The sequence below is a fragment of the Anolis sagrei genome, chromosome 6 (assembly GCF_037176765.1).
Source record: "Anolis sagrei isolate rAnoSag1 chromosome 6, rAnoSag1.mat, whole genome shotgun sequence".
Classification (NCBI taxonomy): Eukaryota; Metazoa; Chordata; class Lepidosauria; order Squamata; family Dactyloidae; genus Anolis; species Anolis sagrei.
Genome location: NC_090026.1, coordinates 106,185,847 through 106,330,025, shown reverse-complemented (window position 1 = coordinate 106,330,025; position 144,179 = coordinate 106,185,847). Strand labels below are relative to the sequence as shown.

The following is a 144,179-nucleotide window of genomic DNA, read 5'->3' as shown; positions in this document are numbered from 1 at the left end:
TAACAGGTTTCCTATGAGGTGGGTGAGGTGATAGTCCTTTGTGATATTATACATTTTTCTCAGGAGGAGGCGGTGGTTCACAGTATCATAGGCTGCTGACAGGTCTATGAAGACAGCTCCTGTGATCTGCTGCCTTTCAAAACCATCTTCTATGTGCTGAGTAAGGTTCAACACTTGCGATGTGCAGCTTTTGCCTTTTCTGAAGCCAGCTTGCTGTGGGATCAGACATGGGTCTAGTTTTTCCATAATTCTATGCAGAATAAGTCTCTCCAGGACTTTGTAGAGGTGGCACAACAGGGAGATTGGTCTGTAGCTTTTTGGGTCATTGGAGGGCCGATCCCAGATGGTGAAGCTGGGAGATGCCTGCTCGGACCCCTGGCCTTTGACCTGTGGGGTCCCGCAAGGCTCTATTCTGTCTCCTATGCTCTTTAACATCTACATGAAACCGCTGGGAGAGGTCATCCGGGGTTTTGGAGTTAGGTGCCATCTCTATGCAGATGACACACAACTCTACTACTCCTTTCCACCTAATTCCAAGGAGGCCCCTCGAGTGCTGAACGAGTGCCTGGCCGCTGTGGCTATCTGGATGAGGAAGAACAAGCTGAAGATCAATCCCGACAAGACAGAGGTTCTCCTGGTCAATCGTAAACCGGATCGGGGTATAGGGTGGCAACCTGTGCTGGATGGGGTTACACTCCCCTTGAAAGCACAGGTCCGCAGCTTGGGAGTTCTCCTGGATTCATCACTTATGCTTGAGGCTCAGGCGTCGGCAGTGTCCGGGAGGGCTTTTGCACAACTAAGACTTATGCGCCAGCTGCGACCGTACCTTGCAAAGGCTGATTTGGCCGGGGTGGTCCATGCCTTAGTCACCTCCAGATTGGATTACTGTAATGCGCTCTACGTGGGGCTGCCCTTGAAAACGGCTCCGAAATTCCAACTGGTACAACGGGCGGCGGCCAGGATGTTAACTGGTGCTCCTTACAGAGAGAGGTCAACCCTCCTGTTCAAGGAGCTCCATTGGCTGCCATTTACCTACCGAACCCAATTCAAGGTGCAGGTATTAACCTACAAAGCCCTAAACGGTTTGGGACCTGCCTACCTTCGTGACCGCATCTCCGTTTATGAACCCACACGCTCCCTTCGGTCATCTGGAGAGGCCCTGCTTGCGATCCCACCTGCGTTGCAGGCGCGTTTGGTGGGGATGAGGGATAGGGCCTTTTCTGTGGTTGCCCCCCGACTTTGGAACGACCTCCCCAAAGACATTAGACTTGCACCCACGTTGGCAGTCTTTAGGAAGAATTTGAAGACCTGGCTATTCCGACGTGCCTTTCCAGAATAGGATAACCCAGCACTTCGTCCCAGTAGCACTTTATTAGAGTTTAAGACTCTCTGCACATGGCACTTGCCCAGAATCCCAATATACCTCCTGTCACACCCAGCACTTTTTTAACCTGTACCCATCATCGGCCCGGCCACGGTTTTTATTATGTAATAGTGTAATGTCTTGCTATTGCCTTTTTTTTTAATTTGCTTGTTGTGTATTGTTTGTGTTTTACTGCTGTTGTGTTGAGGCCTTGGCCTTTGTAAGCCGCATCGAGTCCCTCGGGAGATGCTAGCGGGGTACAAATAAAGTTTAATAATAATAATAATAATAAAATACACATATGGGATTGACAAAGCTAAAGACTTATCTTTAAAATAAAAAATACCTAAAAATCCTTCTAAGGGCAGATTCCTCTTGGATCTTTTGCCTGTCTGGAACCACCCTTAGAGGAACTGGGATTTTAAATTCCAGTTTCTCTGGGGATAGAGGCCACACAGCTGACCTAAACCCCAGGGTTTTGCAGGGGGGTGTCCAGATACTCAGCCCTGCTGATACGAGATAAGCAGGGGTGAGCATCATGGGCACTGCCAGCCTCCCCCTCCCCCATTTCTCCCTGCTCTTAGTGGGAGAAGACTCCACTCCAACAAGACCTGAAGCCTTTCTCCCTCGCTCCCTCTTCCCTTGGAAGAGCAGAAAGAGGGCTTTGGGTAGGGGAGGGGGATTTCTGCTCCAAGGCCTCTGTTTGATCTTCCAGGGAGGAGGAAGAAAGCCAAAGGCTTCAGGCTTAGTTCCAATCAAGGCTCCAGTAAGTTTGGGGGGTGGGGGAGGGAAGGCGCCAGGGAGGGAATCGAGATGGGGGGAGGGAAGGAAAAAGCATGTTTTTGGGAACGCAGGGTCACGCACACACAGGAAGATGCAGTTCTTTAGGCCACAAATGGGATAAAAGGGGAACTTTTTATTCTGAGGTTTCCCTCCTTTGTGGCGGTTCCTCCCATGTTTTCAGAGAACGTCATTTGGCCACCTTCTAGTTTGAACTGGTAGCTTCTGGAATAAAGCTACTGGATGGGCCCTAAGATGATCTCAAAATTATATAGAGTTTGAAGAGACATCAAGCACCATCTGTTTCACTCATTTGCTGCTCAGGAATACACAATGAAATCCCTCCTGATAGATGGATGTCCAGACATATTATCCTGCAATATTTTAAACTTAATAATACTAGTAGTACTAATTTATTACTAACAAAATATAACACATTATCCTTGTTCTTTGGTGTCTTAAAGGGTTCTTCTGCCTTCATCATCTCCTCTCCCCACCAAAAATATCCTTACGTAATGTTCCACTCACATGGTGCTTGGAAACACATGAAGCAGCAATAACCAATTATTTCCTAATATGGGGAGAGCGATAGCTTTAACCATTACTCTTTCATTTAAACTAGTGGTTCCCAACCTTTTTTTAAGCCAAGGCCCACTTGTACCAGGGCCCAATTTGAGCAGGGACAACTTGACCAGAGACCACTTTGGTCAGGGAACATTTTGATCAGGGACCAGACTCCAACATTAATACCCAAAGGGCAGGGCTCTGCAGAAAGGAGCAGAAATAAAATAAATAAAGAGGAAGGAGGTTTGCGGACCAGATTTTCATTCTCGTGGCCCACTGCTGGGCCGTGGCCCACAGGTTGAGAACTACTGATTTAAACTGAAGGATTTTGGCTTCCTAGTTGAGGAATTTGTTGGGTTTTTTTGAACTGTTGGAAAACATATGCCAAAAAGCATAGCTGTAAACGATCTGGAACAATAAAGCTAACAGGCAACAGTCTTAGATCAGTTTTAAAGGAGAACTATTGTTCAGAGGAGAACAGGGGCAATTCTAGTGTGAACTCTAAGGAGACCACGCCATTTGAAAAAGGAGAAATTGCCATTTCAGTTTGTCATTTCAAGAGACAGGACATGCATATTACAAAGTATGATTCAGTAATTAACCTCACAAGTGTTTTGGTGCACTGCTCTAAGTTTTCCAACAGTAGATATATGCCATGATTCCACCAAAACAGAGGCTGAATCTACACTGACCAATAATGCAGTTTGACCCATATAATAACGCAATTCAGTGCCGTTCAAACTGCATTATATGGCAATGTAGATCCAGCCATAAAAGAACAGTAAGAGTGAAAAAAAACACATTTTTGATTTCGTATTGGCTACTTTATGCTGTTCTCTGAGGTAAAAGGCAGAAGTAAAATCTCAAATATTTAGAATGTGGTAGGAATGCAACTCAGCAAAAAACAAAAGAAAATAAAAGGGTAGTTCGAGAGAAAAAAATTAATTCCTTTAGGGGAAATAACACAAAATATCATTGTCTATTGTAATTGTTGCTGGAGTCCCTGTATGAATTATTATATAAATGCAACTAAGATTTCCCTAAGTAGTCCACTGTTAAATGGGACACACCTTTCCCTTGTGTCCTCAGTCATCATGCTCATGTTGCTGTCATCACAATTCCCAGTCAATACTACAGGACCTAATTGATGATATTCTGAATGATTGAACCTCCCTTATTTTTCAACTGTTACTTCCATTGCTTTTTTCCTCTGCCACAGAAAATCAATAGAGGACAAGAATGTAAAACAGTCACACCATAATTTCTATCTACTAGTTTAAAGTGCCTTCATCTGGCTATGCCCTACTTTCATATGCCAGTTCAAGTCTAATCTCCAACAGGTTACTGCTTTGTGTCAGTTATTACTAAGTTCAGTATATAAAAATGTAAGACTTACTCTTTGGTGTTTTACAGATAAATCCCTTCTTTTCATACTTGCAGCCTTCACCATCCCATTCCCCATTGTAGCCACTCATAAAAATGCATTGACTAGAGAAGTGTGACATTTCCGGCCTAGGTGTTCCATTTTTCCAGTTTACAAAATCCAACTCGGTGTTGTCTAGCCAAATCCATTCTCCTAATTATAAAAAGAATGACCAAAAAGGAAAATGAAATCACATTAGATGTAAATGGATATTGACCATTATTTTTAAATGATACATCAACTTATTTCTTCTCATTTTTTTTTATTGTGGGCAATGTGTGTTGTGTTTGTGTATGTGTGCGTTTGTAAGGAAGACAGGGAGATCATTCACACTGCAGAATTATAGCTGTTTGACACCACTTTAACTGCCGAGACTCCATTTTCTAGAAGTCTAGGATGTGTAGTTTGTTGTGGCACCAGAGTTGTTTGACAGAAAAGAGTTCTCACAAAAGTGAGGATTCCTCAGCAGACATGCACCTAATGCAATTTTAATTTAAATGTTTATTTTAATTGTATATTGTTTTTAAGGCACTGAACTATTGCCAGTATTTCAGGGTTGAAAAAGGTGGGATATAAATATAGTAAATAAATGAATGGTGTACATATTGTGCAATGAAACTTATGTTGGCTGCTATGGAGAATGTGCTCATGTGAACTGACCAGATTTATTTTGAGCATCCTTTTGTATAAGTCAACTAAATATGTTAGTAGTTTTTTTGCAAACATTTTTAATGGTAGTTTTCTCCCATTAGATCTAAAACTGCCCTGATGCCTGTGGATAGATTTAGGAGGCAGAATAATCACTGAAATGGCTTGTGCTAGAAAATAGAGAAACCTTTACAGTGACCCAAACTGCAAGTGGCAGTATGGTAAAATTGGTTTATGTATCATCAACACCACTACTACTGTGGCAATATTAAGAGGCAAGATAGAACTTTTAAAAATAAATGAGGTTTCCTTTGAATATTTGGTGAGAAACCAAGACTAAACTGGAGTAAAATTCCTAGCACAATTCTATCAACAAAATGTGCATCACATTTTAACATTTGTTGGCACAGATAAATATTGAAATGTGAAATTTTAATTTTTAATTACCATCCACATTTTTAAATAACCCTATCCAAAAGCTCGTAGTAGAGAGATGTGCGGTGTGTTCCAGCAAAAAATTCATTTCAGCTGCATTTTCTATGGAAGCCAAAGTGCCACCTGAGAAAGAACAGAAAGAAGTTATTTATTCATATTTTTAAATTAAAAGACTTTTTAAAATAAAAATCTCCAAAAGTCCTTTTAAGATGATCCTAAAATTATATAGAGTTTGAAGATCATTTGGTTCAATCACTTGCTGCTCAGGAATACATGATGAAAGCCCTCCTGACAGATGGATGTCCAGCCATATAATCCTGTAAAATTTTAAACTTAAATAAATAATAAAATAATTTATTTTATTACTCACAAAATATAACACATTATCCTTGTTAATGTCTAAAAGGGCTCTTATGCCCTCATCTCACCCCACCAAAGAAAATCCTTATGTCATCTGCTCAGGTGATGTTTGGAAAGAAATGGAGCAGCAATAACCAATTATACAGGGCAAATATACAGAAAGCACTCCAAGCATATCTACATTCCAGAGAACCTGATGAAACTGATGAAAAAAACAGAACAAATATTTATCCTGCCTATCTTCGTGACTGCATCCCCCCTATGAACTGGCGTGGGCTTTAAGATCTGCTGGGAAGGCCCTTCTCTCGGTCCCGCCACCATCTCAAGTCATTGGTTGATGAACGCAATTTTACTGAGTCTTAGTTGTTGTTTTTTATGCCTATATGTTTTACTTTATTGTATTTTATATTGCATTTTTAATGTTCTGTTTTTAGACACTTTGTGCTGTGTATAAGCCACACCAACTCCCTTTGTGCTGTGTAAAAGCCGAACCACCAACAACAACAAAGTTGTTGCTGTTGCTACTGCTGCTGTTGTTGTTGTTGTTATCATCATCATCATTATTATCATTATTGTTATATCATCTATCATGAATAATTTAGATTCAATAGAACTTGGAGATTTTTTTTTGTTATGATTCAGGTCCATTCTGGTTGAACCAGTAAGCAGTGCTAGGAGCTGTCATTCATTGTTATGGCCATCAGACTATGAAATTCCTTGCTATTGTCCACTAAGTTTTCGATATTTACATGAAACCAGTGGAATGATTTGTCCAGAATTGTGGTGCTAGATTTCTTCAAGATGATGACAAATACCCATCTATATTACTCCAGTTATTGAATCACTGTCCAGATAAAAATGAATGAGGGATTAAGTGTGGATGAACAAGTTGAAGCACCGTCTAGACAAGACAGAATTTTTTATTATTATTAAAAAACACAAGATGGAATTGGGACTGCAGCCTGTTCTGGAGGTTTGTTGTATGGGGTTGCTCTCTGTTTGGAAGATCTTGGTGTTTTTTGTTTTGTTTTGTTTAAATCACATTTATTGGAGTCCTTGTTGTGTGCCTTCCAGTCATTTCTTTAAGGTGATCCTATTATGGGCTTTTCTTGGCAAGAGTTATTCCTCTGAGGCTGAGAGAGTTAACTCAAGATAACGCAACAAATTTCCATGGCTGACCAGGGATTCAAAGCATGTCTCTCAGGCCCTTTCTTATTTATTTAAAGCATTTATATTCCACTCTTCTCACCTGGAAGGGGACTCAGAGCAGAGCACAACATAAATATGGCAACATTCAATGCCAGAATAAAATCAAACTATAAATATACATAAACATTAAAAGCAATTGTATACACTTTAAAATCAAGTTGTTAAAAAAACCCTCAAATCACCCATACTGGATTATTACCTTATAGCACTGTCCCAAAGGCTTGGTCTCACAGCCAAGTTTTTACCATTTTTCTGAAGGCCAGGAGGGAGGGGGCTGATCCAATCTCGCCAGGGAGTAAGTTCCATAGCTGAGGGGCAATCACTGAGAAGGCCCTCTCTCTTATCCCTGCCAATCACACCTGTGATGGTGGCAGAACCAAGAGCAGGGCCTCCCCGGAGGATCTTAGTCTCTGCGGAAATTTGTAAAGGGAACCACCATATAAACCACTTCCATATAAAATCCAGATTATCAGCTTTGATAACATGAATTATATGGCAGTGTAGAAAGACCTTCAGAGCTCTAGTCCAATGCTCAAACCAGCTCTCATCCTTGCTAAGTAGAAAAATAATAAATACACGTAGTGGATAAATAATAATATGAAGAATGCTTGCTATTTCTAAAGTAGAAGGAATAAAAATTAAATCATTCATATATCAGATAAGTGATGACATTGCTCAATTTGAAATAGGGGCTTCAAATTTCTTTTTTAAAAATAATCTTTATTGAGAGTTTTAAAAAATATATAGTTAAAAGAAAGAATAGTATTGTTAGGGTAAAACGGGGTAGGGGTGTGTAGGGATGGTTTTCTAGTTTAGAAGGGGGAAGGGGAAAATGGAAGAGAATGTTGTCTTCCAATCTTCTTAGCGTTGATTTCCTATCTTAAGTGTCTTTTGGTTTCTATGCTACATTTCCCCTCTTCCCTGCTCCAGTTTGAGTGTCAAATTCATTCTACCGCTTCATGATTGTCTTATGTTGGTTCTCTTCTTTGAAAGCCTTCGACAATACAGGTCTAACTTTATTTGCAGGTCCACCACATGATAAAAGGTTCATTCTTGGGCTCCACATTTCCAACATTTGTTCTGTGTGTTCTTATACATGGTTCCTAGTTTTTGTGGAGTCATGTACCAATGGTACATCATTTTATATCAGTTTGCATTGCATATGTATACTTCAATCTTTTGTTCCACATTTGCTCCCATTCATCTAAACTTATGGACCAGCCAATATTAGTGGCCCATTTTATCATACAGGTTTTTTTTTTACTAATTCTATTTCAGTGGACCATTCTAATAATTAGTTGTAAATTTATGTTATTTTTTTCTGCTTGAATCACTCTGTCCAAGAAGGTATCTTTGTTATTAAATCCTAACTTCTTGTCTTTATTATAATATTCTCTTAATTATATAAGTTGAAACTAGGAAATGTTTGGGTTTTTTTGGTTTAGCTCTTGTGATTTCATCTGGAAAGATCTATTTTGTTTTTCTCAAAATTTCCTTGTAAGTAGGCCACTTTGCCCAACCTAGTAATATTCTTTGTCTTGCTTCCAACGGAATTACCCATAGTGAAGTTTGTTGGTAAATATTTCCTTTATAACTTTCCCATATTCTGATTAGCGCAGATCTTACAAAGCGATTGCCAAAGTTTTTCTCAATTTTCATTTTATCGTACCATAGAGATGAATGCCACCCTGCCCTTAAGTCAAATCCTTCCAAGTGTTAACAGTTTCTCTCTTTTCAACGTAATACAATCTTTAATTCATGTTAATCTACAGGCCTCATAATATAGTGTTAGGGGATTCAAATTTCATTGGGGAACAGTAAAAGTAGAAGAAGACAATGCAGGATGAGAATGGAGGAGATGCAGAATGAGAGGCATATCTTTAAAATATTTTTTATAATAAATTGTAAAAAGTACAAATCATTTATCAGTTCCCTAGCATAAAACACTATTGTTCATATGATCGAATTTAAATAATGACTCACCTAAATAAGTACATCCCATGGCTGCCTCAGCCCAAGTTGTACGGCTTGGATTTATGTAATAGCAATGAGCCTGAAAAGGAATCCAATAAAGGCGGGATTCTTTTGAACATCTTCCTGGGGTTTCAGGAGCCTCTGTTGGAAGTATACCTATAACAAAACATATTTTAAAAGAATCATTTTATAGACCGTTATAGAAACATTTTACTAACATAGTTCTTTCTCCCTTCTTGTGTTTCTTTTTTTCTTTGTCATACTGAGACCCTTCTTTGTCTATTTCTTTATGCATTTAAAGGGAGCCCCTGGTGGTGCAATGGGTTAAAACCTTGAGACAGCAGGACTGCTGACCGACAGCTCAGCAGTTCGAATCCAGGGAGAGTGGTCTGAGCTCCCTCTATCAAATGCAGCTCTCCATGTGGGGACATGAGACAAGCCTCCCTTACTTACTTACTTACTTTACTTACTTACAAGCCTCCCACAAGGATGGTAAATCATCAAAACATCTGGCTGTCCCCTGGGCAACGTCCTTGCAGACGGCCAATTCTCTCACAAGTTTCTCAAGTTGCTCCTGACATGAAAACAAATGCATTTAAAGATCTAACAATCTTACCATGATACTTCTCACAGACAGAAAAATACATTTCATTGCAAGTGCCTGTTTTCCAGTGACCATCGAGGTCCAAGTAGACACAGGCAATTTTCTCTTTCGGCTCTTCGGCAGCCCAGGTGGTATATTTCAGTCTCCAACCGTTTATCCATTTGTATTGATCATTGGTCTACAAGTATAATACATATAGAAGTTCACTTTGCCTTAGAGAAAGGACTTTTGGTTGATTTAAAAAAAATGGGGACACTAAATATCAATAGGATTAATTCTTCTGCCTCCTTGTTTAATGTCTTAAAGATTTAAGGTAGGTTAGACAGAGGAAGAGGTACATATGCCTGTTCTACATATGTGTAGATTTCCCAGGCTCAGCCAAGCCTTCAAATGCAAATGAAGGTGGTCAGTTGAAACATTCACACCTAGCTCAAGCAGAGCTAGCTCTTGGCCCCACCCCAGTCATTCCACAGATACATAAACCCTTTGTCCTAGTTCCAACAGACCTCACTACCTCTGAGGATGCTTGCCATAGATGCAGGCGAAACGTCAGGAGAAATGCCTCTAGAACATGGCCATAAAGCCCGAAAAATCTCAGAAGAACCGATCTGAGGTAAGTTAGACAAAGGAAGAGGTACATATGCCTGTTCTACATATGTGTTAACAAAACTATCAAAATCCATAATTTTGCCCCCTAAACCTGTCCCCAACTTATATATGAGGCCTTAACATATATGGTATGTTATAAATACCTTGTAAATTTCTGAAATTGAATTGTCTCAACTCAACCAATTGGATCAGCTGCTAGTACTATATCCTCAGCATACAGAAGTGTGTGTTGTACTTCCTTGTTATGAGAGGGTACTGGGGAATAATAAGAAATGACCGACCATATATGGGAATGGGTATGTGACTGAGCAGAGAACAACTGCTGGGCAGTTGTGGTTGGCAATGGAGAAGCTGTGGTTAGAAAGTTGGGTAAAAGAGGCCAACAGCCAGCTAGCACTTGGTAAACAAGTGATTGCTGCAAGTTTCCAGGACATGTACTCAATAGAGTAAATCCTGCTTAAGCTTCTACAGCCAATAATAAGACAATGCTTGATAACAGACCAATGAATAGATAAAACAGACGTGTTAAGGGACCAATAGAGAAAAGCTTGTTTGAGCCACCTGAAACCTATAAAAGGGTATGACACTGCTGCGTCGGTGTGACAGTTGTTTTACTGCATGAGCAGGCTGTTCACCTTTGCTAGCAAATAAACTTGGTTGCTTTCACCTGGTCCAGCTCATCTTGTCTTCTCTCTCCTGCACCCCTCAATCCTGGTGACAGACAGCGGGAAAGGACCCTTGCTGTCTCCCTTCAGTTATATAGGTTGTTAATACAGTACATTAAATAAACGGTATATAATAATGTAATTTACTCTAAATAAAGTCTCTAGCATTATCTTCTCAGATTTTCTAACCAACTGTTCTGAATACAACCCCTTGATGTGGGTGAAGAACATTTTGTTCTTACCAGCTTGCTGTTTAGACCAATCCACACAGGCTCCTTATATTTTAACACTTGTAGCCATAAAAATGACTGGATATAAGGATTTAATATGCTGGCAAGTTCTGATTTTTCAGATTGACATTTTTTTCTTGCTTCTTCCCATGTCATTTTGGGACTAACAACAGAATAGCTGCTATTGTCATAAACTGTATATCCAGAGGGCGGAAGTGTTGTTTCGGGGAGAGGTAACATAGTATCTATAGCAAATGAATAAAAGGAAAAGGGAAAAAAATAATTCAAATTGCTTACAGTCTTTAAAAATATGAATGGATATAATTTCACACTGAAATTATGACTCTACTGTCTCCTAAGATCCAGCAGCTCAAAGTCCTAAAGTCTGAAAAAAAGGGTAAAATCCTTTAACTTGAGAGAACATATAAGCTTCACCAAAGGATAAACATTCAATCCAAGTAAAAAATAGGTCCTGGGCCAAATTACAATATTGATTTTATGAACAGTCCTCAAAAAAGGCCAGTTAAATGCCTAACATGAAGTCTACAGGTCTATTTAAAATCCCTGTAACTTTTTAAAAGAGAAGTTAGATTGTTAATCAATTGGGTTCTTCATCACTACACTTCTAAGAAAAGCCCTGTTTCTCATAAATAACGGTGGTGCCAGCAAATGGGATATCTGAAACAACATAGGTAAGGGGGAAACCTATCACAAATAGATCTCTTTTAAAACTTACCAGTTTTCCTTTGACAGACATAGCCTTTCTTATTATAACATTTTCCATTTCTCCAATGTCCTACCATTTTTTCAGGCATTTTCATCATAAAAACACAATCACCCTAGGGAATGAACAAGAGTTACTTTGGTTATTGGGTTTACTATCTAATTAGGTTAATTGCCCTGCTTCAGTTTTGATGCTGTAAATATCAGATGAGTTGTAAGTCACATCTCGTTATTGACCGTATGGACTACTATAATTCACTATGAGTCTCCATCATTTAAGTAAGTAAGTAAACTTTATTACAGTCAATGACCAGATCATAACAGGGGGACCCAGTCCCGCACATCCACATCAAACCCAAGAGGTTATATACTTTAGACTTCAACAAATTTTAAAATCTAAGCTAAAAATCACATACAAGTAATTAAAACCCAACTCAACCCATGAGATCATCCAAAGGTAGTCTAAAGAGAGGTAGTCTAAATCATTTGTTGAACTCTTTCTAGGATGGGATTGGGAATACTGACACTGCCTAAAAATAACATAGTGAGAATATAGTGGGAACAAGGGAAAGCAGCTGGTTTTGACCAATACCCTAGAACAGTGGTGGTGAACCTATGGCACACGTGCCAGAAGGGGTACACAATACCCTCTCTCCTGGCATGTGCTCATCGCCCAACCTCACTCACTATCCCACCCCACTTGCCCCTTGCTTGCCTGCACCCTGCTCGCTTGCCCATTTGCCCGCCCTCCCTTGCTCACTCACCCGCTTGCTTGCCCACCTGCCCCCTGCTCACTTGCTCACTCATTTGCCCACCCCCTTGTTCACTTGCCCACCCCCTGCTTGCCCACTTGCTCACCCCTGCCACTCACTAGCTTGATTGCACCCTGGCTGCTCATCCCCATGGGATCATCCCCCTCCCCCACTCACAACCTCCCTGAATGCCCCAGTTTTGGGCACTCCGTCTCTAAAAGGTCCACCATCACTGCCCTAGAAATACCGTCATTCAGAGACCTTTTAGAGTCATTTAACTTGATAAATGCTGACAGTTGACTTATGAATCAGATGTGATATGAAGTTCATACCAAAATCGAGATTACTGACACAAAACAGGTCCAGCGGATCGAGATACAAACATTTGCCTATTTCAATAAAACATTTCAGATGTTTTCTTCTCACTTTGTGAGACTTTGAACAATGTTTATTATATTTTGCATTTTGGAATTCTACACCCGTAAACAACCCCCCCCCCCCAACACTATTGTTTGAAGACCTTTGTGTAAAATCCAGTCATTTCTGGGTTTTGTTTTATCTTTAAAAATAGAGGGTCAGGGCATATCTGGTTTTTCTAAAGAAGGGGTTTGTCCCCAAAAGAAAAAAAAGTGACATGCTTTGGGAAGAGAGGGAAGATGATCTCTCTCTCTTTTTCCCTGGGAACAGCTGGAAAAGCATAAACAAGATTTTGACCCAGGAACACAAGATCAAGAAGATATGCTGCATCCAGCAAAGGATGGGAGGATGTTTTAGGTACAACTCACATCAGACCTTGGGAAATATTTGTTCCAGTTTGTATAGTAGACACCACTTCCATCTGTCCATAGGAAACTACGCTCTGTATTAATATCATTCAGTCCAATCCAGAGTTCAGTTGAAATACTTTTCAAAAGCAATATAAGGAAAGCTGAGTAACAACAGAGAAATAGTTTATCATAAAGCATTTGGCAACTATGTGTCTTCCATCTGCAAGTGAACAATATATGATATAATTAATTCAACTGGATATATTTTATCCATTTTTAAAGAAAAAAATGTTTCATGTGGGGATGGAAAGTTGCAACCTTCCGCATCGAGGGACTCCAGCCTCAATCAATCATGGCCAGGTTTGCAAATGGTGGCTGATTATATTGACTGTGGTTCAAGAATATCTAGAAGGCCACGGGTTCCTCATCTTTACTAGAATGTAACAGAAGCAAATGAAAAGTTTACTTGAACAATCTGGCAAAAGGGCCACTAAGGCCAGCAGACTTTTTTCCGTTCCTGGGAAGATCACAAAGATCTTTAAAATCGTTAAGCCTATGTGAATCTGTTTTAATGAATCAAACACACCTTGAACAGCTTTGTTTGGTATAGAGGCTAGGTTTCCTCCTTGGGATTTGCAATGGGTGCGCGCAGCAGACCAGTTTTTCCTTTCTTCTTCATGAAAGCCAAATATTCGGAAGCACTGCAGACAAAAGACAAATACTCTCTGTTAATCGTGTCAAAAATCAAAATCAATATTGATATCATCCATCATGAAATGATATTAGTATAGCAGAGGCAGATAATTAACAGTTTATCAATTCATATTTTTTAAAATATCATACATATTGCAGTATTTTTTTAAAAAATTGGTTCATTAGGCTAGTTCTTATGACTGTATTACCTTGTTATCAAACAAATGCCAGCCTTGTGCACACCCTCCAAGAGGCTCAGGTGATGTTGGAAGAACAGTTGAAGCAACAGAACGATTGTGCCTCTCACAGATGAAGCCATTCTCTGCACCACAGTTTATATCGTTCCATAAGCCTGCGCAGAGACAGATTTTATCCAGTGATAAGTTCCTTCTTACAAACAATGGTGTTTCAAGTATATGTTACAGATAAAATTATAACAACACTAACGGTAGCAACAAAACCTATATGGGAATCATATCTTGTGTAGAAACATACTTGCTCTGTATAATATACACACCAATACATGTATTATTTTAATGCTTTTGATCCCATGTAAGGTGAAAATGGGATCTTATTTATTCATATATATTTATACGTATGGGTGAAATAATGATTTTGTTTTTGAATCCAGTACACTCCAGATGTCATTATATATGGAACAAAACTATTAAAATAAGTTTAAATTAAGGCCAACTCATTTTAATGGATCTAATAGTTATGCCTAACCAAAATTTCAGGGATTTCAGCAGATTTCCTCTAAGTATGACTAAATAGGAAACCACACTAGTGTGTGATAAATTTTCTATGTATTTATTATTATTTTGCCCCACTCCCGCACATACTCATACTCAAATTGTCCATAGTTATGCTACTTGCCTGTACTACTGTACATAACCACACAATGTTCATCTTCATTTGCAAAGTTGGGTTCATTGGGGCTCCAGGCTGCATACGTCACCGGAGATCCATCTATCCAACTAAAGAAAATTACAAAACAATATTAGACAGAACCATGTTGCTAGTAGTTTACAGTACTATTCTATTATCAGGGCGGAGGGCAAAAGGGGGCCTTTTTTGGGGAGGTGTGTGTGAATGAGTTAAACTATTTTCCCTGTTATTCCACCCACCCTTGTCACTGTGAGAAGTGTTTTTTAAATTATTTATTCCCAATGTATACAATAGCATAGTAAAATGGTGTCCTTTATATATACCGTATATACTCGAGTATAATCCGACCCGAATATAAGCCGAGGCATCCCATTTTCCCACTAAAAACTAGTAAAACATATTGACTCAAGTATAAGCTGAGGGTGGGAAATGCAGCAGCTATTGGTAAATTTCAAAATAAAAATATATACCAGCAAAATTACATTAACTGAGGCATCAGTAGGTTCAATGTTTTTGAATATTTAAGTCTGATCTTAAACTGTAATTTAAGATAAGACTGTCCAGTTCTGATTAAACCATTTTTCTAACATTCTTCAGTGTAAATGTGCTTCTGACTTCCTTCTTACACATGCTAGCTATTAGTTTGAATTCCTCTTTGGTGATCCCAAAAAGGATCTCACATTTTTCTTTCTCAGTGGAACTATTTGAAATCGTACCTTTAGTACCTCACATTTAAAAATCTTGCATCCTTCATGAATTCCCTTTATGTGAAGATCTTTTGATTTGTTGTCAAAGACGTTTGATTTTTTAAAAAACTTTGATAACTATGATGAGATACAGATATATACATTAAGATATTGGTTACTTACCCAAACTTTCCATCCAAGCCCATATTTAAGCCAATGTAAGAGGTATGTCGATCTGCGTATAGTCTCAGAGGTGTTGATAGTTGGTAGTGGTAGGCCTAGCAGTTGATGATGGAAGGGTTAATGTAAGTATTAGTTCTAAAGGGTTGAGTAATCTATTTATGTCCTATTAATTCTTCCATTTCCTTCTTTATAAAAGTATAAAATTCTTGTACTCTGTCGCATATGTATATAGGAGCCAATTTTTCCACATCTGTGACAACACAATTTTGTGGTTGAATTTGTTATGTGCGCTAGTTTAATTCGGGTTCTGTACCTTTAGTCAGTATTTTCCTTTGTGTTTCTATAATCCTTACAGATTTGATATTTTTGATTGAATGGATCCAGTGTTCAATGTCTGAATCATTGTTATTCAGATGTTCTTTCCATATCTCTACCAATGTTTGTTTCAAATTATACTGATTTCCGACTAATTTCTTGTATATGAACCCCATCAGGCCTTTCTCCTTTTCTAATTTCCACTTTAAAATTTGATCAAAATCTGTTTTAGGCCTTCCTTTTTCCTTTCTGTCTACTCTGTCACATAATCCAGTTCAAAGCAGATAATCTGGATTTTATATGACAATGTAGAAGGGGTCAAAGTAGACAAAAGCAAAGTGTATAGCAATCTCCCAAAGCAGAAGCAGACAAGAGTACAAGGCACAGAAGTTGCTCCCTCAAAGCCCTAAATCCTCTACTCTCGCGTTAGCACTCCCTCTGGCTCTAACTCTTAACTCAAAATGCTGCTCTTATGTGAATGTGAAACCAGGGCTTAGTGGAAGCTCTTAACTCAAAATGTTCTTAAGTTGGGATGCTCTTAAGTAGAGGTTCCACTGTATCACAAAATGACTAGTAGCCCCTACAGAACATGTGCCATTCTTATGTCGGATTGGTAGATACTACACAAACTTCTAGATTTTGAAAATTAAAATATGGCAACTTGTATTCATGTGTTTGAATATGTTACATGCATTTTCAGTTCTAGTGTTGCCTCGATAGATAATGTACAATTGGGTGAATTTTGAGAACTAAATTGTAGTAACTCTATTAATGTGTTTGCATACATTACATACTGAGTACTAGCACCAGCAAAACATCTACAGTTGTAACATACATTTGGTGGAAACCACACAATTGAGTGGAGATAATTTTTTAAAATTACCACCACTGTGTACTGGATGACTAGATGATATAACAATAATAACAATAACAACAATAACAACAACAAGAACAATAACAACAACAACGTTGTATATTCCACCCTATTTTTCCAGAGGGACATAGGACAGATTCCAAACATAAAAGGCAAACATTCAATGCCCAAACATAACAATAGATGTTAATTTATTTGTTACCTGCCTCTCCTCATGGCTCAAGGCAGGGCACAACACTGGATGACACAAAACTGTTTGATCAGGTTATAGTATATATGTTCCTATTTTTGCATCCCACTCTTTATTACAAGATTTGGCACTTGAATAGTTGAGCATGAAGGTGCACATCTGCAGGGTTAAGCTCCACATATTTTTGATTGTATTATATCTATTGTTTCCATCTAGAACTGAAAGTCGAACAGATACAGAAATGGCTATTCCTAAACAATTTCTCATTGGCTTTTGAACAACATTATTTTTATTTCAGAAACATATTTCTTACATATTTCCACAAAAACGTTCTTTCATTTTCATTCCCAATTATTGTGAGTTGACCACCATGTGTCTTGCAGAATGCTTGAGCCTTTTCTGCAGGCATGGGATATTTACTGAAATAATACTCATTGCTTTCATATGCAACCCAGCCCTCTTCAACAATTTTGAAAGAATATTCTGCAAAATAAAGAAAAAGAAATAACATGTATACAGTGCCATTAGAAGTGTTAATAGAAATGACATACAGTCTGGTTTTTGATGTGAAATTACCCAACATACCAAAAGTATTCTTTGGTTCCGGTTTTAAGGATATACCTGAAAAATCAAATATGTATTAATTCTAAAATAATCAAGTGCAATCTCAATTTAGTATCAGTAGTTAATAAAAGCAACAAAAATTAAACTTATTACATTATATATTTACAGCTTACCACACATTAACATATTGTACATGTTGTATGTCTGTGCAATTCTAGGAGCTAGCTGTTTCCGAGGTTTCCAAGTTGAGTGGCAAAGGGGATTGTTGCTACCTGCTTTCCATTCCTGCCAGTTTGGGTGAGGTGGAGGAACAGCATTTCCACCTACCCAGAAATATTCCTTTTTCCCAATTTCACAGGACTCTTGTCTTCCTATCCCTATGAATGTGGAGGGCTAATTACACATTATATTTGAGTATATAACATATGTATCAGGCCCAAGAATTTGGACTCTGCAATGTTTATAATGGAAATAATTAGCACAACACTTTTTTCAATCACTTGACTGAAAATGCTGCCCGTATCAGAATCATAAACACTTAACAAACAAAACCCTTAATAAAAATTTATTTTACCTCTTTTTATTTGGCAAATCCACGCATTCAAATGATAACATAAGATAGTACGCCATCCTCCATAATCCGTTATAAATAGTTTGCATTCGCTTTCAGTGCTTTTATCAGGGAATAACCCAAAAATACCATTAATATAGTCTACCTGTTAATAAAGAAATGAAATTCTGTAGTACATTGTCTTACTAAAATCACCAGTTGCAATGTGAGGAAAGAGAGTAGTAGTGATCCCCGGTGGCGCAGTGGGTTAAAGCACTGAGCTGCTGAGCTTGTTGATCGAAAGGTCGCAGGTTCGATTCCGGGGAGCGGCGTGAGCTTCCGCTGTCAGCCCTAGCTTCTGCCAACCTAGCAGTTCGAAAACATGCAAATGTGAGTAGATCAATAGGTACCGCTCCGGCGGGAAGGTAATGGCGCTCCATGCAGTCATGCTGGCCACATGAGCTTGGAGGTATCTACGGACAACACCGGCTCTTCGGCTTAGAAATGGAGATGAGCACCACACCCCAGAGTCAGACATGACTGGACTTAATGTCAGGGGACTACCTTTACCTTTTAGTGATCTTCAGAATATTTATACGTGTTTTTTATGTGGGTCTATTTATAGATACAGGAGAAAGGCTGTCATTTCCTTTTTTTAAGGTAATGCAAGTTATAGGCTGAATTTGGAGAAGTTACTTTCCAAACTAGAGCTTCTAAAATAACTCAGTCAACATAACTGAACAGTTATTTTTGAACATCCGGATTCCACAACCAACATCATTGTTCTATTTTACTAGCCCTCCACAGACAATAAGTACAATATATATAAACAATAAAATTTAGTTCTATATAATTAAAATTAACAAAACTGTCATTGTCTAATGAGGAACTACACAATATCAAAGTTTTTTTCCGTATCAGAGGGATTGCATAAACTAGCATAAAACTGACAAAAATAGAAGGTGTGCAGGAGGCTGAATAACTTTTGACCAAAACCAGGCAACAGCAATGGGATTGTCTGCAGCATCCAACAATTCCTCCTCTGTACATGAGGCAGGGCACAATGGACAAGCATACAGATGCAGAGTCGTCTGTTCTGCTCCACAGTCATACAAAGTATGGGATTCTTTTAGGTGGTGCCATTTTGCAAGGTTGTCTTTTGATCTGCCCATTCCGCTTCTGAATCTATTCAGGGACTTCAGGTTGCCCATTCTTGGTTTGCCCCGGAGGAAGACCCTCGCGGGGGCCATCCAGTTGGAATTTCTTGATTTAGCTGCCCAGAGGGATACCCTTGCTGTTGCTGGAGCAACGTCACGAGGAGTGGTAGTTCTCATAAAGCTTTTCCTTGATTTGAGTCTACTGGGAGGAGGCTGGTAACCATGTAGTGGATGGCTTTCACAGTTTTCAACCTTATTTCTCTCACATTTAGCAGCAACTTCCCATCGCACATGGGGGGGGGGGGGGGCAATGCCAGCTAGCTTGTGGAGTTTATCAACAGGTGTAGGTTTAAAACACCCTGTGATTATTCTGCATGTTTCATTCAATGATATGTTCACCTGCTTCACGTGGGCAGACTTGTGCCAAACAGGACAGGCATATTCGGCAGTTGAGTAAGACAAGGCTAAGGCTGATGTTCTTATTAATTTTGGGTCTGCACCCCATGTGCTGCCAGTAAGTTTTCGCAGGATGTTATTGCGTGCAGCTACTTTGTGCTTGGTGTTCAAGCAGTGTTTCCTATATGCTAGTGTTCGACCTAAGGTGACACCGAGATATTTAGGATGGAAACAATGTTCAAGTTCTTGACCTTTCTAGGTGACTTCCAATTTCTTGTTGGCTTCACGGTTGCATAGGTGGAAAACACATACTTGTGTTTTGGCAAGGTTAGACTTCAGTGGTTATCTTTTCAGTAGCTGGAGAGATCTTTCAAGGCATTAGTAAGTTGGATTCAACTGTTTCAAGGTCTTTTGCTTGTGTTGTTAGGCCAAGGTCATCAGCATAAAGCTCTTTGTGAGTGGTGGTTGTGGCTGATCGTTAGTAAAGATATTAAACAAGGTCGGTGCAAGAACGCTGCCTTGGGGTAAGCCATTCTTTTGCCTCCTCCATATACTTTTCCTACCCTGAAACTCCACATAGAAGCTATGGTTTTCTACGAGAGTCTGGATAACATTGCTTTTAAACAATATCAAAGTTAATATTGCTGTTTCTTTCGACCTAACAGCTTTTAATCAGGGACCAAGGGAGTGAAGTATGGAAAGTCAGTAGAGAGATGCCCAGTAATTGAATGTTAACTTCTTTCCCATAAGCATCCTTTTAATGTGCTCCCTTATAATTTAATAGATAAGGGAAATTTAAACCTGACTACTTTTTCAGTTCACATGCTTAGCCATTAGGCTACATCTCATCTCATCATCTTAAACCATAGAATTCCCCTGTTTTCACTAGTTCACTATGGCAAAAGCATTTGGGGTGCCACTATGAGATTATGAATGATGTTTGATAATTTTTTGGATAACCATTTTATTCTATGTTTTGCAGTAATTTGGCAATCTAGGAAAGAAACATCGATAAGCCAACAGGGTAAAGTTGGTAGGCAACAGCCTCAGAAGCACAGAGTTTCCTCAGTCTTTATGTCTAGGACTTTCTGGGGGGCTGGATATAGGAAACAGGCTAGTTCAACAGCACCAGTTGCCACTCAGAATCTCAATCCAACTATTAAAAGTACCGAGAACCTGCCCAAGATGAGGGAGAACACATTCCCTCTACCTCTCAGGGATATAAGTTCCCCTGATCCCCCCTCTAGAATCCTGGCTTCTGCCGCTATTAGATCTCCATTAGACTCTAATCGATAACCGGGAGACCTAGTCTTTACGCCTGCCCCAGCCTGTTCAGGAAATCCCACTCAAGAACTTCCTTTGTTCGACCATGTTCCGTCCCTTTTTCAGTTAGCGGGACGAACACTGGACACTTAGCAGGATGTAATATGGAATGTAAATCTCGGTGGGGGATTCCGGTCATCATTAGTAAAGGGTCAAATGGCCGTGGTCCTAGGTCAAGCATCATAGCGAGGTTGAGTCATTTGGAAACTCGCTCCCCTGCCAACCTGCGTTCCATCCCCAGGCATACGGCCGAGAAGGTGCTATCTTTGTCCTCCCCCCTGTCCCTGCTACTAATCAATGCTAGGTCTGTTGTTAACAAAACTGCTACCCTCTACGACTTCATTCTCGATCAAGCAGTGGACCTGGTTTGCATTACAGAGACCTGGATCTGTGAAACCTCCAGGTTTCCAGATATTTCAACAGCCTCGGAGTGCGGAACGGGGTGGAGGGGTTGCATTACTCCTCCGTGATTATTTTACCATCAAAACGGTTCCAACTCCGAAGATAGCTGGCATCAAATGTCTCGGTGCAGTCTTGGCCAGTAGGGAATCCTTAGCCATTCTTGTAGTTTACCGTGCACCGGGGTCGTCGGGAGAGAGTCTGCTTAAGCTATTAGATCTTGTTGCGGACTGGGTCCTGAGGTTCCCCAGATTTATTGTCCTGGGTGACTTCAATGTACATGCCGAGGCACCGTCATCCTCATCAGTAACTAAGGACCTAGTACTAACCTTGGAAACTTTGGGGCTCTCATTAATCAAAACTCACCCCACTCATCAGGCCGGTCATACTTTAGACCTGATTTTCTATATTGGAGTACGGACATCTTTATCGGCAGTAATTGATGTCCCCTGGTCTGACCATGCTGCCCTGAAGGCCCAGATTGAGACTCCATCCCCTCCTTCCCAAGCTGTCAAGCCAATCCTTCCCGCTCTAGAAGACTCATTGAACCTGCCAGGTTCTTGAATGCCCTTAAGGGCCTTGGAACCATGTGCGTCACTCTCAATGAGCAAGTCAACAACTGGAACACCAGTCTGTTGGCTGCCTTGGCTGCCTTGGATGAGATTGCTCCCAGACGCCACTTCCATCCTCGCCGGAATCGCTCCCCTTGGTACACTAACGAGCTATGAATGATGAAGCAAGCACGAAAGCGACTGGAACATCGGTGGCGACGGAAACCTGACGAAGTGTCAATGTCTACTCTTAAGGCTTTTCCCAAGTCCTATGAGTCAGCCATCAAGGACGTTAAAAAATCGTATAATTCTTCCTTAAAAGCCTCTGCTAGATCGCTCCCAGCACAGTTATTCAAAATCGTTCTTGCCTTGACTAGTCCAGCTCCTTTAGTCCAGAACCCAACAATTATGCCTATTTACAACCTATTTACAGCTTTGGCATTCCAGAAATTTTTCACTAACAAAATTACCATGCTTCGGCAGGAACTCCCCCCCACAGTCAACACTTTGAGTGAGCTGGAAAGCTTGTGGCCGCTTAGCGGGCCTATCTTCGATCAATTTACACCGCTTGACATGGAGGATGTCACCAGAATTCTGGCTACTGCAAAACCAACCACTTGTTCTCTTGATCCATGCCCCTCTTGGCTGATCAAGAGCTGCTTGGAAGGTCTACTCAATCTGTTGTGCAGTATAATCAATGCCTCTCTTGAACAGGGTGTTTTTCCGGACAACCTAAAAGAGGCAAGGATTCATCCCTTGTTAAAGAAACCTAGCTTGGATCCTATGACCCTTGCCAATTACTGTCCTGTTTCTAATCTGCCATTCTTAGGTAAGGTGATAAAGCGGGCTGTACTGGGACAATTGCAACAATTCCTGGATGACACAGCTGGCCTGGACCCTTTCTAGTCAGGTTTTTGCCGGGGCCATGGGACGGAGACAGTCCTGGTTGCCATTATGGATGAACTCTGTCGCCAGTCTGACAATGGTGGATCCGCGCTATTGGTACTTCTCGACCTTACTGCAGTGTTTGACACCATCGACTACGATCTAATGATTCACCATCTTGCCATGTCCAGAGTTCGCGGTCAGGCCCTTAATTGGTTCAACTCATTTCTCCGGAACCGGAGTCAACGCGTGGAGTACATGGATCAAGTCTCCGATAGATCCCCCCTCCTATGTGGGGTCCCCCAAGGTGCAATTCTCTCTCCTCTTCTCTTCAACATCTACATTAGACTCCTTGCTAGTTTGGCTCGGAGTTTAGGCCTGGACTGCTACCAATATGCAGACGATACCCATTTCCTTCTACGCCTGGAGCCTGGAGCAACATCAATTCCAGACAATTTCACCTGATGTCTGGAGGCTCTGTCGAACTGGCTAAGTGCTAACAGACTGAAGGTGAACCTGGCGAAGACTGAGATTCTCTGGCATGGCAGCCCGGCAGGTCTGACTCATCAGTTACCCACCTTCGATGGTGCCACCCTATCTCCATCGACCACTGTTAAGAGCTTAGGTGTTGTCCTGGATTCGTAGCTGACAATGGAAGCTCGGGTCGCTGCTGCCAGCAAACAGGCCTTTTTCCATCTACAACAAGCGAGGCAACTGGCACCCTATCTATCTGATGAGGCTCTGGCAACTGTCATCCATGCCATGGTCACGTCTTGGCTGGACTATTGCAACACCCTGTATGTTGGCCTTCCGATGTCTATGACTCGAAAGCTCCGTATAGTTCAGAATGCGGCAGCCAGGTTACTCACAAGAACGCCCATGAAATGCCATATAACACCAGTGCTGCAACATTTACATTGGCTTCCAATTGAGTACCGTGGCCTGTATAAGATGTTAGTTCTGACCTTTAAAATTCTTTACGACCAGGGTGCATCGTACCTTAGGGACCGCCTCTCCTTCTCCCATCATCGGAGGTTGCAACTTGGAAAGTACCAGATGCAGGGCTTTTTCTATTTCTGCCCCTGCCTTATGGAATTCCTTGCCACCCTATATGAGAGCCATGCGTGACTTAGGGCCTTTTACTCTAGCACTTAAGACCTGGCTTTTTACTAGAGCATTCAATTTCTGTTAATTTTTAATTTTTGTATTTATGTATTTTATCTTTTACAATTTAGCTGTAAATCGCCTAGAGCAGTCTCGGATGGAGGGTGATTAATAAGTAATTAAATATGATGATGATGTTGATGATGATGACGATGATGATGATAGCGCAATCTGGCAGCAGGCTACCACTGAACTCATAACACAACACAGCAGCAGGATACTGCTGAACACAGTTAACACAGGCAGAACACAGATAACAAAGTAATCCTTCCCTGTTTATTGTTCCCCCCTTTCTGTCCCCCCCCCCTTCTGACCCCTGTTCGGCTCATCTTCCGTTCCTATGTACTATCTTGCCAACTGTGTCCCGCCTGCGTCTCTCAGTCCACCCACTCTCACTCCGCCCGTTCTCATGACCACATGGTTACACACCTGTTTCTCATTCACAACCACAGTTGTGGAATTAGCATAGTACTACCAGCACTCGGTACCAGCTATCATACTTTTACCCTATCATTTAATAAAGATAAAAACTCTTTAAGTAATGTACAGTCTGAAGTTTCATAAAAGTTACGGATCAATTGTGTGCCTCCACACCCCCCCCCCCCCCGAGGCACACTTTTCAGCCCAATATTTACATTGTTGAGTTGATCAGAACTATGCTACCAATACATCCGTTTTAATTAGTTTACTTACAGGGGATTTATCACTCCAAACCCATCCATTCTCAGGGTCTAACTTATTTAAACCAATCCAGAAATCAGTAGTCCAGGGATCTCTTAAAATATCTCTGAAATAAAAAAAAGGCAGTCCCCAAGTTACAAACATCCAATTTACAAACAACTCACAGTTAAGAACAGGGGTGAGACAACAGGAAGTGAGAATAATAATAATAATAATAATAATAATAATAACAACAACAACACTTTATTTGTACCCCGTTATCATCTCCCCAAGGGACTTGGTGCGGCTTACATGAGGCCAAGCCCAAATACAACAATACAAGCAATAAACAACAATACAAGCAATTAAAAATAAAAACATAGACAATAAAAATATACAACATTATCAATAAGACAACACACAATTAAAAACAGTGGGAAGGCGAAATGTACAATTAAAATTGGAAATAATGTTGGGACATAGACGAAAAGGAGATAGTGGTATTTGCGGAAGGGCATACGAGCAGACCTAAAGAAATGTAAAGTGCTTTGGAGGACAAAGTGCTATGGGATCATTATTCCGGGAAGGCACACTGGAACAGCCACGTCTTGAAGCTCCTTCTGAAGATTGCCAAAGTTGGGGCCTGTCTGATGTCTTTAGGGAGTGCGTTCCAGAGTCGAGGGGCCACCACCGACTGCTGATTGTGTTTTTTTTTAAATTCACTGCTCTGAATACTTAAAAGTAATTTTTTTGGTTTTTTGCATTCTTCACATTTGTGTTGCATATTTCTTTTGAACTGGCTAAACTGTGTGTTGTATTATAGATAACTGGGTTACATACACTGAACAATCTGCAACACCCTCCCTCCCGACCCATTATTAGAACCTTCAGTAGCTCACTATAATATTTTTGACAACCATGTTGCCGATAAAATCTCTTGCATAAGAGATTACTTAGATGCAGTAATTGGAGCAAAGCCCAACAATGAGGTGTCCAGCAACTCTGTGATTGGGATTACACTGGATCAGTTTCAATTGATTATGCGAATATTGATTATGTGGACAACCTATTGAGACAGTTAAGGAGGACAACCTGCTTTCTTCATTCCTGTGCCTCTTGGGTGGGGATCCAGAGAGGAGATGCAATTAAATCTCAAATACAACAAATTAGTAATGCATCTCTCAGACAGGATATCTTTCATCCTGTTTAAAAGAAGCAGCAGTTAGATCACTACTGAAGAAGCCTTCCCTGGATCCCCTGGACCTTAATAATAACACACCAGTGTCTAACCTGCCTGTTTTGGGCAAGGTATTTGTCCTCCAACTCCAGACAGTCTTGCATGACACACACTTTTGCCCTCCAACTCCAGACAGTCTTGCATGGCACACACTTTCTTGACCCATTTCAGACTGGCTTCAGTTGAGACTGCTATGGTCACCTTAGTGAATGATCTCCATCTCAACACTGACAGGGGGAGTGTGTCCCTTTTGGTGCTTCTAGACCCCTTACAGCTTTTGATACAATTGGCCATGGTATTTTTAAGGAACACATAGAGGGACTGGAAATCGGAGGCACTATGTTGGAGTGGTTCTGGTCATACCTCTTAGGTAGGTTTCAGGTGGTGGATAACTGCTCCTCAAAAAAGGAGATGTTATGTGGTGTTCCATAAAGTACCATTCTATCCCTGATGCTTTTTAAAAATATTTACATGAAACCACTGGGAGATATTGTCTGTAGGCATGGTGGGCTGTTATCAGTATGCTGATAACACCAAATATATACTCCATGCCTTCAAAAACAGCTTCAGCCAAGGATAGCATGTCTCCACTGAATGAATACCTGGAGGAGGTAATGGCCTGGATGAGGAAAACATATTGAAACTGAATGCACACAAAACAGAGGTATCCTAATCTGGGTTGAAGGTGTGTCAGCTAGTTCTGGAAGAGGTTACACTCCCCTGAAAGACTGTGTTTGCAGCTTGGGAGTGCTCCTGGAGCCATCTCTCCAAAAGTTAGCTCAGGTAGATGCAATGGTCAGGAGTGCTTACTATCAGCTTTGGCTGATATGAACACATACCTCCATACCATGTCTATCCCATTATATACCTGTCCTCTTGATGCACTTTCTCTCGTCCTTAGTAAAGCTCAACCCCATTGTTCACCCCTTCTGAATTCTCCCCTCAGACACACACTACTCCACTTACTTATCTCACCCAGCTTTTTATCAATTTTATCCTGTGCATTTGGCCCACACACTGTAGTTTTATTTCCCCACCATTTTACTCTGTGTTTGTTTATTGTATAGTTGTCATTGTTTGCATTTTACTTCTATGTTTATCATTTGTTTGCTGTATTTTACTTTGTTGTGTTGTAATTCTTGGGCTTGGCCTCATGTTAGCCGCTCCGAGTCCCATTTGAGGAGATGGTGGTGGGGTATAAATAAAAATTGTTGTTATTGTTGTTGTTGTTGTTGTTATTATTATTATTATTATTATTATTATTATTATTATTATTATATGCCAACTATGCTCCTTCCTAGATTTGGAGGACCTAAAGATTATTGAAATTGCTTATATGTAGCAGCATTGAATAGTTGACAAATGTAAGCCGTCCTGAGTTCCCCTTCTTGGGTAAAGAAGAGCCGGGGTAGAAATACTGGAAAAAGAAAGATGTTAGCGCATGCACTGTAAGCCGAATGTTGGGTTTAAGAAGGGGGGGGGGGGATGGATTCAAGTATCCTAAAACACTGCTTGTCCAGACTTAAACTTATTTACATGGTGCTTTCTGGTAAAACATTCTCTTTCCATTGACTCCTTCTAACCTGCTGCCTGATGACAAAACCTAAATGTTTTTGACCTGTTCTCGTAGATCTAATTCAGGTATGGGTAAACTAAGGCCCAGGGGCCAGATGCGGCCCCCTGGGCGCTTACCTCAGACCCTCCTCATTTTCCCTGTTCTCTCAGTATAAGGGCACGGTAGGCTGCCACATCCTTATACAGAGAGGACAGGGAAGGGAGGCATTCAGCAGCTGAAACCCCTCTGGAGTGCTCCCAGCCACAGCATGTCATGCCCTTCTCCCAGCATAAGGAAAGGGCAAGCAGCCCCATCCTTATGCCGAGAGGATGGCCCAAGGAAGGCATGCAGTGGCTAAGAGCCCTCTGGTGTGCTCTTGGCTATCACCTGTCTCGCCCTCCTCCTGGAATAATGCTAAGAGGACAGCCTGAAGATCAGGGGAGAAAGATCAAAGAGGAGGATCAGGACAGTTGCGCATGCTTCATTTTCCTCTCAGTATAAGGATGGAGTGAGCAGCCCCATCCTTATTCCAGGAGGACAACCTGAGAATGACCCGGACCCTACCCCACCACCTCCTCGCCTCACCTTCTCACAGGCCCTCTCCCTCCCAGCTCGGCCATCTCGCTCGGGCCCACAATGGAGCCCCAAGGCAAAAAAGCTGAATGAGCCCACACTTGTGGCAATTTAGTGGGGTAGGAATGATCATAATATAAGTGAGTACAACTCTTCAACCATCTTGAAATCATCACTTTGGTTGATTCAACCCCAAAATTCCTGGATGGAAAATGACAAACAATGTCCCTGTACAACCCTAACAATTACTTCCTGGGAATACATATCATTGGATACAATGGGGCATATTACTGAATCAACACACACACTGTTGTGCTTCTCATGTATCAGGCATATATGTGAATTCTTAGAAGATAAATCTTGGTACAGAATTTTGTACTGTTCCATTAGGAGTAAAACAATTTCCCCCTGTTTTCCTGTTATTCCCCCCATCATGTTGCTCTCATGGAAACAACCCTTATTTATGAAATGGAAAGTTGGGAGGACGAAATCACCAGCAAAAACAAGGAAATATTTTTTCCTCCTTCAACTCCCCCCCCCCCCCCCATAAAATGGACTATCCTTCTCTGTTTAGCACCCGCTTTCGGCCTCTGCCTGGATAATAAAACAGTACCCAGAACTTATTTTAATCCTGAGATAATTTAAAGGAATAAGGATATTGTGAAACTCACATATTCTCCATCACGTTTTGCTCTTCCTGATTGTGGATAGAAGGCAGGTCTCCTCCAATTTCTTTACAAAAATCTTGAGCTTCAAACCATGTCTTCTTTTGATATTTTTCACCAATAAATGCCTAAGGTCATAAAACACATTTTTAATCAAATCATCTCTAAATTACCACCCTCTGAATTTTACTACCGCTCTTTTTTATTTCCTTAACATACTGCAAAACTACCTATACTTGTCATCAAAGCTTCTCAATTAATCTGAAGCAATACATGAATATAATGTTGTTACTGAATAAACGATAATCCTATTTTTAGAGTGAAATCAGCTTTGAAAAAGATCTGTTAAACCCTCATAAATAATAGTTCAATTTTTGATTGAAAAGCTGTATTTTAATAATAATGATAACATTTTTAAGAAGATAGCCTAGTTTTGACTGAAATCGTGAAAGTGGTACACACTTCTAACTTCCAGGTTTCCATGTATGAAGGAGGAACTACTTTGCACCAGAAAATCTGTATACCTACTTTGAAGCACACACTCCTAGTTGGGCTTGGGGTCCATCCATCTGGACACGGGGGTGGGACAGTTACTGGTGGGACAGGAGGAGGTGTCACACCTTCTGCCCATTGTTTGCAGAGGAAAGCTGCCTTCTCCTTGCAGTCCACAACATCCCATAATCCAGCTGCCGTTCCTGTTCTCAAGGCCACGCAGCCAGGATGTTGCCCTTTTTGGAATGCAAGACACGAACCAGTTACATTGAAGTTGTCTTTGTATAAATTCCACTTGCCTCTACACCAAAATTAATAGAAAGTCTTTCCACATATTTCATCTTTGTAGCCCTTTGGAATACATACCAGGCATTTCTGAATTCCAGTGGGTGAATGACATGTTATCTCCATTGGGCCAGTTGAATATCCCTGGTTGCTCTACATCCGAGAGACCTATCCAGAAATATCTTTCAGAACACAGGCCAACTAGACTAGTCAAATAGGCCTGTTCATATCTGGAGAGAGGAACAGGTGAAAAGTGTATTAAAATCACACATGTTTGATCAATGTATTTGAGCTTTGGCCAGAAGATTCAGCATGTTCGAGTTCTTATACATTCAGTATGCATAGCCTTAGAAAGAGGGTGCCTGTGCTTCCAGGTCAGAAAGAATTATACCTTCGTATTGAATTAATCAATAGAGAATAACTGGACTTGCTTGACATAGAGTTGTACACGACACTACACACATTATAAATACAAAAAAAGAGAGAGAGATGCAGATAGATTTTTTAAAACTTGAATGATAAGCCTTAGAACAGACTACACATCAAATCACTTTTGATTTCAGTTCTTAAAATGGCATTTGGGGGCTACTTTAGGCTATAGGATGCCCAAACCTCAAAATTGGTCTCCAGGGAGGAATAGATAATTCCTCCCTTACCCAGACAGCTTTCTAGATATAGCTATATTTTGATCAATATCAAACAGGAATATGTATATTCCAATATCTCTTAAATAATACTAAATCATAGAGTTGGAAGAGACCACAAAATCATTTGTATACCTGTCCAGCACAGAAGTCAGAAATCCCTTGGCTGCTTCACAGAACGTCTTTGCTTCTGAAAAGGTTTTAGTGGTCTGTCCAATGAAGTAACAATATAAACCATGCCTTTTCCAGCCCTACCCATGGAAAACAACCATCAGTCACAGGTTACTACAATATCAGTATAGCATTTGTTACATTTTCTTTCTAGCATAGTCTCATCCATTAATGCAGACCTACAATGAACTTTAAGATGAACCATAAGGATTCCTTGATGGCTATGCTAGAGTCTTCTTTCTCCAAAGCATATTTTTGACACACAAACCATGGGGTAGAATCTTCTATAACTTTTACTGATGTAATTCCTATTTATATATATGTATAAAAACATTTTGGAATGGTGTAAAGTAGCAGCTGGCAGACCGAACAGATTGCACCAGCTTGGAAATCAGCAACAGTTATGATTGCCAACAGATTGGACATACAGATATTAGAAATGGAAGATAAATTAGTATTAAATATGTTGAGTATAGCTAGAATTTGCTGCATGATTTGGCATTGTTTTAACACTGTGGATGTTCGTATGTTTCATTGAGCTGTTATGTTCTTGGACTAGAAGAGAAAACAAAAAGTGATGGGCTTATATTGATTTATAACTCTAAACAATTGCCCTTGCTTAAAGATGGCTTATTCTAACCGAATATAGAATTCTAAGAATAGAATAATCTGTTAAAGATTCACCTTTTCTAGGTTGGGTGATGTAGACATAAACCCCTGCAAATTATTTATTGGAGTTCATTGTATTCTTTTTTTTATTAAGTAAGGCTTATTTGAATTTCAGTTTATAAAGCCTGACTGATTCAAACTCAGTCTTGTGAATTCTGGCTTATCAGGAACAGCATGCACAGCTTAGTTTCTTCTTCTGTAAACAGGAGCATCTAAACACAAATCATAGAGTCTCCAGTGATGGTTATTTTTTCTTATCTGAACCAGGAATGAAAAGCAGGTGTGTGTGAAGTGATGTCATGGGAGAGATTGAGGTCTTTTAAGTGGTTTCTTATGATACAATCCTTTGTGAGAGTAACACTGAATTCAAGAGGAAAACAGCTCTCTTAGGTTTTGTTTTATGTATCCAAGTTTTCAAGCTTGTTCCTGTTTCTAGTTCCTGTGTGGATTGGGCTGCCTGCATTGGATTCCTGCCATGATGTTTATGGATTAATTATGAAGATTGTGTTTTACATGGATTATCGACTTCTAAGATTCTTTTGGAATGGATTTTTGACGTTTGATACTCATCTTTTAAAAAACTTTATCTTACTGGACTACAGTATTTGGTGTATGGAGGGAAAGGTAGTGTGGTGTGTGGTGGAAAAGGTAGTTCAGGGCTCAAGTGCAGAAAATATAATTTTACTTAAAAAGCACAAAATCTTTTCAGACTTCCTCAAAATTAAAGCTTTCTCTCAGATTCATTATATGAGCTCTGTAATCATACCTTCCAACTCAATGATGATTAGGACAATAGTACTATTATAAATTCCTCTGATCAGCATTGAAAATACCAAAGAAGTGAAGAAACAATGAAAGATGCTGAATGGGATGGAAGTAGAACAGGAAAGTCACTAAGGGAAAGAAAAGTTTGAGTTCACCCAGGAAAAGAAGTGTGGTCTAGAAGGATTTTTGCTGTTAAGAATACTATAGAACTTATGAAATAATGGGCAGATGGGCCAATTGATGGTCAGTATCTTTCATAAACTCTTCAGTATGTCAACAGTTTTTTAGACATTTCGACAATTTGCTGTAGACTTACTTTCTGACATTTTGGATCAACTGTTTCAACTTCTTCAGAAACCTCTGATGCCAAAGGTTTTCTTTTACAGATAAAACCCAGTTGTTCTTCGCAGAAATAATCTTGCCAGTATCCATTCTGGACACAGAAAAGTAAAGACATACAAAATATAGTGAGATAGGAACCCTTTTCTTGATACTTTTTTGGACAATTTTTGACGACCTTTATGTCAGTGAAAAGTAAAGTGCTCAAAGCATTTATGAGCAAGTTAGACAACAGCACAAAATGTTATAACTGTTATGTGTGCACCTCTCTGAAATCTACAGTACAAACCAAATTCTACTGTTCTGAGAAAACAGCATTCTGAGAATTAAATTATCCAAAATGTTTTGAGAAAAATATATGGCAGAGGTATTTTGTGAAGCTTGTGAAGTATAAGCAAATGGCTGCAGTCTGCAGGAAACAGTAAGTGAAAATACATTTCTATCCTGATTGAGAACTTAAAAGTGGCACGGGGTCATTCAGATTCCTGTAAAATTTTAAAATTTTTGGTATTGTAACACATTTTTAAGAAACCCAGCAAAGTCGATTCCTCACCAAGAAATGCCAAATTCTTCAGTCTTTATCAGTCAAGCTGTTGTTTTACAGTACAGGCTGGGTATCCCTTATCCGAGATGGTGTAACCACCCGTGATTTCACAGATCACTGGGTTTTTGCCATCTTAAATAAGGGATGAAGTTTTACTACACCACTTTACTATGGTTGCTCAAATTCCATTTCAGTATCCATGGGGTAACCAAATCCCAGAAATACTGAGGCCCAACAGTATACATTTTTTCTATGGGAGAGTTACCAACTTTCAGTGGGTTCTCAAAGGAAACCATGACCAAAAAGATTAAGAAATTGAACCTGAGGCATGGGAAATATATTTCAGCCCAATAAATAGGGATGCCTTTTGTTTACCTCTCCATTCATAATAACACAGTCCTCTTGCACATTATTCTCGTGTGTGGGTTCTCCCCGCTGCCACTTCGTAAATCTTACTGGAGTACCATCACTCCATTCAAAATACATTGCAATCCTCTGGTCATTCAGTCCAATCCACAGAAGGTCTGTTGGTTCTAAGAACATACATACATGTTTTTTACTTGCTTCCATGCTCAGTCTGAAAAAGCCTGCCTTTTGGACAGGATTGTCTGGTACATAACTCCATGGGTTTATAGTTGCATGATTCAATTAGGTAGTTCATGCAGCTGGATACCTGTATAATTGCTACAAATGAGCAGCACCTAATATTATCTAATAGCCATGTTTTGCTGACCATTAGGAATAAATGGGCCACTCTATTTAATTCTGTCCTATTTTGGATCCTTCGTAAGAATTGCAATAGAGGAATTAACCTAGTATGGGAGCATTTGAGGAAGGCAACTTTCCACTAAACGTCCTCCTCATCTTCCCTTGGGTGAAACGCGTGAGCTCCAAGGATTATCCAGATTGTGGGTTGCTCTTTGGCTGGTTCACATTAGGAAAGTCACCTAGTCTCCCTTCCAGAGGTCACAGGGCTTAATATAAGGGTGTAATCCCCAGGTCAGCCCCAAGGAAAGTTTATTTCCTCACTCCTCAATCACAGAGCCTAAAGAGACAGTTCCAGAAAATCTTCTTCACCAAAGGGTGCCATACATGCCCATCAATCTTCAACAACTCCACACATATTCCCTCACACATATACAATATCTGACAAGTGATCAGCTATTAAGACACCACACTTATCCAATTGTCAGTCTCCAAATCATGGTGTTGGGTAGGCTCAAAAACAATGGAAATGGAATAAAAAATTCTAATCCGCCCTTAAGATATCATAAAGGTTGTAATTCTGCAAACGTCCTAACTACAAATGTGAAGGAACAACTATAATATTTTCATTTTCTCAGGTCAAGAGGGAACACCAAATATTCCAGAGCCTCAGTAAATTATGCTTATTTGCAATTGAAAAGGGGTCTTTTAAAACTAGTCTACATGTACACACACACACACACACACACACACTCAATCACATATGAATGAGGACAGAACATTCTGGAAATACATACTGTAACCAAGCTGAGAAATCACAAAGCTGTATTCTTCAGAGTTGTGTATACTAATTAAATCTCCATCTGCCTTTCGACAAGAGGATAATGCATCCCCCCAGGACTTAAGTGCTCTGTTAAGATAGTAACAGTAGCCTGCATAGGCAGTCCAGTCACCTTGACATTGAATTGTCTTAAAACCATCTAAAAAGAGAATAATGGAGTTAGGATTAAGACATTACTGACAATACAGGTGTCAACATTACATTGTTCTCAAACCTATTCATTTATAGATCATGTTTGTTTGTAATAATTCACTCACTTTGTATCCTATACAAAGTTCTCAAATTAGCAATTTTTCCATGGAGCTCCTGGCAGGTGGAATGATAATTCTTTATTATCAGACTGATTCTTCCTTTCTAACCTCCTCGCTTATTTTTTTTACAAATTTCACAGGACATTATGATTAGAAATAGGAACCTTCCAAACCTCCACTAATTGTTTGTAAATGTGTATAATTGTTAACCTATATTGTATGTACATCTTGGTTAGTCTGTTTGACTGTACAGTGTTCCCTCACTTATTATGGGTATTACGTTCCAGGACCATCCGTGATAAGTGAAAATCCGTGAAGTAGGGACGTTCCTCTTTCCCCCTCCCCTCCTCCTTTCCCGCTCATGTGGGGAAGGAAGGAAAAGAAGCAAGCCCTCCTCCTCTTTTTTCTCCCCTCTCTTTCCCTGCATGATCTTCTGATGCCTTCAGCTTGCACAACCTCGAACCTATGGAAGGGAAGCAAGCCCTCCTCCTCCTCCTCCTCCTCCTCCTCCTCCTCCTCCTCCTCCTCCTCCTCCTCCTTTTCCCCTTCCTCCTTCCCTGCACGACCTTCTGATACCTTCAGCTTGCACAACTCTGAGCCTTTGGAAAGGAAGCAAACCCTCCTCCTCCTCCTTTCCACCCTCCTCCTCCCCTGCTCGCGCAGTGAAGGAAGGAAAAGAAGCAAGCCCTCCTTCTTCTTCTCCTCCTCCTTTCCCATGTGTGATCTTCTGATGCCTTCAGCTTGCACAACTCCGAACCTTTGGAAAGGAAGCTTGTCCCCCTCCTCCTCCTTTCCCCCTCCTCCTTCCCTGCGAAACAGCAAGTCTGCAGAAAGTGAACTGCAAAGTACTGAGAGAACACTGTACCTCTTTGGTGTGGGAAGGACTTCAAGCACAGGATTCCATTTTTGTTATGCAGTATGCTTTTAGAACTTAATGGAGGTGGATGTAGTTTGTCTCTTTTCTGACCTCAGTGACTACAGTTATACAGTTTGGCCTATATCTATTGGCTTAAAGACATTGGACTATGGATTAATATGTTGAGTATATACAAGAAGTTTGTTAATAAACCTGAGATGTTACTTTTTTTAAAAAAAAAAGATTACATTGTTTTTGTCTCTTGAGTGCATATTTTAAACAAGAGGTTTTTAAGGGAGAGTTCTTGAGCAATGTCAACTTCAAAGAAACAACCATCTTCTGCTAACCAAATATATTTTTGTAGTGGCATGTCTTTGTCCTTGGCAGTTTAAAGACATGGTTCTTCAGTTGAACAGCTGAATTACCTGTGTGCCATTATAGGAATGCTTATGAATATCACTTGTTCAAAGGGCTGACTTCTAACAAGGTCATGTTTTTCTTGACAAGTGGTTTCCAAAAGGTGGTCTCCACATGTTCATGGAGATTAATATTTGCCAAACGGACGTGACATCATTTTTACCTTTTCAATAAGTTATGGTGCACTTATTTTCAATAGATTATGGATTTTCCAATAATTGTATCTTGAAAAATAAATTTGGCAGCAAACGTACAATCTCTAAAGTAAAAATAGGAGTAACTAGAGTTGAAAATATAGAGCCTGTGTATATGCAATGCATGCTCCCCATTTATATAGACTGTTTCATAGAACTGAAGTCTCAGGAATGGATCCTATGATGACATCTTTCTTATCGAAAAGCTATTGTGCACGTATTGCTAGAACAATGTGAGACAAGAGTCAAACTAAATATTAAAATAAGATATAAACAAAGGTGTGAAGTAATATATAATAACACAACATGATCTTGTCTATATACATTTGCATAACAAAGTGAGCATCGATTTTGCTTCTGCTCTTGATTTTTATTATCTAAACCAGGCATCCTCAAACTGTGGCCCTCCAGGTGTTTGGGCCTCCAACTCCCAGAAGGTCTAATGAGCTTGTTCAATTATCAGGCATTCTGGGAGTTGAAGGCCCAAACAGCTGGAGGGCTGCAGTTTGAGGATGCCTGATCAAAGCTATGGCAACAGATTGGAAACAGTCACAAGTTCACAACAACTGCCACTAAAATATAGTAAATCACTACTGCAAAGTTCCTTGTGGAAATCTATTTCAAATTTAAACCTGTGTCTTATGATTCTTATGTTTATAATGTTTGAACATTGAATTATGACTCTGAATACAGGGTTCAAATCCCTGCTCAGCTATGGAAGTCCACTGGGATGACCTTGGGCAAGTCATGCTCCCTTAGCCATGGGAAAAAAAAACAAAGGCCACACTGAACACATCTTGCCAAGAAAATCCTGTGATAGGTTTGTCTTTGGATCACCATAAGCCAGAATTAACTGAAGGAACACAACAACAACAACAACAACAACAACAACAACAACATACTGAATACATAATGAGACATTCCCTCATTCTCAAAATCCACAACATCACATAAACATCATTTCCTGCTTTTCCTCCTACCTGAAGGAATAGCTGAAGAATCAGATGAAGTGTTTTCTTTTTTGCAAATGTATCCAAGTTTCTGATCACATTTGTAGTTTGCCCAGTTCCCATTCTTAGACTGCATTGATCCACATAGTTTTTCTGATTCTGGAGATGGACTACCTTTTTAAAAAAAATAATAAAGAGGAAGAGGAACCAGATCAACCCGTGTTAACATACCTATACCTGAAACATGCAAATATTCTCCAATTAGTTCTCATTTATTATTGCTCAGTGGCATTTCAAGATCACAGTCTATCAATCACACTTTGGAAAAAAACACGTTAAATTCAATATATTGGTTCTAAGTAATTCATTTACGATCCCCACCCCCATGATTCAAAGACATTATCCTACCTAGTAATAGTTCATAATTTTTGTACGAATTGAATACAGAGGTTTCATTATATTCATAGGAAGACTTTGAGGGCACAAACGGCTTTGAGGATGAGTTTCTTCTGTCTTCATCATCAACCATTGATTGGAAAGTAGAGGTAGGAGCTATTTAATGCCTGGTGTTACATAAAATAAACTCAAATTTGGACAATTTTTGTATGGTACAGCAGCTCATGTTTTGCAGACTGACAAGCTGGTGAGGTTTTTTTTTTTTAAATAATTTTTATTAAAGTATTTATCTAATACAACGAAAGAGTGAGAACATTTAAAGAGGATAGAACAGTAGGAAAGAAAGGGAAAGAAAAAAACATAAGAAAAAAATTAGAAAAAAAAGATAAAAAATACTACAAAAATATAAAAAAAGAACAAATATAAAAAGATAAAAAGGTTTGACTTCCATCTCTTCATCAGGTGTTGTATATCCAATATTGTTTCTGTTGCTTTTCTAAACTTTGTCTCTTACTTTTACTTTTTCTCTTCTTCCTCGTACTTATCAAAAAGTGTCCAGTCAGTCCTCTTTATCGGGTTTCCGGTATTTTTTTTCAAATAAAAAGTCAACTCGTCCATCTCCCTTATTTCTCTAACTTTTCCCAACCAGTCATCCTTAATAGGGATACTGTCCTGTTTCCATACTTTTGCTAATTCAATTCTCGCTGCCGTCGTCATATAAGTAAAAAGTTTATCCTCATTCTCTTGTAATTGTATTTCAGAGTCAGTAAAGCCCAATAAGTAATACTCAGGTTTCTTCTTGAATGTTCTCTTCAAATTTTTTTGTAACTCTTCATGGATCATAGACCAATATTTCACTACTTCTTTACATGTCCACCACATATGGTAAAAGGTACCTATCTGTTGACAACCTTTCCAACATTTATCCGAAGAGTTTTTATTTATCAAAGATAATTTCTTAGGAGTGGTATACCATCTGTGGAACATTTTTATCCAATTTTCCTTTAAGTCAGTTGCATAGACATATTTTAATTTCTTGTTCCACATCTGTTCCCATTCCTTAAATTGAATAGATCTTCTTATATTTTGTGCCCACTTTATCATACATGGTTTAACTTGTTCAGTTTCCGTTGACCACGTCAGAAGCGTATTATAAATAACCGAGATAACTTTTTTTCTTGCCTTTAAAATTTTATCCCAGGTCGAACCTTCCCAGGCAAAGCCTATTTTATTATCTTGTTTAATATAATCTTTCATTTGTAAGTAATGTAACCATGTCATATTTTTATTATTCTCCTTTAAGCACTCATAAGACTTAATCTCCCCTGTATTCTCTTTTAAAATATCCTTATATGTTGGCCACGCTCTCCAGCCTAGTAATCTTCTTTGGTGTGCCTCCATTGGAGAAACCCAAAGGGGCGTTTTATTGTAAAAGAAGTTTTTATATTTTATCCACACTCTCAACAAGGATGCTCTATTAAAGTGATTTCCAAAATTCTTTTCCTTTTTCTCTCTTTCGTACCACGTGTAGGCATGCCAGCCTACATGTAAATCATGCCCTTCTAAATTCAAACATTTTTCATTTTCTAATAACATCCAATCTCTTATCCATAAGAGAGCGCTTGCTTCATGATAAGTTTTTAGGTCTGGGAAACCTAATCCTCCTCTTGTCTTTTTATCAATTAAATTCACATATTTAATTCTGGGTCTTTTCCCATCCCATACAAATTTCAGAAGTTCTTTATTCCAGTTTTTAAAGATTATTTGACTTCTAATTACGGGAATATTTTGAAATAAAAATAGTAACTTCGGTAGTACCGTCATTTTGATTAATGCAATTCTTCCTAATAAAGATAATTTCAATATTTTCCAGTTCTTGAGGTCTTTGAAATAAAAATAGTAACTTCGGTAGTACCGTCATTTTGATTAATGCAATTCTTCCTAATAAAGATAATTTCAATATTTTCCAGTTCTTTTTGGTGATTCACCTCGAAATATTCTATCAAATCTAATACAGTTCGGATATTATCCTTCATGTATCTTCCCGGGAGGAATCCTGCTTGGTCCTCCCCTATCCAATCTACCAAAAATTCTTTTAACCTTGTTGCCAATATATTCGCAAATATTTTGTAATCCACATTCAGCAAGGAAATAGGTCTGTAATTTTTAATGTCTTCAGATGATAAACCTTCTTTATGTATCATCACTATTTCAGCCTGGTTCCAGGATTCCGGAATTATTTGATTTAATATGGCCTCATTTAGAACTTTTTTCAACACTGGAAGAACCATACTCTTCATTGATTTGTAAAAGCTCGCAGTGAATCCATCAGGGCCTGGGGCCTTATCTGCATCCATTTTACTCAGAGCTTTATCAATTTCTTCTTCCGTAATCTCTTTGTTCAACTTTTTCCGTACCTCTTCTGAAACTTTTTATAATTTGAGTTGACTTATATACACCGCAATCTCCTCCTTCTTTATTTCATCTTTAGTATATAGTTTACTATAATATCTTCTAAATTCTTCCATAATCTCCTTGTCCGTCGTATATACTTTGTCTCCCTCCTTTATTTTCGTTATTTGTGTATTTTGCTTCTTTTTACGTACCTGTCTTGCTAGCCATTTCCCAGATCTATTCGCATTCTCAAACGTTTGCTGTTTTAAAAATTTTAGCTCTCTTGCTTGTTTTTCTGTCTCCAAGCGGGACTTCTCCTGCTTGAGTCTCGCTAATTCCTTATTTAACTTTTTACTATCATCTCTTTTTTAATTCCATCTCTTTATCACCAATCTTTTCCATCACTTGTCTATTTCCATCATTTGTCTATTTCTTTCTTTGTTTTTCCTAGCTCCATGTTGAATAAAGTGTCCTCTCAAAACGGCTTTCATCGCGTCCCACGTTACTTGAACTTTTGTCTCCTCGATGTCATTAATTTCTAGATAGTCTTTGATGATTGAATTATAATGTTTTTTATCTTCCTCTGTCTTAATCAGATTTTCATTCAATCTCCATTTTCTTTGGTAGTTTTTCTGGTTTATTTCTATTTCCAAAGGACAATGGTCTGAGATATCCCTGGGTAATATTTCCATTTGTACTACCTTGGTCGCCAATTTTTTTGATATCCATGCCAGGTCTATCCTTGACCATGTTTGATGACGATGGGAATAGAAGGTATAGTCCTGCCTCTTTTCATTTCTGACTCTCCAGGTGTCTTCCAGATCAAATTCCTTTTGAAGATCAAAGAATTTTTGTGGCAATAAGCCTCCTCCATCTCCATTCCTCTTTGTCTTGCTTTTATCTTTTTGCTTATCCATCACTCCATTAAAGTCACCAATTAATAAGAGCTCATCAAATTCCATTTCTCTTAATTTTGTTAACAAAAATTGAATGAATTTAGTCTTTGGGCCATTTGGTGCGTATATATTACATATAAGAATTTTTAAAGATCCCAACATAATTTTAACCGCAACACATCTTCCTTCCACATCCTTAAACGCCAATTCAGGAGAAAGGTTTTCTTTTATATATGTTACTACTCCTCTTTTCTTCTTTTCATATGATGAATGAAATGTCTTACCTAATCTTTTATTTTCCAAATGCGCCACATGTTTGTGGCATATATGTGTTTCTTGTAATAGAATGATATCCAAATCTGCCTTTTGTAATTTTCCAAATAACTTTTTGCGTTTCTGGGGCGAATTCATACCATTGATGTTGTTTGAGAAGCATTTAACTTGTCTGTCTGCCATCTTATCCCAATAAATCTGTGTCCCGTCCAATGTCGCCTAAATTCAGTTCCGAAATCCCTTGCGCCGTTGTATCCAAACCATATGCTCCTTCTCCTAAATCTTCCGAAATTGGTACATTACTCCCCTGTGATTTGCTAAATCTTCTGTATTCCTCTGGGGTTTCAATTCTTGTTTTTTTCTTTTCTTTACCGTTTCCATTTCCATTTCCAGGTGTTAGTGCTTTTTTATCCCCTTTTCTTCCTTCTGGTTTGTCCTCTTCTGATTCCTTCATTAAATTCTCGTAGAAAGACTTAGCTTTCTGTTCCGATGTCAACCAGTATCTCTCTTCTTTATATGTTACCATAATTCCTTCAATTCTCTCCCATCGGAATCTAATTGATCTTTTCTTAAGTTCATCTGTAAGGAAGTAATATTTTCTTCTTCTACTTAAGGTCGCTTGTGGGAACTCTTTCAGGACTGCAATCTTGATTTCTTTATAATAGATTGGATTCTTATTGCTTCTATACAGCACTTCATCTCTAGTTTTCTTTCGTGTAAATTGTACTATCACATCCCGTGGTGTCTTGTTTTTCCTAGAGTAGAATGAAGATACTCGATATGTTTGATCTAACTCCATCTCCAATTCATCTTCTTCACATTCCAGGCACTTTGCTATCAAAGTAGTTATCAACTGACCAATATCTTCTTCTTTATCTTCTTGGATATTTCTGAACCTTAGGTAATAATCCATTTGTTTTTGTAGCAACTTTTCTTGTTCTATTTCCATCTTTTCCTTTTGTCTATCTATTCCTTTAATTCTCTTCAGCATATGAGATTGTGTTTCCTCTATCTTCTCCTTACCAACTTTCAATTCCTTCACTTCGCTATATAAATGAGATATATCTTTTTTTATTAGACCAAATTCCTCTTCCATCTTCTTTTTCATTCCTTGAAACTCTACCGTCATTTCTTTGTAATTCTTTTCTTGCTGAGAGGGAGCTCCGGCGAGAGACCGGCGTAGTGGCGGTTTAGGGTGAGCATATTGCTCCCCCACCTTTGCCGGATCGAAGGCGAAGGTGCAGCGAACCCGCGGAGACCCGTAGAGCCCCCAAGAACCCCTTTCCCTCAAGGAGGGGGTCGAGGGGGATCCGGGCGAGCGGGAAGCAACCGCCCCGCTGGGATCGGGCGGAAGCCTGTTCCAACTGTAGCCAGCCCATACAAAAAGAAGAAGAGAGAAATAAGAAACTCTGAAGAGAAATCCGAGAAGATCTCATTGTCAGGTATGAGAATTATTACAAATATACAGAGCAAGAGTGAATTGAAGTAAAGATCTGGAGATATTAGAAGACTAGAGAAGCGCAAAGAGGAACCAAGAAGAATTAGCGAAAACTTATAAGAGAAAGAAGATTAAATAAAACCGGGTCCGGAAAGGAAATTAAGAGACAATTTGAATAAATGGGAACAAATATATAAACTGCCGCGCGGAAGGATAGAGGGAGGAAAGGAAGCAAAGCCTGGTGATTAATTTGGAAAGCTTAAGTAGCCGCTTATCTGCTGTGCCCTTGACTGTTCTTTCCCTGCCTCCCCACCTCCCAACTTGGCAAAGAAGAAAGAAGAAAAATAGAATCCTGACCTTGGGCGCCATATTGTTGTGGCTAGCGAGCCCCTTCTTTATAAACAAACTTCCAAAGAGAGCACGGGAAGTGACGAAGGAGGAGAGAAGAAGGAGGGGGAAGTGACGCTAAGGGAAGAGGTGGGCTAATCAAGAAGAAAGGCGGAAGTATACAGGGGAAAAGGCGGAACCATAGAGAGGCAGGAGGAACCATAGAGAAAAAACGTTACGGAGAGGCAAGAAACAACGGAAAGCGGCAGGGCAGAAATAAGGAAATACAAATAAATTCAGCGAGGACGAGAAGCAGACGGGGGAGGATAAACGAGGACGAGAAGAAGACGGGCCACGAGGAAGAGAAGCAGACGAGAGTTGCAGGAACTACAGGAACCAGGACGAGAAGCAGACGAGAACCAGGAAGAGAAGTAGACGAAAGGGGGAAATTGAGGCAGGATCCCAGAAGAGGCCAGGAAAAGATAAAGAAGATTGAAGAAGACTGACTCAAGTGGATAAGATAAGACAAAACAAATTGATTAATTGAATAATTGATTAATTAAATCAATAATAATTGATTAAGTAAATAAATAAATAGATATAAATTAATTTTAAATTAAATTAAATACATAGTATACAGTAAAGTCTATCTCAAGGAAACAAATTTTAATTGAAGAAGTTAAATTGGCATTTTCTCTTTTTAGATAAGTCTATTTAATATATTGAGATATATAATTAATTAAAAGTAAATGATTGGAGATAATTTTAGAAATTTTTAATGAATTGGAGTATGTAAATAGAAATTGGTGGTGTAATTGCTGGTGTAATTTACAAATAATAGATGTCATCAAAAGGGAAGCAAGAGAAGGAGAAAGTCCAGATAAGAAGAGGGTCCTTAGATACTAGTCTCAACATGGAGAATATTTTGAAAGAAATAAAAAAACTGTCGGAAAAACAAGATGCATTAAAAAAGGATATGGCGGATAAACAACAAGAGTTCTTTAAGCTGGTGAGGTTTTGAAGAACACAGAAGCACTGGTGGACAAAGTTTTCAAAGGCACATGAGATCCAATTGGCAGGCTGACAATGTTCTGCATTCCTGGAAATATTTGCACTGATGTAAATTGCTATGATTTACAACCTGGATTTTGGAGGGGCCCAAAACAAAATGTGGCAGCATGCCATGTCTGTAAATCTCAGTGTTTCTTCAAAATTTAATACAACAAATGAACTTTGCTGGAGTTTGACTGCTAAATCATGCTAGAGGACCTACAAATGCCAAGGAAAGCCCTCTCTCTATGAATCTCTAAGTCAGTGGTTCTCAACCTGTGGTTCCCCAGATGTTTTGGCCTTCAACTCCCAGAAATCCTAACAGCTGGTAAACTGGCTGGGATTTCTGGGAGTTGAAGGCCAAAACACCTGTGGACCCACAGGTTGAGAACCACTGCTCTACGTTATAGTGGGTGACTTTATTACAGATGTTAGCCATAGAGTCACAAAGAGGACCTAGAGATTCCTATAGAGAACACTCATGAACTGTCAAATCTAGAAAAGTGAAGCCTGCTAATGTGTAGAGCTGATTATATACAGCTGTTATATTCTATCTGGACAGCACTTGCATTATTTCAAAAATCGTGGCACAGTCCACAAATCCTCTTTATTTGCAATAAACCCCACTCTTGTGGTTGGGGTTTCTAGCTGAATCTTTACAAAATTCTCATATTTTTCAGTGTTTAATTGCCACAGTCACTTACCTGAAGCCCAGTTTAAATATCGGAAAGGATGGTTACCAGCCCATTCCCATCCACTGTCAAGATCCAAACTGTTCAGCCCTATCCAGTAATCAGTGTTGATTTTACGTGTTAATCCTGTCAACAGAGAAGAAAATTACTTGTATTTTACACCACCAGGGTCCTTGCACTTGTGGGGCTTAATAATGTTATACCTGTCAGGTATGTTTGTTCATGTAGCTCATTGATGCTCAGTAATTCTGCATTCTGTTGCTGACAACTTTTTCTGGCTTGGAACCATGTCAGAGCTGAATGGGAGTTGATCTGGTAGAAGTCTCCTGTCCAATGGTTTTTAGTCCAGAGGAATTCATCATGGTCACCTGTAAGTATTGTAGACACAAGGGTAAAATGATGAAATCATCAGTTAGGAAGCTAAATCTAAAAGTGACCCTTTAAAAAACCCATTATTAGATCTTTTAAAAATCACTATACACAGAGACAGAAGTCTGAGCCTTATTTTCATGAATGGTCTCTGTAACATAGAAGTAATTCAGAATTTCTCTTTAGTATTAATTTTCATATAAATTTAATTAGTGACACCTCTAATTTTTGGATACTTACAAATTCTTGTCGATCTACTGCTTTAATAAAATCCTACAAACTTCACCCTGCAACTCCACAAAACCTACAGGATGTAAAAACCCACTAGATCTTTTGCTTCCAGAATGATAGACATTTGCTGCAAAGTTTGCTTTTAGAGGCATGTGGTCAATTCTCACAAAGAGGAAGTCCTGTGTACTAGGAACATCCTGAACACTGTCATAGTACAAATCTTAATGTACAGAAAAATATTCTTGTCCAAACATTCAGCTTCAAATTTGCATTACTTGCAAGTGAGAACTTTAAAGTGGGTGTCTACAGAGAGATTCAGTGGTGGACAAGAATTGAAAACTTGAAATACTACCCAACACTTTTGTTTTGACAGGGACATCTCTTTAAAAGCACCTTCCTTTCTTAGCTGCTTTTACAGTGCCTTGGTTTTTCTTCCACCTCCCCCTCTAATTTCCCAGCTTCAAATTGTAGTTTTGAGTATTCTTTACTTTAGTTCCTAGAATATGAGTTCAAAGTGCAAAAGTAGTTTACACTAACTCAGCAGAGGGAAGGTAGAGTTTTGCTTTTTGTGAACATAGGGTATCAAGGCTTTCCCAGCTTCAAATGGTAGTTTGGGTATTCTTCCACCTTAATAACATTTCCCTGCAAGCATGTAGAGACCTTCTTTTTCTGCTGAAACAAACGTGCTTTTTAGTACCTATTTCGACTCCTGTTGTTACTTAGCCAAAACGTTTGATCACATTCTGATCTGACTTGTCCCAGTTTTCATCTGTGAAATGTCATATTCTAGAAAATATTGGTGGTTTTCAATGAAGCGATTTACACCGATTAAACATCAAAATTGTGAGAAGTCATGCTTGTAATATTGTATAGTAAACTACAGTAGATTTTGACTACCCAATTACTGTAATGCAGATGACCTAGGACTGCTTTGGAAACAGTTAAGTATAGATGGTGCAGAAGTCAGCTCACATGATGCAGGAGGGACAGAATTTCAGATAGTCCTTCATACTGCTCTTTTATGTTTTGTGGATTGTCTTCCATGTGTGTTGACTGGATTACCTTAGGCTGGACTGGACTATTGGTGTAAGAAATTATACCTTTATAAATTGGTTGGTATTGGTACGTGCAATATAATTCAGATTCCATACATAGTCACCTCAATTCAATTTGATAATTGTGTCTTAAGGACTGGCCTCCACACATTTTAAAGATTATATGATCTGTTGGTACTGTAGTACAGTGTGCTGATCAAGCTACTACTAGGTGTAGAAGGGGAAAGAGAGCTGCTCAGGTGTTGGAACAAGAGCAGCAAAGGAAGCGAATTAGGGAGATATTCATGACACCTACAGATACTGAATCATTCGAAGGTTTCACAGACTCTGAGAAGGAGGAAGAGGGACATGCAAATAGAGGCTTGAAATGGGTTACTTGGGAGCAAGAGTCAGATGAAGAATGGGAAAGGAAGTGGATCCGTGAAATACTTAATGCTCCAACTGAGGAGGAAGACTTCATGGGGTTCACAGGGAGTGATGGGACTGAGAGTGATAATGGAGAGGAGGATGGGCAAGACTGGACCGGTGTGCAGGAAATCGGGGACATATGTAAACAACCCACATCAAGTGATGAGTTTTCGGGTGACTGGCAACCTGGTAATACATGGGGTGATCTAAGTCTTGATAGGCACTGGAAAAGTTGGAGGGACAGGCGGTGGTGAGCAGCTGAGGAAGCTAAAGCACCTGAGACTGATGAAGAGAGGGTGGAGACCAGTTCATCATTGGATGATGAATTATAGGATAAAAGAAGGTATCAAACTTTGGGGACTTTGCAGTAGGCAAAGTGTTGTATTTGGGCTTGGGACTTTGTTGCTGCCATTACTTTCGCCTTGGGTCCTGGGACTGCAGATCACTGTGTTTCCATGCTTCTACTGACTGGAATCCTGTAAGTGCTGACTTCAACTTCCTTGCTGACGACGACATCGTGTTTTGGACCTAAACTTCTGCTTTTGGACGTGCCTCGACTTTGGACTGATTCCTGACTATGTTTTTGCTTGCTCCCACCTTGCTACCTTGTGTTTTGTGAACTCTGTGATTTGGAAACAGTTTGCTTGAACTTTTTGTTATACCGGATTATACTCCATATAATCCGGATTATTCTCCAAGTTGCGTTTCTTGCATAGCAATTTGCTGCAGACTTTGTTTTCTTGCTAGATACACTGAGTTAAGTGTTTCTAAGCTGTTTTTGTTACTTTAATAAACCTTGTTTGGACCTTTTACTTGTGTTTGGCTCCTTTAAGGCTTCTGGTTCACGACAGTTGGTTATATATACATTCTATAATAATGCAGAATTAACCTTGTATTATGTGTGTGTGTTTCTTTCATACATACATATGTATGAACAACACCTTATAGTAGAAAACACATGCCTAAACATCACTTTCCAAAGGGTTTACCTTTCACCGGACAATATCCAGTTAGAGAGTCTTTATCTACATCTGCAGTTGTTCCACACCAGAGTCGTGAATTGTCTTCATCGTCTTTTATGCACTTTGCATACCACTTATTCAGATACTTGAATGGGAATACACAGGGGGCTCCAAAGGCATTGCCTTCTAAGGTAAACAAAGCTAAAAGGAACATAAAATAAGCAGCACATATGAGTCTGGAAAACATCTAGAGAGGGTTAAGGTAAAAACAAGGTTCAGTAAGTATGGTTTAAACTCTGTTTATTAAATCCTGTTAATTTAACCAAATTTATAACAGTTAGATGTACATACAAAGTGTGTATGTTTGTGCATATGTGCTTTGGTATAAACACACATCTGCAGTAGCATGTGACATGCATTTTCTCCCAGTCTTTGCTTACTGACCCTACAAGACCACACCACTAATGATCCACTAAGCTGCTAGCATTTGGGACATCTATATCATAAAATAGAAATACTTAAGTCCATGCAATTACATATATAGAAGTCAATTTTTCCCCATCAAACTACTTAAGTTAGACTGGATTTATTCTTAGTTCAGTGGAGTATCTCTTGTTTTCCAGAAGCTGATGGTCTATCACTTCACAGTCAGCATTGCTTATTTATTTATTTATGGTATTTCTGTCCTGCCTTTCTCAAGCCCTAAGGTAACTCAAGACAGCTTACAAATTGGCAGTAATTTGATGCCATAATGGTCCACAATATTCAATTAAACATTATAAAATCCATACAAAAACCATTAAAAACATATAATAACCAATGTATTTGTGTTAATCTCATTTTGAGTAGCCTTTCCATGTTTCAACCTTACAAAGAGTCAGGTCTTTACTTTTTTTTGGAATGTCAGTAGGGAAGAGGTCGATCTAATATCCCTAGGGAGGGAGTCCCACAGCCAAGGGACCACCATTAAGAAGGCCCCATCTCTCGTCCCCGCCAGATGCACCTGGGAAGAAGGAGGGGGCTGAGAGCAGGGCCTCCCAAGACTATCTTAGATTCCTAGATGGTTGATAGGGAGAGATACGTTTGGACAGGTAAGCTGGGCCGGAACTGTTTAGGGCGTTATAGACTAAAGCCAGCACTTTGAATTGTGCCGGGTAGAAAATTGCTGAAGTGCAAACTGTAAATCATCAGCATATCATTGCAATGTGTAGATTTTGAGCAACATACACAGAACTTTGCTAAGTAAACTTGCCTTATACTGGAAGCATTGTGGTTTGTTGAGTTCTTAAATACAGGTGACTGAACATATCTAAAAACAATGTAATCTAGAGAGAGAGAATTCCTTTTCTGACACTTACCTTCATAGCCCATGGTACACAAACTATCTTTTGTTCCATAGATCTTCCAGGTGCTCATCATGGTGATTGTTTCATATAATACCACATTGTCATTCTGTCCACCAGCAGGTTGTAAAAATAAATTTTCCTCCCCAAGTGCCAGAAAGCTCTCATTCCTGCAGGTCCATCTCTGAAGTTCATTTGTTGTGTTACACAGAGAGAATGTGATTGGAACCCGGTTGGTTTTTGAAGGCACTGCCAGGCACAACTTTGTTGCCATGTTCACTATCTGGTGTTCAGAAACCCATTTAAAATTTTGCCACTCATTATCTTTATTGCAGGTCTTCAGGATGATAGATAGAGGTTGTTGATCAATAGATAGAGGTTGTATACAAAGATTGAGGTGTTCATTATGTATCAGAAAAGTGTCAGGCTCTGTAAAATTGAGAGAAGTAAATGACACCAATATGTTTCCAGATAACATCTAGTGGTTTATAATGGTTCAAGTTGTGTCTATGACTTCAAGGGACTAGGACTGAAATTCTCCCTTGGCCAACCACTGATTGATCTTCAGCAATTAACATGCTCTCATCCCCAGAAGAAAGCAGTAGCAAACCACATTGGAACAAATGTTGTCAAGAAAACTTCATGACAGATTTGCTTTAGAGTCACCATAAGTCAGAAGTAACTTGACTGCACATGGTAACAATAATATTCCAGGATAACTTTTCAAGGCTATCTTCTTGTGGTCACTCACAAGAAGATAGCCTTGACACTGAGAATAAGTGGCAACAAGACTGAGGCTCCTTCTACACTGCCAATAAAATCAACATTATCTGCTTTGAACTGGATTATATGGCAGTGTAGACTAAGATAATCCAGTTCAAAGCAGATAATGTGGACTTTCTGCTTTGATAATTTTGATTATCTGGCAGGGGCCTGAGAGAGATAGTAGAGAAATACTTGTCAGATCATTCTGTACGTAGTTGATTTTCACGGACCCAAATTCTTACTCTGGTATGCCTTAGTTATCATTTGTTTATGCTCCAGTCACAACCAAGACACCTTATGTAATGTCCTAGTCATGGTTTAGATTCCAGTTTATTTTATCAATAGAATACTATTTTTGTAATAGTCAACCGTAGGTTATTAAAACTGATGAATCAAGTTAAGAGAATGTAAAAGATTAAAAATATTAAGGCTAACAAGAAGATGATTTTTATATATTCTCCTGTAATTGAACCTAGAGTAGCAGACATGGGTGAGATCTGAGATAGATCTTTCTGCTTTATTTTAATATAAAGTATCATGGAGAAGCCGATTTGGATAGGAAGTATAAAAGGAGGTGGAAAGCACTTTCTGTTCATGCCAATTCTCCAGAGCCTACAAACTGCAGTTTGCTCCCACCCAGGCTAGAGTTACACTGCCACATAAAATCAGATTATCTACTTTGAAATGTATTATATGGCAGTGTAGACTCATAGAATTCAGTTCAAAGCACATGATGTGGATTATTTACTCTGATAATATGTATGATATGTAGGCAGTGTAGATCCAGCCACAACTGCTTTTAGTTTGTCTAAGCACCACTATGCACTTTAACTAAAAAGCTTGGGTCTATTCACTATTATACTCTAAGTATTTCAATAAATAATTTAAAAAAGGTTATCTTTGTTCAAATTTATCTAAAGAGAAAAGTCTGAGTTCTGCAAAAGAATTAATCCATTCATTTTTGCAACAACGACACAAAAAGTTTTTTGTATTAACCCCCCCCCCCCCATCAAATTATAGACAATATAGTAACAACGATGAAAGCAGTAACAAAACCTTACCTGATACTTGAAAAGTTGGTTGTATGAGGAACAACACATTTAGGAGCAACACAGCAGACATTGGAAACAATTAAACATTCCTTTAAACTAAGAAGTCTGAGAGTTAGTGGCTTTTCAGGAACTGTTTCGCAAATCTGTCAATCAGGAGAATATTTTCACTTCTCTCTTCAACATCAGGCAATATATAGCTCTGTGTGTGTGTGTGCATTTCCTTAAACTTAGGCCCCTTCTACACTGCCCTACACTATCCCAGGATCTGATTCCCAAACCCAGGAAAGCCCAGGTTTTTTGGGATGGGGGATGGGAATCCATACCAAAGCAGGTTTCTTGATATTGATTAATTGTACTAGGTTAAGTCAATCAAACCAAGTTATTCATCAATCAAACCAAGGCATTATATCATTAGCAGTTCTTATTCTGGCACTTCAGGTTGTTTTGAAGCAGATGCCACTTCTTCAGGCATGTTAGAAACTATGGGTGTATCTGTACTGGATAATTAATGCAGCTTCATATCTGCTATGGCTCAATGCTATGAAATCATGGGAGTCATAGTTTGGTGGGACACCAGCACTCTTTGGCAGAGAAGATTAAAGATCTTTAAAAACTACATCTCCCATGATTCCATAGCATTCAGCAGTTAGTAGATTACTGAAACATGCTCTATGTGGAGTTGCCTTTGAAGACTGTAATGGATTCTAACCTTTGCCAGCTAGGCCAAAGCCTGGGAGTCAGTGGGCTGGGTCTCCATCTTGGTAGAGCAGCTTGGGATGGCTAACATTTTGGTATAGGCAAGGAGGCAAGGGGAGGAGTCAGCCAACTCCTGATTGGTTTAAGCACCAAGGGGAGGAGTTGGGTGGGAGTGTAAAAGGCTGTCACTTCTGACAGGAGGGAGAGAAGGTTTCTAACACAGAAAGAGAAAGATTCCAACAGAGCAGGGAGAAGGATTTTAACAGAGAAGAAGTATTTTAGACAGGGAGAAGGAAGTTTTCGAGTGAGTTAATCTGTTAGGGAGTAAGAAAAAGGCAAGGGATTCAGTAAGATTTGACTGGGATAGTCAGTAAGAAGACTTATCAGCTTGTATTAAGAGAGAATACAAGTGGGTTTATTTCCCTATAGGTTAGAGTAGACTAGAGGAAGTCTGTTTACTCTGTAAGACAGTCAGGGTTGCTGATCTTAGAAACACACTGTTTCAGATGGTTGAATAGTGTGAAGAAAGTAGCTCATTTCAAAGAAAAGATAGTCCTTCTGTAGAAACCTTTTATCTAATAAGCCTTTGCCTCAAAAACAAACTACGCATGTGTACCTCTCATTTATGAGTTGTCAGCTTCTTAAAGTTCAATAAACCTGTTATTAGTTCATCGTTAACTTGTCTCTCCCTCGATCTGCAATACTTAGTAAAACCAACTCAGCCTAAACATCTTTATAGTCCAGTCAGTAAGAAAAGGAGCCCAAAAAGAAGAACCAGAAGCCTAAGAAGAACCAGAATCCAGAAGTCTTGGAACGTGTGGTGGCAACACAACTCCAGGGATTTCTGGTAGACACTGATTATCTGGATCCGGCACAGTCTGGCTTCAGACCGGGACATGGAACAGAAACAGCCTTGGTCTCCTTGGTAGATGATCTTCGCCAGAAGCTGGACAGGGGGAGTGTGTCCCTGTTAGTTCTGCTGGACCTCTCAGCGGCCTTCTATACCATCGATCACGGTATCCTTTTAGGACGCCTCGTAGACATGGGTCTTGGGGGTACTGCTCTGCAGTGGCTCCAGTCCTTTCTTGAGGGACGGTCCCAGAAGGTGTTACTGGGTGACACCTGTTTGGCCCCACAGCCGTTGTCGTGTGGAGTCCCACAAGGTTCGATTCTGTCCCCAATGTTGTTCAACATCTACATGAAGCCGCTGGGGGCGATCATTCGGAGTTTCGGATTGAGATGTTATCTCTACGCAGATGATGTCCAGATCTGTCACTCCTTCTCACCTGTCACCAAGGAGGCTGTCCAGACTTTGAATCGGTGTTAAGCTGCTGTGTCGGACTGGATGAGAGCTAACAAATTGAAATTGAATCCAGACAAGACAGAGGTCCTACTTGTCAGTTGTAAGGCTGAACAGGGTATAGGGTTACAGCCTGTGCTGGATGGGGTTACACTCCCCCTGAAGACACAGGTTTGCAGCTTGGGAGTGATCCTGGACTCATCGCTGAGCCTGGAACCCCAGGTCTTGGCGGTGGCCGGGAGAGCTTTTGCACAATTAAAACTTGTGCACCAGTCGCGCCCATACCTTGGGAAGTCTGATCTGGCCACAGTGGTCCACGCTCTGGTTACATCCCGAATAGACTACTGCAATGCACTCTACGTGGGGTTGCCCTTGAAAACTGTTCGGAAACTTCAACTGGTCCAGCGAGCGGCAGCCAGATTGATCACCGGATTGACATACAGGGAGCACACCACCCCCCTGTTGTGCCAGTTCCACTGGCTGCCGGTTCAGTTCCGAGCACTATTCAAGGTGCTGGTTTTGACCTAAAAAACCCTGTACGGTTCCAGTCCAGTGAATCTGTCCGAACGTATCTCCCTCTACGTCCCACCCCAGAGTTTGAGATCATCTGGGGAGGCCCTGCTCTCGACCCCACTGCTGTCACAAGTGAGACTGGTGGGGATGAGGAGCAGGGCTTTCTCAGTGGTGGCCCCTCCCCTGTGGAACTCGCTCCCGGGGGAAATTAGGGCATCATCATCCATCCTCTCCTTCAGGAGAAAGGTAAAGACGTGGTTGTGGGACTAGGCCTTTGGGCAATCTGACAACTAGATAAGACAACCAGACGAGTAAGACTGACAGGACTGACAATGTGGAAATGAAAATTGGAACTATGAGATAGCGAACGCTGGCCGTTTATGAGGAGGAATTGGGTTTGTATTGGTTTTTATTGATTTTATATGGTTTTATGGTTGTAATGTGGGAACTGTTGTTTAATTGTGAATTGATGCTATTTTTGTTTTTGATTGTTATGTGATGCGGGCACCGAAGTGTGCCTTGCTTTTGTAAGCCGCCCTGAGTCCCCTTCGGGGTGAGAAGGGCGTGGTAGAAGAAACCAAAATAAATAAATAAATAAATAAATAAATAAGGGCATTTTACCTCAAATACAATCACACATTGTTTCCTCAAACAATAAAATTGAGGTGGTGGCAGCAAAAATCTACCATTAGCGGCCCCCCATCTGTGAAACACACTCCCTAATGAAATCAGGACAGTTCCTTTTCTTCTATACTTCAGAAAGAAATTGAAATCATGGCTGTGGGACTTTCAAGCAGTAGTCAGCAATAACAAATATGAAGGAACCATGTGATTGACAATAATGTGATTGACAATTTTTAATTATGAGTCTGGACTTGAACTTGTCTCTTTTAAATTGTTTTTTTTAACTTAGGATGATATTTTAATTAATGTTTAACTGTGTTTTTATTATTGTTGTTGGCATCTAGTGGTTGCCGGTTGTAAGACACCCTGAGTCCCGCTCTGGGGATGAGAAGGACAGGATATAAATGTCTGAAATAAATAAATTAGTAGTGTGAAATTGCATTAGTTCTGCAGTGTAGAAGCACTGTGTTTGTTCAAGGCTAGAAAATAGTGAGATATTAACCTAATCTTATTTTTGCTGTTTATGGTCACTAGTGAAGTAACAGTATCACTACTGAACATCGTGATTAAAATAAAATGAATGTGTGATGAAATGACATAGGCAGAGGCCAAAGGACAACAAAAATTGGACTAAAGTGAGAATCCAGAACTGTAAGATAAAGGCAAGTGTCAAAATGAAAGACCAACTTAACATATGGCAAAGTGATACAATCTTATTAATAACCTAAACGCAATTCTTTCTGCTGTTTCATCATGAAGACCTGCAGTTATAATCTTGTACTCAATCAGTACATCTGAAGAAATAAAATGGGGAAAAAGCTTATTCTAAAGTGAATCAGTGACTCCTAACCATGCAGTTAGATTACTTCCAGCAGGCCCTTTCAATTTTGTGTTGAAACAGATGCCAGGGATTTTCAGGGATCCTGTGCTTCTGGGGGGGGGGGGGGGTGGGGGGTGGGGGTGAGAGATAGGGCCCAATAGAGCAGATAATCAAAAAGCAACCAATTGGTTAGGAATTGTAAGGAACCAAGCAAATTCCTTATAGCTTGAAGTGGGCTCTAAGGTCTTTTCAGAAACATCGGCTTCTTCCCCCTTGGGGAGATAGGGCAGAATATAAATAAAGGTTTATTATTATTTATTACTAGTCGTCCCCTGCCACGCATTACTGTGGCCCACTCTGGTGGTCGTGGGGGTTCTGTATGGGAGGTTTGGCACAATTCTATCGTTGGTGGGATTCAGAATGGTCTGTGATTGTAGGTGAACTACAAATCCCAGCAACTACAACTCCCAAATGTCAAGATTCTATTTTGCCCAAACTCCAGCAGTGTTCACATTTGGGCATATTGAGTATTCGTGTAGAGTTTGGTCCAGATCCATCATTGTTTGAGTCCACAGTGCTCTCTGGATGTAGGTGAACTACAACTCCAAAACCAAAGGACACTGCCTACCAAACTCTTCCAGTATTTACTGTTGGTCATGGGAGAACTGTGTGCCAAGTTTGGTTCAATTCCATCGTAGGTTGTGTTCAGACTGCTCTTTGATTGTAAGTGAACTATAAATCCCAGCAACTACAACTCCCAAATGACAAAATCAGTTTTTTTGAGTGAAGGGCATACATTGGGTTGTTAGGTGTCTTGTGTCCAAATTTGGTGTCAATTCGTCCAGTGGTTTTTGAGTTCTGTTAATCCCACAGATGAACATTACATTTTGATTTATATAGATTATTCCTTCTTTCTGTCCCAAGGTGGACTGGCTTCTGTATGCTTCAAGTCAGGAGGAATTTGTTGGGTTACTTTTCAACAACCCACTTCCTCAACACTCCCAGGAACCCATTTTGTTGGATACTGGGGTCGAGGGAGTGGATCATCAAAAACAACCCATCAAACTCTGACTGGTTTGAGCCATGCAGAAGACAACCCATACAGCTCAAGGCAGAAGAATAAACTCCCTTGACTCCATGCTTAGTGGCAGTAACAATGTTTAAGATAGATAGTTATAACTACCAGAATTTTGTAAGTTCTTTGGCATCATTGCCCTTCACTTTATCCTTTACATACTTTGTTACATGCTCCTAGATTTTACCATTGACTTCTCCATGAGTCACAGCAAATTCTGTAATTTTGGATCCCAAACTTCTCAATTTATTCATGAGATTAATTTATAGTTGAGTATATATATAAGACAAGCAAAAAGAAGGGGGAAAGAGAGGAAGAGAACAAATTAAGGCAAACCAAGGCAAACCAAGGGATAGCCCAAAGGGTTAACCATAAAAAGATAAGGGAACTGAACTGACCTTGGAGAGGATTTATTGTTGAACCTTTGGCGTGGAGGAGAGGGAGAGTGGGAGGAGAGAGAGGCGAGGAGGAGGAGGAGGAGAGAGCAGTGAAAAGAGAGGCGGGGTCCGGAGTGGAAAATACCCAAGTGGGGTGCCAGGAAGCCTAAAGAAAGACTGAAACATCACGGGAAGACCAAGGTAATGCGAGAAGACGCGAGAAGACGCAAATCCCGTGAGAAGACGCAAATCACATAATAGAACGCCAGAGATCGCGAGAAGAAGAACAGGAGAGGAAACAGGAAGTAAACAGGAAGTAAACAAAAAGAAAACAGGGAGAAACAGGGAGAAATAGGGCAAAGACAACAGTGGGCAAGAGAGAGAGAATCTGGTGGCGGGAGAAGTGAGAAGTAAAAGAAACATCAGAGGAAAAGGAGAAGAAGAAAGCGAAAAGGAAAGCAGGTAGTAGAATATAAGGGGAAACAAATCGGGAAAAGAAATAAGCGGAAAAAAAATCAAATAAACCAAGTAAATAAATGAATTAAATAAGAGCATAACTTGGAAAAACAACATAACAATAACAATAATAACAATAACAATTATAATAATAAAATTAAATTAAATTAAATTAAAAAATTAACTACAAATAAAGAAATAAACAAATTAATAAGGAAGGAGAGGAAAAGAAAGCTGCGACCACATATAGAGAATTGCACAGACGCCCCAAAGTAACCCTAATACTCAGAAGCAGGAACTATCACATAGAAAATATCAAAATAAAGCAAAATATTAACCATTCACAGATCTCCCAAGGAAGATAGAAGAAGACTTCCACAGACTACCCAGAAGAACATAAAAGAAAGAGATGACTACCCCAAAGATGAAAGACATAAAAGAGGGGAAGGAGAACAAAGTGACAGTAAGAAACGGCTCAGTCTCAGAAGAACCAAATGTGAAAGAAATGTTAAAAGAGATTATTAAAGAAATACAGTGAAAGAAAATCAAGAAGAACATCAGAAAACAACCCAGGATCAAGCACAAAGTTTGAAAGAGATAAAAGAAGAAATGAAAGGAATGAAGACAGAAATAGTGTTGCTACAAAGTGAAATCAAAGGCCTGAAAATTGAAAAGAAAGAAATGCAAAAAACACAATAAAGCCTAGAAAGAAAGATAAAGATACTGCATCTAGAAAAAGAAAGACTAGAAGAAAAACAATTACACACAGAAATAAAAGAGATGGAATTTCAACTAAGACTAAGGAATATCCAGGAAGGACAAGGAGAGAATATAAGGGGAAAGATAAAAGAGATATTGGGAGAATTGATGGAAAAAACAGAACAAGAAGTTGATGAACAGACAGACAGAATACACAGAATTAACACCAACTTTGCGAGAAGAAACAGAACAGCGAGGGACGTGCTAGTCCACTTTGTTAAAAAGATCCAAAGAGATGAGGTACTAAGGATAAACAGTAAAAGAACAGTCTTCTACAAAGGCAAGAAGGTCATAATACTGAAAGAAATACTAGGAGCTGTATTAAGCAGAAGGAAGAAATATACACCACTCGTGGAAGAACTAAAGAGGCAGAAACTAAAGAGGCCGGTCCGGGGGAGGGAGAGAAGGAAGCAAGACCACGCGGCTCCCCACCGGGCCTGCTAGGCCCCAGCGCCCAGCTCCCCTCCCTCCCGCCGGTCCGGGGGAGAGAGAGAAGGAAGCAAGGCCACGCGGCTCCCCATCAGGCCTGCTAGGCCCCAGCGCCCAGCGCCCCTCCCTCCCGCCGGTCTGGGGGAGGGAAAGAAGGAACAATCTTCCTGTGCGGACCGACCCGTGTGCAGACCAACTGTGTGACCAGGCTGTGTGTGGACCAAAGGTATTGACCAGCACTGCTGGCCGACCACCTGTGTTGACCATCTCTGGAAGAACTAAGATCCATTCATCGATTATACCAACTGTCTATCGTTTATATTTTGACCCACAATAATCTCACATGATTCCTGGTCATTAATATCCTTGTAGAATTACTTCATTGCCTCCTAGTCCTATTGCTGTTACTTCCAACTCTGCACTTTAATTATTGTTCCCTCCATGCTGCACTTTAGGTAGCGCTAGCGCAAGACCTTGGTTTCTTGCATTTTAAGAACTGCACCTTAAGATCGCACTTTAGGTAACGCTTAGGGCTAGATTGACCTCCTTGCATTTAAGTACTTGCACTTTAAGATCGGCTCCAGCTGTTCGTAGTCTACCATCACCACTCATGTGGTCCCTATTCTTACTAGCCTTGGTGCTAATTAATTGTGGAAGGAACACGGGACGTAACGGGCTGGAGATTGGGGGAAATGACAAGACGGGGGGGGGGGATAGAGGAGGTGGAAGGACATGGCAAAGTAAGAACTTAACAAATCAGACAGCCAATAATGGTTTAGAAGTAAAGATCGTGGAAATAGACTTCGGCATGGAGGAGGGGAGGTGTTCCACTAGCCGAGGGGCCCCCATAGAAGTCGTGGTGGGGAGGGGGAGAGGCGGGAAAAGGAGACCATTAATTCGGCCTAGGAATCATACAACCACATTAGTAATTCCTAACAGGTCTCCTAATACGGTAAATTGGTGTAACCGGGGTGGCGGTCCCTCTGGATTGAAGGTGATGCTGTTGAACGCCAGATCTGTCAACGGAAAACCCACCACCATCCAGGATCTTATCCTGGATGAGCGGGCAGACCTGGCATGCATCACGGAGACCTGGCTGGACGAAGCTGGAGGCGTGAATTTGACCCAGCTTTGCCCACCAGGTTTTTCTGTGCAGCATCAGCCGAGATCCGGAGGGCGGGGAGGCGGGGTCGCAGTAGTCTATAGAGTAGTCTCTGACCAGGAGCCGCATCCCGCAGTCAACAAATTTTGAATGCGTTCACCTGAGGGTGGGTGACCGGGACAGAATAGTAGGGCTGGGCGGTTTCGTTCGTTAATTTCGTAATTCGTTATTAATTCGTTATTTTTTTTGATAGCGAAACGATAACGAACCATTCAGGAGCACCCAAATAACAAAACGAATGTTTTGATCAATTTCGTAATTGATTCGTTATTGATTCGTTATTGATTCGTTATTGATTCGTTATCGATTCGTTATCGATTCGTTATTATTTCCATATGTCTGGTGCAAGTTTTATAGTTTTAGTTTGTTTTATCAGTGATAAAAAAATAAATTATCACACCAACAGCCAACAACAGAGGGAGAGGGAAGCTTCAGAAGTTCCCCCTGTCCCATTTGGAGGTTTTTTTGCGTATTGCACAATCGCGTCCGCCATTAACGAATCAATTACGAAATTTACGAAATTTCGTAAATAACGAAATTTTTTAAAAGAAAATTTCGGAATTCTTTTAAAAAACGAAACACAATGGACCCCTAAAAACGAAACGAGTTTAGAAACAAATTTTTCCGTTGTTACCCAGGCCTACAGAATAGGGAATCTGTTAGTGTACCGTCCACCTCGCTGCACTACAGTCTCCCTACCTGAGCTAGCGGGGGTGGTCTCGGGCCTGGCGTTGGAGTCTCAATGGCTCCTTGTGCTGGGAGATTTCAATGTCCATGCAGAGGCGACCCTCTCAGGAGCGGCTCAGGACTTCATGTCTGCCATGGCAACCATGGGGCTGTCCCAACAAGTATCTGGCCCCACCCACTGTGAACAGGGTATAGGGTTACAGCCTGTGCTGGATGGGGTCGCACTCCCCTTGAAGGTGCAGGTTCGCAGCTTGGGTGTGATCCTGGATTCATTGCTGAGCCTGGAGCCCCAGGTCTCGGCGGTAACCAGGGGAGCATTTGCACAGCTTAGGCTCATGTGCCAGCTGCGCCCGTACCGTGGGAAGTCGGATTTGGCCACGGTAGTCCACGCTCTAGTCACATCCAGCCTAGACTACTGCAACGCTCTCTACGTGGGGTTGCCTTTGAAGACGGCCCGGAAGCTCCAATTGGTCCAACGTGCGGCAGCCATGATATTAACAGGGGCGGGACGCAGGGAGCATACAACTCCCTGCTGTACCAGCTCCACTGGCTGCCGATCTGCTACCAGGCCCAATTCAAGGTGCTGGCATTGGCCTATAAAGCCCTAAACGGTTCCGGCCCAAGATACCTAACTGACCGCCTCTTGACCTATGAGCCCACGAGGACTTTGAGATCTTCCGGGGAGGCCCTACTTGCGATCCCACCTGCGTCACAGGCACGGCTGGTGGGGACGAGAGATAGGGCCTTCTCGGTGGTGGCTCCTCGGCTGTGGAACACCCTTCCCGTGGACATCAGGCTAGCCCCCGCCCTGTTGGTATTCTGCAGAAAGCTAAAGACCTGGCTATTTAAGAAGGCTTTTGACCATGAAGTGCAATGACTGGTAAACCGACCATAGGAATGGAACAACGGAAATGAGTTCGGATTGTGGGCTAACGATGAGACGACTCGGAATGTAGTAGGAATTTGTAGTAATGTTGTAGTGTTGTTGTTGTTGATAGGATGTTTTGATAATTGATGAATTTGTAGATTGTTGTTTCATGATGTAACTTGCACTTTTTATCATGTTGTACACTGCAATGAGTCACCCGTAATAGGGCTGAGAATTGCGGTATATAAGCGCAGTAATAAATAAATAAATAAATAAATAAAATACGCTTTCGATGGGAAAGGGGAGAAGGTCTAATGACAACTTATCAGGAACAGAAACACTGGATCACAAACGAAGAAACAGCAAAAGACTTCCTAAAAAGGATATTGTTCACATTTTCATGTTACTTTAGGTACAAGGGGATCACCACAATTTGTATTTTGTGTTTCCTTTTGTAATCAACACAATTTTCTGCATTTTAAAAAGTTTACTGTTGTGAAAGTTTCACTAGCTCTGTCTAACTCTATAGGTCGAGTTGTTTTCCCTACCTTTTAGACTGCAGGGCAGTGCTTCTCAAAATGCAGGTCCACGAACTAGGGTTGCAGATTCTCCAAAATTTCACAGGTTACAGGTACAGGTATGAATGGGCAGTATCAGAGTGATGTATTCCAAAAAGTAAACCAAGTATGAAGCGGGAAATTGAGGAGAGAGAACCTATGACATTTAAAAGCTATTCTCTTGCTTTTAATGAAGTATTTATAAAATACCTTCCAACATAGCAACTGATGTTCTGTTACAGAAGCAGGAGGAACTGTGGGGGTTTACCCTGCCAGATCTTTCTGAGAAGGGTGATACATCTTCCCCTCGTCTTATCTTCCCCCTCTAAAGTGGAGTGCAAGTTATTTTCTTGCACTTTGAACTCACTGTATTCCAAAAAGTAAACCAAGCATGAAGCGGGAAATTGAGGAGAGAGAACCTATGACATTTAAAAGCTACTGAGATAGAAGACTGTTCCTGTCATACTGAGACGGTTGGAGAACATGGTGCTGATGTGTACTTCTGGATCTTTTCATGAACTTCAAATACCAATAGACATGGGGGGGGGGGGGCATGCATTGCTTGAAAAAAGAGAGAAGAGAGAAGACTGTTAAAAAGTCATTAATAGGAAGGGAACAAAGACCAACATTCTGCATTGGGATTGTGTAGCATAAACATCTGCATAAAGTTACTGTATATGTTGATTGTACTACACGACTACTATCTTGAGTAGCATAACTGATTGTGTAACATAATAGATAAGAGTATTGCTGTCTGTTATAAAAGGGGCAAGAATGCACATCTGTGTATAGCAGTGTTTCTCAATCTTCCTTATGGCGTAACCCCTTAATACAGTTCCTCATATTGTCGTTAACCCAACCATAAAATTTTCATTGCCACTTCATAACTGTAATTTTGCTACTTTAATGAATCATAACGTAAATATCTGATATGCAGAATATATTGTCATTCACTGTACCAAATTTGACAGAAACACCGGATACATCCAAATTTGAATACTGATGGGGTTGGAGGGATTTATTTTGTCATTTGGGAGTTGTAGTTGCTGGGATTGATAGTTAACCAACCATCAAAGAGCATTCTGAACTCCACAAATGATGGAATCGAACCAAACTTGGCACACAGAACTCCCACGACCAACAGAAAATACTGGAAGTATTTGGTGGGCATTGAACTTGATTTTTTTAGTTGTAGTTCGTCTACAATCAAAGAGCATTCTGAGCCCCATCCACAATAGAATTGGGTCAAACTTCCCACATAGAATCCCCATGACTTGAAGGGACTCTCTCCAACTTTGCGTGCTCTCGCTTACCCCGCACATGCACCTAGTATGCCTGCTCTCCCTTCCCTGCTTGGAGTCTCAGAAACAGCCCACCTCTTGGCTGAGAGGCCAGCTGAGAGGCTGGCCAATCACAGTGGAGGAGGGCTTTTGGTGGGAGGATTCTCTGTCTGTTTCCAAAAAGGAAGAGAAGGACAGGAGGAGAGGAGGAGAGATCTTCAGCCTTCTCTGCCAAAGGGGTTCCTAAGACCATCGGAAATATATGTTTTCTGATGGTCTTTGGCAACCTCTCTGAAACCCCCTCAGGGGTCCCGACCCCCAGGGTGAGAAACACTGGTGTATAGTGTGACACCATGTATCCAACTCCACTTTTACAATCTTGTATTAAATGCAGACATTACCCATTAAACAAAAAAAGTTTGTTTGATTTCTTAGAAGGGAATATACACTTACGTATAACACTGACAAAATTCCAATTCACAGCAGCTGAATAAAAGCTCTGAGAAAGAAAGGTACAGAGAACCAATGGTTTCTGAGAAATTTATTTTATTTATTTATTTATTTAGTACACTTGTATACCGCTAATATCTCAGCCTAAAACGGCGACTCATTGCGGTTTACAACATTTAAAAACAACAATATTCCAATTAAAAATATAAAACACATACATATACAATACACAGTATTGGGCCACCAATACAGACCAATGCATCTCTTAAATTAAAATCATAATCCAATTTCGTTGTCTGTGATTGCCAGTCCTTGATCAGAGATTTCATTGCATCGGATTAGCCGAATGCTTGCTCAAACATCCATGTCTTGAGTTTTTTCCGAAATACTATCAGCGAGGAGGCTGATCTTATCTCTATAGGGAGGGCATTCCAAAGCCGCGGGGCCACCACAGAAAAGGCCCTGTCTCTCGTTCCCGCCAGCCGCACCTGTGAAGCAGGCGGGATGGAGAGAAGGGCCTCTCCCGAAGATCTTAGGGTCCTGGTGGGCCCTAAGAAAACAAAGAGCTAGAGAGACCATTAAGACCATAAAGAAGAATTTCAAACATGGGGGGGGGGGGGGGGAGAGAAAAGCTGAAGTAGCAAAACAATGTTCAAGGGCTGCAAGTTAGTCATTTACACATATGTACAGAAGGCTTATTCATTTCAAGTTTCATTTCCCTCTTTTTGGACTGTGTGGGCGAGTTGTTCCTACTTGCTGAAGAGTAGGAAGTTGAAATATTTTAATAGTCATTTTAACAAAAGGTACAATTTGCTACTGGAGCCTATTGTAGGGCTGCCAGAGAGAAAGGGTTCTTTTCCCTTTAATGCTTTTGTGTTGTTTTTTTTTTTTTTACTGCTATAGTAATCCCAATGACAACTAATTTGAATGGCCCATTTATTTTATCATGGGAACTTGTACTTCAGATTTTGAAATGTGGCCATCATTTTTAAGTCATCAATTTCTTGAATCTATTAAACTGTAGTAATATGTTGTGCATATTTATTTGGGGTTTTTTTTTTTGGTACAAACTGTTATTCGCAATATGCCTTTGAATGAATTAATAATACAAAATAATACAAAACAATCAATAGTGGACAAATGAACTATTGCAGCTCAGAAAGAGAGTGTAAGTCTGTGGTGCATCCTGGAAGAAGAGTAGCGCCATCTGGTGGAGAATTGGATTATTGGGTCCACATCTTCCAAACAAATTCCCAAAAGCAAACTTTGATTTTGTCTCTTTATGTAAGCAGAGCCACTTTTATACCTGTTTATATATAGCAAGACTTCAGAATCCATGGTTCTGTTATCCACAGAGTACTCCTGACACTAAACAGAAATGAGCACACAAATATAAATAGCACTGCATCAAAGACATCCTCAAGTGATATCTAGTATTTACCAACAGTTTAAAGGCATCTTTGATCACCTTCAAGAAATATTGGAACTTATTTATCTCTTTTTCAGAACAACTATAGGGACAAAAGTTAATTGTAGGATTTCTGAACTAGAGGAGTGTTACCAAAAGCAGAAGTGTGAGTATATAATGTATTATCTAAAGCAGTGGTTCTCAAGCTGTGGGTCACCAGGTGCTTTGGCCTACAACTTCCAGAAATCCCAGCCAGTTTACCAGCTGTTAGGATTTCTGGGTGTTGAAGGCCAAAACATCTTGGGATCCATAGGTTGAGAACCACTAATCTAAAGGAAATAAACCTAGGCATGTGTGTGTGTTTGTACCACAAAAGACTCCTAAATGGCTTGATGGATCTGCACCAAACTTAGTACACTTACTTTTCATTGTCCATCTTAAAATGCTGTTGGGATTTCAAATAATTTTCAACTAATTTTTTTTGGTAGAATCCCCCCACCCCAAAAAACCAAACAAATATATATGTATATATGCAATGCTCAGTGCAACCACAAGAGAGTAGTATACAGCTAGAAAGGGTACCTCAGAGGCAGAGATGGCAAATGGAAGAGGGCTAGTTTTTCAGCAGGGAGACACTCTAAGGATACTGTCACATGGGCAATTTTGCTCTGTTTTGCTGCTTTGTTTCATGGCAAGGACTAGGCCTGCCATGCGCCATCACACGACGCATGGCAGGCCCCACCCACATTCCTCCCAAAGTGTGTGTGTGTGTAGGAGGGGAAGCACAAAAAAGAAGGAAGGGTGCGTGGGGTGCCAACAGTACGTTTCAAAAGGGCCAACTGAAGAGCTTATAAGAGCCCTTCTTAGATGGCCCAGAGCATTGCCAGTGAGACTTTCTAAGGAAGGTCTTCTCAGAGGGTCAGGCAAAGGTGGAAGCAAACTGGAGAAGGGAGTACCAAAGTACTGAAACTTTTATAAAACATTAGTTTATGTGCCTAAAATTGCCCTGCTTTCTTAGCATTCTGGGAAATGTGGTTTGGGAAGGGTGAGGACCTCTCTAGCTGAGAATGGCAAAGGCCCCACCCTAAACTACATTTCCCAGAATTCTGCAGGAGGCACAAGACGCCAAGCAAGCAAGGGTTCCCAGTTTAAAACTCTAGTCTGATGAAACCCTAAATTGCCTTCTCCTGTGTTATGGTGAATGGTCATATTGGGAGCAGATGTGTGGCACCAGAACTCTGGCAGGGAAAATTAAAGATCTTGGAAATCTACAACTCCCATGATTCCACAGCATTGTGCCGTGGCAGATAAACTCTTGTCAATCTGCTTTAATACTACAGTGTATATGCACCCTAAAAGAAAATCCAATAAATTTAATGAATGTGTGTGTGTTTCATAAATCAACAGACAACTTGAAAGTACACAAAGAAAGTTGTAGGCCACTAACCCGTCTTTTCAAAATCCAGATTACATAGCAGCTGATAGTTCTGAGTTAACTGTGGTGTAAATGGTTCAGGGAGCGGGTAGGAGGAAATAGCAAAGTTGTGTGCCATACTTGTACAACTAACTAGATATTAACAGAAAATAGCATATAGGTAATAAATATTAAATGGACAATATTGCAGTTGTTTTTGAGGCAGATAGTAAATATCTTGTAAAAATGAAGTACTAGAAACGCTTTATATTCTGTATTTTCTTAGGACCTGAAATAACCCCTAGTGTGGAGAAAAACATGCAGAAATTTGAAGAATCCTCAGAAGGAAACAAGAGACCAACCTATTGTCGAAGGTTTTCATGGCCGGAATCACTGGGTTGGTGTAGGTTTCTCCGGGCTATATGGCCATGTTCTAGAGGCATTTTCTCCTGACATTTCGCCTGCATCTATGGCAAGCATCCTCAGAGGTAGTGAGGTCTGTTGGAAGTAGGAAAATGGGTTTATATATCTGTGGAATGACCAGGGTGGGACAAAGGACTTTTGTCTACTGGAGCTAGGTGTGAATATTTCAGCTGACCACCTTGATTAGCATTTAATGGCTTGGAAGTGCCTGGGGGAATCTTTTTTTTTTTTTGAGAGGTGATTTGATGTGCCTGATGGTTTACTCTCTGTTGTTTTGCTGTTGTAATTTTTGAGTTTTTTAATACTGGTAGCCAGAAAATGAACAAAATCTCCTCATTGTTATCCACAAGCGATTATGGGTCTTTCTGGTTGATGACCCCATTGTCCTTATTATACAAGGAGTTGTCAAACCCATTCAGGGTTTGTGGTTGCCTCCTTCTTCTCCTGTAGAACACATAAGCTGTGACTCCTGCAGCAGCAAGAGTAAGAAGAACCAGGATGATGACCACTGTGTTTGTGGTATGCTTTGGCATGTGCTCTGTGGGTGAAAAAAAATATCCAAAGGTTTAAATATCTTGTACTATAGGAAATGTTGAATTCCCTTTATATTACACAACCCTTTCCAACCCAAAGGCCAAATACAACACTGGCAAGGAAAGCCCCATCTTCACTTCCATAAAAAATCCAGATCATCTGTTTTGAACTGGATTATATGGCAGTGTAAACTCAGGCCTCTTCCACACAGTTGCATAAAATCCACATTGAACTGGATTATATGGAAAGTGTGGATTTAGGCCACTTCCACACAGCTGTATAAAATCCCACATTATTTGCTTTGAACAGGGTTATATGGCACTGTGGACTCAGATAACCCAGTTCAGATATTGTGGATTTCCTCCCAGAAATGAACTATATAACAGCTCCTGCATGCCAAACATTATAAACCTCTCCCAGGGGTGCTTTGAATGCAATTTCCTGCTTCTTGGCAGGGGATTGGACTGGATGGCCCACAAGGTCTCTTCCAACTCAACAATTCAGATCTGCTCCCTCTCTCTTGACATTTCGGAGGCAAGTTAAAAAGTGGCTATTCGAGCAAGCGTTTATAAATACAGAGTAGCTAATATAGGAAATCGAATGACCTGACAATGGAATGGGACAATGCTTGAGAATAATGAGACGCTGATGATGTTGCTTTTATTGCTTTTATGGTGTCTTATACTGTTTAATGTTTTTTATCTATTATGTTTTATGTATACTGATTTGTTGGAAACCGCCTTGAGTAGCCAATTGGCTGAGAAAGGCGGTATATAAATACAGTAAACAAATAAGTAATAAATAAATTCTATGATTCTATGACCCTGGATGGTTCCAGACAGACAGTTGTCCCAGGAACATTCGAGTTTTAAAAACGCGGATGCTCCTGGGGGGTTGTCCACATCCACCCCAGAAAGCGTGCACTTTCTGTGGTGGGTGTCCAGATGCTCTCACAGGACTAGCCCATGAGAACATCTGGAAGCCCTAACCCTCTCCCCCAAAGCACCCAAAATACCCTTTGAAAAGTAAACTTATCCGGCCTCCAGTACACTCCTTCTGCAGCTCCCCTGGCATGTAGAAATGACGTACCAGGAGGGGTGGGAGGGAGGAAAATCACTCCCCCCCCCCCACTCTCATGGCATGTCATTTCTATGTGCTGGGAGAGCTGCTGCAAGAGTGTACTGGAGGCCGGATAAGTATTCTTTACTTTTCGAAGGGGTTTGGGTGCTCTGGTTTATTCCACAGTTTTCTGGACTAATTTAGTCCGGAAAACTGTGGAAATAGAATCTGGATGCGGAATAAACCCACTATGCGGAAAAGATGCGGAATAAACCCACTATCTAATTAATTTGCTGCAAACCAGGGTTGGTTTGATAAGGGAGTGGGAGTAGACCTTTAAGTCTGCTGTGATTGGTGCTAAGAAGTGGATAGGTGGAAAGTGAAACCAAAACTACAACAGACTGCACAATGAGATTGCTTTATATACTATCATCAGCAGTACCTATGTGGCAATACTCAGGTTCTCATCACATGGGGTCCAGAAGCCAGGGGACAGTGGGGGAAACTGTGGGGTAGCATAGGTCCTTCTGTGTTGTCCCTGGGTCCATCTCTGCATGCTGCCAGCAAGTTGCTGGCACAGAGCCCTGCAAGAAGTAGCCCTGCATCATTTGATGAGCTCTGGTGGACTCCATCCTGGCAGCATGTCGGCAGTGCGCAGAGACAGGGAAACCACCCATCTGATGAGGTTGTAAGAGGCAAGACAGAAATTCTGGAAAATTGATGAGTATTCTTCTGCACACTTGGTGAGAAGGCTTATAAGACCAAACTGAAGCAAATTGCCTACAAGTTCAATTTCCACTTCCTGTATTACTCTCTAAGGTCTTTCACAATAACGTCATTATTTTGACATAATGCAGTACAGATAAATATTGAAGGTGAAATTACCATCCACATTTCTGAACAAGCCTATCCAAAGGTTTGCTTGACTGAGATGCTTGGTATGGTCCAGCAAAAAATCCAGTTCAGCTGAATCTTCTATTGAAGTCAAAGTGCCACCTGAGAAATATTAGAAAGGCATTATTTATTAATCTTTATAAAATACAAAAGTTCTAATCTACCACCCAAACCACTGGAACATGCTGACTCCCATCTTCTAAAACAATCCTAGTGATATTTTATGACGTTCTTCAGCATTTTCCACTATGATTTACAACATTTACATGAAAACCCTGGGAAAGATTATCAAAAATATTGGTGGTAGATTTTATCAATATGGTGGATCAGTCCCAGTTATATTACTCTATTTTTTTCTCAAGTTAAGAAGATGATGGAAACATCAACACAAAGATACTGAGACATTAGATGTGGTTGAACAAGTTGAAAGCCAATTCAGACAATCCAGAAATCTCACTGACTATGAGGAAAGCCAGGATGGGACTGGGATCACTAATTATTCAGCGGATTTGCAGCATGGGGATGCTGTCCTGATGAAGAATCACAGTTTTTTGCTCTCTACATTGCTCTTCAAATGGCTGCAACTACCTTGGTCCAATTTCAGTTGGCTTATTGGCCACGCCCCTTCCCTGGAAAGGTGAATTTGGTCACAGAGATCCACAGGGATCTAAAATATGTCAATAAACTGCCCTTCAACATTGATTGGAAGCTAGTACAAAGCTGGTGGCCATACTGTTCTCATGTAATTTAGAGGCTGTAAGACACTAGGCTTGGTTGATCATGTTCATTAGTTTCTAATATCGTTAAGAATTCATTAAAAAAAATTACCTTTAGAAGCGATATTGAGCCATGCAGGAATAGTGGGAGGAGCAATTCCGAACTGAAACAACTTCCCCATTGTTCAGAATTATTTTCGGATGTCTGGTGCAAGTTTTAAAATCTCGCAGTTTTCCTTCCCTCTCCCTAGTTGCAAGCGGTGCAATAAGCGAGTCAGCATTTACCCCACTTCCGGTCCCTGGCCTCAGCTTAAGCGGATTAATTTCCTCTCTCCTCCTGCCGGTCACCTCACCTCGTTCCTCACTCTGGCCTGCATTGGGCAAGGAGGACACAGCAGTGCAGCACTCACAGAGACCTGCCTGGTTCCTGCTTAACCTCCTGCATTCCTGGGCAGGGGTTAAAACTATTATTATTATTATTATTATTATTATTATTATTATTAAGAATGGATGGCCATCTGTCAGGGGTGCTTTAATTTGATATTCCCAGCATGAAGGCAGAAGGGGGTTTGTTGTTGTTGTTATTATTAATAATAATAATAATAATATTATAATATTATTATTATTATTATTGTATATTATATTATTGTATTATAGTATATATTATTATATTATTATTATAACAACAAATATAGCCAGAAGCACTTAATTCAGTGTATCTATCAAGAACTTAAAGTCTGTAGCAAATTGCTGTGCAAAAAAAGGAATTTAGCAAATAATCTGGATTATCCTGGAATATAATCTGGGATAACAGAAAGTACACGCAAACTGCTTCAAAATAACAGGGTTAGAAAACACAAAGAAAACAAGGTGGAAGCAAGGAAAAGCGTTCTCAAAAAAACTGTCCCAAGCCCATAGCACGTCCAAAAGCAGAAGATTAAGTCAGAATGAGATGTCCATCCAAAAACAATCCGAAGTCAGAACAGAGTCAGCACTTACAGGAATTCAGTCTTTAAAATGCTTTAAAACGGCTTGTCTTAACCCAGCTAAATGTCTTCCTGGGTCAGCAGCTTAAAACTATTATTATTATTATATATATATATATGTCAGGAGTGCTTTAATATACAATTATATTAATATAATATAATAATATACAATTATAATAATATAATATAATAATATTATAATAATATTATAATAATATATAATATTGGAAGCTAGTACAAAGTTCCTGTTTTCCAGTGACCATCAAGGTCTAAATAGACACAGGCAATGTTTTCTTTTGGCTCTTCAGCAGCCCAGTTGGTATACGCCAGTCTTCGGTTACTGACCCACTTGTATTTCTCATTGGTCTACAAGTAAAATGCACACAGAAGAAGTTGACCTTTGCTTAGATTGGTTTAGCAAATGGAGAAACAAAGCATCAGTACTAGTTTTCATCAAGAGTATCTACCAATATTTCCTTTTCCTTTAATTCTTTCTCCCCACATTTCTTTTATCTCTTTCAACTGTTAAGATCCAAGGTAGATTAGACAAGAGGGGAAGTATACATGGTACTCACCATGTATGCCAGGAAAGTGTGAGGTGATTGTGAAGGCTAGAACTGTGAATTATGAAAGTGACTGAGGGATGAGAGGAAGGGGGAATGAGAAAATATATTGCACTGTCCTTTCTACGTTTTATTTAATCTATAGGTGTCATGTTACAAGTAATTTTCATATGTGGGAATATTTTGGGTTATTATGTTTGTATTTGTTGTTGTACTGAGGCATTGAATCTTTGCTTTTTTGTTTGTTTGTTGGAATCTGCCCTGAGTCCCCTTGGGGAGATAGGGCAAAATATAAATAAAGTTATTATTATTATATTCTAAAGCACTGGTGTATTTTTTGATAAGTTCAGAAGTGGGTGTGTCTCCGCATATATTTTGTCTATGTTGATAATTTCTGAAAATAATTACGAACTCTTAAGTATGTACCATCTTTAAATCATGGTTTAGCAACCTTTGGCATGTGGATCATATTTAGAAGAGGTCATATGTGAGGCTCCCTATTTGTATCCAGTCTCCCTCCTCAATATCCCCTCCCTATAACTCATCGTGGATGGGGAAACTCATCCCTGTATCCTTGTTTATAAGCAAAACTGGACTGTCCCTAATGCAAAACGAGTTCCTCTTATAACTACTTTACCGGCTAGCAGGAGACCAGTTTTACTGGAAATGGATTACACGGATGGGTTATTCACTTGCTTTATTTTAATGTAATTGCATTGCTTTCCCAAAGACTCTGATACCAATGTACCATGTTAAAACCCTCCCCAATCAAACAATTAAAAAAAATTAAATAATGAAGGATTTATTGGAACTATACCTACCAAATTGGGATAGCTAGAAAGAATGTATTCTCTTAGTGATATATGTAGCCATATGTCTAATTTATGCAAATTTATGTTTTTTTGGGGTGTGACAGAGAGCAGAATTTTCTACTGTCCTTAAGCAAAATTCCTATAACCATGAAAACTCATATTCTCCATGCTTCCTCCCACTTGGCCTGCTGATGTAGTGCTCAGTGGACATGGTGGATGGCTGAACGGTTTCCGTCTATGTCACTTTAGCTGGAAGCCCAGTGATGAAGGCAATCTCAGGGATTTGCTGGAGATCCACTAGACACTGTCATTTTTCATCTAGCTATAGTCACATAGCCAGATGCTTCTCATCCATTCTCGGGCTTTATATAGGTGACAGCAATGTGTACAGGAGAACACAAGTGCTTCCGAAGTGGAGAGGTCATATGAACATCATGCTTCAACTTTACACTGTCTCCTAATCTTAGCCAATGTAATAAACAAACGTTAACTCTGTGAGTTTCCCAGCTAACTTTCTATGATGGCCAGCAGTCACATAAGCAACAAAGCAAGTAAGTAGGTCATCATTTGATGTTGTGCTCATCAACACATGATGTATGTGTTTATGCAAATCAGCCCCTTTAATGCTGATTTACATAATCTCCAAGATGTGTACTTTATCTTTGCCTTGAAACCCATAAAAGGAGAGCACCATGTACCTTGGTGTCTGAAAGGTGACTGCTAGCAGTAATTAATAGCTGTGATTCTTTTATAGTATACCATGCTCCCATTTAGATTTTATATTTCTGAACATAGGAATGAAAATTAATTATGTTTGTCCATGTCATATGACTGCCCTCTGCTGGGCAGCATCTGTCTCTTTTATGATGTCTTCAATCATAAAAAACAAGCTTTTGGAAATGTAATGAATAATAATAAGAGATAAAGGGGGTGGAATTGAAAGGGGGTTGATTTTAATCTATATTAATATCCATAAATCCTTTTCCCTGTGCAAAGCTTTGAACAGTTGCTTGGGGGGGGGGGGGTGGGTTGTGGGAGCAGTGTTCTTAGAAACTAGAATCGTACTGGTGACATATGCAGGCATATCCCGCCTCCATTAAACTTCTGTATATTTTAGGGACACTGAAGGAGTAATGCAACACCCCTTTCACTAAGTGTGCAGTAGCACTTGGGAGTTCATGGTTGCATCTTTGTCCTCTCAACCTCCAGTCAATTCCAGAGATGTAAAGTAACTGTTACAAATTCCTCACTTATTCAGGCACACTCTTTGATCTCAATATTCATCTTTCTAATGCTGATTGATTTTGAGCTTGACAAATTTGTGTTACATAAGTAGATACAAAACAGTTTTTTAGTAGGCCAGAAAATATAAATAGTTTTCTGCAGGGTGTCACTACTGAATTTGCAAAATATAGTTTCTTTCAGAAAAGTAAAGTACTGGAGGTTGCGTTTTGAGGAACTTAATTTGTAATTACAAGTCGTGTTTCATGTTCTTGCTCCCAGCTAGGAAACACATGAAAAGGAGATAAACTCGGGATTATTAGAAGAGGATCTTTGTTTTTGTTTTTGTTTTTTTACTATCAGATTACTAATTTTTAACCTTCACCACCTCCCAAGATATTCATATAACCCTCATTGTGGTGTATTTTGTAATTTAATTTTTAATATTGTAATAAAATAAAAATAGAAATTAATATTCTGCTTTTTCATCTGCATTCCCACAGAAAGTCAAAACAGCTTATGAAATTCAACAGCAGCAGGAATGTGATGCCATTTTTGCTTATACAGTATTCCCTCACTTATTGCTGGGATACTCTATTTATTTTAACATTTATACATTATTTTAGTAGTTATACACTACTACTAACAGCTGATACACGATGTCACATGGACAAGAAAACAATGTCATGACAAGATACATCGTCACTTTATTACTTTGAGGCTAGGAGCCCCTAGTGATACAATGGGTTAAACCCTTTTGCTGGCAGGATTGCTGACTGAAGGGCCGACAGTTTGAATCCAAGAAGCGGGGTGAGCTCCCTCTGTCAGCTCCAGCTTCTCATGCGGGGACATGAGAGAAGCCTCCCAAAGGATGGTAAAACACCTGGGCATTTCCTGGGCAATGTCCTTGCAGACGGCCAATTCTCTCACACCAGAAGCAACTTACAGTTTCTCAAGTCATTCCTGACACAAATACACACACACACACACACACACACACACATATATATACACGCAAAACTGTGAAGTTGCTCAGATTTTGAGGTATATTTTGAGGTTGAAGTTGTAAAGTATAGACATTTATTTTGATATTTTTGTACCATCTTTTAAAAGCATCTCCCGCACAAATGAGGAAACAATACAAAACAAAACAGTTAACAGCACAGCGTAAGAATAAACTAGACAAATTATGGGCACAATAATAATAATAAAAAACCCTTATGGAACTTTAATATTTTAGAAATATGTTAAAAAATGGAGAGAAAGCAGGTTCATACTTGATTTATATTAAGCCTTTCCTCCATAAGTTATCATTTGTTCTTTCCCATGTAAAAACTGTAGTTTGTACAACACAGGTATCGATTTATTCCTGTATTTTTATTCCTTTTAAGCTGCATGGCATGGACATAAGCAACATTGTTCCAAGTAAGAAAAAGAACCCTAAAATACGTCCCTAAGGTTTATCTCTTATGCTCCAAAGTGCATTTCTGTTACAAAAGTAGGACAGTAGAGCAGTTAATGCATGCCATTTTTTATTTTTGATGTCAAGGCAAGTTGCAATATTGGTCCCATCCAATAAACATGTGTGCTGAGTGGGATTTTAATTCTCCCAATTTCCTTTGGGCTTTTCTTCTTACTGATTCATAATCTCATTTCCCATGATTCATTAGCTCACTTCCCATGATTCATTAATGCATCTTCCCTGGGGAAAGGAACAGTCTACAAGCAATGTAAGAAGACTGGGGAACCAATACTAATGTGCTTTCTATTTCACCCTTGACAGCGTAGTTCCCTTTGAAAATCTTCAGGGTGAAATATGCCCATGTGAAATAGATGAAGGGATATATTGTCGACAAAACTGAAAAACTCCGGAGACTAAATATTCCACTGTAATATGTCAGGAAACACAGAAAAACATTTAGCTGTAAACTTTGCACAGCAGTACCCAAAAGTACTTCGCTTGTATACCGCTCTTCTCTGCCCTTAGGCGACTCAGTAGCACCTCTATGCTGGCAGAAACAGACTTCTGTATACATCACATGAAGAACTCTTATGAAATTAGCCATTGTGACTTCTTCCCATTGAGTTCTTTTCCAAGAAAAGAAAAAGAAAAATGGGCCTTAATTTTATAAATCTAATTATTTTTAGTTTGAAAATATGTTTTATAACTTAAGTTTTCATTGAACAGCCGTACTGCAACCAGAACATTCTTCATTGTGAGCTTTGTTGCAGACTGAATGTGGTGCATACTACATACAACCTAAGGCTGATTTTCAGCAATCCTAGGGACTTCATGACCTTCAACACTGGGGGCAAAAAACCTCACCCAAATCCAGGTTCTTCCCATTTTGACAGAGGTCCCATACATATGTAACAGGTCATGGGGTGCAAAAGGGAAACCCAAGGCAGAGAAATCATCAATAGTGTGGTCCCAGAGACTTTGAAGAGCTATGATGAGTTTTAGATGTTTTTACATATATACACACATACCCCTTGCCCCATGAGATGATAATATGGTTCTTCAGCACCTTGCGTAGGTACCGAAATTGTTGTAATTCCCAGCAATTCCCCATCCTGTTGAAGAGAGTTACTGCTTAAATTGAGTATTTTCCAAATGGTTACTTATATGAATTCATAAACAACACATTTTTTTTATTTCGATATCAATCGAAATGTGTTCAATGGGATTGCAGCAAAGACTTGCTAATCTCATGCTTTGTGTTCACAAATCATTCTTTGTCATTCTGGAGGATAATCACATTGTCCTCATCCAAGGCGTTTTCAAACCCAGCAGCATTTTGTTGTTGTTTTCTTTGTCTTTTGTAGAAAATATAGGCTGCAACGCCTGCACCGGTGAGGATCAGAATAACTAGGAAAACAACTATCACAGTTGTGCCATGTGGTTGTGCAGGAACCTCTGATTGTTCTATGGATGAAAAAAATACATTCAAACCATTACATATCTAATATAATTGTAAAATGCTGACCTCTTTATATCACATGTGAAAAACCTTTTCCCAGACGGATTAGCTATGATGCAGTATTTGGTATACTTCAATGTGTGCACCAAAAGCTTAAACCCATACACGTCATCATAATTGGTGAAGGCAAAGAGATCACAACCTGCACATATAAAGGGGAAGATCTGGTACTGCTTGAAATATACACAGATTGCCCTTGGGGTTTCGTAGGTTTAGGTTGTGAAAGAATCTAGTACCAAAAATGTTGACTGATGCAGTGCAGCTGAACAACAACAACAACAACGATAACGGTAATAATAATAATAATAATAACACTCTCTCACTATTAAAAGTGAACAATACAATATACCAGGGCTTTTTCTACTTATGACCGCTTTCCTCCCATGAAATTTTCATGCAAACCCAGATGTCTAGGTATATCAAATAGATATAATTTTTTTTTACAAAATCTGATAATAAATCAGCATTTGCAAGTCTTGCTAATCAGGCCATTTTTTGTTTTTTGTGGAATACAGCTTAAGCATTTTCTGCAGAGTTCACTGTAAACACTGCATCTTGTTGCTAACAGATTTGTGTAAATGGGTGGCAATCAGAAACCTGTTACTGTTGCCAAACTTTTCATGACCCCAACACTGAGCTTAGGAGCAGTGCAATATACAACTTAAAACTTAAAACATATAAACATCAAAACAGAATTAAACCAGAGACTACAACAAATAGTCCAATCCATTAAAAAACAACGAAATCCATAAAAAAAATCACACAAACCACAAATGTCCTCAAATCAAAAGCGTTTCTGTCTCATTCTCCTAATTACCACTTCTTTATTTATTAGAACACGGTATGTCAGTTTTGAGCATAACAATTAAGATGGATATCTTCTCTTTTTACTTCCTTTTCAGCTTTTCGCATAAACCATAGACTTTTTTTTCATGCAACAAAACCTCCTTTCTATTGTGAGTGGCATGAATCTTACAAATGTTGATCATTTGAACTGGACTGTTTTTAATAAATGGTCTTACCTTGATTTTCTATAGGCTGGTTAGTTGGTTCAATAGGAACTGTAAAATAATAAGAAAAGGAATCATGTTGCACTTTAGCTATCTTGCAGCAAAGTACACAGTTGTGAGACATTTCTAAAACAAATATTCCCAGCATAATAAAGGGAGAATAAAAGCACGAGGCCACTGTTTTCTTTAAATTCAAAATTCTGATCACTAGTTTCCACTAAGAACCATCTTTTAAATTTAGCGCACATCAAAGGTTAATAAATGAGCCTATGCTTTGAATACACATATGGGATTGACAAAGCTAAAGACTTATCTTTAAAATAGAAAATATCTAAAAATCCTTCTAAGGGCGGATTCCTCTTGGATCTTTTGCCTGTCTGGAACCACCCTTAGAGGAACTGGGATTTTAAATTCCAGTTTCTCTGGGGATAGAGGCCACACAGCTGACCTAAACCCCAGGGTTTTGCAGGGGGGTGTCCAGATACTCAGCCCTGCTGATAAGAGATAAGAAGGGGTGAGCATCATGGGCACTGCCAGCCTCCCCATCCCCCATTTCTCCCTGCTCTTAGTGGGAGAAGACTCCACTCCAACAAGACCTGAAGCCTTTCTCCCTCGCTCCCTCTTCCCTTGGAAGAGCTGAAAGAGGGCTTTGGGTAGGGGAGGGGGATTTCTGCTCCAAGGCCTCTGTTTGATCTTCCAGGGAGGAGTGAGAGAGACAAAGGCTTCAGGCTGAGTTCTGATCAGTAAGTTAGAGGGGGGAGGAGCCAGGGAGGGAGTCTAGATGGGGGGGGGAGGGAAGAAAAACACATGTTTGTGGGAACGCAGGGTCACACACACACAGGAAGATGCAGTTCTTTAGGCCACAAATGGGATAAAAGGGGAACTTTTTATTCTGAGGTTTCCCTCCGTTGTAGCGATTCCTCCCATGTTTTCAGAGAACGTCATTTGGCCATCTTCTAGTTTGAACTGGTAGCTTCTGGAATAAAGCTACTGGATGGGCCCTAAGATGATCCCAAAATCATATAGAGTTTGAAGAGACATCAAGCACCATCTGTTTCACTCATTTGCTGCTCAAGAATACACAATGAAATCCCTCCTGACTGATGGATGTCCAGACATATTATCCTACAATATTTTAAACTTAATAGTAGTAGTAGTAGTAGTAATTTATTACTCTCAAAATATAACACATTATCCTTGTTCTTAGGTGTCATTATCCTTGTTCTTTGGTGTCTAAAAAGGTTCTTATGCCTTCATCATTACCTCTCCCCACCAAAAATATGCTTACATAATGTTCCACTCACATGGTGCTTGGAAACACATGAAGCAGCAATAACCAATTATTTCCTAATATGGGGCGAGCGATAGCTTTAACCATTACTCTTTCATTTAAACTTGTGGTTCCCAGCCTTTTTTAAAGCCAAGGCCCACTTGTACCAGGGCCCAATTTGACCAGGGACCACTTGACCAGAGACTACTTTGATCAGGGAACATTTTGATCAGGGACCAGACTCCAACATTAATACCCAAAGGGCAGGGCTCTGCAGAAAGGAGCAGCATATTACAAAGTATGATTCAGTAATTAACCTCACAAGTGTTTTGGTGCACTGCTCTAAGTTTTCCAACAGTAGATATATGCCATGATTCCACCAAAACAGAGGCTGAATCTACACTGACCAATAATGCAGTTTGACCCATATAATAACGCAATTCAGTGCCGTTCAAACTGCATTATATGGCAATGTAGATCCAGCCATAAAAGAACAGTAAGAGTGAAAAAACCACATTTTTGATTTCGTATTGGCTACTTTATGCTGTTCTCTGAGGTAAAAGGCAGAAGTAAAATCTCAAATATTTAGAATGTGGTAGGAATGCAACTCAGCAAAAAACAAAAGAAAATAAAAGGGTAGTTCGAGAGAAAAAAATTAATTCCTTTAGGGGAAATAACACAAAATATCATTGTCTATTGTAATTGTTGCTGGAGTCCCTGTATGAATTATTATATAAATGAAACTAAGATTTCCCTAAGTAGTCCACTGTTAAATGGGACACACCTTTCCCTTGTGTCCTCAGTCATCATGCTCATGTTGCTGTCATCACAATTCCCAGTCAATACTACAGGACCTAATTGATGATATTCTGAATGATTGAACCTCCCTTATTTTTCAACAGTTACTTCCATTGCTTTTTTCCTCTGCCACAGAAAATCAATAGAGGACAAGAATGTAAAACAGTCACACCATAATTTCTATCTACTAGTTTAAAGTGCCTTCATCTGGCTATGCCCTACTTTCATATACCAGTTCAAGTCTAATCTCCAACAGGTTACTGCTTTGTGTCAGTTATTACTAAGTTCAGTATATAAAAATGTAAGACTTACTCTTTGGTGTTTTACAGATAAATCCCTTCTCTTCATACTTGGAGCCTTCACCATCCCATTCCCCATTGTAGCCACTCATAAAAATGCGTTGACTAGAGAAGTGTGACATTTCCGGCCTAGGTGTTCCATTTTTCCAGTTTACAAAATCCAACTCGGTGTTGTCTAGCCAAATCCATTCTCCTAATTATAAAAAGAATGACCAAAAAGGAAAATGAAATCACATTAGATGTAAATGGATATTGACCATTATTTTTAAATGATACATCAACTTATTTCTTCTCATGTTTTTTTATTGTGGGCAATGTGTGTTGTGTTTGTGTATGTGTGTGTTTGTAAGGAAGACAGGGAGATCATCCACACTGCAGAATTATAGCTGTTTGACACCACTTTAACTGCCGAGACTCCATTTTCTAGAAGTCTAGGATGTGTAGTTTGTTGTGGCACCAGAGTTGTTTGACAGAAAAGAGTTCTCACAAAAGTGAGGATTCCTCAGCAGACATGCACCTAATGCAATTTTAATTTAAATGTTTATTTTAATTGTATATTGTTTTTAAGGCACTGAACTATTGCCAGTATTGTAAGCTATCCCCCTCGACGGACTGTCACCTTGCCGTGGTGAGGGGGCTTGTGTGTTCCGATGAACCTGTAGGCACAGCAACTGAAGTCGTGCACTCCCAGGAGTGGCTGCGGGGGAGGTCCCAGACCAAGAACAGTCCGAAGACCCAAAGACCTCAACGGCGGAGCAGGCGGAGGATAACATGGTCCATGTTACAACGGCTGCGAAGGCGGAGGAAGGCTGCAACAGACTGAGAAGCCATGGTCATTGTGTTAAACTACATCACCAGTGGAACCTCACTCTGTGAAGACTGTGTGTTGATCAGTTGTGCACTGACCTCCACACATTAAAAAAACCCACGCACAGGCGTCTTCCAAAGAAAATAAAAACCAACCAACCAAAGTCCCATGGCGATCAGTGAGTGGCGACGGGGGCAGGACTGTGAAATCTGGAAGCCCCTAGTCACAGACTGGCACATGGGCGGTGGGTACGGACTCAGTCGTTCTACCTCAAGGACCGAGGCAGTTGAGTAGTTCGGCAGCTGTATCCGCGACTGAGCAGCCCTTTTGAGGACCCACTCTGCTCACCCCACACGGGGAGGGGGCTAGAAAAGGTGCCCTAAACATAGTCTGCCTCTCTCATCCCTGACTGGACTTTGGTACGTGGAACGTACGGACTCTGATGGACAACAGTGGCAGTGAATGCCCCGAAAGCAGAACTGCCATCATTGCAAGGGAGCTGGGATGCTTCAACATCGACATAGCAGCCCTTCAGGAGACCCGGAGAGCAGGAGAGGGACAGCTGAAGGAAGAAAAAGGAGACTACACCTTCTTCTGGAAGGGACTGCCTGAAGAAGACCAAAGAATGCACGGAGTTGGCTTTGCTATCAGAAATGATCTGGTGAAACATCTGTCTGAAGCACCCACTGGCATCAACGAACGACTCTCAACCCTCCGAATCGATCTTGCCAAAAACCAACGGGCAACCATCATAAGTGCCTATGCACCAACACTAGATGCTGATGAAGACATCAAGGAGAAATTCTACTGTCAGCTGGACACCGTCCTATCGGGGATACCTAAGGAGGACAAAATCATCCTCCTGGGGGACTTTAATGCAAGAGTCGGGCGAGACTTCGACCTGTGGCCAGGGACCATAGGAAAAGACGGGGTTGGAAACAGCAACCCGAATGGCATCCTGCTTCTCACCAAATGTGCGGAACACAACCTTGTCATCACCAACACGCTCTTCCGCCAGAAAAACAAGTTCAAGACATCATGGAAGCACCCCCGGTCAAAGCGTTGGCACCTCTTAGACTATGTAATCACACGCGCCAGAGACCGCCGTGACGTGCTCCTCACAAGAGCCATGACAGGTGCTGACGACTGCTGGACCGACCACAGGCTAATCCGATCCTCAATGGCTATCAAGATCGCTCCCAAGCGCAGACTCCAAGGAAGAAAGGCAAGGCGCAAAATGAACACCCAAGCCCTTCAGGAGCCCTCCAGACGAGCCCATCTCCAAACAGCACTCAAGAACCATCTACCCACAGAACACCCCAAAAATGTTGAGGAACATTGGAACAAACTGAAGACCTCCATCATCCAAGCCTGTGAAGAAACTATTGGATACCAAGCCAAGAAACATCAAGACTGGTTTGATGAAAATGACATCGAGATCCAACAGCTAATTGACAAGAAAAGGAAAGCCTTCCAAACATGGCAGAGAAACATCAACTGTGCTGCTAAGAAAAAGATCTACGCTAGTGCAAAAGCCGAGGTCCAAAGAAGGACAAGAGAACTCAAGAACATCTGGTGGACAAAGAAGGCTGAAGAAATCCAACACCTGGCAGATACCCATAATGCTCAGGGATTTTTCAAAGCCACAAAGGTCATCTACGGACCAAGAAACCATGGCATACAGCCTCTACGCTCATCAGATGGAACCAAACTCCTGAAGGACCAAAACTCAATTGCACTACGTTGGAAAGAACACTACCAAAGCCTCCTGAACCGCAGCTCCAATGTGGCCGAAGAGGTCTTCTCACAAATCCCGCAACAACAAACCAGGGATGAGCTTGCAGCACTGCCTAGTTTGGAAGAAGTCAGCAATGCCATCAGCCAACAGAAGAACAACAAAGCCAGCGGACCTGATGGGATCCCTGTTGAAATCTTTAAAGAGGGAGGACCTGAGCTGACACAACAACTCAACCGGTTCATAGAAAAAGTGTGAGTGACCGAGAAAATCCCAGCAGATTTCAAGGATGCCACCATCATCACCCTCTTCAAAAAAGGGGAAAGAACAGACTGCGGAAACTATCGAGGTATCTCCCTTCTAACCTCCGCTGGGAAAATCCTCGCAAGAATCCTTGCAAACCGCCTTCTACCCCTCTCAGAAGACACCCTCCCAGAATCCCAGAACGGCTTCCGCCCCTCCAGAGGAACCGTGGACATGATCTTCACTGCACGACAGCTCCAAGAAAAATGCAGGGAACAAAACCAACCTCTGTACATGGCATTCATCGACCTTGCCAAGGCATTTGACACAGTGAATCGCAGCGCTCTCTGGACCATCCTCCACAAAATTGGATGCCCTAACAAATTTGTGAACATCCTGCGGCTCCTCCATGATGACATGATGGCAACAGTCTTGGACAGCAATGGCTCCCAAAGTGACCCATTTAAGGTGGAATCAGGTGTCAAACAGGGATGTGTTATTGCCCCAACTCTATTCTCCATCTTCATTGCTATGATACTTCACCTTGTTGATGGGAAGCTTCCCACCGGAGTGGAAATCATCTATCGGACAGATGGCAAGCTGTTTAACCTCAGCAGACTGAAAGCCAAAACCAAAGTTACAACAACATCTGTTATAGAACTCCAGTATGCTGATGACAATGTCGTTTGTGCACATACAGAAGAAGATCTACAAGCCACTCTAAACACCTTCGCAGAAGCATACACGAAGCTTGGCCTGTCACTGAACATCGAGAAAACCAAAGTGCTCTTCCAGCAGTCACCAGCCAACTCCTCCCCAATGCCAGAGATACAGCTTAATGGTGTAACATTAGAAAATGTTGACCATTTCCGCTACCTTGGCAGCCACCTCTCCACCAAAGTCAACATCGACGCTGAAATACAACACCGCCTGAGCTCTGCAAGTGCAGCATTTTCCCGAATGAAGCAGAGAGTGTTTGAGGACCGGGACATCCGTAGGGAGACCAAGGTGCTTGTCTATAAAGCTATTGTCCTCCCAACCCTGCTATATGCCTGTGAGACGTGGACTGTCTACAGACGTCACATGCAACTCCTGGAACGATTCCATCAGCGCTGCCTCCGGAAAATCCTGCAAATCTCCTGGGAAGACAAGCGCACAAACGTCAGTGTGCTGGAAGAAGCAAAGACCACCAGCATTGAAGCGATGGTCCTCCAACATCAACTCCGCTGGGCTGGCCACGTTGTCCGGATGCCTCACCACCGTCTCCCAAAGCAGTTGCTCTACTCCGAACTTAAGAACGGAAAACGGAATGTTGGCGGACAGGAAAAGAGATTTAAAGATGGGCTCAAAGCCAACCTTAAAATCTCTGGCATAGACACTGAGAACTGGGAAGCCCTGGCCCTTGAGCGCTCCAGTTGGAGGTCAGCTGTGACCAGCAGTGCTGCAGAATTCGAGGAGGCGCGAGTGGAGGGTGAAAGAGAGAAACATGCTAGGAGGAAGGCACGTCAAGCCAACCCCGACCGGGACTGCCTTCCATCTGGAAACCAATGCCCTCACTGTGGAAGAAGATGCAGAGCAAGAATAGGGCTCCACAGCCCTATGAACCCACAGGGAAATCCATAATGGAAGACCATCTTACTCGTCAAACGAGGGATCGCCTAATGTAAAAAAAAAATGTGTAAGCTATCTTGAGTCCCCTTCAGGGTTGAAAAAGGTGGGATATAAATATAGTAAATAAATGAATGGTGTACATATTGTGCAATGAAACTTATGTTGGCTGCTATGGAGAATGTGCTCATGTGAACTGACCAGATCCTTTTGTATAAGTCAACTAAATATGTTAGTTAAAATGTGAAATTTTAATTTTTAATTACCATCCACATTTTTAAATAACCCTATCCAAAAGCTCGTACTATCGAGTTGTGCGGTGTGTTCCAGCAAAAAATTCATTTCAGCTGCATTTTCTATGGAAGCCAAAGTGCCACCTGAGAAAGAACAGAAAGAAGTTATTTATTCATATTTTTAAATTAAAAGACTTTTTAAAATAAAAATCTCCAAAAGTCCTTTTAAGATGATCCTAAAATTATATAGAGTTTGAAGAGACAACAAAGATCATCTGGTTCAATCACTTGCTGCTCAGGAATACATGATGAAAGCCCTCCTGACAGATGGATGTCCAGCCATATAATCCTGTAAAATTTTAAACTTAAATAAATAATAAAATAATTTATTTTATTACTCACAAAATATAACACATTATCCTTGTTAATGTCTAAAAGGGCTCTTATGCCCTCATCTCACCCCACCAAAGAAAATCCTTATGTCATCTGCTCAGGTGATGTTTGGAAAGAAATGGAGCAGCAATAACCAATTATACAGGGCAAATATACAGAAAGCACTCCAAGCATATCTACATTCCAGAGAACCTGATGAAACTGATGAAAAAAACAGAACAAATATTTATCCTGCCTATCTTCGTGACTGCATCCCCCCTATGAACTGGCGTGGGCTTTAAGATCTGCTGGGAAGGCCCTTCTCTCGGTCCCGCCACCATCTCAAGTCATTGGTTGATGAACGCAATTTTACTGAGTCTTAGTTGTTGTTTTTTATGCCTATATGTTTTACTTTATTGTATTTTATATTGCATTTTTAATGTTCTGTTTTTAGACACTTTGTGCTGTGTATAAGCCACACCAACTCCCTTTGTGCTGTGTAAAAGCCGAACCACCAACAACAACAAAGTTGTTGCTGTTGCTACTGCTGCTGTTGTTGTTGTTGTTATCATCATCATCATTATTATCATTATTGTTATATCATCTATCATGAATAATTTAGATCCAATAGAACTTGGAGAAATTTTTTTGTTATGATTCAGGTCCATTCTGGTTGAACCAGTAAGCAGTGCTAGGAGCTGTCATTCATTGTTATGGCCATCAGACTATGAAATTCCTTGCTATTGTCCACTAAGTTTTCGATATTTACATGAAACCAGTGGAATGATTTGTCCAGAATTGTGGTGCTAGATTTCTTCAAGATGATGACAAATACCCATCTATATTACTCCAGTTATTGAATCACTGTCCAGATAAAAATGAATGAGGGATTAAGTGTGGATGAACAAGTTGAAGCACCGTCTAGACAAGACAGAATTTTTTATTATTATTAAAAAACACAAGATGGAATTGGGACTGCAGCCTGTTCTGGAGGTTTGTTGTATGGGGTTGCTCTCTGTTTGGAAGATCTTGGTGTTTTTTGTTTTGTTTTGTTTAAATCACATTTATTGGAGTCCTTGTTGTGTGCCTTCCAGTCATTTCTTTAAGGTGATCCTATTATGGGCTTTTCTTGGCAAGAGTTATTCCTCTGAGGCTGAGAGAGTTAACTCAAGATAATGCAACAAATTTCCATGGCTGACCAGGGATTCAAAGCATGTCTCTCAGGCCCTTTCTTATTTATTTAAAGCATTTATAATCCACTCTTCTCACCTGGAAGGGGACTCAGAGCAGAGCACAACATAAATATGGCAACATTCAATGCCAGAATAAAAACAAACTATAAATATACATAAACATTAAAAGCAATTGTATACACTTTAAAATCAAATTGTTAAAAAAACCTCAAATCAACCATACTGGATTATTACCTTATAGCACTGTCCCAAAGGCTTGGTCCCACAGCCAAGTTTTTACCATTTTTCTGAAGGCCAGGAGGGAGGGGGCTGATCCAATCTCGCCAGGGAGTAAGTTCCATAGCTGAGGGGCAATCACTGAGAAGGCCCTCTCTCTTATCCCTGCCAATCACACCTGTGATGGTGGCAGAACCAAGAGCAGGGCCTCCCCCTGAGGATCTTAGTCTCTGCGGAAATTTGTAAAGGGAACCACCATATAAACCATTTCCATATAAAATCCAGATTATCAGCTTTGATAACATGAATTATATGGCAGTGTAGAAAGACCCTCAGAGCTCTAGTCCAATGCTCAAATCAGCTCTCATCCTTGCTAAGTAGAAAAATAATAAATACACGTAGTGGATAAATAATAATATGAAGAATGCTTGCTATTTCTAAAGTAGAAGGAATAAAAATTAAATCATTCATATATCAGATAAGTGATGACATTGCTCAATTTGAAATAGGGGCTTCAAATTTCTTTTTTAAAAATAATCTTTATTGAGAGTTTTAAAAAATATATAGTTAAAAGAAAGAATAGTATTGTTAGGGTAAAACGGGGTAGGGGTGTGTAGGGATGGTTTTCTAGTTTAGAAGGGGGAAGGGGAAAATGGAAGAGAATGTTGTCTTCCAATCTTCTTAGCGTTGATTTCCTATCTTAAGTGTCTTTTGGTTTCTATGCTACATTTCCCCTCTTCCCTGCTCCAGTTTGAGTGTCAAATTCATTCTACCGCTTCATGATTGTCTTATGTTGGTTCTCTTCTTTGAAAGCCTTCGACAATACAGGTCTAACTTTATTTGCAGGTCCACCACATGATAAAAGGTTCATTCTTGGGCTCCACATTTCCAACATTTGTTCTGTGTGTTCTTATACATGGTTCCTAGTTTTTGTGGAGTCATGTACCAATGGTACATCATTTTATATCAGTTTGCATTGCATATGTATACTTCAATCTTTTGTTCCACATTTGCTCCCATTCATCTAAACTTATGGACCAGCCAATATTAGTGGCCCATTTTATCATACAGGTTTTTTTTTTACTAATTCTATTTCAGTGGACCATTCTAATAATTAGTTGTAAATTTATGTTATTTTTTTCTGCTTGAATCACTCTGTCCAAGAAGGTATCTTTGTTATTAAATCCTAACTTCTTGTCTTTATTATAATATTCTCTTAATTATATAAGTTGAAACTAGGAAATGTTTGGGTTTTTTTGGTTTAGCTCTTGTGATTTCATCTGGAAAGATCTATTTTGTTTTTCTCAAAATTTCCTTGTAAGTAGGCCACTTTGCCCAACCTAGTAATATTCTTTGTCTTGCTTCCAACGGAATTACCCATAGTGAAGTTTGTTGGTAAATATTTCCTTTATAACTTTCCCATATTCTGATTAGCGCAGATCTTACAAAGCGATTGCCAAAGTTTTTCTCAATTTTCATTTTATCGTACCATAGAGATGAATGCCACCCTGCCCTTAAATCAAATCCTTCCAAGTGTTAACAGTTTCTCTCTTTTCAACGTAATCCAATCTTTAATCCATGTTAATCTACAGGCCTCATAATATAGTGTTAGGGGATTCAAATTTCATTGGGGAACAGTAAAAGTAGAAGAAGACAATGCAGGATGAGAATGGAGGAGATGCAGAATGAGAGGCATATCTTTAAAATATTTTTATAATAAATTGCAAAAAATACAAGTCATTTATCAATTCCCTAGCATGAAACACTATTGTTAATATGATCGAATTTAAATAATGACTCACCTAAATAAGTACATCTCATGGCTGCCTCAGCCCAAGTTGTATAGGTTGAATGTATGTAATAGCAATGAGCCTGAAAAGGAATCCAAGATCTGCGGGATTCTTTTGATTCAGGACATCTTCCTGGGATTTCAGGAGCCTCTGTTGGAAGTATACCTATAACAAAACATATTTTAAAAGAATCATTTTATAGACAGTTATAGAAACATTTTACTAACATAGTTCTTTCTCCCTTCTTGTGTTTCTTTTTTTTCCTTTGTCATACTGAGACCCTTCTTTGTCTATTTCTTTATGCATTTAAAGGGAGCCCCCGGTGGTGCAATGGGTTAAAACCTTGAGTCGCCAGGACTGCTGACCAACAGCTCAGCAGTTCGAATCCAGGGAGAGTGGTCTGAGCTCCCTCTGTCAAATGCAGCTCTCCATGTGGGGGCATGAGACAAGGCTCCCTTACTTACTTACTTACTTACTTTACTTACTTTACTTACTTACAAGCCTCCCACAAGGATGGTAAAACATCAAAACATCTGGCTGTTCCCTGGGCAACGTCCTTGCAGACGGCCAATTCTCTCACAAGTTTCTCAAGTTGCTCCTGACATGAAACGAAATGCATTTAAAGATCTAGCAATCTTACCATGATACTTCTCACAGACAGAAAAATACATTTCATTGCAAGTGCCTGTTTTCCAGCGACCATCGAGGTCCAAGTAGACACAGGCACTTTTCTTTTTTGGCTCCCTGGCAGCCCAGGTGGTATATTTCAGTCTCCAGCCGTTTATCCATTTGTATTGATCATTGGTCTACAAGTATAATACATATAGAAGTTCACTTTGCCTTAGAGAAAGGACTTTTGGTTGATTTTTTAAAAAATGGGGACCGTAAATATCAGTAGGATTAATTCTTCTGCCTCCTTGTTTAATGTCTTAAAAATCTAAGGCAGGTTAGACAGAGGAAGAGGTACATATGCCTGTTCTACATATGTGTTAACAAAACTATCAAAATCCATAATTTTGCCCCCTAAACCTGTCCCCAACTTATATATGAGGCCTTAACATATATGGTATGTTATAAATACCTTGTAAATTTCTGAAATTGAATTGTCTCAACTCAACCAATTGGATCAGCTGCTAGTACTATATCCTCAGCATACAGAAGTGTGTGTTGTACTTCCTTGTTATGAGAGGGTACTGGGGAATAATAAGAAATGACCGACCATATATGGGAATGGGTATGTGACTGAGCAGAGAACAACTGCTGGGCAGTTGTGGTTGGCAATGGAGAAGCTGTGGTTAGAAAGTTGGGTAAAAGAGGCCAACAGCCAGCTAGCACTTGGTAAACAAGTGATTGCTGCAAGTTTCCAGGACATGTACTCAATAGAGTAAATCCTGCTTAAGCTTCTACAGCCAATAATAAGACAATGCTTGATAACAGACCAATGAATAGATAAAACAGACGTGTTAAGGGACCAATAGAGAAAAGCTTGTTTGAGCCACCTGAAACCTATAAAAGGGTATGACACTGCTGCGTCGGTGTGACAGTTGTTTTACTGCATGAGCAGGCTGTTCACCTTTGCTAGCAAATAAACTTGGTTGCTTTCACCTGGTCCAGCTCATCTTGTCTTCTCTCTCCTGCACCCCTCAATCCTGGTGACAGACAGCGGGAAAGGACCCTTGCTGTCTCCCTTCAGTTATATAGGTTGTTAATACAGTACATTAAATAAACGGTATATAATAATGTAATTTACTCTAAATAAAGTCTCTAGCATTATCTTCTCAGATTTTCTAACCAACTGTTCTGAATACAACCCCTTGATGTGGGTGAAGAACATTTTGTTCTTACCAGCTTGCTGTTTAGACCAATCCACACAGGCTCCTTATATTTTAACACTTGTAGCCATAAAAATGACTGGATATAAGGATTTAATATGCTGGCAAGTTCTGATTTTTCAGATTGACATTTTTTTCTTGCTTCTTCCCATGTCATTTTGGGACTAACAACAGAATAGCTGCTATTGTCATAAACTGTATATCCAGAGGGCGGAAGTGTTGTTTCGGGGAGAGGTAACATAGTATCTATAGCAAATGAATAAAAGGAAAAGGGAAAAAATAATTCAAATTGCATACAGTCTTTAAAAATATGAATGGATATAATTTCACACTGAAATTATGACTCTACTGTCTCCTAAGATCCAGCAGCTCAAAGTCCTAAAGTCTGAAAAAAAGGGTAAAATCCTTTAACTTGAGAGAACATATAAGCTTCACCAAAGGATAAACATTCAATCCAAGTAAAAATAGGTCCTGGGCCAAATTACAATATTGATTTTATTAACAGTCCTCAAAAAGGCCAGTTAAATGCCTAACATGAAGTCTACAGGTCTATTTAAAATCCCTGTAACTTTTTAAAAGAGAAGTTAGATTGTTAATCAATTGGGTTCTTCATCACTACACTTCTAAGAAAAGCCCTGTTTCTCATAAATAATGGTGGTGCCAGCAAATGGGATATCTGAAACAACATAGGTAAGGGGGAAACCTATCACAAATAGATCTCTTTTAAAACTTACCAGTTTTCCTTTGACAGACATAGCCTTTCTTATTATAACATTTTCCATTTCTCCAATGTCCTACCATTTTTTCAGGCATTTTCATCATAAAAACACAATCACCCTAGGGAATGAACAAGAGTTACTTTGGTTATTGGGTTTACTATCTAATTAGGTTAATTGCCCTGCTTCAGTTTTGATGCTGTAAATATCAGATGAGTTGTAAGTCACATCTCGTTATTGACCGTATGGACTACTATAATTCACTATGAGTCTCCATCATTTAAGTAAGTAAGTAAACTTTATTACAGTCAATGACCAGATCATAACATGGGGACCCAGTCCCGCACATCCACATCAAACCCAAGGGGTTATATACTTCAGACTTCAACAAATTTTAAAATCTAAGCTAAAAATCACATACAAGTAATTAAAACCCAACTCAACCCATGAGATCATCCAAAGGTAGTCTAAAGAGAGGTAGTCTAAATCATTTGTTGAACTCTTTATAGGATGGGATTGGGAATACTGACACTGCCTAAAAATAACATAGTGAGAATATAGTGGGAACAAGGGAAAGCAGTTGGTTTTGACCAATACCCTAGAACAGTGGTGGTGAACCTATGGCACACATGCCAGAAGGGGTACACAATACCCTCTCTCCTGGCATGTGCTCATCGCCCAACCTCACTCACTATCCCACCCCACTTGCCCCTTGCTTGCCTGCACCCTGCTCGCTTGCCCATTTGCCCGCCCTCCCTTGCTCACTCACCCGCTTGCTTGCCCACATGCCCCCTGCTCACTTGCTCACTCATTTGCCCACCCCCTTGTTCACTTGCCCACCCCCTGCTTGCCCACTTGCTCACCCCTGCCACTCACTAGCTTGATTGCACCCTGGCTGCTCATCCCCATGGGATCATCCCCCTCCCCCACTCACAACCTCCCTGAATGCCCCAGTTTTGGGCACTCCGTCTCTAAAAGGTCCACCATCACTGCCCTAGAAATACCGTCATTCAGAGACCTTTTAGAGTCATTTAACTTGATAAATGCTGACAGTTGACTTATGAATCAGATGTGATATGAAGTTCATACCAAAATCGAGATTACTGACACAAAACAGGTCCAGCGGATCGAGATACAAACATTTGCCTATTTCAATAAAACATTTCAAATGTTTTCTTCTCACTTTGTGAGACTTTGAACAATGTTTATTATATTTTGCATTTTGGAATTCTACACCCGTAAACAACCCCCCCCCCCAACACTATTGTTTGAAGACCTTTGTGTAAAATCCAGTCATTTCTGGGTTTTGTTTTATCTTTAAAAATAGAGGGTCAGGGCATATCTGGTTTTTCTAAAGAAGGGGTTTGTCCCCAAAAGAAAAAAAAGTGACATGCTTTGGGAAGAGAGGGAAGATGATCTCTCTCTCTTTTTCCCTGGGAACAGCTGGAAAAGCATAAACAAGATTTTGACCCAGGAACACAAGATCAAGAAGATATGCTGCATCCAGCAAAGGATGGGAGGATGTTTTAGGTACAACTCACATCAGACCTTGGGAAATAGTTGTTCCAGTTTGTATAGTAGACACCACTTCCATCTGTCCATAGGAAACTATGCTCTGTATTAATATCATTCAGTCCAATCCAGAGTTCAGTTGAAACGCTTTTCAAAAGCAATATAAGGAAAGCTGAGTGACAACAGAGAAACAGTTTATCATAAAGCATTTGACAACTACATGTCTTTCACCTGCAAGTGAACAATATAGGATATAATCAATTCAACTGGATATATTTTATCCATTTTTAAAGAAAAAAATGTTTCATGTGGGGATGGAAAGTTGCAACCTTCCACATCCAGAGGGACTCCAACCTTAATCAATCATGGCCAGGTTTGCAAATGGTGGCTGATTATATTGACTGTGGTTCAAGAATATCTAGAAGGCCACGGGTTCCTCATCTTTGCTAGAACGTAACAGAAGCAAATGAAAAGTATACTTGAACAATCTGGCAAAAGGGCCACTGAGGCCAGCAGACTGCTTTCCGTTCCTGGGAAGATCACAAAGATCTTTAAAATTGTTAAGCCTATATGAATCTGTTTTAATGAATCAAACACACCTTGAACAGCTTTGTTTGGTATAGAGGCCAGGTTTCCTCCTTGGGATTTGCAATGGGTGCGCGCAGCAGACCAGTTTTTCCTTTCTTCTTCATGAAAGCCAAATATTCGGAAGCACTGCAGACAAAAGACAAATACTCTCTGTTAATCGTGTCAAAAATCAAAATCAATATTGATATCATCCATCATGAAATGATATTAGTATAGCAGAGGCAGATAATTAACAGTTTATCAATTCATATTTTTTAAAATATCATACATATTGCAGTATTTTTTTAAAAAAATTGGTTCATTAGGCTAGTTCTTATGACTGTATTACCTTGTTATCAAACAAATGCCAGCCTTGTGCACACCCTCCAAGAGGCTCAGGTGATGTTGGAAGAACAGTTGAAGCAACAGAACGATTGTGCCTCTCACAGATGAAGCCATTCTCTGCACCACAGTTTATATCGTTCCATAAGCCTGCGCAGAGACAGATTTTATCCAGTGATAAGTTCCTTCTTACAAACAATGGTGTTTCAAGTATATGTTACAGATAAAATTATAACAACACTAACGGTAGCAACAAAACCTATATGGGAATCATATCTTGTGTAGAAACATACTTGCTCTGTATAATATACACACCAATACATGTATTATTTCAATGCTTTTGATCCCATGTAAGGTGAAAATGGGATCTTATTTATTCATATATATTTATACATATGGGTGAAGTAATGATTTTGTTTTTGAATCCAGTACACTCCAGATGTCATTATATATGGAACAAAACTATTAAAATAAGTTTAAATTAAGGCCAACTCATTTTAATGGATCTAATAGTTATGCCTAACCAAAATTTCAGGGATTTCAGCAGATTTCCTCTAAGTATGACTAAATAGGAAACCACACCAGTGTGTGATAAATTTTCTATATATTTATTATTATTTTGCCCCACTCCCCCACATACTCATACTCAAATTGTCTATAGTTATGCTACTTGCCTGTACTACTGTACATAACCACACAATGTTCATCTTCATTTGCAAAGTTGGGTTCATTGGGGCTCCAGGCTGCATACGTCACCGGAGATCCATCTATCCAACTAAAGAAAATTACAAAACAATATTAGACAGAACCATGTTGCTAGTAGTTTATTGTACTATTTTATTATCTGGGCGGAGGCCAAAAGGGGGCACTAGATAGATAAGGACTAGATAGATAAGGATAGATAATAACCGCTCCATGTAAGAAGCACCAGTTAGTAACCTGGCTGCCGCCCGTTGAACCAATTGAAATTTCCAGGCCGTTTTCAAAGGGCAGCCCCACGTAGAGTGCATTACAGTAATCCAATCTGGAGGTGACTAAGGTATGGACCACCCTAGCCAGATACGACTTCACGAGGTATGGTCGCAGCTGGCAGACGAGTCTTAATTGTGCGATGGCCCTCCCGGCCATCACCGACGTCTGAGCCTCAAGCGTAAATGATGAGTCCAGGAGGACACCCAGACTGCGGACCTGTGACTTCAGGGGGAGTGCAACCCCATCCAACACAGGTTGCCACCCTATACCCCGATCCGGTTTACGATCTACTTTATCTCCAGTAAACCTGGGAGGAAGTATGAACAATAATTAACAATGATTAATTAATAATTAATAATTTTCATTGGCATCCTTTCAGTGTCATTCTGCATTTCTGTAGGGTCCATTTGTTTGAGGTGATCTCTGCCCTGAGTTGTAAGCCACACTCTTTCAACCTCCACAATAATGATTTAATCAGAGTTGGACAGTCTTATCTTAAAATACAGTTCTATGCAAAGATTCAAAAACATTTAACCTATTGCTACCTATTATTACCTCAATTTTATTTTTATTTTTGAAACAAGCTTGGCTACCTCATTTTACATCTGTCCCTTCTGTCTATTGCTTCAACTGGAATTCCTCTGTTTTCTGAGGGCCACAGCAACACGTGGCAGGGTACAACTAGTATTTACATAAAGCTGTAATTTAAGATAAGACTGTCCAATTCTGATTAAACCATTTTTCTAACCTTCTTCAGTGTAAATGTGCTTATGTATCCTTCCAATAGTAATAAAGAGAGTAAAATAATAAATGTAATAACAAGCATAATAAAGTAAAATAATAAATGTAATAATAATAATAAATAGAGTAAAATAAATGCAATAATACCAATAATGTAATAATAATAATAATAGAGTAAAATTATATATATATATATATATATATATATATATATATATATATACACACACACAATAATAAGAATAGAGTAAAATAATCAATGTAATAAAAATAATACTAAATAACCTTGACTCAAGTCTTTTCAATATTCCTTTTGGTTTGGGCAGGGCAGCACAACCTGTGGCCTTCCAGATGTTTTGGATTTCAGCTCTAAGAATTCCTGACCATTGGAGAAGCTGGCTAGGGCTTCTGGAAATTGGAGTCCCACACACCGGGACAGGCCCTTCTTATACATGCTAGCTATTAGTTTGAATTCCTCTTGGGTGATTCCCCCCCCCCTTTCCATTTTATGTATTTCCCCCCTTTAAATCGTAGCTCACTTGAAACATATTCAACCATTCTTTAGAAACCTCACATTTTTTCTCTCTCAATGGAACTATTTGAAATTGTACCTTTAGTACCTCACATTTAAAAATCTTGTATCCTTCATGAATTCCCTTTATGTATAGATCTTTTGATTTGTGGTCAAAGACATTTGATTTTTTAAAAAACTTTTATAACTATGATGAGATATAAATATACTTTAAGATATTGGTTACTTACCCAAACTTTCCATCCAAGCCCATAATTAAGCCAATGTAAGAGGTATGTCGATCTGCATATCGTCTCAGAAGTGTTGATAGTTGGTAGTGGTAGGCCTAGCAGTTGATGATGGAAGGGTTAATGTAAGTGTTAGTTTTAAAGGGTTGAGTAATCTATAAGTAAGAGTTCATGGATAAAAGCAGTCAAGGGTGGAGGCAGCTTGGTGTTTATGGATATAAGGAGCTAGTTTTGGGACTGATCTTTGGGGAGAAAAGTATTTGTTTTATTTTGGTGGTAGATGCTGCTGGTTTCCCCCCATGTTTGTGGATTTTCCGTGTCCTGGTCTGTCTCCTGAACCTTTGGAATCCTGGAACCTTGAATCTTTGGACTGGCTTTGGACTACAGTATAGACTCTTGATCCCTGGACTTTGCTCATTGAACTCTTGGCATTTGACCACTGAACTGGACCCTTTGACTATGCTGTAGCTTTTGCTATCAGTTTTTGTTTATTCTGTGGTTGAGTACTATTTTTATGTTTTATATTTTGGACTATTAAAACAGCCAGAAAGTAAGTGCTGTTTTAATTAAACTGTTCGATACAAACTGGGTGTTTGTTCGGTTCATCTCTACCTGAATAAGGCGGAGTAACAGCTCCATAAAAGAAATTCTAAAATATACAAAAGGGGCATCGGCAATTAATGCAAAAAAGTCTCATATAACTTTAATATACATTTATGAGCTCCTCTCCAGATGAATTTAATTCTGTTACTCCACAAGAAGAGCAGCATACATCTGTCAGCCAATATAGGAATATATTTGAATATTACATAGAATTTTCTCATGTGCTTGCTGTAGTTGTCAATGGAGGCTGGATCCATATGGCAATGTAGGTCCTTTCTACACTCCCATATAAAATCCAGATTATTTGCTTTGAACTAGATTATATGGCAGTGTAGACTCATACAATCCAGTTCATATCAGATAATGTGAATTATCTGCTTTTATAATCTGGATTATATGGCAGTGTAGAAGGGGGCGTAGACTCATGTAATCCAGTTCAATGCAGTTAATCTGTATTTTGAAACTGCATTATATCAACTTGAAAATGGTAGAAGCACAAAATTGTGTCAAGGAAGCACAAGTGTGGCAACAAAACGTGTTAGCCAGTGTACTCATAACAGCAAGTCAAAACCTACACATTCACATGGAACAATAAAAAAGAAAGATCAACTTTATAATAGTAGAAGCACAAAGTTGTGGCAAGGAAGCACAAAGCAAAGAGGCAGAAGCATCATTTTCTTCATACTGTACTCTTTCATAATCCCTCCCTCACACTCTCTTTCTCTTTTTTCATGAAGCCAGACATACCAGAAATAAAAACCACACAAAATCAACTAACCCAAAGTTCCTTAAAGGCCCCTTCAACACTGACATGTATTCTAGATTATCAAAACAGATACCCCATATTATCTGCTTTGAACTGGATTATATGAGTTAATCCATCACCATTTCAGAATACATAACAAATATTATTTTCTTAGTGTTCTTATCCTTACTTATTCCACCTTTAACAATTGTGGAAAGAGAATGGTTCAGCTCTTTATATCTTTCCCTCTCGTCGACTTTATCAATCTTTCCCATTTGTGAACCCAATTCTTCTTGATTTGGCATGATGTATATTTGGCTCTTCTTTCAAATATGTAGTCCTGGAGCATATAATCTGCTAGGTAACCATACCATTTTTTAACTTCACACTTTCTATGGTCTTTCCACCCCAAGGCTACAGTTGCTTGGGCAGCAACTATCATGTATTTTATAATTTTCCCCCAAGCGTTGATATTTTTGTTCTTGTCTAATTTCTGGGTGAAAATTGCTTTTTAATTCAAAACCAATTTATGTCCTATTAATTATTCCATTTCCTTCTTTACCTTATTATAAAATTCTTGTACTCTGTCACATTCCCACCACATATGTATATAGGACCCAATTTTTTCACATCTGTGCCAACACAATTTTGTGGTTGATTTTGTTATGTGCGCTAGTTTAATTGGGGTTCTGTACCATTTAGTCAGTATTTTCCTTTGTGTTTCTCTAATCCTTATGGATTTGATATTTTTGATTGAATTGATCCAGTGTTCAATATCTGAATCATTGTTATTTAGGTGCTCTTTCCATATATCTACCAATGTTTGTTTCAAATTATATTGATTTCCAACTTATTTATTTATTTATTTATTGCGGTCGCTTATACCCTTGTATATTTCTTGTATATGAACCCCATCAGGCCTTTCTCCTTTTCTAATTTCCACTTTAGATTTTGATCAAAATCTGTTTCGGGCCTTCCTTTTTCCTTCCTGGGTCTACACTGTCATATAATCCATTTCAAAGCAGATAATCTGGATTTTATATGGCAATGTAGAAGGGGTTAAAGTGGACAAAAGCAAAGTGGATAGCAATCTCCCAAACCAGAAACAGACAAGAGTACGAAGCACAGAGGTTGCTCTCTCAAAGCCCTAAATCTTATTCTCTCGCACTAGCACTCCCTCTGGCTCCAACTCTTAACTCAAAATGCTGCTCTTATGTGAAAGTGAAACCAGGGCCGAGTGGAAGCTCTTAACTCAAAATGTTCTTAAGTTGGGATGCTCTTAAGTAGAGGTTCCACTATATCATAAAATGACTAGTAGCCCCTAAAGAACATGTACCATTCTTATGTAGGACTAGCTGTACCCAGCCATGCATTGCTGCGGCCCATTGTGGAGAAATGGGAAAGAAATAAAAGAGGAAGAGCTGGTTTCTATACTATCAATACACAACTGGAGTGGCAAAGGGTCAACCTAATATAGGCCCATTTCAGTCTCCTCGGGACCAAAGGGTTATGTGGATGTGTGGAAGGGCCCTGGGTTACCTGAATCCACACTGCCATATAACCCAGTTCAGAGATATTATATAGGCATATTATTATTATTATAGATGTATAGATATTATTACAGGCATGTAGATATTATTATTATAGACACAGATATTATTATTAACGGTATATAGGTATTTTTTAATCATTATAGATGTATAGATATTATTATTACAGACCTATAAATATTATAGGCATCTAGTTATTTATTATTATTATAGATATGATATAGCTGTTATTACTACAAAGGTGGAGCCCCTGGTGGCGCAATGGGTTAAACCCTTGTGCCGGCAGGACTGAAGACCTACAGGTTACAGGTTCGAATTCTGGGGAGAGCACAGATGAGCTCACTTTGTCAGTTCCAGCTCTCCACAAGGGAGAGAAGTCTCCCACAAGGATGGGAAAACATCAGAACATCCAGGCAATGTCCCCTGGGCAATGTCCTTGCAGACAACCAATTCTCTCACACCAGAAGCGACTTGCAGTTTCTCAAGGCACTCCTGGCACAATTTTTTTTTTACAGAGGTATAGATATTATTATTAGTATTGACATAGATATTCTTATAGCCACATAGATATTATTATTATTATTATTATTATTATTATTGATATGATATTGCTGTTATTACAGAGGTATAGATATTTTATTATTATAGGCATATAGGTATTTACTTCCGGTGGGAATGGCGACAGGGAAGCCTCGCTGAGGGAAAGCTCTCTCAGGGAGGACCTGTTCTGAGCGGCGAGGTTGAGCTATAGCTCCCCATCTTCGACCGGATTGAAGGCAAAGGTGATCGCAAATCCCCTGGGTGCTTTGAAGACCCCAAGCCCCCCCCCCCCTATTAAGGGGAGATCGAAGGATCTGAGAGCACCAAAAGGGGCTCTCAGATCCTGCTCTACAGGATTGGGCTTGGCTGAGCTCGTCTAACCGCCTCCACCCCATTTTAAAGATAAGAATTGTAAAGAAGAACGAACTCCCACGTTAAGGGGCTAAAGGGACTGTGTTCCTGAAAGAAGAAATTTCATCTTCATGGTAATATAAGAGGGGGGGGGGGGAGGGACCTACCCCCTGGAATCTAGGCAAAGAAGGATTAAATCAAGTACTTTTATAAGGAGAAGAGAAGAAGATAGCAAAGGAGAGAATCTATATTAAGAAGAGTGTTTTTATAAGTTGATTTTAAATTGGATGAACTTTAAAGTCTAAAGGATTTGGTATAAGTATTTTTAAAAGCATTAAAGAAAATAGAACTTTATAAATAGGGGGACCCTTGTACTCTCCTCTAAACATTAGGCTACATCCCCGCACTGCTATCTAAATTAGGGACTTTACTAGGCGCTACAAGAAATTGACTTAGCTTACAGTGCAAGGAGAAACGACCTTGGCTCCATTGTTGTTTGGTCTACGCTGGCCTTCTTTATAAACAATTGAAGAAAAGCAAGATAGGAACTGACGAAACAGAAGGCTGCTGCGGAGCAACACAGGAAGAAGAGAGTAGTGCAGGCTGGGAGTGGTAGTCCAAAGAGGTCCGAAGATGTTTTAAAGAATGGAGAAGAGCATAAGAGCCCAAGGGCAGAAGTAAAGAAGATAACAAACAATAAGCTAAACAAGTTATAAGCAATTACAAGCAGTTAAAGAAAGTGAATTTATTTATTTATTATTTATTTATTTGCTTTATTTCTATATCGCATTTTTCAGCCTAATTAGGCGACTCAATGCGGTTTACAGATACAATCAAACAACAGTCTACAGCAGTTAAAACACATTATACAACAACAGAATCCACAAACATCAACAATTAACATGTAAAGCCTCAATAACAATCAGAATCCGATTCTCAGTCCTTATACCATTCCTATGTTCAGTTACTGTCTTCCTGTGCTCAGTTATGATGATTAGCCAAACACTTGTTCATACAGCCATGTTTTAACCTTCCTCCGAAACGCCAACAGCGAAGGGGCCTGTCTGATGTCTACCGGTAGGGCGTTCCATAGCCGAGGGGCCACCACTGAGAAGGCCCTGTCTCTCGTGCCTGCCAATCGTGCCTGTGATGCTGGCGGGACTGAGAGCAGGGCCTCCCCGGACTACCTTAATGTCCTAGTCGGTTCATAGGTGGAGATGCGTTCGGAGAGGTAAGTGGGGACGGAACCGTTTAGGGCTTTATAGGCTAACGCCAGCACCTTGAATTGTGCCTGGTAGCATATTGGCAGCCAGTGGAGCTGGCTCAACAGAGGAGTGGTATGCTCCCTGAGTGCCGCTCCCCTTAACAACCTGGCTGCCGAGCGCTGGACCATCTGAAGCTTCCGGGCAGTCTTCAAGGGCAACCCCACGTAGAGCGCGTTGCAGTAATCTATGCGGGATGTAACCAGAGCGTGGACTACCATGGCCAAGTCAGACTTCCCAAGATACGGGCGCAGCTGGCGCACAAGTTTTAATTGTGCAAATGCTCCCCTGGATACCGCCGAGACCTGGGGTTCCAGGCTTAGCGATGAATCCAGGGTCACACCCAAGCTGCGAACCTGCGTCTTCAGGGGGAGTGTTACCCCGTCTAACACAGGCTGTAACCCTATACCCTGTTCGGCCTTTCAACTGACCAGGAGCACCTCTGTCTTGTCTGGACTCAACTTCAATTTGTTAGCTCTCATCCAGTCCGACACAGCAGCCAAGTACCGGTTCAGGACCTGAACAGCCTCCTTAGTAGTGGGTGGGAAGGAGTGACAGAGTTGGACATCATCTGCGTACAGATAACACCGCACCCCGAAACTCCGGATGATCTCTCCCAGCGGCTTCATGTAGATGTTAAACAACATGGGGGACAATATTGAACCCTGCGGGACCCCACAAGACAATGGTTGTGAAGACAAGCAGTTGTCCCCCAGCAACACCTTCTGAGTACGACCCTCTAGGAAGGACCCGAGCCACTGCAAAACAGTGCCACCAAGGCCCATTCCCGCGAGGCGCCTCAGAAGGATACCGTGGTCGACGGTATCAAAGGCCGCTGAGAGGTCCAGCAGAACCAACAGGGACACACTCCCCCTGTCTAGCTCCCGGTGAAGATCATCCACTAAGGCGACCAAGGCTGTCTCGGTACCATGTCCCGGCCTAAAGCCAGACTGTGCTGGATCCAGATAGTCCGTTTCTACCAAGAATACCTGGAGTTGTGAGGCCACCACACGTTCCAAGACTTTGCCCAAGAAGGGGAGATTGGAAACAGGCCGATAGTTGACGAATTGAGTGGGGTCTAGTGATGGTTTTTTCAACAGCAGTTTTATTACAGCTTGTTTTAAGCTGGCTGGAATTCTGCCTTCCCGAAGGGAGGCATTAACCACCACCTCCACCCACTCGGCCAATCCCCCTCTGGCCTCCCTTAGAAGCCAGGATGGACAGGGGTCTAGGATGCATGTGGTTGCTCTCATTCCTCCAAGTATCTTGTCCACATCCTCGGGTTTCACCAATTGAAATGAATCCATCAAAATCGGACAAGCAGGTGCTCTTGTTACATCCTCAGAGACCGCCGTTAACATGGTGTCCAGGCCAGAACAGATCAAAGCGACTTTGTCCGCAAAGAACCGAGCAAATGCTTCGCACTGGGCCGTCGAGTTGTCAGGGTTCCCATCCGGGATGGTGGGGTTTAATAGGCCTCTGATGACTCGAAACAGCTCAGCCGGACGGTTCTTTGCGGACGCAATATTGGCCGCAAAGAAAGATTTCTTTGCCGCCTTTATTGCCACGGCATATGCCCTTAAAAGGGCAACAAACCGTGTTCGGTTTAACTCGCTCGGGTCCGAACGCCACACGCGCTCTAGCCTCCTCTTCCTTCGCTTCATCGCTGCCAGCTCCTCGTTGAACCAAGGAGCTGGTTTAGCTCGGCTACTTGAGAGGGGACGTTCCGGAGCAATCGTGTTTATTGCCCTAGTCATCTCCCCATTCCAGAGAGATACCAGGGCATTGACAGGATCACCAACCGAGGTGGCGGGAAAATCCCCAAGAGCTGTCAGGAATCCGTTTGGATCCATAAGCCTCCTGGGGCAGGCCAACTTAATAGGTCCCCCATCTCTGCAGAGGTTAGGAAGTGCAGTAAGCCTAAATCTGACCAGATAGTGGTCGGTCCATGGCAACGGAGAGATGGACAACTCCTCAACACCACCACCTTGCTCCCATCCCTGACAGAAAACCAGATCTAATGTGTGTCCAGCACTGTGGGTGGGGCCAGATACTAGTTGGGACAGCCCCATGGTTGCCATGGAAGACATGAAGTCCTGAGCCGCTCCTTCTAGGGTAGTCTCGGTGTGTACATTGAAGTCCCCTAGCACAAGCAGCCGTTGGGACTCCAATGCCAGGCTTGAGACTACCCCTGCTAGCTCAGGCAGGGAGACCGTGGTGCAGCGAGGTGGGCAGTACACCAACAGAATCCCTATTCTGTCCCGGTCACCCACCCTCAGGTGGACACATTCAAAATTAGTTGACTGTGGGATGGGAGCTCTGGTCAGGGGGATTGAATTTTTATAGACTACCGCAACTCCGCTTCCCCACCCTCCAGATCTTGATTGGTGCTGTACGGAGAAACCTGGTGGACAAAGCTGGGTCAAATTTACTCCTCCAGCTTTGTCCAACCAGGTCTCCGTAATGCACGCCAGATCTGCCTGTTCCTCTAGAATTAGATCTTGGCTTTTAAATGTCAACAAAGGGGAAAGCAGAGAAAGAAAAGGATAAGGAATTACAGACACAGATACAGCTGAGAAGAGAGTCTTTAGATAGAGGGGTGAATATGGAGAATATTCTAAAGGAGATTAAGAAGCTTTCTGAAAAACAAGATGCCATGAAGAAGGATATGACAGACAAACAAGAAGAATACTACAAAAAACAAGAAGAACACTATAAGAAATTAGATAATGATCTTAAAGATATGAAAAAAGTAATGAAGGAAAAGTTTGGAGAGTTGAAGAAAGAATTAAATAATTTGGCAGGCGAGGTAGAAGTTTTAAAAGCGGGAAAAATTGAAACGGATGAGACACAGGCGAAAATTATGAAGAAAATTAAGTCACTGGAGAAACAAAAACAAAGAATGGAATTAGAACAAGAAAAACTACTACAAAAACAAATGGATTATCAATTAAGGCTAAGAAATATGCAAGAAGATTCGAAGGAAGACATAAGGTCAATAGTGTTAAATCTCCTGGCCAGTGTTTTGGAGGTGGAGGAGGATGAGCTTGAGCAAGAGGTGGATCAAATATACCGAGTTTCCTCATTCTACTCTAGGAAACACAAAACACCAAAAGACGTGATAGTCCAATTCACAAAGAAGAAAATACGGGATGAGATAGGACATGGATGAATTGACTTTTTTGTTGAAGAAAAATACAGGTATGATACTAAGAAGAACGAATTGGGATAATCTCCATGAATATCTGGACAAATTGGGAAAATAAGAAACAAGAGAGACAATTTCGTTTTGAACTTATTTTATATTTTTGAATAATAAGAAGATATGATCCAAGAAGATAGAATGGAAGTCATTTTTTTGTTTTCCCTTTCTCTTTTTTTGTGTGTTTTGTGTATTTTTGTAGTATTTTTATTTTTTTTATTTTTTTAGGGGTTATTTGGGATTTTAGCATACTTTTTTGCTTCTTTTTTCTTTTTTTCTTCATTTCCTTACTTTCCTGTACTTTATTGTTCTCACTCTTCCGTTGTAATCTATATAAAATTAATAAAATTCTAGCAACGGGCATATAGATATTATTATTATAGATATATAGATATTACTGACAGATATTATTATAGACCTACAGATATTATTATAGGCATCTAGATATTATTATTACAGACATGCAGATATTATTATAGACATACAGATATTATTATAATGGACCTATAGATATTATTATTACAGACATAGATATTATTATTAAAGACTGATAGATATTATTATTATTATTATTATTATTAACTTTATTTGTACCCCGCTAGCATCTCCCGAAGGACTCAATGCGGCTTACAAAGGCCGAGGCCTCAAAACACAACACAACAATACAACACCTAAAGCAAATTAAAAACAGTTAAAGCAATATTAAGGACATGCAATAAACAATACATCAAAACACTATAAAAACTGGGCCAGGCCAGAGCAGTGGGTACAGGATTAAAAGTGCTGATGTGACAGGTGGTATGTGGGGATTACAGGGCAAGTGCAGTGTGCAACAATCTTAGTTCTACGAAAGTGCTTCTGGGACTTGTTATTGGAGATTCCTATTCTGGAAAGGCGCATCGGGTCAGCCTATTATTGTAGATATTGTAGCCCAGGGTTGCTATAAAGTAAAAATGGATGGCCATCTGTCAGGAGTTCTTTGATTGTGGCTTCCTGGACAGCATTTTCTGTTTTTGTCCTTTCTTTGAGTACTGGACTTCATTTCCCAGAATTTCTTCCCATAACTCAATATGGGTGAGCTTTCTGGGAGTTGAAGTGTGTATAGATGTGTGTATGGATTCTGTGTGTCATACTTACACAGACACACAGAATCCCTCCCGTGAGGGAGACATGAGAGAAAGGGAAGGTAAAGGAGGGGAGGGGGTGGATCTGGAGGAGAATGCTCTCTCTCTCTCTCTTTCTCCTTCCTTTCTTTCTCCCCTCCCTCTCCTGTCGGGCTTTGGCCAAGCAGCAATGCAATGGGAGAAAGGAAGGAAGGAAGCAGGCAGCACCTCCATGAGGAACAGCTCTAGGTGTGAGGAGGAAGAGGATGCCGCCTCTCTTTCTCTCTCGGCTGGCAAGAAGGAGGTGAAATGCTTTGGACCAGAAGTGTTTGGGAGGGAAGAGGCAGGGGCTTGAGAAAAGGATCGATGGGCTACCTCCCCCCCACCTCTCTCAAGCAGTTCTCTCTCTCAACTGTTGATTTTGCCCTCTCATGCAGGAGTGGGGCAGGGCCAGGAGGGAGTTGTTTTAACGCAGGCTCTGTATACTCATTTAGCTTTGTGGCAGATTAAGTTCTTTCCGGTTATTTTTTTGGTTTTGCGTGTGTGTGTGTGTGAAGGACATAGAATGCATTGTATTCTTGAATTCAAATTTGGTGCCAATTCCTCCAGTGGTTACTGAGTTCTGTTAATCCCACAAACAAACATTACATTTTATTTATATAAATTGGTAGATACTACACAAAATTCTAGATTGTGAAAATTAAAATATGGCAACTTGTATCCATGTAGTGAATATGTTACATGCATTTTCAGATCTAGTGTTGCCTCGATAGACAATGTACAATTGGGTGGATTTTGAGAACTAAACTGTAGTAACTCTATTAATGTGTTTGTATACATTACATACTGAGTACTAGCACCAGCAAAACGTTCTAAAGTTGTAACATATATTTGGCAGAAACCACACAATTGAGTGGAGATAATTTTTTAAAATTACCACCGCTGTGTACTGGATGACTAGATGATATAATAATAATAATAATAATAATAATAATAATAATAATAATAATAATAATTTTTCATATATTCCACCCTATCTTTCCAGAGGGACATAGGGCAGATTCCAAACATAAAAGGCAAACATTCAATACCCGAACATAACAATAGATGATAATTTATTTGTTACCAGCCTCTCCTCATGGCTCAAGGCAGGGCACAACACTGGATGACACAAAACTGATCGGGTTTTAGTATATATGTTCCTATTTTTGCATCCCACCCTTTATTACAAGATTTGGCACTTGAATAGTTGAGCATGAAGGTGCACATCTGCAGGGTTAATCTTCACATATTTTTGATTGTATTATATCTATTGTTTCCATCTAGAACCAAAAGTTGAACAGATACAGAAATGGCTATTCCTAAACAATTTCTCATTGGTTTTTGAACATTATTTTTGATTTGAAAAACATATTTCTTACATATTTCCACAAAAACGTTCTTTCATTTTCATTCCCAATTATTGTGAGTTGACCACCATGTGTCTTGCAGAATGCTTGAGCCTTTTCTGCAGGCATGGGATATTTACTGAAATAATACTCATTGCTTTCATATGCAACCCAGCCCTCTTCAACAATTTTGAAAGAATATTCTGCAAAATAAAGAAAAAGAAATAACATGTATACAGTGCCATTAGAAGTGTTAATAGAAATGACATACAGTCTGGTTTTTGATGTGAAATTACCCAACATACCAAAAGTATTCTTTGGTTCCGGTTTTAAGGATATACCTGAAAAATCAAATATGTATTAATTCTAAAATAATCAAGTGCAATCTCAATTTGGTATCAATAGTTAATAAAAGCAACAAAAATTAAACTTATTACATTATATATTTAGAGCTTACCACACATTAACATATTGTACATGTTGTATGTCTGTGCAATTCTAGGAGCTAGCTGTTTCCGAGGTTTCCAAGTTGAGTGGCAAAGGGGATTGTTGCTACCCGCTTTCCATTCCTGCCAGTTTGGGTGAGGTGGAGGAACAGCATTTTCACCTACCCAGAAATACTCTCTTTTTTTCACTTTCACAGGACTCCTGTCTTCCTAACCCCATGAATGTGGATGGCTGATTGCACATTATATTTGAGTACATGACATAATATCAAGCCCAAGAATTTGGACTTTGCAATGCTTATAATGGAAATAATAAGCACAACACTTTTTTCAATCACTTGCCTGAAAATGCTGCCTGTATCAGAATCATAAACACTTAACAAACAAAACCCTTAATAAACATTTATTTTACCTCTTTTTATTTGGCAAAACCACGCATTCAAACTATAACATAAGATAGTGCGCCATCTTCCATAAGATAATATTTTGCAACCGCTTTCAGTGCTTATAACAGAGATTCTTTCAGTATAGTCTACCTGTTAATAAAGAAATGAAATTCTGTAGCACATTGTCTTACTAAAATCACCAGTTACAATGTGAGGAAAGAGATACACTTACTTACTTACTTACTTACTTACTTACTTACTTAGGCGATCCCTCGTTGGCCGAGTAGGATAGTCTTCCAGGATCAGAATTCTTGTGGGTCTGTAGGTGGCTGTGGAGCCCTATTCTTGATCTGCATCTTCTCCCGCAGTGAGGGCATTGGTTTCCAGGTGGAAAGCGGTCCCGGTCAGAGTTGCTTGACATGCCTTCCTCTTGGCACGTTTCTCTCTTTCACCCTCCATTCGTGCCTCTTCAAATTCTGCAGCACTCCTGGTCACAGCTGACCTCCAGCTGGAGCACTCAAGGGCCAGGGCTTCCCAGTTCTCAGTGTCTATGCCAGAGTTTTTAAGATTGGCTTTGATCCCATCTTTAAATCCTGTCCACCAACATTCTGTTTTCTGTTTTTGAGTTCGGAGTAGAGCAACTGCTTTGGGAGATGGTGGTCGGGCATCCGGACAACATGGCCAGTCCAGCAGAATTGATGGTGGAGGACCATCGCTTCAATGTTTGTGGTCATAGAATCATAGAATCAAAGAGTTGGAAGAGACCTCTTGGGCCATCCAGTCCAACCCTCCTCTGGTCTTTGCTTCTTCCAGCATGCTGACGTTTGTTCGCCTGTCTTCCCAAGAGATTTGCAGGATTTTCCGGGGGTAGCGCTGGTGGAATCGTTCCAGGAGTTGCATGTGATGTTGGGTGGACAGTCATAGAATCATAGAATCATAGAATCAAAGAGTTGGAAGAGACCTCATGAGCCATCCCATCCAACCCCCTGCCAAGAAGCAGGAATATTGCATTCATATCACTCCTGACAGATGATTATCCAGCCTCTGATTAAAAGCTTCCAAAGAAGGAGCCTCCACCACACTCTGGAGCAGAGAGTTCCACTGCTGAATAGCTCTTCCTCATGTTCAGATGGAATCTCCTTTTTTGTAGTTTGAAGCCATTGTTCCTTGTCCTAATCTCCATGGAAGCAGTAAACAAGCTTGCTCCCTCCTCCCTGTGGCTTCCTCTCACATATTTATACATGGCTATCATATCTCCTCTCATCCTTCCCTTCTTCAGGCAAAACATGCCCAGCTCCCTAAGCCGCTCCTCATAGGGCTTGTTCTCCAGACCCTTGATCATTTTAGTTGCCCTCCTCTGGACACATTCCAGCTTGTCAATGTCTCTCTTGAATTGTGGTGCCTAGAATTGGATACAATATTCCAGGTGTGGTCTAACCAAAGCGGAATAGAGGGGTAGCATTACTTCCCTAGATCTAGACCCTATGCTCCTATTGATGCAAGCCAAAATCCCATTGGCTTTTTTGCCATCACATCACATTGTTGGCTCATGTTTAACTTGTTGTCCACGAGGACTTCAAGATCTTTTTCACACGTACTGCTCTCGAGCCAGGCATTGTCCCCCATTCTGTATCTGCATTTCATTTTTTCTGCCTAAGTGGAGTATCTTGCATTTGTCCCTGTTGAACTTCATTTTGTTAGTTTTGGCCCATCTCTCTAATCTGTCAAGATCGTTTTGAATTCTGCTCCTATCCTCTGGAGTATTGGTATCCCTCCCAATTTGGTGTCGTCTGCAAACTTGATGATCATGCCTTCTAGCTCTTCATCTAATAAAAATGTTGAACAGGACCGGGCCCAGGACGGAACCCTGCGGCACTCCACTTGTCACTTCTTTCCAGGAAGAGGAGGAAGCATTGGTGAGCACCCACTGGGTTCGTCCATTTAACCAATTACAGATCCACCTCACTGTAGTTTTGCCTAGCCCACATTGGACTAATTTGTTTGCCAGAAGATCATGGGGGACCTTGTCGAAGGCCTTACTGAAATCCAGGTACGCTACATCCACGGCATTCGCCGCATCTACCCAGCTTGTAACTCTATCGAAAAAAGAGATCAGATTAGTCTGGCATGACTTGTTTTTGATAAATCCATGTTGACTAATAGCGATGAATGCATTTGTTTCTAAGTGTTTGCAGACCACTTCCTTAACAATCTTTTCCAGAATCTTGCCTGGTATCGACGTGAGGCTGACTGGACAGTAATTGTTTGAGTCATCCTTTTTTCCCTTCTTGAAGATTGGGACCACATTGGCCCTCCTCCAGTCTGCTGGAACTTCTCCCATTCTCCAAGAACTCTCAAAGATGATTGCCAATGGTTCTGAAATGACATCCGCTAGTTCCTTCAATACTCTTGGGTGTAGTTGATCTGGCCCTGGGGACTTGAACTCATTTAGAGCGTCCAGGTATTCCTGGATGACTTGTTTCCCAATTGGGGGTTGGATGTCCTCTAATCCCTCATCCACTCCATCTTGCTGAGGTTGAAGATGATTTTCTTTTTGTGAGAAGACCGAGGCAAAGAAGGCATTTAAGTAGTTCTGCCTTTTTCCCTACCCCCCTGTAAGCATTGCCCCATCTTCTCCTCGAAGAGGCCCTATTGCCTCCTTGTTTTTCCTTTTTCTACTGACATAAGAAAAGAAGCCCTTTTTATTGTTTTTAATGTCCCTGGCAAGCCTGAGCTCGTTTTGTGCTTTTGCCTGGCGGACCCTTTCCCTACAGGTGTTGGCTATTTGTTTGAATTCTTCTTTGGTGATTTCTCCCTTTTTCCACTTCTTGTGCATGTGTCTTTTGTGTTTTAGCACAGTTAGAAGTTCTTTGGACATCCATTCTGGCTTCTTTGCATTTGTCCTATTTTTTCTCTTTGTTGGCATGGTTTGCAATTGCGCCTTGAGTATTTCACTCTTGAAAAATTCCCATCCATCCGTAACTCCCTTGTCTTTTAGTATCTGTGTCCATGAAATGCTGCTCAATGTTTCCTTCATTTTTTGGAAATCGGCTCTCCTAAAGTCCAAAATGCGGGTTTGACTTGTCTTAGTTTTGGCCTTCCTTTGTACCTCAAATTGCAGGAGCACATGGTCACTTGCCCCTAAGGATCCGACCACTTCAACCACATCGATCAGGTCCTCTGCATTTGTTAGGATGAGATCAAGAGTAGCCAATCCCCTTGTTGCCTCTTCTACCTTCTAGACCATGAAATTGTCTGCAAGGCAAGTGAGGAATTTGTTGGACCTTGTACTCTTGGCCGGGTTTGTTTTCCAGCAAATATCGGGATAGTTGAAATCGCCCATGACTACTACATCCCTTCTCTGTGCCTGTTTTGTCAACTGTTGGCAGAAGACTTCAGCAAGTTCTTCCTCCTGGCTTGGAGGTCTGTAGTAGACACCTACAATGACATCTTTTTGGGTCCCAGTTCCCTTGATTCTTATCCAGATGTTTTCAAGCTGGTTTCCCGGATTGCTCTCTTGCATCTCTTCTGCAGCATAACAGTTTTTGACATATAAGGCTACTCCGCCTCCTCTCCCTTTTGTTCGGTTTCTGTGAAAGAGGTTATAGCCCTTGATGGCTACATTCCAGCAATAGAAGTCATCCCACCAAGTTTCAATGATGTCTATGATATCATATTTGTGGTGTTGTGCTAAAAGTTGTAGTTTGTCTTGTTTATTTCCCATGCTCTGTGCATTAGTGCAAAGACATGTGAGTCCCTGAGATCTTCCCCTGAACTGTTTCACAGGCATAGAGCAGTGTTGGGAGGACAATAGCTTTATAAACAAACACCTTGGTATCCCTACGGATGTCCCGGTCTTCAAACACTCTCTGCTTCATTTAGAAAAATGCTGCACTCGCAGAGCTCAGGCGGTGTTGTATTTTGGTGTCGATGTTGACTTTGGTGGAGAGGTGGCTGTCAAGGTAGCGGAAATGGTCAACATTTTCTAATGTTACACCATTAACCTGTATCTCTGGCATTGGAAAGGGGATGGCTGGTGACTGCTGGAACAGCACTTTGGTTTTCTCGATGTTCAATGACAGGCTGAGCTTCTCATTTGCTTCTGCAAAGGTGTTTAGAGTGGCTTGTAGATCTTCTTCTGAATGCACACAGACGACATTGTCATCAGCATACTGGAGTTCTATAACAGATGTTGTTGTAACCTTGGCTTTGGATTTCAGTCTGCTGAGGTTAAACAGCTTGCCATCTGTCCGGTAGATGATTTCCACTCCGGTGGGAAGCTTCCCATCAACAAGATGAAGTATCATAGCGATGAAGATGGAGAATAAAGTTGGGGCAATAACGCATCCCTGTTTGACACCTGATTCCACTTTAAATGGGTCACTTTGGGAGCCATTGCTATCCAAGACTGCTGCCATCATGTCACCATGGAGGAGCCGCAGGATGTTCACAAATTTGTTTGGGCACCCAATTTTTTGGAGGATGGTTCAGAGAGCGCTGCGATTCACTGTGTCCAATGCCTTTACAAGATCGATGAATGCCGTGTACAGAGGTTGATTTTGTTCCCTGCATTTTTCTTGGAGCTGTCGTGCAGTGAAGATCATGTCCACTGTTCCTCTGGAGGGGCGGAAGCCGTTCTGGGATTCTGGGAGGGTGTCTTCTGAAAGGGGTAGAAGGTAGTTTGCAAGGATTCTTGTGAGGATTTTCCCAGCTGAGGTTAGAAGGGAGATACTTTGATAATTTCCGCAGTCTGTTCTTTCCCCTTTTTTTGAAGTGCTTCCCTGATGTCTTGATGATGGTGGCATCCTTGAAATCTGCTGGGATTTTCTCGGTCACTCACACTTTTTCTATGAACCGGTTGAGTTGTTGTGTCAGCTCAGGTCCTTCCTCTTTAAAGATTTCAACAGGGATCCCATCAGATCCGCTGGCTTTGTTATTTTTTTGTTGGCTGATGGCATTTCTGACTTCTTCCAAACTAGGCAGTGCTGCAAGCTCACCCCTGGTTTGTTGTTGCGGGATTTGTGAGAGAACCTCTGGAGCTGCGGTTCAGGAGGCTTTGGTAGTGTTCTTTCCAATGTAGCGCAATTGATTTTTGGTCCTTCAGGAGTTTGGTTCCATCTGATGAGCGTAGAGGTTTCTTGGTCCATAGATTACCTTTGTGGCTTTGAAATATCCCTGAGCATCATGGGTATCTGCCAGATGTTGGATTTCTTCAGCCTTCTTTGTCCACCAGATGTTCTTGAGTTCTCTTGTCCTTCTTTGGACCTAAGCTTTTGTGCTGGCGTAGATCTTTTTCTTAGCAGCACAGTTGATGTTTCCCTGCCATGTTTGGAAGGCTTTCCTTTTCTTGTCAATTAGCTGTTGGATCTCGTCATTTTTGTCAAACCAATCTTGATGTTTCTTGGTTTGATATCCAATAGTTACTTTGCAGGCTGTGATGATGGAGGTCTTCAGTTTGTTCCAATGTTCCTCAACATTTTCAGCATGTTCTGTCGGTAGATGGTCCTTGAGTGCTGTTTGGAGAAGGGCTCGTTTGGAGGGCTCCTGAAGGGCTTGGGTGTTCATTTTGCGCCTTGTCTTTCTTCCTTGCAGTCTGCGCTTGGGGGCAATCTTGATAGCCATCGTGATCGGATTAGCCTGTAGTCTGTCCAGCAGTCATCAGCACCTATCATGGCGCTTGTGAGGAGCATGTCACTGCGGTCTCTGGCATGTGTGATTATATAGTCTAAGAGGTGCCAATGCTTTGATCGGGAGTGCTTCCCTGATGTCTTAAACTTGTTTTTCTGGTGGAAGAGCATGTTGATGATGACAAGGTTGTGTTTTGCTCATTTGGTGAGAAGCAGGATGCCATTTGAGTTGCTGTTTCCAACCCTGTATTTTCCTATCGTCCCTGGCCACAGGTTGAAGTCTCTCCTCATGGCTTAAGGTATCTCCGATCCAGCTGACAGTAACATTTTTCTTTGATGTCTTCATCAGCATCTAGTGTTGGTGCATAGGCACTTATGATGGTTGCCTGTTGGTTTTTGGCAAGATCAATTCAGAGGGTTGAGAGTCGTTCGTTGATGCCAGTGGGTGCTTCGGTCAGATGTTTCACCAGATAATTTCTGATAGCAAAGCCAACTCCGTGCATTCTTTGCTCTTTTTCAGGCAGACCCTTCCAGAAGAAGTTGTAGCCCCCTTTTTCTTCCTTCCTTTTTTCTTCCTTCAGCTGTCCCTCTCCTGCTCTCCGGGTCTCCAGAAGTGCTGCTATGTCAATGTTAAAGCATCCCAGCTCCCATGCAATGATAGCAGTTCTGTGTTCGGGGCGTTCACTGTCAGGGTTGTCCATCAGTGTCCATACGTTCCATGTACTGAAGTTCATTTTTCTTCTTTGGCCGCAGTGTGGTGACCCCACTGGGTGCGGCAGTCCAGTCAGGGATAAGAGAGGCAGACTATGTTTAGGGCACCTTTTCTATCCCCCTCCTCGTGTGGGGTGAGCAGAGTGGGTCCTAAAAAGGGCTGCTCTGTCATGGATACAGCTGCCGAACTACTCAGCTGCCTCTGACCTGGAGGTAGAATGACTGAGTCTGTACTCACCGCTCATTTGCCAGTCTGTGACTAGGGGCTTCCAGATTTCACCGTCCTGCCCCCGTCGCCACTCGCTGATTGCCATGGGACTTTTGTTGGTTTGTTTTTATTTTCTTTGGAAGACGCCTGTGCGTGAGTGTTTTTAATGTGTGGAGGTCAGTGCACAACTGATCAACACACAGTCTTCACAAAGTGAGGTTCCACTGGTGGTGTAGTTTAACACAATGACCCTGGCTTCTCAGTCTGTTGCAGCCTTCTTCAGAATATGTATGCATGTTTTATATGTGGGTCTATTTATAGATACAGTAGAAAAGGCTGTCATTTCCTTTTTTTAAGGTAATGCAAGTTATAGGCTGAATTTGGAGAAGTTACTTTCCAAACTAGAGCTTCTAAAATAACTCAGTCAACATAACTGAACAGATATTCTTAAACATCCGGATTCCCCAACCAACATCAATGTTCTATTTTACTAGCGCTCCACAGACAACAAGTACAATATATATAAACAATAAAATTTAGTTCTATATAATTAAAATTAACAAAACTGTCATTGTCTAATGAGGAACTACACAATATCATTTTTTTTTGTTTCGGAAGCATTGTATAAACTAGCATAAAACCAACAAAAATTGAAGGTGTGCAGGCAGCTAAATATCTTTTGATCAAAACTGGGCAACAGCAATGGCATTGTCTGCAGCCTCCAACAATTCCTCCTCTGTACATGAGGCAGGGCACAATGGACAAGCATACAGATGCAGAGTTGTCTGTTCTGCTCCACAGTCACACAAAGTATGTTATTCTTTTAGGTAGTGCCATTTTGCCAGGTTGTCTTTTGATCTGCCCATTCCGCTTCTGAGTCTATTCAGGGACTTCCAGGTTGCCCATTCTTGGTTTGCCCCGGAAGGAAGACTCTCGCAGGGGGCCATCCAGTTGGGATTTCCTGATTTAGCTGCCCAGAGGGATACCCTTACTGTTGCTGGAGGGACGCCAAGAGGAATGGTAGTTCTCATAAAGCTTTTCCTTGATTTGAGTCTACTGGAAGAAGGCTGGTAACCATGTAGTAGGTGGTGTTTACAGTGTTCAACCTTATTTCTCTCTCATTTAGCAGCAACTTCCCATCGCACATTGGGGGGGGGGGGGTGCAATGCCAGCTAGCTTGTAGAGTTTATCAACAGTTGTAAGTTTAAGAAACTTACAACTGTTGATAGATCTGCCCATGCATAGATCTGCATGGGCAGATCTATGCCAAACAGGGCAGGCATACTCAGCAGTTGACTAAGACAAGGCCAGGGCTGATGTTCTTATTAATTTTGAGTCTGCACCCCATGTGCTGCCAGTAAGTTTTCACAATATGTTATTGCGTGCAGGTACTTTGTGCTTGGTGTTCAAGCAGTATTTCCTATATGCTAGTGTTTGATCTAAGGTGACACCGAGATATTTAGGATGGAAACAGTGTTCAAGTTCTTGACCTTTCCAGGTGACTTTCAATTTCCTGTTGGCTTCACAGTTGCGTAGGTGGAAAGCACATACTTGTGTTTTGGCAGCGTTAGGCTTCAGGTGGTTATCTTTGCAGTAGCTGGAGAGATCTTTCAAGTGATTAGTAAGTTGGATTTCAACTGTTTCAAAGTCTTTTGCTTGTGTTGTTAGGGCAAGGTCATCAGCATATATAAAGCTCTTTGTGAGTGGTAGTTGTGGCTGATCGCTAGTAAAGATATTAAACAAGGTCGGTGCAAGAATGCTGCCTTGGGGTAAGCCATTCTTTTGCCTCCTCTGTCTACTTTTTCTGCCCTGAAACTCCACATAGAAGCTACAGTTTTCTAGGAGAATCTGGATAGCATTGCTTTTGAACAATATCAAAGTTAATATTGTTGTTTCTTTCGGATAACCATTTTATTCTATGTTTTGCAGTAATTTGGAAATCTAGGGGATGTTATAGTGTCAGGAGTTTTGTGGACATGAGAAAGTCCTAACAAACTGATAATCTGAAGTGTATAAAACTATGGAATTTATAATGTGATGCAGGATCTGAGGTAAAATTAAAAGATTATAGAGCAAATACATAAAAAATCAAGAAGAGATACATAAAAATTAAAGAACAGAAAAATTAATGTGAAAAGAACATCACAAAGAATGGTAAAATTACAGAATTAATTGTCAGATTGAGTGTAAAAGGTCAATACAAGTTAAAATTTACACTGTCATTAGTACAAGTATGATAGCTGGTACCGAGTGCTGGTAGCACTACACTGATTCCAGAATACTACTTTGCCTGTGCTGATAGCGCAATCTGGTGGCAGGATACCACTGAACTCATAGCACAACACAGCAGCAGGATACCGCTGAACTCAGTTAACACAGGCGGAACACAGATAATGAAGCAATCCTTCCCTGTTTATTATTCCCCTCCTTTCTGTCTCCCCCCCCCCTTTCTGACCCCCGTTTGGCTCATCTTCCATTCCTATGTACTATCTTGCCAACAGTGTCCCGCCTGCGTCCCTCACTCCGCCTGCTCTCACTCTGCCCGTTGTGGTGACCACATGGTCACACACATGTTCCTCATTCACAACCACAGTTGCAGAATCAGCATGGCACTACCAGTACTCAGTACCAGCTATCATACTTTTACCCTGTCATTTAATAAAGGCCAAAACTCTTTAAGTAATATACAGTCTGAAATTTCATAAAAGTTACAGATCAATTGTGTGCCTCAACCCCCCACCCCACCCCCCGAGGCACACTTTTCAGCCCAATATTTACACTGTTGAGTTGATCAGAACCATGCTACCAATACATCAGTTTTAATTAATTTACTTACAGGGGATTTATCACTCCAAACCCATCCATTCTCAGGGTCTAACTTATTTAAACCAATCCAGTAATTAGCAGTCCAGTGAATACCTGAAATAACTCTGAAATATAAAAAGGCAGTCCCCAAGTTACAAACATCCAATTTACAAACAACTTACAGTTAAGAACAGGGGTGAGACAACAGGAACTGAGAGAAATCTATCCTAGAAAGGGAAATTCAGTCCTAAAAGAGTTATTCAGGGGTGAAAGGTGTCTCAATTGAAGCTTTGTCATTAATCCTTGTTTCCAAAACAAGCCTATTTTTTCAAAATCCAATCATCACAGGGATAGAAAGTGAGATGAAATCTTTTGAAGAGGGACACAGACAGGAAAACAAACACAACAGGTGTCTTAACCCTTCCCTATTATCCAGAGTTATACTTAAAAAATGTACCTGTTCTTACATAAAAATTCAACTTAAGATCAAACCTACATAATCTATCTTGTTTGTAACCCGAGGACTACTTGTACACAGGTACACAGAGACCCTCAGGGAGATGAAACATGAAGGATGACAACTAGAGTGCAGATGGTGGAAAACTCAACTGTTATGTGACAAGACATGGTATAGAGAGCACCTTTGCTTCGATAAGGTGGCAATACATGCAGGGGAAAAAACTTTCTTCACTGCATGCCTTGTGCTTGCAGATCCACATCCAACTGAGCTGTTCAGAGTGGCGAAAGGCTTAAATCAGGTGCCTATATGGCTAATTTGCAGGTGTGCAGGTGTATGTGTTAAGAGAAAAACATGCTCGGGTTAATTGTATCCACACGCAAGGTAATTAGGGTTGATTAGTTTGCGACTCCCAGAGGACTGTAACTGGGGAGAGTTTGTCCCATGAATTGGGTGTGATGGATCTGACATAGCTGGGAAAATTGGTATGTGACCTACCTTGAAGGGTTAGTGTGTGAACAGCCATTATGCAAAACCAGGAAGTTAGGCAGACCTTTTGTGGTTCTCATCGTGCAGCAGAACCGGGGGTGGAGCTATTTGCATAGGAGTGGCCTGAATGGCCAGATGCAAATGAGCAGGTGCTGAGGCACAAGAGATGGGGGAAGTCAAGAATGGGAGTTAGAAGAGGCCAACTGAACATTCCTTTTTAGTTAGCTGGGGTAGCTAGTGCAGTTAGTTGGTATCAGGGAGCTCAGAAAAGACAGTTAGTCATAGAGAGGTTTAAAAGTGCAGAGTACGCAGGATTTCAGTGTCTGGTTTTAGAAATTAGTTTTTAGGAGAAATAGTATAAAAGCCTTTTGTGAAGGAAAGGCTGAGGAAATACATAAACGAAAGTCACACAGAAACTATTTTTAAAGTAACATCTTCATAAGAGATTAATCAATAGCCATCATTGTGACCACCAAGCATCTGTATTGTACATATATTGTTGAAACCGTCATGCTTATGTACCTCAAAGGAGACAAATAAACCAACAGTTATTGTTTCATCTCATGCGAATTCTCACTCTCATATCTAAGCCTCAACATAAATAAAGCAAGGCCCATGAACACAAAAGGTGGCAGCAGAAATAAATATCCCCTGACTGGATCCTTTATATATTGTGGGTGGCAAAGGTGGCATCTCAAAACTCCCCCCGCCTGATAGGTCCTTTATATTTTTGGTAGCAAAGATATTTAAAACCCTCTCGACTAGCTAATTCATCCTTTACATTGAGCTTACTTTGTGTGTGTTCTTGGAAGTCTTGCTGGAAGTTGAGCTTGCTGAACATTTTCTGGAAGCCTTGCTGCTCAGCATAAGCTTCTGACTGGCAGCAGCTCCATTTTATGCTGATCAATATTTCTACATCCAAGGAACATTGGAAGATTCATTTCTCTGGACTATATGGACTATGTGTGATATGCAAAAGAAATTATGATTGTATTGCTGATTGTGTTTTTTTTTAATTCACTGCTCTGAATACTTAAAAGTAAATTTTTGTTTTTTGCATTCTTCACATTTGTGTTGCATATTTCTTTTGAACTGGCTAAACTGTGTGTTGTATTATAGATAACTGGGTTACATACACTGAACAATCTGCAACACCCTCCCTCCCAACCCATTATTAGAACCTTCAGTAGCTCACTATGATATTTTTGATAACCATGTTGCCGATAAAATCTCTTGCATAAGAGATTACTTAGATGCAGTAATTGGAGCAAAGCCTAACAATGAGGTGTCCAGCAACTCTGTGATTGGGATTACACTGGATCAGTTTCAATTGATTATGTGAATATTGATTATGTGGACAACCTATTGAGACAGTTAAGGAGGACAACTTGCTTTCTTCATTCCTGTGCCTCTTGGGTGGTCATCCAGAGAGGAGATGCAATTAAATCTCAAATACAACAAATTAGTAATGCATCTCTCAGACAGGATATCTTTCATCCTGTTTAAAAGAAGCAGCAGTTAGATCGCTACTGAAGAAGCCCTCCCTGGATCCCCTGGACCTTAATAATAACACACCAGTGTCTAACCTGCCTGTTTTGGGCAAGGTATTTGTCCTCCAACTCCAGACAGTCTTGCATGACACACACTTTTGCCCTCCAACTCCAGACAGTCTTGCATGACACACACTTTCTTGACCCATTTCAGACTGGCTTCAGTTGAGACTGCTATGGTCACCTTAGTGAATGATCTCCATCTCAACACTGACAGGGGGAGTGTGTCCCTTTTGGTGCTTCTAGACCCCTTACAGCTTTTGATACAATTGACCATGGTATTCTTCAGGAACACATAGAGGGACTGGAAATCGGAGGCACTATGTTGGAGTGGTTCTGGTCATACCTCTTAGGTAGGTTTCAGGTGGTGGATAACTTCTCCTCAAAAAATGAGATGTTATGTGGTGTCCCATAAAGTACCATTCTATCCCTGATGCTTTTAAAAAATATTTACATGAAACCACTGGGAGATATTGTCTGTAGGCATGGTGGGCTGTTATCAGTATGCTGATAACACCAAATATACACTCCATGCCTTCAAAAACAGCTTCAGCCAAGGATAGCATGTCTCCACAGAATGAATGCCTGGAGGAGGTAATGGGCTGGATGAGGAAAACATATTGAAACTGAATGCACACAAGACAGAGGTATCCTAATCTGGGGTTGAAGGTGTGTCAGCTAGTTCTGGGAGGGGTTACACTCCCCTGAAAGACTGTGTTTGCAGCTTGGGAGTGCTCCTGGAGTCATCTCTCCAAAAGTTAGCCCAGGTAGATGCAATGGTCAGGAGTGCTTACTATCAGCTTTGGCTGATATGAACACATACCTCCATACCATGTCTATCCCATTATATACCTGTCCTCTTGATGCACTTTCTCTCGTCCCTAGTAAAGCTCAACCCCATTGTTGAACCCTTCTGAGTTCTCCCTTCAGACACACACTACTCCACTTACTTATCACACCAAGCTTTTTATCAATTTTATCCTGTGCATTTGGCCTACCCACTGTAGTTTTATTTCCCCACCATTTTACTCTGTGTTTGTTTATTGTATAGTTGTCATTGTTTGCATTTTACTTCTATGTTTATCATTTGTTTGATGTATTTTGCTTTGTTGTGTTGTAATTCTTGGGCTTGGCCTCATGTTAGCCGCTCCGAGTCCCCTTTGAGGAGATGGTGGTGGGGTATAAATAAAAATTGTTGTTGTTATTGTTGTTATTGTTGTTATTGTTGTTGTTGTTGTTATTATTATTATTATTATTATTATTATTATTATTATTATTATATGCCAACTATGCTCCTACCTAGATTTGGAGGACCTAAAATTTATTGAAATTGCTTATATGTAGCAGCATTGGATTGTTGACAAATGTAAGCCGTCCTGAGTCCCCTTTCTGGAGTAGAGAAGAGACGGGGTAGAAATACTGGAAAAATAAAGATGTTAGTGCATGCACTGGTAAGCTGAATGTTGGGTTTAGGGGGGGGGGGGGTGGATTCAAGTATCTTAAAACACTGCTTGTCCAGACTTAAACTTATTTACATGGGGCTTTCTGGTAAAACATTCTCTTTCCATTGACTCCTTCTAACCTGCTGCCTGATGACAAAACCTAAATGTTTTTGACCTGTTCTCATAGATCTAATTCAGGTATGGGTAAACTAAGGCCCAGGGGCCAGATGCGGCCCCCTGGGCGCTTACCTCAGACCCTCCTCATTTTCCCTGTTCTCTCAGTATAAGGGCACGGTAGGCTGCCATACCCTTATACAGAGAGGACAGGGGAGGGAGGCATTCAGCAGCTGAGAGCCCTCTGGAGTGCTCCCAGCCACAGCATGTCATGCCCTTCTCCCAGCATAAGGAAAGGGCAAGCAGCCCCATCCTTATGCCGAGAGGATGGCCCAAGGAAGGCATGCAGTGGCTAAGAGCCCTCTGGTGTGCTCTTGGCTATCACCTGTCTCGCCCTCCTCCTGGAATAATGCTGAGAGGACAGCCCGAAGATCAGGGGAGAAAGATCAAAGAGGAGGATCAGGACAGTTGTGCATGCTTCATTTTCCTCTCAGTATAAGGATGGAGTGAGCAGCCCCATCCTTATTCCAGGAGGACAACCTGAGAATGACCCGGACCCTACCCCACCACCTCCTCGCCTCACCTTCTCACAGGCCCTCTCCCTCCCAGCTCGGCCATCTCGCTCGGGCCCACAATGGAGCCCCAAGGCAAAAAAGCTGAATGAGCCCACACTTGTGGCAATTTAGTGGGGTAGGAATGATCATAATATAAGTGAGTACAACTCTTCAACCATCTTGAAATCATCACTTTGGTTGATTCAACCCCAAAATTCCTGGATGGAAAATGACAAACAATGCCCCTGTACAACCCTAACAATTACTTCCTGGGAATCCATATCATTGGATACAATGGGGCATATTACTGAATCAACACACACACTGTTGTGCTTCTCATGTATCGGGCATATATGTGAATTCTTAGAAAATAAATCTTGGTACAGAATTTTGTACTGTTCCATTAGGAGTAAAACAATTTCCCCCTGTTTTCCTGTTATTCCCCCCATCATGTTGCTCTCATGGAAACAACCCTCATGTATGAAATGGAAAGTTGGGAGGAGGAAATCACCAGCAAAAACAAGGAAATATTTTTTTCCTCCTTCAACTCCCCTCTCCCCATAAAATGGACTATCCTTCTCTGTTTAGCACCCGCTTTCGGCCTCTGCCTGGATAATAAAACAGTACCCAGAACTTATTTTAATCCTGAGATAATTTAAAGGAATAAGGATATTGTGAAACTCACATATTCTCCATCACGTTTTGCTCTTCCTGATTGTGGATAGAAGGCAGGTCTCCTCCAATTTCTTTACAAAAATCTTGAGCTTCAAACCATGTCTTCTTTTGATATTTTTCACCAATAAATGCCTAAGGTCATAAAACACATTTTTAATCAAATCATCTCTAAATTACCACCCTCTGAATTTTACTACCCCTCTTTTTTGTTTCCTCAACATACTGCAAAACTACCTATACTTGTCACCAAAGCTTCTCAATCAATCTGAAGCAATATATGAATATAATGTTGTTACTGAATAAACGATAATCCTATTTTTAGAGTGGTCAGCTTTGAAAAAGATCTGTTAAACCCTCATAAATAATAGTTCAATTTGTGATTTAAAAGCCGTATTTTAATAATAATGATAACATTTTTAAGAAGATAGCCTAGTTTTGGCTGAAACTGTGAAAGTTGTACACACTTCTAAATTCCAGGTTTCCATGTATGAAGGAGGAACTACTTTGCACCAGAAAATCTGTATACCTACTTTGAAACATACACTCCTAGTTGGGACTGGGGTCCATCCATCTGGACACGGGGGTGGGACAGTTACTGGTGGGACAGGAGGAGGTGTCACACTTTCTGCCCATTGTTTGCAGAGGAAAGCTGCCTTCTCCTTGCAGTCCACAACATCCCATAATCCAGCTGCCGTTCCTGTTCTCATGGCCACGCAGCCAGGACGTTGCCCTTTTTGGAATGCAAGACAGGAACCAGTTACATTGAAGTTGTCTTTGTATAAATACCTCTTGCCTCTACCCCAAAATTAATAGAAAGTCTTTCCACAATCATATTTCATTTTGTAGCCCTTACATACCAGGCATTTTTGAATTCCAGTGGGTGAATGACATGTTATCTCCATTGGGCCAGTTGAATATCCCTGGTTGCTCTACATCCGAGAGACCTATCCAGAAATATCTTTCAGAACACAGGCCAACTAGACTAGTCAAATAGGCCTGTTCATATCTGGAGAGAGGAACAGGTGACAAGTGTATTAAAATCACACATGTTTTATCAATGTATTTGAGCTTTGGCCAGAAGATTCAGCATGTTCTAGTTCTTATACATTCAGTATGCATAGCCTAGCATATCAATAAAGCACAACTGTAGAAAGAGGGTGCCTGTGCTTCCAGGTCAGCAAGAATTATACCTTCGTATTGAATTAATCGATAGAGAATTGCTTGACATAGAGTTGTACACGACACTACACACTTTATAAATACAAAAAAAGAAGAAGAAGAGAGAGATGCATATAGATTTTTTAAAACTTGAATGTTAAGCCTAAGAACAGACTACCCATCAAATCACTTTTGATTTCTGTTCTTAAAATGGCATTTGGGGGCTACTTTAGGCTATAGGATGCCCAAACCTCAAAATTGGTCTCCAGGGAGGAATAGATCATTCCTCCCTTACCCAGACAGCTTTCTAGATATAGCTATATTTTGATCAATATCAAACAGGAATATGTATATTCCAATATCTCTTAAATAATACTAAATCATAGAGTTGGAAGAGACCACAAAATCATTTGTATACCTGTCCAGCACAGAAGTCAGAAATCCCTTGGCTGCTTCACAGAACGTCTTTGCTTCTGAAAAGGTTTTAGTGGTCTGTCCAATGAAGTAACAATATAAACCATGCCTTTTCCAGCCCTACCCATGGAAAACAACCATCAGTCACAGGTTACTACAATATCAGTATAGCATTTGTTACATTTTCTTTCTAGCATAGTCTCATCCATTAATGCAGACCTACAATGAACTTTAAGATGAACCATAAGGATTCTTTGATGGCTATGCTAGAGTCTTCTTTCTCCAAAGCATATTTTTGACACACAAACCATGGGGTAGAATCTTCTATAACTTTTACTGATGTAATTCCTATTTATATATATGTATAAAAACATTTTGGAATGGTGTAAAGTAGCAGCTGGCAGACCGAACAGATTGCACCAGCTTGGAAATCAGCAACAGTTATGATTGCCAACAGATTGGACACACAGATATTAGAAATGGAAGATAAATTAGTATTAAATATGTTGAGTATAGCTAGAATTTGCTGCATGATTTGGCATTGTTTTAACACTGTGGATGTTTGTATGTTTTATTGAGCTGTTATGTTCTTGGACTAGAAGAGAAAACAAAAAGTGATGGGCTTATATTGATTTATAACTCTAAACAATTGCCCTTACTTAAAGATGGCTTATTCTAACCGAATATAGAATTCTAAGAATAGAATAATCTGTTAAAGATTCACCTTTTCTAGGTTGGGTGATGTAGGCATAAACCCCTGCAAATTATTTATTGGAGTTTATTGTATTCTTTTTTTTATTAAGTAAGGCTTATTTGAATTTCAGTTTATAAAGCCTGACTGATTCAAACTCAGTCTTGTGAATTCTGGCTTATCAGGAACAGCATGCACAGCGTAGTTTCTCCGTCTGTAAACAGGAGCATCTAAACACAAATCATAGTCTCCAGTGATGGTTATTTTTTTCTTATCTGAACCAGGAATTTTGACTTGTCTCTCACTAAATAAAATAGGACCAGCAACCTTGTTTTAGACATCACATGGAATAATAGATTTACAAAGTGTAGTTTGGGATGTGTACACAGCTCTTAGCTACTTCCTTTGGTATTCCCTCCATCTTTATTCTTGTAAAGCCTGGATCCACTACACCAGTGTTCTTAATCTCCAACATCTAACCATGAAAACTGAATCATTATGTGATTGAGTAACCTCAGGCTCCTTTCACACAGCTGTATAAAATTCACCTTGAACTGGTTTATATGGCAGTGTGGACTCAGATAATCCAGTTCAAAGCAGATATTGCAGATTATCTGTCTTGATATTCTGTATTATATGAGTATGTGGAAGGGCCCTCACATTGTGGCAACAGAAGAGTAAAAGCTATAAATATGAAAAAAGGAGATAAACCTTTGTACTGCACAATGCATAGGAAAACCTGGGGGAAAATACTCGTAGGTGTGTGCATGTGTGTGCCCAGTAAAAATTAACAAAGAGTAATGTTGTAGCTGGGTCAGAGTCTGAGTGCTCAAAGGACGAGGGAGGGGATGCTGGGATGGAGACTGGGAGATCAGGGTAGAATGGAAGTGGCTTGGAGGGAGTTGTTATGGATTTTCATGGCAGTTATTAGGCGATGGGAGAAAGCAATATTAGTTTTCATGAGAATCTGATGGAGTTGCAGTCTGACAGGGATGTGAGAGATGAATGTTTTTCCAGCTCAAGATGCCTTGAACTCTGGAGGCAAAATGTTAAACAAAGACAGACTACATTTTCTCAGCAGCTTAGAGATAAGGAAATGAAAAGCAGGTGTGTGTGAAGTGATGTCATGGGAGAGATTGAGGTCTTTTAAGTGGTTTCTTATGATACAATCCTTTGTGAGAGTAACACTGAATTCAAGAGGAAAACAGCTCTCTTAGGTTTTGTTTTATGTATCCAAGTTTTCAAGCTTGTTCCTGTTTCTAGTTCCTGTGTGGATTGGGCTGCCTGCATTGGATTCCTGCTATGATGTTTATGGATTAATTATAAACACTGTGTTTTACACGGATTTTGGACTTCTGAGATTCTTTTGGAATGGCTTTTTGACTTTTTATACTCAACTTTTAATAAACTTTATCTTACTGGACAACAGTATTTGGACATAGTGTGGTGTGTGGTGGAAAAGGTAGTTCCAGGCTCAAGTGCAGAAAATATAATATTATTTAAAAAGCACAAAATCTTTTCAGACTTCCTCAAAATCAAAGCTTTCGCTCAGATTCATTACATGAACTCTGGAATCATACCTTCCAACTCAATGATGATTAGGACAATAGTACTATTATAAATTCCTCTGATCAGCAGTGAAAATACCAAAGAAGTGAAGAAACAATGAAAGATGCTGAATGGGATGGAAGTAGAACAGGAAAGTCACTAAGGGTAAGAAAAGCTTGAGTTCACCCAGGAAAAGAAGTGTGGTCTAGAAGGATTTTTGCTGTTAAGAATACTATGGAATTTATGAAATAACTACCTGTGCCCTACCACGCGTTGCCATGGCCTATAGTAAGTGTTTTAAAGTCTCTGCCTGGCCTCACTTCCTCCTTTCTTCTCTCTTCCTTCCTTCTCTCGCTCTCTTTCCCTCTTTCTCCCTCACACACTCCTTCCTTCCCCCCCCTCTCTCTCTCTCTCGTGTCCCTCCTTCCTCCCCGTCTCTTTTTCACTCCATCCTTCTCTTTCTCTCCCTCCCTCTTTCTCACTCTCTCACACACTCCCTCCTTTTCCCTCTTTCTATCTCTCTCTCTCACGTTCCCCCTTTCTCTCCTCCCTCTCCCTCTCTCTCGCTCCTTCCCTCCTTCTCTCTTTCTCGCGTTCCTCTTTCTCTCGTCTCTACCTGGCCTCACTTCCTCCTTTCTTCTCTCTTCCTTCCTTCTCTCGCTCTCTTTCCCTCTTTCTCTCTCACACACTCCTTCCTTCCCCCCTCTCTCTCTCGTCCCTCCTTCCTCCCCCTTCTCTTTTTCACTCCATCATTCTCTTTCTCCCCCTCCCTCTTTCTCACTCTCTCACACACTCCCTCCTTTTCCCTCTTTCTATCTCTCTCTCGCGCGTTCCCCCTTTCTCTCCTTCCTCTTCCTCTCTCTCTCTCCTTCCCTCCTTCGCTCTTTCTCGTGTTCCCCCTTTCTCTCCTCCCTCTCCCTCTCTCTCTCTCCTTCCCTCCTTCTCTTTTTCTTGCGTTCCTCTTTCTCTTGTCTCTACCTGGCCTCACTTACTACTTTCTTCTCTCTTCCTTCCTTCTCTCGCTCTCTTTCCCTCTTTCCTTGGAGGCGGTGTGAGCAGGGTAAGATGAAGGAGGGGGAGGAGGGATGGTTTTGTCAGGGCGGGAAACGGCACAGTGGGGCTTGGAGTGAGCGTGGCTTCCGCGGAGGGAACTTTGGCTGGCAGGCCATGTGCGCGCGCCAGGGAACTTGCGGCTGGGTGCCAATGCACATGCTCAGTTTTTTTGTCATTTTGTGAGTGTGTTGTTGTGTTGTTTTTCATTTTGAGTAGATATGTTTGTACCTTGTGGGTTGTGTTATGGGTATGGAAATTTTGGTTAAGTTTCGTTGGGGTTTTTTTTTAGTCTTGCGGCTCCGTTCGACGACCCTTTCAAATTTATAGTTATAGATGGGCAGATGGACCAATTGATGGTCAGTATCTTTCATAAACTCTTCAGTATGTCAACAGTTTTTTTTAGACCTTTTGATAATTTGCTTTAAACTTACTTTCTGACATTTTGGATCAACTGTTTCAACTTCTTCAGAAACCTCTGATGCCAAAGGTTTTCTTTTACAGATAAAACCCAGTTGTTCTTCACAGAAATAATCTTGCCAGTATCCATTCTGGACACGGAAAAGTAAAGACATACAAAATATAGTGAGATAGGAACCCTTTTCTTGATACTTTTTTGGACAATTTTTGACGACCTTTACGCCAGTGAAAAGTAAAGCACTCAAAGCATTTTTGAACAAGTTAGACAACAGCACAAAATGTTATAACTGTTATGTGTGCACCTCTCTGAAATCTACAGCGCAAACCAAATTCTACTGCTCTGAGACAACAGCATTCTGAGAATTAAATTATCCAAAATGTTCTGAGAAAAATGTATGGCAGTGGTATTTTGTGAAGCTTGTGAAGTATAAGCAAATGGCTGCAGTCTGCAGGAAACAGTAAGTGAAAATATATTTCCATCCTGATTGAGAACTTAAAAGTGGCATGGGGTCATTCAGATTCCTGTAAAATTTTAAAATCTAAATGTCTGACTTGTATTATAATACATTTTAAGAAACCCAGCAAAGTAGATTCTTCACCAAGAAATGCCAAATTCTTCAGTCTTTATCAGTTAAGCTGTTGTTTTACAGTACAGGCTGGGTATCCCTTATCCGAGATGGTGTAACCACCCGTGATTTCACAGATCACTGGGTTTTTTGTCATCTTAAATAAGGGATGAAGTTTTACTACACCACTTTACTATGGATACTCAAATCCCATTTCAGGATCCATGGGGAGGGGATGGTCCTGTAACCAAACCCCAGGAGATACTGAGGCCCAACAGTATACATTTTTTCTATGGGAGAGTTCACCAACTTTCAGTGGGTTCTCAAAGGAAATCATGACCAAAAAGATTAAGAAATTGAACCTAAGGCATGGGGAAGATATTTCAGCTCAATAAATAGGGATGCCTTTTGTTTACCTCTCCATTCATAATAACACAGTCCTCTTGCACATTATTATCGTGTGTGGGTTCTCCCCGCTGCCACTTCGTAAATCTTACTGGAGTACCATCACTCCATTCAAAATACATTGCAGTCCTCTGGTCATTCAGTCCAATCCACAGAAGGTCTGTTGGTTCTAAGAACATACATACATGTTTTTTACTTGCTTCCTTACTCAGTCTGAAAAAGCCTGCCTTTTGGACAGGATTGTCTGGTACATAACTCCATGGGTTTATAGTTGCATGATTCATTTAGGTATTTCATGCAGCTGGATACCTGTATGATTGCTACAAATGAGCAGCACCTAATATTATCTAATAGCCACCTTTTGCTGACCATTAGGAATAAATTGGCAACTCTATTTAATTCTGTCCTATTTTGGATCCTTCTTAAGAATTGCAATAGGGGAATTAACCTAGTATGGGAGCATTTGAGGAAGGCAACTTTCCACTAAACCTCCTCCTCATCTTCCCTTGGGTGAAACGCTTGAGCTCCAAGGATTATCCAGATTGTGGGTTGCTCTTTGGCTGGTTCACATTAGGAAAGTCGCCTAGTCTCCCTTCCAGAGGTCACAGAGCTTAATATAAGGGTGTAACTCCCAAGTCAGCCCCAAGGAAAGTTTATTTCCTCACTCCTCAAACACAGAGCCTAAAGTGGCAGTTCCAGAAGATCTTCTTCACCAAAGGGTGAAGCCCATCAATCTTCAGCAACTCCACACATATTCCCTCACACATACACAATATCTGACATGTGATCGGCTATTAAGACACCACACTTGTCCAATTGTCAGTCTCCAAATCATGGTGTTGGGTATGCTCAAAAACAATGGAAAGGGGATAAAAATTTCTTATCAGCCCTTAAGATATCATAAAGGTTGTAATTCTGCAAAAGTCCTAACTACAAATGTGAAGGAACAACTATAATATTTTCATTTTCTCAGGTCAAGAGGGAACACCAAATATTCCATATTTTTTATGCTTACTTGCAATTGAAAAAGGGTATTTTAAAACTAGTCTACATGTATACACACACACACACACACACTCAATCACATATGAATGAGGACAGAACATTCTGGATATACATACTGTAACCAAGCTGAGAAATCACAAAGCTGTATTCTTCAGAGTTGTGTATACTAATTAAATCTCCATCTGCCTTTCGACAAGAGGATAATGCATCCCTCCAGGACTTAAGTGCTCTGTTAAGATAGTAACAGTAGCCTGCATAGGCAGTCCAGCCACCTTGACATTGAATTGTCTTAAAACCATCTAAAAAGAGAATAATGGAGTTAGGATTAAGACATTACTGACAATACAGGTGTCAACATTACATTGTTCTCACACCTATTCATTTATAGATTATGTTTGTTTGTAATAATTCACTCACTTTGTAGCCTATAAAAAGTTCTCAAATTAGCAATTTTTCCATGGAGCTCCTGGCAGGTGGAATGATAATTCTTTATTATCAGACTGATTCTTCCTTTCTAACCTCCTCGCTTATTTTTTTTTACAAATTTCACAGGACATTATGGTTGGAAATAGGAACCTTCCAAACCTCCACTAATTGTTTGTAAATGTGTATAATTGTTAACCTATATTGTATGTACATCTTGGTTAGTCTGTTTGACTGTACAATGTTCCTTCACTTATTATGGGTATTACGTTCCAGGACCATCCACGATAAGTGAAAATCCGTGAAGTAGGGACGTTAATCTTTCCCCCTCACCTCCTCCTTCCCCGCTCATGTGAGGAAAGAAGGAAAGGAAGCAAGCCCTCCTCCTCCTCCTTTTCCCCCCTCCTCCTTCCCCGCTCATGTGGGGAAGGAAGGAAAAGAAGCAAGCCCTCCTCCTCCTCCTTTTCTCCCCCCTCTTTCCCTGCACGATCTTCTGATGCCTTCAGCTTGCACAACCCCAAACCTATGGAAAGGAAGCAAGCTCTTCTCTTCCTCCTTTTCCCTTTCCTCCTTCCCTGTCCGATCTTCTGATGCCTTCAGCTTGCACAATTCTGAAACTTTGGAAAGGAAGCAAGCCTTCCTCCTCCTCCTCCTTTTCCCCCTCCTCCTCCCCTGCTCGCGCAGTGAAGGAAGGAAAAGAAGCAAGCCCTCCTCCTCCTCCTCCTCCTTTCCCATGTGTGATCTTCTGATGCCTTCAGCTCGCACAACTCTGAACCTTTGGAAAGGAAGCATGCCCTCCTTCTCCTCCTTTCCCCCTCCTCCTTCCCTGCAAAACAGCAAGTCCGCAGAAAGCGAACTGCAAAGTACTGAGGGAACAATGTACCTCTTTGGTGTGGGAGGGACTTCAAGCACAGGACTCCATTTTTGTTATGCAGTATGCTTTAAGAACTTAAGGGAGGTGGATGTAGTTTGTCTCTTTTCAGACTTCAGTGAGTACACTTATACAGTTTGGCCTATATCTATATGCTTAAAGACATTGGACTATCGGTTAATATGTTGAGTATATATAAGAAGTTTGTTAATAAACCAGAGATGTTACTTTTAAAAAAAACTACATTGTTTTTGTCTCTTGAGTGCATATTGTTGGGGTTCAGCCTGCTGATCCTGATCTGGGGGAACAGGATTCTCTGATAGTATTTCCAACTGAGAAAGCTCTCTCAGATTCTGATAGTTTGGAATCTGTGGATGATGCAGAGGACAGTGAGAATGATAACGAAACTCAACAGTTAGCAGAAGATGTTTTGGAAGCTAGCCGTGATAACGCTCCACCTGGACTTGATAATGAGGACCGAAGGGAGCAGATAATTAGGCAGAGGTTTGATTCCCAGAGTGTGAGAAAGTCATTGCGTTTGCAACAAAAAGAAGCTCAGACAGAAAAGTCTAGGGGCGTTTCTAAGAATAGCTTCTTTGCTTTAAGAGAGGGTGCCTTCCGGGTGCTTTCTTAGGTCAAGCAACGTTTGGGACTGTGGCTGGTCTTAGCAGAAGTTCCTGTGTTCCAGGGCCAGAATCCCAGAGGCTTCTAGTTTTCCAAGTTCATGGTTAGTAAGACTACAGATTCCTGGTTATTGTTTTGTGGCTTTTTGGGAGTTTTGTTCAAGTTCAGAGATCCTTTTGCCTACTGTATTTTTCTGTGGCTTTTTTGACTTTGTTTTTACCTTTCTTTTGTAACCATTCTTTCATCAATAAACAAGGATTGCTTTTCCTACAGTCCAGAGTGGTGGATTTAATCTTATGGTCTTGTTTCTTGTACTGGGATGCAACAGTTTGCTTGACCTCAAAAAAATCCCATTTGATTTTTTCCACCAGGATTACTTTTGCTGAAGTTTGGTTGTTTTTGGGATTGTTTTTTCTCTTGCTGAGTCAAGGACTTTATTTTAAAGATGTCCAACCCTGTGGTTCCAGCTCAGGCCCCCACCCTTGCAGATTTTCAAGCATTACAGGCTTTATACACCACCCAGCAACAGGAGCTGATTGATCTGCGAGCTAGGGTGGGGCGCCATCCAACGTTAGCTCTGCCAGCCAAGTTTAATGGAGAGGCTTCTACTGTTCGAATTTTCAAAAGACAATGTCTTTCCTTTTTGGCAGCCAGGGTGGCTGAATTCCCTACAGAGGAAAACAAAGTGGCTTTTATTTTCAGTCTTTTGGAAGGACCTGTGGCTCTTTGGGCTACTGCTCTCCTGGAAGCCAACGCTCCTGAAGTGAACTCTGCCCAAGCCTTCTTGGATTACCTTCAGCGCACTTGGGGTGGCCAGGTGACCCAGGAGTTGGCGGATCGCAAGATGCGTAGACTGCAACAAAGGGACAAGCCTTTGGCTCATTACATTGCGGAATTCAAGGCTCTGGCCCCTCAAGTGGGCTGGAATGATGCAGCTTTGCGTGGGCAGTTTTTGGAAGGATTGAACCCCGAACTTCAAGGGGAAGTGTTGCGGGTTGCAGACCTTCCCACCACCCTAGATGGGCTTATCACTTTGAGTCTTCGGCTGGAGGGTAACCTGCACATGAGGCAGCAGTGGAGCCGTGGGGCGTCTGAACGGCCGGTCCCGAAAGGTGTCCCAACCCCTGGACTTAGGACACCCGGCCGGCCAGTTCCGTCCACGGGAAGTTTGGAGGAAGAGGAGCCGATGCAGTTGGGACATATTCGTCCAAAAATTGATGCCGCAGAGAAAGCCAGACGTCAGCGGTTGAACCTATGCTGGTACTGCGGGGCAGCAGGGCATTTTTCACGGGAGTGTCCAGCAAAGAGGAGGCCAGTGCAGAGGGCGGCGTTGGCATCCGCGGAGTTGCTGGAGCGGAAGGCTGTTCCTCCACAACCGGCGGGGGAAGACCTCGACCGGGCTTAGACAGGCTCACCGGCTCGGTCGATGTTTCTCCATCTGAGCCTCAAACTGGGGTGTTATTCTTGTTACTGGTCACCCTCTGGTCGGCCAAGAAGGGTCCCATGTTAGTCCATGCCATGGTGGATTCGGGTGCGACTAACAATTTTATTGACCGGGACTACGCAGACTCTTTGGGATTGGATTATTGGGATCTGAAGGATCCGAAGGTGGTGCAGACCATAGACGGCCGCCCTTTGAAATCGGGGCCCGTGAGTCAATGGACAGTGCCCACAAGGATGTGGGTTCGAGAGCATGTGGAGGATATTTCCTTTCTAGTGACCAAGGTTCCACATTTCCCTATTGTGTTGAGCGTAGCTTGGCTGACACTACATGACCCTCAGATTTCCTGGGGACGCCGGGAATTACAATTTGCTTCGGAATATTGTCACCGAAATTGTTTGGTGGCTCAAATATGTCAGGCTGAAGAACTCGAAACCCTTGTGACTCTGCCAAAAAAATATTCGGATTTTTGGGATGTTTTCAGTGAGAAAGAGGCTGAGAAGTTACCGCCACATAGGCCGTATGACTGCGCCATCGATTTGATGCCCGGGGCCCCCATTCCACGGGGCCGATTGTACTCTCTCTCGGAGCCAGAGATGACGGCTCTCCGGGATTTTTTGGATTCTAATTTGCAGAAGGGGTTCATCCGGCCCTCGCAATCCCCAGCTGGAGCTCCCGTTTTGTTTGTCAAGAAAAAATCAGGGGAGCTGCACTTGTGTAATGACTACCGGGCACTGAATGAGATTACCATCCGAAACCGTTACCCACTCCCGCTTATCCCTGAGTTGTTGGACAGACTGCGTGGGGCACAAGTCTACACCAAGCTCGACCTTCGGGGAGCTTACAACTTGGTTCGGATTCGGGAGGGTGACGAGTGGAAGACCGCGTTCCAGACACGCCTAGGATCCTACGAATTCCTCGTAATGCCATTCGGGCTCTGTAACGCCCCCGCCACGTTTCAGCACTTCGTGAACGATGTGTTCCGCGACTTTTTAGACGGGTTCCTAGTGGTCTATTTGGATGACTTTTTGATTTTCTCCCCGAATCAACAACTTCACAATCAACATGTGCGGGCTGTGCTACAGCGGTTGCGCGACCATGGATTGTATGCCAAGTTGGAGAAATGTGCTTTTGACCTGACCGAAGTGGATTTTTTAGGTTATCGAATCTCACCTCGAGGAATTGCCATGGACCCTGCCAAAGTCGAGGCAGTGGTAGGGTGGAAAGCTCCTACTACTAAAAAAGACATTCAGAGATTCATGGGTTTTGCCAACTACTACCGGAAGTTTATCCCTGATTTTGCTCTTTGGGCAGACCCGATCACCCAGTGCCTACGGGGAAAAACCCCGTTTCAATGGACGGAGGCAGCGGAGATCGGGTTCCAGAAGTTGAAACAACTGTTCACCTCTCAACCGATCCTCCAACATCCGGACCCTCAGACGCCATTTGTGGTCCAAGCGGATGCTTCGGATGTGGCCATTGGGGCTGTGTTATTGCAGCCAGTAGGAGAGGATCTGATGCCCTGCGCCTACTATTCCAGACAACTAACAACACCGGAAAAGAATTATACCATTTGGGAAAAAGAATTGTTGGCCATCAAGATGGCGTTCGAGAACTGGAGGCATTGGCTGGAAGGGGCACGTCACCCCGTGGAAGTTCACACAGATCACCGTAATCTTGAACACCTCAAGACGGCGCAGAAACTCAATCAACGACAACAGCGTTGGGCACTCTTTTTCGAACGGTTCCACTTCCGGATCCGTTATGTAACTCCGACGCAAACGAAGCAAGCGGATGCTTTGTCCAGAAAACCGGAATATACAAGAGGTCGAGAGGACACTTCGGAGTCGCCCCTGTTGCGTCCCGAGAACTTTGCATTCGCCACGGTGGCCGAGAAGGACAATCAAGTAGGCCCTACGGATGTGAGGATGACAGGGACTGGGAGTCCAGATGTACCTTCCTTACCGGAACGCATTCGAACCCGTCAAGATCAAGATTTGTGGGTTCAGGAACAACTGGTACAGGGAGTGCAGTTCCCATTTCATGTCAAAGAAGGACTCCTCTGTCGCCGCTCTCAGGTATATGTATCCTTGGGACCTGAGAGGGAAGAGATTCTTAAGCTATGTCATGACAGTCGTCCAGCAGGGCACTTTGGCCTATTCAAGACTCTACAATTGATTTTGCGGGACTTCTGGTGGCCAAAGATACGTCGGGACGTTGAGAAATATGTGGCTACCTGTCCAGTATGTCAACGAGCAAAGCATCAAGTGGGCAAACCGACCGGGTTGTTGCAACCAATGCCCACCCCCACCAGACCATGGGAAATCATCTCAGCGGACTTCATCACGGATTTGCCAAAATCCAATGGAAATACCACGATTCTAGTGGTAGTGGACTTATTCACCAAGATGGCACATTTCATTCCTTGTGCTAGCTTGCCATCAGCGAGGGAAACAGCGAATCTGTTTCTACACTATGTTTTCCGTCTGCACGGGTTGCCTAAGAGCCTTGTTACCGACCGGGGATCACAATTTACCTCCCGGTTTTGGAAAGCTGTTCAACAGCTGTTGGGCATCGACGCCCGGATGTCGACGGCGCATCACCCCCAGACAGATGGCCAGACGGAGAGAACTAATGCTACTCTGGAACAATATTTACGATGCTATGTCAATTACCAACAGGACAATTGGTCGTCCTTGCTTTCGTTGGCGGAGTTCTCCTATAACAACGCAACCCAGGGTTCCACCCAGGAAGCTCCGTTCTTTGCCAATTACGGCTTCCACCCCCATTTTTACCCAAAGGTAATAGAGGCGGGAAACGTTCCTGCTGCAGAGGATTGGCTTCAGGAGTTATCTGCAGTGCAAGAAGTTCTAAAGACACAGCTAGACCAAGCCAAATTGGATTACAAACACGTTGCGGATCAACACCGGCAGGAAGGGCCAGAGATCCAGGTAGGTGGACGGGTGTGGCTGTCTACCAAACACCTCCCCCTGCAGAGGCCTTGCCGGAAGCTGGATGCTCGGTTTGTGGGTCCCTATCGTGTGATGGCTCAGATCAACCCTGTGACATTCAAGTTACAACTTCCCCGGGACATGCGTATCCACCCTGTGTTTCACTGGTCTTTGCTCCGTCCGGCGGATGGGGTACGTCCCGATCCAGGGAAGGGACCACCACCTCCCCCGGTCCTTAGGGAGGGGGAGGAGGAGTTTGAGGTGCAGGACATTTTGGATTCTCGTTTCCGACGTCGCAGATTGCAATATCTGGTGGATTGGACTGGGTACGGGCCTGAAGAGAGATCCTGGGTTGATGCTTGTGATTTACATGCCCCTGATCTTGTTGCTCGCTTTCATCGAGCTTACCCAGAGAAACCCCAGCCTCGGGGCGGGCCAGGGGGGGGGGCTTGGGGGGGGAGGATAGTGTTGGGGTTCAGCCTGCTGATCCTGATCTGGGGGAACAGGATTCTCTGATAGTATTTCCAACTGAGAAAGCTCTCTCAGATTCTGATAGTTTGGAATCTGTGGATGATGCAGAGGACAGTGAGAATGATAACGAAACTCAACAGTTAGCAGAAGATGTTTTGGAAGCTAGCTGTGATAACGCTCCACCTGGACTTGATAATGAGGACCGAAGGGAGCAGATAATTAGGCAGAGGTTTGATTCCCAGAGTGTGAGAAAGTCATTGCGTTTGCAACAAAAAGAAGCTCAGACAGAAAAGTCTAGGGGCGTTTCTAAGAATAGCTTCTTTGCTTTAAGAGAGGGTGCCTTCCGGGTGCTTTCTTAGGTCAAGCAACGTTTGGGACTGTGGCTGGTCTTGGCAGAAGTTCCTGTGTTCCAGGGCCAGAATCCCAGAGGCTTCTAGTTTTCCAAGTTCATGGTTAGTAAGACTACAGATTCCTGGTTATTGTTTTGTGGCTTTTTGGGAGTTTTGTTCAAGTTCAGAGATCCTTTTGCCTACTGTATTTTTCTGTGGCTTTTTTGACTTTGTTTTTACCTTTCTTTTGTAACCATTCTTTCATCAATAAACAAGGATTGCTTTTCCTACAGTCCAGAGTGGTGGATTTAATCTTATGGTCTTGTTTCTTGTACTGGGATGCAACACATATTTTAAACAAGAGGTTTTTAAGGGAGAGTTCTTGAGCAATGTCAACTTCAAAGAAACAACCATCTTCTGCTAACAAATATATTTTTGTAGTGGCATGTCTTTGTCCTTGGCAGTTTAAAGACATGGTTCTTCAGTTGAACAGCTGAATTACCTGTGTGCCATTATAGGAATGCTTATGAATATCACTTGTTCAAAGGGCTGACTTCTAACAAGGTCATGTTTTTCTTGACAAGTGGTTTCCAAAAGGTGGTCTCCACATGTTCATGGAGATTAATATTTGCCAAACGGATGTGACATCATTTTTACCTTTTCAATAAGTTATGGTGCACTTATTTTCAATAGATTATGGATTTTCCAATAATTGTACCTTGAAAAATAAACTTGGCAGCAAACCTACAATCTCCAAAGTAGAAATAGGAGGAACTAGAGTTGAAAATATAGAGCCTGTGTATATGCAATGCATGCTCCCCATTTATATAGATGGTTTCATAGAACTGAAGTCTCAGGGATGGATCCTATGATGACATCTTTCTTATCGAAAAGCTATTGTGCACGTATTGCTAGAACAATGTGAGACAAGAGTCAAACTAAATAAGATATAAACAAAGGTGTGAAGTGTTAAAGGATCTAATATATAATAACACAACATGATCTTGTCTATATACATTTGCATAACAGAGTGAGCATCAATTTGTTTCTGCTCTTGATTTTTATTATCTAAACCAGGCATCCTCAAACTGTGGCCCTCCAGGTGTTTGGGCCTCCAACTCCCAGAAGGCCCAATGAGCTGGTTCAATTGTCAGGCATTCTGGGAGTTGAAGGCCCAAACAGCTGGAGGGCCGCAGTTTGAGGATGCCTGATCAGAGCCATGGCAACAGACTGGAAACAGTCACAAGTTCACAACAACTGCCACTAAAATATAGTAAATCACTACTGCAAAGTTCTTTGTGAAAATCTATTTCAAATTTGAACCTGTGTCTTATGATTCTTATGTTTATAATGTTTGAACATTGAATTATGACTCTGAATACCAGGGTCAGCTGTGGAAGTCCACTGGGATGATCTTGGGCAAGTCATGCTCCCTTAGCCATGGGAAAAAACAAAGGCAAACCCACACTGAACACATCTTGCCAATAAAATCCTGTGATAGGTTTGTCTTTGCAATCACCATAAGCCAGAAATGACTGAAGGAACACAACAACAATGACAACAACAACAACAACAACATACTGAATACATAATGAGACATTCCCTCATTCTCAAAATCCACAACATCACATAAACATCATTTCCTGCTTTTCCTCCTACCTGAAGGAATAGCTGAAGAATCAGATGAAGTGTTTTCTTTTTTGCAAATGTATCCAAGTTTCTGATCACATTTGTAGTTTGCCCAGTTCCCATTCTTAGACTGCATTGATCCACATAGTTTTTCTGATTCTGGAGATGGACTACCTTTTTTAAAAAATAATAAAGAGGAAGAGGAACCAGATCAACCCGTGTTAACATACCTATACCTGAAACATGCAAATATTCTCCAATTAGTTCTCATTTATTATTGCTCAGTGGCATTTCAAGATCACAGTCTATCAATCACACTTTGGAAAAAAAAAACACATGTTAAATTCAATATTTTGGTTCTAAGTAATTCATTTACGATCCCCACCCCCATGATTCAAAGACATTATCCTTCCTAGTAATAGCTCATAATTTTTGTACAAATTGAATCCATAGGTTTCATTATATTCATAGGAAGACTTTGAGGGCACAAATGGCTTTGAGGATGAGTTTCTTCTGTCTTTATCATCAACCATTGTTTGGAAAGTAGAGGTAAAAGCTATTTAATGCCTGGTGTTACATAAAATAAGCTCAAATTTGGACAATTTTTGTATGGTACAGCAGCTCATGTTTTGCAGGCTGACAAGCTGGCGAGGTTTTGAAGAACACAGAAGCACTGGTGGACCAAAGTTTTCAAAGTCACATGAGATCTAATTGGCAGGCTGACAATGTTCTGCATTCCTGGAAATATTTGCACTGGTGTAAATTGCTATGATTTACAGCCTGGATTTTGGAGGGGCCCAAAACAAAATGTGGCAGCATGTCATGTCTGTAAATCTCAGTGTTTCTTCAAAATTTAAGGGAGTTTCACTGTTGAATCATGCTGGAGGACCTACAAATGCCAAAGAAAGTCCTCTCTCTATGAATCTCTAAGTCAGTGGTTCTCAACCTGTGGTTCCCCAGATGTTTTGGCCTTCAACTCCCAGGAGTCCTAACCGCTGGTAAACTGGCTGGGATTTCTAGGAGTTGAAGGCCAAAACACCTGCGGACCCACAGGTTGAGAGCCATTGCTCTAAGTTATAGTGGGTGACTTTATTACAGACGTTGGCCATAGAGTCACAAAGAGGTCATAAAGTAACAAACCCAGAGATTCCTATACCCGGGACCAAAGACTGGAGACCTCGGTACACTCCTTCTATACCTGGGATGTCATCCTCTTCCACTGAGCGCGCAGCTTCGGGAGGGACGCACATGGAGCGGTGAGGGAGGAAGGGGACACCCGCCTAGCCAGCCAGATCAGCCAAATCAACCCTGGCGATCAATGGGGTGACAGATGTCACAGCCAGATCGCCCTCACATCCTAGAGATTCCTATAGAGAACACCCATGAACTGTCAAATCTAGAAAAGTGAAGCCTGCTAATGCGTAGAGCTGATTGTATACAGCTGTTATATTCTATCTGGACAGCACTTGCATTATTTCAAAAATTGTGGCACAGTCCACAAATCCTCTTTATTTGCAATAAACCCCACTCTTGTGGTTGGGGTTTCTAGCTGAATCTTTACAAAATTCTCATATTTTTCAGTGTTTAATTACCACAGTCACTTACCTGAAGCCCAGTTTAAATATCGGAAAGGATGGTTACCAGCCCATTCCCATCCACTGTCAAGATCCAAACTGTTCAGCCCTATCCAGTAATCAGTGTTGATATCACTTGTTAATCCTGTCAACAGAGAAGAAAATTACTTGTATTTTACACCACCAGGGTCCTTGCACTTGTGGGGCTTAATAATGTTATACCTGTCAGGTATGTTTGTTCATGTAGCTCATTGATGCTCAGTAATTCTGCATTCTGTTGCTGACAACTTTTTCTGGCTTGGAACCATGTCAGAGCTGAATGGGAGTTGATCTGGTAGAAGTCTCCTGTCCAATGGTTTTTAGTCCAGAGGAATTCATCATGGTCACCTGTAAGTATTGTAGACACAAGGGTAAAATGATGAAATCATCAGTTAGGAAGCTAAATCTAAAAGTGAGCCTTTAAAAAAACCCATTATCTTATTAGATTTTTTAAAAATCACTATACACAGAGACAGAAGTCTGTGCCTTATTTTCATGAATGGTCTCTGTAACATAGAAGTAATTCAGAATTTTTCTTTAGTATTAATTTTCATATAAATTTAATTAGTGACACCTCTAATTTCTGGATACTTACACATTCTTGTCGATCTACTGCTTTAAAAAATCTTACAAATTTCACCCTGCAACTCCACAAAACCTACAGGATGTAAAAACCCACTAGATCTTTTGCTTCCAGAATGATAGACATTTGCTGCAAAATTTGCTTTTAGAGGCATGTGGTCAATTCTCACAAAGAGGAAGTCCTGTGTACTAGGAACATCCTGAACACTGTCAGAGTACAAATCTTAATGTACAGAAAAATATTTTTGTCCAAACATTCAGCTTGATATTTCCATTGCATGCAAGTGAGAACTTTAAAGTGGGTGTCTACAGAGAGATTCAGTGGTGGACAACAATTGAAAACTTGAAATACTACCCAACACTTTTGTTTTGACAGGGACATCTTTTAAAAAGCATCTTCCTTTCTTAGCTGCTTTTACAGTGCCTTGGTTTTTCTTCCGCCTCCCCCTCTAATTTCCCAGCTTCAAATGGTAGTTTTGTGTATTCTCTACTTTAGTTGCTAGAATATGAGTTCAAAGTGCAAATGTAGTTTACACTAACTCAGCAGAGGGAAGGTAAAGTTTTGCTTTTTGTGAACATAGGGTATCAAGGATTTCCCAGCTTCAAATGGTAGTTTGTGTGTTCTTCCACCTTTATAACATTTGCGTGCAAGCATGTAGAGACCAGTATTCTTTTTCTGCTGAAACAAACGTGCTTTTTAGTACCTATTTTCACTCCTGTTGTTGCTTAGCCAAAACGTTTGATCACATTCTGATCTGACGTCCCAGTTTTCATCTGTGAAATGTCATATTATAGAAAATATTGGCGGTTTTCAATGAAGTAGACTACAATAGATTTTGACTACCCAATTACTGTAATGCAGATGACCTAGGACTGCTTTGGAAACAGTTAAGTATAGATGGTGCAGAAGTCAGCTCACATGATGCAGGAGGGACAGAATTTCAGATACTCCTTCATACTGCTCTTTTATGTTTTGTGGATTGTCTTCCATGTGTGTTGACTGGATTACCTTAGGCTGGACTGGACTATTGGTGTAAGAAATTATACCTTTATAGATTGGTTGGTATTGGTATGTGCAATATAATTCAGATTCCATACATAGTTGCCTCAATTCAATTTGATAACTGTGTCTTAAGGACTGACCTCCACACATTTTAAACATTATATGATCTGTTGGTTATATATACATTCTATAATAATGCAGGATTAACCTTGTATTATGTGTGTGTGTTTCTTTCATACATATGTATGAACAACACCTTTTAGTAGAAAACACACGCCTAAACATCACTTTCCAAAGGGTTTACCTTTCACTGGACAATATCCAGTTAGAGAATCTTTATCTACATCTGCAGTTGTTCCACACCAGAGCCGTGAATTGTCTTCATCGTCTGTTATGCACTTTGCATACCACTTATTCAGATACTTGAATGGGAATACACAGGGGGCTCCAAAGGCATTGCCTTCTAAGGTAAACAAAGCTAAAAGGAACATAAAATAAGCAGCACATGTGAGTCTGGAAAACATCTAGAGAGGGTTAAGGTAAGAACAAGGTTCAGTAAGTAGGATTTAAACTCTGTTTATTAAATCCTGTTAATTTAACTAAATTTATAACAGTTCGATGTACATACAAAGTGTGTATGTTTCTGCATATGTGCTTTGGTATAAATACACAAATGCAGTAGCATGTGACATGCATTTTCTCCCAGTCTTTGCTTACTGACCCTACAAGACTACACCACTAATGATCCACTAAGCTGCTAGCATTTGGGACATCTATATCATAAAATAGAAGCAATTACATATATAGAAGTCAATTTTTCCCATTAAACTACTTCAGTTAGACTGGATTTATTCTTAGTTCAGTGGAGTATCTCTTGTTTTCCAGAAGCTGATGGTCTATCACTTCACAGTCAGCATTGCTTATTTATTTATTTATTTATTTATTTATTTATTTATTTATGGTATTTCTGTCCTGCCTTTCTCAAGCCCTAAGGTAACTCAAGACAGCTTACAAATTGGCAGTAATTTGATGCCATAATGGTCCACAATATTCAATTAAACATTATAAAATCCATACAAAAACCATTAAAAACATATAATAACCAATGTATTTGTGTTAATCTCATTTTGAGTAGCGTCGTCTTAGCCTTTCCATGTTTCAACCTTACAAAGAGTCAGGTCTTTACTTTTTTTTGGAATGTCAGTAGGGAGGAAGTCGATGTAATATCCCTAGGGAGGGAGTCCCACAGTCAAGGGGCCACCACTAAGAAGGCCCCATCTCGTGTCCCCGCCAGATGCACCTGGGAAGAAGGAGGGGGCCAAGAGCAGGGCCTCCCAAGACTATCTTAGATTCCTAGATGGTTGATAGGGAGAGATACGTTTGTACAGGTAAGCTGGGCCGGAACTGTTTAGGGCGTTATAGACTAAAGCCAGCACTTTGAATTGTACCCGATAGAAAATTGCCGAAGTGCAAACTGTAAATCATCAGCATATCATTGCAACCTGCAGATTTTGAACAACATACACAGAACTTTGCTAAGTAAACTTGCCTTATACTGGAAGCATTGTGGTTAGTTGAGTTCTTAAATACAGGTGACTGACATATCTAAAAACAATGTAATCTAGAGAGAGAGAATTCCTTTTCTGACACTTACCTTCATAGCCCATGGTACACAAACTATCTTTTGTTCCATAGATCTTCCAGGCGCTCATCATGGTGATTGTTTCATATAATACCACATTGTCATTCTGACCACCAGCAGGTTGTAAAAATAAATTTTCCTCCCCAAGTGCCAGAAAGCTCTCATTCCTGCAGGTCCATCTCTGAAGTTCATTCGTTGTGTTACACAGAGAGAATGTGATTGGAACCCGGTTGGTTTTTGAAGGCACTGCCAGGCACAACTTTGTTGCCATGTTCAATATCTGGTATTCAGAAACCCATTTAAAATTTTGCCTCTCATTATCTTTATTGCAGGTCTTCAGGATGATAGATAGAGGTTGTTGATCAATAGATAGAGGTTGTATACAAAGATTGAGGTGTTCATTATGTATCAGAAAAGTGTCAGGCTCTGTAAAATTGAGAGAAGTAAATGACACCAATATGTTTCCAGATAACATCTAGTGGTGTATAATGGTTCAGGTGGTGTCTATGACTTCAAGGGACTAGGACTGAAATTCTCCCTTGGCCAACCACTGATTGATCTTCAGCAATTAATATGCTCTCATCCCCAGAAGAAAGCAGTAGCAAACCACATTTGAATAAATTTTGTCAAGAAAACTTCGTGACAGATTTGCTTTAGAGTCACCATAAGTCAGAAGTAACTTGACAGCACATGGTAACAATAATATTCCAGGATAACTTTTCAATGTGTGGTCACTCACAAGAAGATAGCCTTGATACTGAGAATAAGTGGCAACAAGACTGAGGCTCCTTCTACACTGCCAAATAAAATCCACATTATCTGCTTTGAACTGGATTATATGGCAGTGTAGACTAAGATAATCCAGTTCAAAGCAGATAATGTGGACTTTCTGCTTTGATCATTTTGATTATCTGGCAGGGGCCTGAGAGAGATAGTAGAGAAAAACTTGTCAGATCATTCTGTACATAGCTGATTTTCACTGACCCAAATTCTTACTATGGTATGCCTTACCATAGTAACCCAGAGTAGCAGACGTGGGTGAGATCTGAGATAGATCTTTCTGTTTTATTTTAATATAAAGTATCATGGAGAGGCCGATTTGGATAGGAAAGATAAAAGGAGGTGGAAAGCACTTTTTGTTCATGCCAATTCTCCAGAGCCTACAAACTGCAGTTTGCTCCCACCCACGCTAGATTTACACTGCCATATAAAATCAGATTATCTACTTTGAAATGTATTTTATGGCAGTGTAGACTCATATAATTCAGTTCAAAGCACATGATGTGGATTATTTACTCTGATAATATGTATGATATGTAGGCAGTGTAGATCCAGCCACAACTGCTTTTAGTTTGTCTAAGCACCACTATGCACTTTAACTAAAAAGCTCAGGTCTATTCACTATTATACTCTAAGTATTTCAATAAATAATTTTTAAAAGGTTATCTTTGTTCAAATTTATCTAAAGAGAAAAGTCTGAGTTCTGCAAAGGAATTAATCAATTCATTTTTGCAACAATGACACCAAAAGTTTTTTAATTAAAAAAAACTCCATCAAATTATAGACTATATAGTAACAATGATGAAAGCAGTAACAAAACCTTACCTGATATTTGAAAAGCTGGTTGTATGAGAAACAACAAATTTAGGAGCAACACAGCAGACATTGGAAACAATTAAACATTCCTTTAAACTAAGAAGTCTGAGAGTTAGTGGCTTTTCAGGAACTGTTTCGCAAATCTGTCAATCAGGAGAATATTTTCACTTCTCTCTTCAACATCAGGAAATATATAGCTCTCTCTCTGTGTGTGTGTGTGTGTGTACATTTCCTTAAACTTAGGCCCCTTCTACACTGCCCTACACTATCCCAGGATCTGATCCCCAAACCCAGGAAAGCCCAGGGTTTTTTTGGGATAGGGGATGGGAATCCATAACAAAGCAGGTTTTTTGATATTGATTAATTCTACCAAGTTAAGCCAATCAAACCAAGTTATTCATCAGTCAAACCAAGTTTTTCAAAATCTGCTTTGGTGCGGATTTTGGCACTGTCTGGAAGTGCCCATAGATTGATGAAGAACTTGGTTTGATTGGTAAAATTAGTCAATATCAAATCCAAGATAACAGTACTAAATCCAAGTATAACAGTACTAAATCAAGGTAACCAATTGCAACATTCACACTTGCCTCAAAATGACAAGAGTTCGTTCTCCCACCCTGGACATTCCACAGATATATAAACCTTACTTGTCTAGTTTTCAACAAACTTCACATTCTCTGAGGATGCCTGCCATAGATGTTGGTGAAATGTCAGGAGAGAATGCTTCTGAAACTTCGCCATACAGTCCAGAAAACTCACAGCGACCCAATGTTTCTGGCCATGAAAATCTTCGACAACACAGGACTAGACATTAACAAAAAATATTTCTTGAATGTGTGCCCACAGAGGCTGGATCTACATTGCCTTATAACCCAGGATCTGATCCCAGCTTATCTGCTTTAAACTGGATTATATGAGTGTACACTAAAATATAATCTGGGATAGAAAGATAATTTGGAATCACATCCTCAGATACAGGGCAGTGTAGATCCAACCTAAGATTAAAATCTATGGCCTTTCCAATGCTTCTGTAATCTAATTTCCATTAGTTCTAGCCAACATGGATTATGT

General features: G+C 40.7%; 2 protein-coding genes across 4 annotated transcripts in view; both read right to left on the bottom strand.

Annotated features, from left to right (window-relative positions):
* LOC132778894 (macrophage mannose receptor 1-like) overlaps nucleotides 1–50,534 on the bottom strand; it is a 55,279-nt gene extending 4,745 nt beyond the window's left edge. Inside the window, exons 1-28 of the mRNA XM_067470321.1 lie at nucleotides 50,398–50,534; nucleotides 48,587–49,000; nucleotides 47,256–47,429; nucleotides 44,407–44,571; nucleotides 44,216–44,329; nucleotides 36,768–36,911; nucleotides 34,026–34,208; nucleotides 32,899–33,056; nucleotides 31,957–32,073; nucleotides 30,171–30,286; nucleotides 29,473–29,621; nucleotides 29,143–29,342; nucleotides 28,621–28,742; nucleotides 24,618–24,711; nucleotides 18,074–18,215; nucleotides 17,521–17,556; nucleotides 17,249–17,418; nucleotides 15,557–15,651; nucleotides 14,676–14,776; nucleotides 14,009–14,151; nucleotides 13,693–13,807; nucleotides 13,125–13,267; nucleotides 11,601–11,703; nucleotides 10,877–11,109; nucleotides 9,373–9,538; nucleotides 8,766–8,912; nucleotides 5,226–5,336; nucleotides 4,104–4,283 (exon numbers count right to left, since the gene is read on the bottom strand). Of these exons, the coding sequence (XP_067326422.1) occupies nucleotides 4,104–4,283; nucleotides 5,226–5,336; nucleotides 8,766–8,912; nucleotides 9,373–9,538; nucleotides 10,877–11,109; nucleotides 11,601–11,703; nucleotides 13,125–13,267; nucleotides 13,693–13,807; nucleotides 14,009–14,151; nucleotides 14,676–14,776; nucleotides 15,557–15,651; nucleotides 17,249–17,418; nucleotides 17,521–17,556; nucleotides 18,074–18,215; nucleotides 24,618–24,711; nucleotides 28,621–28,742; nucleotides 29,143–29,342; nucleotides 29,473–29,621; nucleotides 30,171–30,286; nucleotides 31,957–32,073; nucleotides 32,899–33,056; nucleotides 34,026–34,208; nucleotides 36,768–36,911; nucleotides 44,216–44,329; nucleotides 44,407–44,571; nucleotides 47,256–47,429; nucleotides 48,587–49,000; nucleotides 50,398–50,458 (4,096 nt within the window). The 5' untranslated portion in view covers nucleotides 50,459–50,534. The remainder of the gene's footprint in view (nucleotides 1–4,103; nucleotides 4,284–5,225; nucleotides 5,337–8,765; nucleotides 8,913–9,372; nucleotides 9,539–10,876; nucleotides 11,110–11,600; nucleotides 11,704–13,124; nucleotides 13,268–13,692; nucleotides 13,808–14,008; nucleotides 14,152–14,675; nucleotides 14,777–15,556; nucleotides 15,652–17,248; nucleotides 17,419–17,520; nucleotides 17,557–18,073; nucleotides 18,216–24,617; nucleotides 24,712–28,620; nucleotides 28,743–29,142; nucleotides 29,343–29,472; nucleotides 29,622–30,170; nucleotides 30,287–31,956; nucleotides 32,074–32,898; nucleotides 33,057–34,025; nucleotides 34,209–36,767; nucleotides 36,912–44,215; nucleotides 44,330–44,406; nucleotides 44,572–47,255; nucleotides 47,430–48,586; nucleotides 49,001–50,397) is intronic.
* Nucleotides 50,535–73,160: 22,626 nt separating this feature from the next.
* On the bottom strand, nucleotides 73,161–143,254 carry LOC137097395 (macrophage mannose receptor 1-like). Of its 3 annotated transcripts, none has more exons than XM_067470322.1 (30): nucleotides 143,118–143,254; nucleotides 141,525–141,938; nucleotides 140,175–140,348; nucleotides 138,469–138,633; nucleotides 138,278–138,391; nucleotides 136,703–136,846; nucleotides 128,050–128,232; nucleotides 126,940–127,097; nucleotides 125,972–126,088; nucleotides 122,253–122,368; nucleotides 121,534–121,682; nucleotides 121,207–121,406; nucleotides 120,687–120,808; nucleotides 115,427–115,520; nucleotides 106,071–106,194; nucleotides 105,518–105,553; nucleotides 105,246–105,415; nucleotides 94,472–94,566; nucleotides 92,671–92,771; nucleotides 92,004–92,146; nucleotides 91,687–91,801; nucleotides 91,117–91,259; nucleotides 89,594–89,696; nucleotides 88,873–89,105; nucleotides 87,668–87,833; nucleotides 87,040–87,192; nucleotides 83,490–83,600; nucleotides 78,843–79,022; nucleotides 76,475–76,513; nucleotides 73,161–75,397 (listed from the first exon to the last, which is right to left on the bottom strand). In XM_067470322.1, the coding sequence occupies exons 1-30, from the start codon at nucleotides 143,176–143,178 to the stop codon at nucleotides 75,201–75,203; spliced, it is 4,320 nt and encodes a 1,439-aa protein (XP_067326423.1). In that variant the 5' UTR covers nucleotides 143,179–143,254; the 3' UTR covers nucleotides 73,161–75,200. The 3 variants fall into 3 exon arrangements, with proteins under 3 accessions (XP_067326423.1, XP_067326424.1, XP_067326425.1); XM_067470323.1 differs by having other exon boundaries at nucleotides 83,529–83,600; XM_067470324.1 differs by lacking the exons at nucleotides 140,175–140,348; nucleotides 141,525–141,938; nucleotides 143,118–143,254 and adding an exon at nucleotides 138,881–138,967.
* Between the last annotated feature and the right edge of the window lie 925 nt (nucleotides 143,255–144,179).

Bases quoted from the DNA above. Each gene is read 5' to 3' on its own strand.
- LOC137097395 (XM_067470322.1), bottom strand. From the start codon at position 143,178: ATGTCTGCTGTGTTGCTCCTAAATTTGTTGTTTCTCATACAACCAGCT. The intron at 91,802-92,003 runs GTAATACAGTCA...TTTTGTCTGCAG, and splicing joins GGCATTTGTTTGATAACAAG to TGCTTCCGAATATTTGGCTT. The intron at 76,514-78,842 runs GTAAGTCTTACA...ATTATTTTACAG, and splicing joins TATCTGTAAAACACCAAAGA to TTCCTATTGAACCAACTAAC.